General features: G+C 43.6%; 2 protein-coding genes and 1 long non-coding RNA gene across 6 annotated transcripts; all 3 read right to left on the reverse strand.

Moving 5' to 3' along the window:
* Positions 1-9,787: 9,787 nt before the first annotated feature.
* Positions 9,788-13,500, reverse strand: LOC115128952 (uncharacterized). Its single transcript, XR_003863571.2, has 3 exons — positions 13,419-13,500; positions 13,212-13,299; positions 9,788-11,713 (listed from the first exon to the last, which is right to left on the reverse strand). It is a non-coding gene; the product is annotated as an uncharacterized LOC115128952 (long non-coding RNA).
* A 10,049-nt stretch (positions 13,501-23,549) lies between these two features.
* Positions 23,550-62,711, reverse strand: LOC115128752 (soluble lamin-associated protein of 75 kDa-like). Of its 3 annotated transcripts, none has more exons than XM_065017612.1 (13): positions 62,392-62,711; positions 43,945-44,081; positions 43,721-43,820; positions 43,307-43,392; positions 35,883-36,054; positions 34,563-34,742; positions 26,749-26,871; positions 26,303-26,400; positions 25,993-26,035; positions 25,734-25,845; positions 25,271-25,430; positions 24,369-24,578; positions 23,550-24,271 (listed from the first exon to the last, which is right to left on the reverse strand). In XM_065017612.1, the coding sequence occupies exons 2-13, from the start codon at positions 44,077-44,079 to the stop codon at positions 23,561-23,563; spliced, it is 2,130 nt and encodes a 709-aa protein (XP_064873684.1). In that variant the 5' UTR covers positions 44,080-44,081; positions 62,392-62,711; the 3' UTR covers positions 23,550-23,560. The 3 variants fall into 3 exon arrangements, with proteins under 3 accessions (XP_064873684.1, XP_064873685.1, XP_064873686.1); XM_065017613.1 differs by having other exon boundaries at positions 24,384-24,578; positions 62,392-62,710; XM_065017614.1 differs by lacking the exon at positions 26,749-26,871.
* Positions 62,712-97,883: 35,172 nt separating this feature from the next.
* Positions 97,884-104,642, reverse strand: LOC115128953 (beta-1,3-galactosyl-O-glycosyl-glycoprotein beta-1,6-N-acetylglucosaminyltransferase 4-like). Of its 2 annotated transcripts, none has more exons than XM_029659092.2 (3): positions 104,367-104,642; positions 101,793-101,859; positions 97,884-101,591 (listed from the first exon to the last, which is right to left on the reverse strand). In XM_029659092.2, the coding sequence occupies exon 3, from the start codon at positions 101,588-101,590 to the stop codon at positions 100,238-100,240; it is 1,353 nt and encodes a 450-aa protein (XP_029514952.1). In that variant the 5' UTR covers position 101,591; positions 101,793-101,859; positions 104,367-104,642; the 3' UTR covers positions 97,884-100,237. The 2 variants fall into 2 exon arrangements, with proteins under 2 accessions (XP_029514952.1, XP_029514951.1); XM_029659091.2 differs by having other exon boundaries at positions 104,334-104,642.
* Between the last annotated feature and the right edge of the window lie 39,537 nt (positions 104,643-144,179).

Genomic DNA, 144,179 nt, shown 5'->3' on the forward strand with positions numbered 1-144,179 from the left:
TGAAAGCCCTAGCTCTTTGCCCGTCGACAAGGTTGGAGATACTTTAACACACATGCCTGACACACATGATTACATTGTGCACGTTCACTTACACACTAATTGTTATTCAACAGTCCTCACCTGAGATTTGAACTCACAACCTCTTGGTTCACTGTATATTCTGCCCTTGAGTTGCGTTCCCATGCAAAACTAGACAGATAGTGAAAAAACATCATCACAGCGGGCTCAAGCACGAGAATAACTGCACACGGTGGTTATGTTTCTACGTTCATCAGCCAACAAAGCCTCTTATCCTAGGGAAGACCAGCCGTCTACGATGCAACAACCAGAGCCAGGTGTTCAACAGAGAGAGATGGAAGAGCCTCTTCAGCACATTGGGACCAAGTCTCAATCTACAAGATCAAGGTCATCAAAACAGTCAAGCAGATCCTCAACGGCGAGTTCTGCAGCCGTCAAAGCACGCGCCCGAGGCACAATTCCCCTATGCTGAGAAGGAAGCTTCTGTGACGAAGCAAAAAGCTGACCTCGAGGCAACTTTATATGTTCTCCAAGTTGAGAGAGCAGCTGCTGCTGCGTTGGCTGAAGCTGCAGCCTTTGAAGAAGCTGTAGGATCAGAACGCAGAGAGCTTCGCAAAGAACTAGACACAGGGACACAGCCATTTAAGTCCAGTCCACCTTACATGTGAGTATGTGCAACAACATGCTAGGCCCTACTTTGCTGAACTTCCATTTGAAGTGGAGAAACAAGAGGTTAGTGTTGACCCAGCTACATGCCATAATCAAGAAAGTAGCAAACAACAGAGACTCTCCGTTGAAAATAAATGAACAGCAGCATGGTGGAAATGGAAAGCAAGCCCACTTCCAGTCACACACACAAAACTTCCATGAGTCACAAGTGGCACCAGACCTCATCAAGTACCTCCTACGACGTGAGATGGTGAGTTCCGGACTCCTGAAGTTTGATGATCGCCCTGAAAATGATTGGGCATGGAAAGCATCCTTTCTCAATGCGACTTGAATTTATCAGCCAGGGAAGAGTTAGATCTGATTACCAAGTGGCTAGGGGCAGAGTCGTCTGAGCAAGCAAACAGAATTAGATCTGTCCATATTTTCAACGCAACAGCAGGGCTTATCATGGTCTGGCAACGACTAGAAGAGTGCTATGGTACACACGAAGTGATCGAGAATGCACTGTTGAAGAAAATGGATGATTTTCCAAAACTGGCTAACAAAGACAATCACAAACTAAGAGAACTAGGTGACATTCTTCTCGAACTGGAGTGTGCTAAAGTAGAAGGGTACCTTCCAGGCCTCGCGTATCTGGACACATCTCGGGGGGTAAACCCTATTGTAGAGAAACTTCCATTCAGTTTACAAGGAAAATGGATTAGCACAGGGATCCAAATATAAGGAGGACTATCGGGTAGCATTCCCACCATTCTCGTTCTTCTCGAGATTCATCAGGAACCAGGCGAAAATTAGAAATGACCCCAGCTTCACCCTCTACACCTCAACTAACCAGGTGTCCATGAAAAGTGAGAAACCTGACAGGTACAGCAGCAAGACACCTGTGACTGTATACAAGACAGATGCGTCATCTGAAGCCTCAGACCACCAAACCAATCCCAGTAAGAAAGGTTGAAAACCCTGACCATCACTGCCCAATACATAACAAGCCTCATCCTCTTCAAAAGTGTTGTGGGTTTAGATACAAAACTCTAGATGAGCGCAAATCATATCTTAAAGACAATGGCATTTGTTTCCGATGTTGTGGGTCAACTCAGCACAGAGCTAAAGACTAAGGTTTCAATCAAGTGCTCTGAGTGCAACAGCGACAGGCATCTTTCTGCTCTGCATCCAGGCCCAGCCCCTTCAAATACAGACACCGCTACAGCAGAGAAAGAGCATGGCGGGGAGCAAGGTGACAATGCTCTTCTATCTGTCACCTCAAAGTGTACGGAGATCTGTGGTGAGGCAGTCAATCCAAGATCATGTTCAAAAATATGCCTAGTCAAAGCTTATCCGGCTGGGAAAAGAGAGAAAGCTGTCAAAATGTATGTAGTGCTTGATGAACAGAGTAACAAATCTCTGGCCAAGACAGAGTTTTTCAGTCTCTTCAACATCAATGACAACTCTGCTCCATACACCATGAAGACGTGTTCTGGGGTAACAGAGACTTCAGGCAGGAAGAGCCGTCAACTTCATGGTGGAGTCTATAGATGGACCCATGCAGCTCACTCTCCCTACTCTGATAGAGTGTGATATGATGCCAGACGATAGGATGGAGATTCCCTCCCCCGACATTGCGTATCATCATCCCCATCTGCAACCAGTTATGGACAGAATTCCAGCTGTGGACCCAGACGCTCCCATCCTCCTGCTCTTAGGACGAGACATCTTAAGGGTACGAGAGCAAATCAATGGGCCCCACGACACTCCTTATGCACAGCGACTCGACGTCGGGTGGGTCATCGTGGGTGAGGTCTGTCTGGGAACGGCTCACCGACCAGCCAATGTTAACGTGTTCAGGACAAACATACTTCAAAATGGTCGCACATCCTATCTGAGCCCTTGCCCTGACATCATCCAGGTAAAAGAGAACTACAGCAGCGTAGCTCAGAAACACATCTCTCCCTCTACAGTGCACTCGAGAGATCCAATCACAACTGTGAACACAGACAGCCTGGGATGTTCCGTGTTCGACAAAACACAAGACGATGATAAACCAGCACCATCAGTGGAGGACAAAGCCTTCTTGGACATTATGGACAAACAGGTTTTCCAGGATGATGGAAACAACTGGGTGGCTCCACTACCCTTTCGCCCCACTAGACGTCGCCTTCCTAATAACAGAGCAGGCCATGAACCGACTCACATCACTTCGCAGGACTTTAGACAAAAAGCCTGACATGAAGCGTCATTTTATTGACTTCATGCAAAAGATGCTGGATAACGACCAAGCCGAACCTTCACAGCCACTAGAGGAAGACAAAGAACGTTGGTATCTGCCCATATTTGGTGTTTACCATCCACAAAAGCCTGAACAAATACGAGTAGTATTTGACTCCAGTGCTAAGTGTCAAGGCGTGTCACTTAACGATGTTCTGCTCAGTGGTCCAGACTTAAACAACACACTCTTGGGTGTCCTAATGCGTTTCCGCAAGGATTGCATTGCACTAACAGCAGATGTGCAACAAACGTTTTACTGTTTTGGTGTACGTGAGGATCACAGAGATTACTTAAGGTTTCTCTGGTATGAAGACAACAACCCAGATAGAAACATAACTGAGTACAGGATGAAAGTATTTGGGAACAGCCCTTCACCAGCCGTAGCCATCTACTGCATGAGACGAGCAGCGCTACAGGGTGAGAAGGAACACGGGTCAGAACCCAAGCACTATGTAGTGAGGAACTTCTACGTCGATGATGGTCTGACATCAGTAGCTACTACAGAAGAAGCGATCGACATTCTAAGAAAAACACAAGCAATGTTGGTGGAGTCCAACATGAAACTACACAAGATTGCATCCAATAGCAAAACAGTTATGGAAGCCTTCCCTATGGAGGACCGTGCGAAAGACTTCAAAGATCTAGACCTAGGAGTGGATCCTCTCCCCTTTCAACGGAGTCTGGGACTTTCCTGGAACCTGGAAACAGACAGCTTCTCATTCCAGGTGTCCCACAATGAGAAGCCTTTTACGCGGAGAGGCATCCTGTCCACAGTGAATAGTCTTTATGACCCCCTTGGGTTCGTGGCTCCAATAACAATGCAAGGTAAAGCCTTAAATCAGAGAACTGTCTTGTGATCAGAGTGAGTGGGATGCCCCTCTTCCCACAGAAAAATAAGAGAAATGGAAAAAGTGGAAGCAAGTTCAGTGTCTCGCTGACACCTTTTGGAAAAGGTGGAGACAGGAGTACCTGACAACGCTGCAGAGACCCAGAAAATGGACAGCAGAAAAGCAAAATGTAAAAGTGGGAGATGTTGTCTTATTGAAAGACAGTCAGGCACACAGAAATGACTGGCCAGTCGGGCTTGTGGTAAAAACCTGTCCCAGTACTGACAAAAAGGTTAGGAAAGTAGAACTAAAAATTGTCAAGCAAGGAGCTGCTAAGGTGTTTCTGAGACCAATCTCAGAGATTGTTGTTCTTCTTTCTGAAGCATCCTAGAGACATTATTTGTTTCTCGATATGTTTTATTTCATAGTGGCACAATTTCATTATACCAGGCGGGGAGTGTGCTGCCATCCTGTTAGAAGGTAACATATTATTTTATTACAATGGTTAAATTGGATTTTCATTGTGTTCAATGGTGTTATTTGCCCCCTAGTGGCGCTTTCTGGTACTTAGAAAGACTACGCAAACAGGAAGTAGAGAATTTGTTCTGCACGCATAGAAGCAGCTACAAACAACGCTACGGTGCAGGTCTTTCAATGTAGTTATTTCTTGTCACGCTTCAGCCTTGGAAAATATTTGTTTGTAAATTCGATTCAAGCATTTAGCTAATGATGATAATCTTGTTTATTGATAGAGTTGCTTACATATCAATGTTGGTTGCATTTACTCACAAATTGCAATGCCTTTAATGTATGTCGTTAGCTGTATTACTTTGCTCGTGCGTCTTGCAAACTAAATGTAAAATAATACAATATTGTAGTTTTGTTACTGTTTCTAGTGTAATATGCTTTGTTATTCTACATAGATGGTTGTACATTAGAGTAATGAAAGGAGCCAATTACCATATGAGTAACAATTAGCTATATGGTTTGGCATCATGCCAGATGCATGGTACCTTAGTGCGTGCTTTGCATTTATGCAACTTCAAATGTTTAATGTACAGCTACAGTATGTCGGTGTGAATTGAACACTAAAGTATATTATTTTCTGTATTTTGCAGTTTCACAACAAACGTTTTCAATATATTAATTCAAGAAAAGTCACACCTTGGGAGTTTTATTGAAGACTTAGTTGTTAGCTATCTGTCTAGTTTTGCATGGGAACGCAACTCAAGGGCAGAATACTGTACATTCATCTTCCCGCTACACCACCAAGTTGACGCCACATGTACTGGTTCATCTGACTATTGTCATCATTGATTTGATCGACTTATTTCAGCAATTTAAGGGCTTTCGGTCTGTTGTTGAGGCATGTTAAACCTGTTTTAATGATACTCCTGAATCACTAATCCATTTTCTTTCTTGAATGTACTTTTAGAGCTGAGATTGACTTCAAAGTGCATTCAACCTATTGCTTACAGCCTTCCACCTATCCAATTGTGTCAGATTTACACTCGTGCCTAAGGAGGAGGGTTTCCTCTGGACAGGACAGGGCCTTACTATACTGACCCAATAAGCATGTCTAAATGATGGCCCTTATTGGGACAGTGGCTAGGGGGTTTGTCATTGGTGCTAGTGGCCTGGGTTCAAGACCTGCTAGAGGGAATCACAAACGCCCTAACCACTGTCTAGAGGGAATCACAAACACCCCAACCACTGTCTAGAGGGAATCACAAACACCCCAACCACTGTCTAGAGGGAATCACAAACACCCCAACCACTGTCTAGAGGGAATCACAAACACCCCAACCACTGTCTAGAGGGAATCACAAACACCTCAACCACTGTCTAGAGGGAATCACAAACACCCCAACCACTGTCTAGAGGGAATCGCAAACACCCCAACCACTGTCTAGAGGGAATCGCAAACACCCCAACCACTGTCTAGAGGGAATCGCAAACACCCCAACCACTGTCTAGAGGGAATCACAAACACCCTAACCACTGTCTAGAGGGAATCACAAACACCCTAACCACTGTCTAGAGGGAATCACAAACACCCTAACCACTGTCTAGAGGGAATCACAAACACCCTAACCACTGTCTAGAGGGAATCACAAACACCCTAACCACTGTCTAGAGGGAATCACAAACACCCCAACCACTGTCTAGAGGGAATCACAAACACCCCAACCACTGTCTAGAGGGAATCACAAACACCCTAACCACTGTCTAGAGGAATCACAAACACCCCAACCACTGTCTAGAGGGAATCACAAACACCCTAACCACTGTCTAGAGGGAATCACAAACACCCTAACCACTGTCTAGAGGGAATCACAAACACCCTAACCACTGTCTAGAGGGAATCACAAACACCCTAACCCACTGTCTAGAGGGAATCACAAACACCCTAACCACTGTCTAGAGGGAATCACAAACACCCTAACCACTGTCTAGAGGGAATCACAAACACCCTAACCACTGTCTAGAGGGAATCACAAACACCCCAACCACTGTCTAGAGGGAATCACAAACACCCTAACCACTGTCTAGAGGGAATCACAAACACCCTAACCACTGTCTAGAGGGAATCACAAACACCCTAACCACTGTCTAGAGGGAATCACAAACACCCCAACCACTGTCTAGAGGGAATCACAAACACCCCAACCACTGTCTAGAGGGAATCACAAACACCCTAACCACTGTCTAGAGGGAATCACAAACACCCTAACCACTGTCTAGAGGGAATCACAAACACCCTAACCACTGTCTAGAGGGAATCACAAACACCCCAACCACTGTCTAGAGGGAATCACAAACACCCCAACCACTGTCTAGAGGGAATCACAAACACCCTAACCACTGTCTAGAGGGAATCACAAACACCCTAACCACTGTCTAGAGGGAATCACAAACACCCCAACCACTGTCTAGAGGGAATCACAAACACCCTAACCACTGTCTAGAGGGAATCACTAACACCCCAACCACTGTCTAGAGGGAATCACAAACACCCTAACCACTGTCTAGAGGGAATCACTAACACCCCAACCACTGTCTAGAGGGAATCACAAACACCCTAACCACTGTCCCAATAATGGATACCTCTGTGGCATGTGCTTATTGGGTCAGCATAGTTAGGCCTGGTCCAGAATAAACCCGAACCCCTCCTCCCTTGGCATGAGTGTAGATGTGAAACAACTTGGTAGGTGGAAGGCTGTAAGAAATAGGGTGAATGCACTTTGAAGTAAATCCCAGCTCTGTTAAAAGTACTCATGAAAATTCAGGAGTGTCATTTTAAACACATTAACGTGATCCACCAACAGACAACGGTACAGAAATATCTTAAATTGCTGAAATAAGTCAATCAAGTCAATGATAAGAGTCAGATTAACTGGTACCTGACATGGTGGTGTAGCAGGAAGAGCAGAGTACTGTGAACCACGAGGCTGTGAGTTCAAATCCCAAGTAAAGACATGTTTGCATATTAATGTCTGTACAAATTAACATGCACAAAGTAATCGCCTATATCAAATATGTAAGTTTAAAAGCCTTGTGTGTGAGTACCCCTTTGCAAATAAGTGAGTGACTAAGTAGAAGGGTAAAAAAACGATTTCAACATATATTTTAGAGACGTTCACAAATGTTACAACCCGGCTAGAACGTCTAGGCGTTCCAGATTGTACGTAGGCCTTCAGTGGCGGAATGCAACGCCCGCGTTTTAAAAGCAAACGCAATGAATTCGAGTTCACATGAATGTCTTATATTGTGAGAACATGGCAACTACATTCTGGGTCAATTCTAATTGACATGAAGGGTAATGGTCTCTTGGAAACATTCGGTGCACTCTTAAGGTACGAGTTGAATACGCCCTGCAGTAGAGTATGTGCTAGCCATACTTCTGAGTGTGTGTGAGGTGAGAACACACCATAGATGTTTGCCAATTAACCACAGAACAGTGGCGTGCTGGAGCTGGTTGCTTGTGATGGAACACCAGATGTGACTGCAGCCCAGCCTGTGGGAATGTGTTAGATTTACCACCTATGGAGCCGTGTTGTTGCTTTCCATATCTCAGACGTGTTTAGCATATTTTGTTAATTTCGTTATTATGTGCCCTTAAAACGAGACACTGAAATGAGCAAATAAGGGTAGTGACTAAGTAGAGAGAAAAAAATCTGATTTCAACATATATTTTAGAGACGTTCACAAATGTTACAACCCGGCTAGAACGTCTAGGCGTTCCAGATTGTACGTAGGCCTTCAGTGACGGAATGCAACGCCCACGTTTTAAAAGCAAACGCAATGAATTCGGATTCACAAGTTGGGGCTATCAGAAGCCAACCCTCCTTCATATAACAATAATATTAATAATAATAATAAGTGGTAATTATGTAGCGCTTTTCAAGGGCCCGAAAAGCCCAGCCCTGAACCTCCCCTCTCCCCCACCCCAACCCCCGGTGGACTGGCTGGAAGGTGAATATTTGAAGGAGGGAAAGCCCATAAATATGAGCAAAGGGACATTTAATTAAATAAGCACTTCTTAAGAGTCCTCCTGGGCCCAATGCTTTTGTTTAAACATGATTGATTGACTGCTATCTCTCCTGACCAGAACCATTAGTTTCGCCACTCCCCCCCCCTCCTCCCCTCTTCTCTCTCCATCCCTCTGCAGTCCCCTCCCCTCTTTTTCTCTCTACATCCATTATTTTGTTACCTCTCCTCATGCTCTGTTTTTCCCTGTCTCCCTGTACCTCTCCCTCAGTCTCCCTGTACCTGAGCCTCTCTCCCTCTTTACTCTCCCACTCTCTATCTCACCCTCTCCCTGGGGACTAATATTTATCCTAACTGCTGACATGATAATGAGCCCATAGTAAGTCCAGCCATGCCCTGGGGCTAGCAAAGGGCTGAGGGGCAGGGTACTCCTTTCTTCTGTGTGTGTGTGTATATAAAAAGGTGCTGCTGTGACATATGTCACCCACTCTCAACTAACCGTAATCATGGTGTGCTGTCATTGATCACTGAAAAGCCTGCTTTAACAGGCAATATGTTCACAATCGTACCTTGGGCCAAAGCTCTAGTCTGTCATGCTCTGTTCTCTCCTTCCCAACCCCTCTCTCCCACCCATGTATTTTTTAGTTTATTTCTCCCTTCCACCCTCCTATTTTTATTTCTTTATTTCTCCCTCCCCCCGTCATGGTCTGCTCTGCTGAGTTCTAGCTGTGAGATGTTGAGCTGCAGGGGAGTCTGCCTGGGGGCAGCTGAGCCGTGGAGTCTGCACACAGACAGACAGATTAAGAGTAAGGAGAGAGAGAGTAAACATTTGAGGGGTTTGTGGCGTTACCGTTTCCCTCTGATCATGTTCAGTTCCTACAGTACGTGTGCAGCCTGTCCCATCCTAGTCGTCCATCCTCCCTCCACTGGGAGCTCTGGACACACAGTACAGCATGGGGTTCACAAGGGCAGCACATCGGCATGGACCATGTGTGAGTCTGCGTCTGTGTGTGTGCGCGTGGATGCGTGCTGGGGGAGCCAGGCAGGCTGGCAGACCCATTATAAATGCAGCGCTGGGGAGCAGGCCAGGGATTCACAGTAATTAGATGACAAAACGGTGTCGGCTGGAGATGAGAGAGAGGGGGTCATACACACACACACACACAGAGCTTCCACCGCAGGGCAATCTGTAAGTGTCAATCACCAGACTACCGCGGGAAAAGAGAGGGAGGGGAAGAGGGAGCCAGAGAAAGAGAACGCGAGTGGGACAGAAAGGGGAGAGAAAGTGAGGGGGAGGGAAGAGAGCAGGGGTGAAAGAGAGGCAAAGACGGGGAAGGCGTGGGGTAGTAGGGAGTAAAAAAAAGGAGTGAGAGAGGAGAGATGGAGAGAGAAAGAGGGGCATGGATGTAGAGTAAAGTTTAAGGCAGAGAGACAAAACGAGAAGACAGAACATAGATATGTGGTGAAATCATAAGGAAACAGAGCTGAAGACTGTACTAGTCAAGAATCAGGCCTTGTAATGTTTTCTGCTTGTTTACTGTAGGATCACAATACAACACATAAAGCCATGCAGCATTACATCGTAATAATCATCATTGTCGTAATCACCATTGTTCCAAAGTTAGAATTCGCTTTCAAGATACCCAGGGACACCCAAAATATAAGAAAATAACAATTATAAAAACATGACATCACTACAGCAAGTTCAAAAAGTAAATTACACAAGGAAAAATGATCACGCATACAGCCGGACAAAGAAATGCTACTACTACTACCACCACCACCACCACTACATACAGCTACGACAACATGGAACTCTTTTCCACATGAAGTAACTGATGCAAGCAGTAAAATCTGATTGAAAAAAAAAACATAAATACACACCACACCTATTGCTACTACAAGTATCTACTTTATAGGTCTAAATACATGTGGATAGCGTTATGGTCACGTATGTGTTGGTGATGATGAAAGGTGAAGTGTGCTCCATTCCATCAGGTGATGGGAGAGGATCCTCAATGTCTGCATCTTCAAAGTCTACCCACACACACACACCCACACACACAGTGAGGATATAATAATAAAATGAAGGATATATTTAAGTGATAATGCCCTCGAAACCAGTGTTTGGCGGATATATTAGCATGGGTGTCGTTAGGCCTGAGATGAAGTCGTGGGGCGGCAAACCGTGCCAATATATCCTTCAAACACTGGCTTCGAGGGCATTATCACTTTTATACAACGGGTTACCAACCTATTCAAATAATGATTGACATATTTTCATGAAATGTTCCATTGCCATACTGGCTGGCAACGTTCTTATCCCTTGCTTGCAAGCGACCAAACTACGGCTACCTTACAGCCACGTCAAAAAGTGCAGCAAGATTAACAGCAAAGTAGCTGCATTTGCCTTTAAGCGGTTTTCTAGTGACATACATGATACATCCATAACAATGGGATAATGAGGCGAGATTCCGCCTGGCATAGAACATGTGCTCATTCGTCAGGACACTGTAGTTCAGAGGAGCTCGCCAACAACACAGCGAACACAATTACTTCAAACTGAAGCTGGAAAGGGTGCAAACTAGCTGCACTTTGTTTCGTGGTACGTTTTTTTTTTCAATTGGCATGTGTGTGTATATATATATATTTCCATAAAAATGCTAGCTGATTCATGATTTCGATTGGCTGAGAAATGCTGCCTGTCTGTCTCTTCCCCCGATACGTTCACTACTATGGGACAGCTGGAGACAAATTTGAATATTGAAACATGTTGTAAAAGTCTGCGAGACAGACCGTAAGGTTTATACAAATCTCCGCTGTTGAAAACTAAATGTTAGTCTAAAAGAAATGTGAGATAATGTCTAGATGCTTTTTATAGTGGAGATCAGGTTTATAAATTACCTGGCTGGGCTGATGACACTGGATTGCGCAGTCAGATGGAACAGAGTAAATAGGCATTTTAACGTCATAGATTTAGCCGGTGGTAACTTGTGGAAGACACACCAATCAGCATTAGACCCACCCGGTGTATAAATTAAGGACATATTTCAGCCCATGTTTAGATTGTTGCTCGTTTTGTGAGACTCATTCTTCTTTTTCCTTTCCCCCAATTGTTTTCTCATTATCTGGGTTTATTGTTGGCCTTGTATATTTATGTTTTTACATTGTTGGCCTTGTAAATGTATTAGTCCATGATTGTTTTGTACACACCACGCAAGCACTCATGCACAGCTCAAACCAGAAGTAAAACAGGGACTTGCAATAGCTCCTCCCTTATGATAAGACACCTTCCTTTACATGATGCGCTTTCATTTCACAATAGCAATGGCCGTTTCTTGTTACTTTTCGATAATGAGGCAAACAACTCCAGCCACAAAACATTCTATACATCATTTGAAGAGGCTGGTCCTTGGTCCTCTCTTCAGCCTCCTGTTGTTTAGCATCTGGCAACACATATAAAGAGATATATTTAACAGACAGATGCAGTGCATTCGGAAATTATTCAGACCCCTTCACTTTTTCCACATTTAGTTTACGTTACAGCCTCGTTTTTATCCTTATCAATCTACACACAATACAAATGACAAAGAATGAAGAGTAATACCTTATTTACATAAGTATTCAGATCCTTTGCTTTGAGACTCGAAATTGAGCTCAAGTGCATCCTGTTTCCATTGATCATCCTTAAGATGTTTCTACAACTTCAATAGAGTCCACCGGTGGTTAATTCAATTGATTGGACATGATTTGGAAAGGCACACCTGTCTATATATGGTCCCACAGTTGACAGTGCATGTCAGAGCAAAAACCAAGCCATGAGGTCAGAATTGTCCATAGAGCTCCCAGACAGGATTGTGTCTAGGCACAGATCTGGGAGTAAGGGTACCAAAAAATGTGTGCAGCATTGAAAGTCCCCAAGAACACAGTTTGGAACCAAAAGTTTGGAACCACCAAGACTCTTCCTAGAGCTGGCCGTCAGACCAAACTGAGTAATCGGGGGAGAAGGGCTTTGGTGAGGGAGGTGACCAAAAACCTATTGGTCACTCTGACAGAGCTCCAGAGTTCCCAGGTGGCGCAGCGGTCTAAGGAACTGCATCTCAGTGCTAGAGGCGTCACTACAGACCCTTGCTCAATTCCAGGCTGTATCACAACCGGCTATAATTGGGAAGGTCGTCTGGTTTAGGGTTTGGCCGGGGTAGGCTGTCATTGTAAATAATAATCTGTTCTTAACTGACTTGCCTAGTAAAACAAAGGTTTAAAAAAAACATTTTTAAATAATGGGAGAACCTTCCAGAATCTTTGGCCTGAATGCTAAGTGTCACGTCTGGATCAAACCTGGCATCATCCCAATGGTGACGCATGGTGATGGCAGTATCATGCTGTGAGGATGTTTTTCAGCGGCAGGAACTGGGAGACTAGTGAGGATCGAGGGAAAGACGAACGGAGCAAAGTACGGATGATCTTTGATGAAAGTGCTCTGGAACAGGTTTAGGACGTCAGACTGGGGTGAAAGTTCACCTAACAGGACAACAACCCTAAGCACACAGCCAAGACAACGCAGGAATGGCTTCGGGACAAATCTCTGATTGTCCTCAAGTGGCCCAGCCAGAGCCCGGACCTGAAACCGATCGAACATCTCAGGAGAGACCTGAAAATAGCTATGCAGCGACGCTCCCCATCCAACCTGACAGAGCTTGAGAGGATCTGCAGAGAACGGGAGAAACTCCCCAAATACAGGTGTGCCAACTTGTAGCTTCAAACCCAAGAAGACTTGAGGCTGAAAGATTTGAGGAGATGAGGGAAAACAACTATTTAATCAATTTTAGAATAAGGCTGTCATGTACCAAAATGTGGAAAATGACAAAGGGTCTGAATACATTCCGAAAGCACTGTAGATAGATCGATAGATAGAAGTAGCAGAAACACACACACTAGACGTACTTTGCTGCAGGCGGTCAATGAACGGACTTGCTAACAGGACACCCAGCAGGGCGAACAGCAGTAACACACTCAAGGTCGTCATTCTTTACTACAGCACATAGAAAACACAATTTTCATTCATTATCAATAAGACAGTGAATATTCAGATTTCAGATTCATATCAGGTGGAGTAGAGTAGACTACCGTTCAATTAAAAGGCAAACTTACCTCAAGAGTTTGAGGATGGAGGTTTCGGTTGATAGCTGACTAGGATGGAGTTTCTGAACCTTTCCGGAGACCAAGTTGGATGTCTTCTACTTTATATAGTGGGGTTTCATCCTCCCTATCTGCAGCCAACTGCCACACCCCTTACACACACACACACACACACACACACACACGCTGTGTGTACTTACCTATACAAATATGTACTCAGGCTCATCATGTTGCATGCATCTTGTTATTTTTATTACAGTTGAAGGGAAAAACAGAACACTACCATATATTTATCACGTCTCCCATTGACATTTATGAATGATTAACATGAAAGTCAAGAGTTGTGCACGCTAATGTCAACTCTGAACCGGCCCTTTAGGACCACATATGACCCAAACTAAATAACATGACTTGTTATTCTTGCCATAAAGGCCCAGTGCCATCCAAAATATGATTTGCCCGTGTTTTATATATTTCCATACTATGAGGTTAGAATAAGACTGAAATTGTGAAAATTATGATAATGACATTTTAATGTACGAGCTGTTTGAAAAGACCGCCTGAAATTTCAGCGGGATGGAGTTTTGGCCTGCCCGGTGACATCCCCAGTTAGTTAATAGTTCCAAAACATCTCTGCCAATAACAGCTAGTCTTCGGTTTTCCCCTCCCGGACCACCCCCAGACAGTCCTAGCAAATTTCTTTTTTGAGAAATTGCTCTTTTCTAATAAGATATGTTTATTATTGACAATTTTAATTGAAATCAAATCACAGTAAGGTACTTAATTGTTAACCAGAAATAATTTGATATTGAGATAAAAACAGCTGCATTGGACCTTTCTCTAACATGAACCCTAAATGAAACCATATGACAACCAAAGATTGACAGTCATGTCAATTATAATGTTATGACATTTTTTCAAATGTAGGCCAAAATATCTTATGAAAAGAGCAAAATGTCAATAATGTGAAAGAAATCACAAGATCAGGTTTTGGTTCAACTTGCTCAACCAGTGGAGACTGCTCAGACGAAGGGGAGGACCATCCTCAGAGAATTTCATAAAAATATTGCGAAACATTAAAAACAAACAGCACTCTGTAGGGTAGCACCATGTTGTAGCCAGAGGACAGCTAACTTCCGTCCTCCTCTTGGTACATTGACTTCAATACAAAACCTAGGAGGCTCATGGTTATCACCCCTTAGAATTACTGTGTAAGTCTAACAACTTCCGGAGGACCAGTCTCTATAATGCTCTTGCATTATAAACTGACATGTTGACCACCCATTCAAAGTAAATACATTTGGTACTGAAAGCATAAGCTACAGTTAGCTAGCACTGCAGTACATAAAAATGTGGTGAGTAGACTCAAAGATAGACAATAGTTGAACAGTTTAAGAAATTAAGGAGAAGCGAGAGAGAAAGATCTAACTTTCACTTAGCTAATGAATGAAGCTAGCTAGTTTAGCCTACTCAAACACCCGGCTCAAACACAGGGATGCCATGTTAGCTAGCTGCCTATGGCTATCCAGCACTGGAACTTTTCTAAGTCAAGGTAAGCTTTGGTTTTATTCATTTATTGCCATCAGGGCCCGCCGGTGTAACTGCTAAACTGCTTGCTGTACACTGTATGATTGTAGAGGGTTTAGTAACACATTAGTTCTAGTAGCTATGTTAACCATGACATCAGCTAATATGGTGACAACGATGTAGGCTGTGTGTAGCGGTTAGGGGTTATGATACGAAGGTTTGGCTTGGAAAGGTTCTCGCCTGGTCAGACAGCTGATGTGTTGTGCACTGAAGTCCACAAGCGAAAGGAAATGGGGAGAGGAGAGCGCATAGATGCTAGAAGGAATTAATGAGCAAAGTGATCACAATGCTTATATGTGGCTGCTATGAAAGTGAACTGTGTTTGCGTGTGATCATGGGTGTGTTCATTCTGGCGATTCTGTTGAAAAACGTGTCATAAAAGGAGGCAAACGCGGAACAGTGAAAAACATACCGGAGTTTGTCCTATAGAAACTTTTGTTTGCAATTGTTGGACTAATGATTACAGCCTAGATCAGCTAGTTGCCTTGTGCACCTACGTTGTAAACGTCCATTCATAGGCTAGGTTGTAGCGACGTTATGATGGGTAGAGGGAAAATGTTAGTATCATGTAGTAGCCTAAACCTATCGATGTTACATTGAGCTGGATGAACAGAATATGAATGACAGCCATCTAATATGCCGTAATAGAAATAAGGCCAATGACCACAACAAAAAACAATCGTCCTCCCTCATCTTCAAACGGCACTGTGCTCAACATTTCTAAACACAAGAAAAGATTTAGAGATAAAACAGTCGATCAGGTGAGTCTTCTCCTCTAACACAGGAGAAAATAAACAGAAACAGTTGCTGGTAGAGCCCATCCCGTCAGGCTGTTTACCTATCAACCTCCTCCCAGATCCCCCTTGGCATGGAATAAGCCTACCAAATGGAAACGCGGATAGAGTAATGGGTCCACAGTTTTCGATAACAATTAGATGTGACAATAAGTCAGTCAGCAGGAATGTGCAGTATTTTAGTCTGTTGGCTGTTCAGTATCCACACAGAGTGTAGAACCTGTATCAGATGCTTGAGGCCTGGGACTGAATCTGAAATGGCACCCCTGCAGTATATAGTACACTACCTTTGTCCAGAACCCCATAGGATCTGATCCAAAGTAGTGCACTATACTCCCTATGCATTGTATATGGACAGGGAAACATTTGTTAATTTGGCTCTATACTCCAGCATTTTGGATTTAAGATTTAAAAAAATTCATGAGGCAACAGTACAGAATGACACTTTATTTACAGATATTTTGTTATACCCATCTGTTTTACTGCTTAGAAACAAAAGCACTTTATGTATCATGACATACGTAGGAAGACGTGTGCTGAAAGATTGGGGGGAAAAACAGGATACAAAATGTGAATTTTATTCCAAACCCCAATTTACAGCACTTCTGTAGAATGGCCCAGAATAGGGAATAGTGTGTCATTTCAGACGCAGACGTAGGTATTCAAATACTACAGTACCACCTATTGATAAATGCATGACTAAGCGAAACTGGAAGTTAGGATTTTGCCCCAGAGTGATGTACCATGGGAGGAGGCCTGATACTGTAGGGGGCCCCGAGGGTTGGACCTCTACCCGGATCTCTACCAGGATCTCTACCAGTTGATTTTTCTTTGTTTGTGAGGAAACCTGATCTACTGTTTGTCTTCAAGTATTTAATTGTTAGGTGAAAAGCTAAAAACACTGTCTTGTTCTTTTACCCACAGTGTCTTCAAGAAGTAAATCGCCCACCTTGATCTTTCCCACATTCTGTGTTACAAAGTGAGATTCAAATTGTAGTATTCAATCCCCTGAGTCAACACATGTTAGAACCACTTTTGGCAGCAATTACAGCTGTGAGTATTTCAGAACTTTGCAAACCTGGATTGTACAATATTTGCCCATTATTTTTGAAATTCTTCAAGCTCTGTCAAGTTGGTTGTTGACCATTGCTAGAAAGCCATTTTCTAGTATTTCCATATATTTTCAAACTGATTCAAGTCAAAACAGTAACTAGGCCACTTAGGAACATACATGTCATCTTGGTAAGTAACTCCAGTGTATATTTGGCCTTGTGTTTTAGGTTATTGTCCTGCTAAAAAGGTGGATTTGTCTCCCAGTGTTTGGAAACCAGACTGAAACAGGGTTTCCTCTGGGAAACCTTGCTGATGACAAGCATACCCATATTGCAGCCACCACCAAACTTGAACATTTTATTAAGAGTGGTACTCAGTGATGTTGTGTTAGGTTTTCCTCAAACACAAAGTTTTGTATTCAGGACAGAGTTCATTTCTTTGCCACATTTTTTGCAGTATTACTTTAGTGCCTTATTGCAAACAGGAGGCATGTTCTGGAATATTTGCATTCTGTACAGGCTTCCTTCATTTAGGTTAGTATCGTGGAGTAACTTACAATGTTGTTGATCTATCCTCAGCTTTCTTTCACAGCCATTTAACTCTAACTGGTTTAAAATCACTATTGGCCTCATGGTGAAATCTCTGAGCAGTTTCCTTCCTCTCCGGCAACTGAGTTACGAAGGACGCCTATATCTTTCTGAATACTTTCCAAAAGCCCTGTACCTTTTATAAAATAATCAAATGACCCATGTACTGTATATTGATTTCCAAAGCAGCGATTCTAACTAGTGGGTTTCTGCATGCATCTCTCTGGTAGATCAGCGTGGTTAGACCGTCAGGTAGGCAGGCCTGTGTGTGTCTCTTCTATTGAGTGGGCACAATGTGGAGCTCTGTTGGCATATCTCCAGCAAGCAGTGTGTGTGTGTGTGTGTGTGTGGGGACATGAGTCCAGACAATGGGTGAGCAGAGCTTCCCCGTGTTTGTGCACAGAGCCAACACACATTGAGCATGCTGACAAAACATAACCCTCTGTATGTACTGTAACACACAGACACAGGAGCTTAGGACAGGGACATACACTGCATTTCTCAAGAGGATACGATCCTGACAGACCGCTGTCTTGCGTCATCTACGCACACACAGCATTCGTATCTAAATAGTACACGTTGTCTTTAAAAATCAGTATTTTCCTTTAGTGCTGGTTCATTTGTTCGCCATAAAGAAGTGGATTATTGAAATGAACTATGAAACAAAGGGATTTAAAGGCTTCACAAGCTCATAAGTTTACCCTCTACTGCACCACAACTGAAAGTTGGTTACACACACAATGTAATTAAATCCCACAAAAAGGTGAATTGATCAAATATCACTCAGGCGATTGAACATGCACACTCGTATGCACTCACACCCTTTGAAAAGTATTTGAATTGGAAAGTCAAATTCTACTCGCTATCCTACCTTCCACAAACAGTAATCCACGGAAAACAGTATATAAGGTGGATAAAGTCAGACGGGGACAAACACCTTCTTTACGTGACATTCAAGCAAATTCTAAATCCAAAACGAGGCACAGGCAGCTAGGTGCCACATTAATGGAAAAACACATGCTTGTGTGTATGTGTGCAACCTGACAGCCCGCCACACGGCAGGGGTCTCAGTGAGTGTGAACTCTGTGTACACCACAGCTGCAGACAGCAGACGGAACCAACAGCTTCCTGCTAATAAAGAGAATAAATAAATACTGCTTAAAACGGCGTGTTTTTACCCCGTCAGTCCACGTTTATCGATGCTCCCCGATCGAAAGCTGCAAATGAGCTCCAATGTCACTGACGAGGAGACAGAGTTTGAGTATGGGTAGAGGTGTGTAACCCCAAAACCACACAAGGGTCATTCGAGACTCAAGAGTACCGTAGCCCACTGAACTGATTCCCAGGCATTAGCTCTGGTAGTGCTAACACAAATCTAAGGTGAAGTTACTCAACACCAAAACATTGTTCACCCTCTTGCTTATACATTGGCTATACTGGTCACTCCCTAGCAGTGATCAGAACACATTAGCAACAAGATTGTCAGATTAGCATTTGTTTATTCTTCCCTATCATATTAACCATATTGCTGTGAGTGAAGTCGAAAATCAATCACTGATAGTTATCAATAAGTCTAAATATCTAAGAGTTTCTCTACAGAGCATTATTTCAAGATAATGTATGCCTCATGGTTTAGATAAAACAAGACATTCTAGAGAGAGAAACAACTGTGGCAATAACAGTGTGTGTGTGTGTGTTAGTCTCGAGCAGGTTCCAAAGGTCGAGACAAACGACAGAGAGAGGAGGATGAGGGATGGGTGGTGGGTTTGGATGAGAGTGGGGCCAGAGAGGGGAGGAGAGAGAGAGAGAGCGAAAGAGAGCGAAAAAGAGAGTGAAAATGAAGATAGAGGGGGAGGAGGAGAGGGAGGAGGGGGTAAAGAGATGGAGAGAGACTGCCTGCACACACTGTCAAGACAGTTAATATAAGGTTTGGAGATAAGGTCCTGCAGACAAACATTGACCAAATCAGCCATTTCAGTGTGCGAGCCTGAACTGCCAGTCACAATGACAGACAACGCAACAATCAGCACTCACTCTCCGATAAGAGCTCCACTGGGCGCGTGCAGCAAACAGCCAATCTACTGCGTGCCTGGCAAGGAGGGCGATAGAGAGAGGGAGGAGGGAGGGAGAGCAGACAGCAAGAGAGAGAGATGGGCAATAAATCTACAGAGAAGATGTGGACAAAGAATGAACAGCACAGTGAAGGAGGGAAAAATAGCAGAGAAAGAGAGAGAATGAAAAGGCAAAGAAAATCTTTCCAACAACCCCCCCCCCCCCCCCCCTCCCCCACACACAGAGAGAGAGGGAAAATAAAATAGGTGATAGGTAAAACAGGAACGGTGTGAGATCGGATCTTAAAATAGGGCCTCTCCCTGGTCTCTTGTCACCTGGGCACAGCAGACATTTATGATCATATAGTTGACTTGTTCATTCTTTAATAATCAAGTCTGCTTTGCCTTACACAATAGCGTCATTTTATTGCCTCAACTGATTAATGGTGCGTGCACGTATGTGTGTGTATGTGTGCGCGTGCGGAAGGGTGGGATAACACTTCCTATCTATTGATAGTCTCATACAGTATGCCAGAGAAATCCACACATAAAATAAACACATATTGAATGCCAGGGTGGATGCCTGAGGGAAGCCAAGCTAACTACCCACTGGGTTGTGTTGTGTTCTGGGACCTTGGAACCACACTGGCCCCTTCTGGTTGGAGCAGGAACTACAGCTGAGACACCCACAGAGGGTTGGGAAACATACCTCCGTCAGACACACTTAGACTCAGTCGAGCAAAACAGTGGACAATAGCTACTGCTGCCTGGAAGAACTATCGGTGTTCCCTTCGAGTCAGAGAGAGCGAGCGAGAGGGGCCTCGGTGTCTCAATCACACACACCTAATATGCTATTTTTCTGTCTACTGATAACAGTATAAGAAAACAACATATTGATGTTACTACGTGAGAGAAAGACAAAAAATAAAGGAGAATGAAAGAAGAGTGTGAATTTGTATACTGCATGTGTGTGTGTGTGTAGAGTGGTAGGTTAAAGGGGTAAGTCCTGTCCCAGGCTGCATGCAGCTTTCCCTTGCTGTGTCAAGCCCCATTAAACCAGCTACACCACAGCAATATGGTGCTATCAATTACACACACCAGACCAGCAATGAAGAGAGAGAGGCTGGGAGAGGGGGAAGAGGAGTCGGTGAGAGAGGCAGGAACACATAAACAGGAGAAAACAGCCACATAGAAGACCTGCAGCTTGGCTCGCACACATCCCGTACACACCAGTGGAGGCTGCTGAGGGGAGGATGGGCTCATAATGTCTGGAACGAAGCGAATGGCATCAAAAACACACGTGTTTGATACCATTCCACCTATTCCGCTCCAGCCAGTACCAATGAGCCAGTCCTCCCCAATTAAGGTGCCACCAACCTCCTGTGGTACACACGGACATCCTTCTCGCTGCTGCACTCTAGACAGCTGACGATAAGGCTCTGCTGGGCTTATCTGATGGCAAACACACACAGGGCTGTGCTCCAGTGGGGAATGGGACAGGCTGCGGGGAGAGGAAGCAGAGTTGAGATCACTCAGAGAGATGTGGGTCCAACACTACAGGGACAAGGCAGATCTGGAGCCATCACTCTGGTACAGACATTTTTTTTTTAACACAGGCCACTCTACAAGGTTTACTTGATATACAGATACAATCAAATGATGCATGCATACGATAAAAAAACTAAAAAAGGGGGAAAAGGTCAGTGTTTGCCAGTCTGAGATTTCACAGTCAAGCCACTCTGGCTACTAGATACACACCGAACAAATCCAAAGTGTAATTTCAGAAAAACTTTTTTTTATTAAGAAGAAGGAAATCATAAATTGAAATATGTTCTGCAAGATATAAGATAAAGAGTAGCCTGTGATAATACAGCTGAGAAACCAACAGGATTGGTCCAGTAACATCACAAGAGGCAGATTATGTGGAAGTGACAAGATGCAGGAATGAGTTGTAATCTATTACAACTCAGTGAATTCAGGTGATTTGAAATCATACTTATTAGTTTAAAAAATATCACATGCAAAACTCATTGGGGTGGGGGGGATGTCCCTTACACAGGCAGGGACCAATCAAAAAAAGGCACACATTTCTCTCTTTTGAAATAGACATCTTTCCAATTCATTTAAATGTGGATTCATCTCCTGAATTGAGACCCTGATAGTACCTGTGACTAAACATAGGTGTCAGCGGTGAAATCTCTCCAAACACAAACCGTACACGTTACAGTGCAAACTAAAATCAACAGAACACTACCCTAAAGGGCCCTCTGTACTCCTTTTGATCAGTGCCAATAGGGCTTTGGTCAAAAGCGTGCACTATATAGGGCATCATTTACCATTCAGGACAGTCTAAAGTCTATTGGTTGTGAATGAGGCCAATAAGGATGCCTGATTTAGAGTAGTACAAGGTACATTCAGGAAGGTGCAATGTTCTGAACGTTGCAAATAAAGAGCGTCTTGTACCCGGCTAACAAACCACTCCTGACATTGCACCCTACTGAACACGACCCCTGGGGCAAGCCAGCCTTCATTCTTGGAGAGCACCAGCACAAACCCAGTCAGACATATCTACGAAGCATGCATGTATAAAACCACCAGACACCGAGGGAACCACAGCAGCTGAATGTGGCAGAATGTGAGTGCCACCAAGTGGTGGACTTCCATTTTCAACCCAAATCTGAAAACGCCACAACAGGGTCAAGACAGGCTATACACTATACTCGACGCTGCAGCTCAACGGCACCTACTCTGGCTCCCTCTGCTGTTGCAGCATATCCAGAATACATTCCAACAGAAAACGAACAGAACTAACATGGCTGTGTAATATTCTGTACATCAGCTTCATGGCGTCACAATAAGCATTTAAAACACTTGGGGGGGAACCAGAATAAAGTAGCAACAAGACCTAATGGAACCCATCCACAAGTATAGCAGTGGTTGAAAGAAAGGGTATTTCAGCAACAAGCACATGGTGAGCATCTCAAGAGTACAGAGTGGCATCCTCTCCTCGCCTCCTTTCCTTCCCCTGCACTGATCTGGAAGTGGAGAGGTGAAAGCAAAATCCCCTGGTAGGTTTCTGCCACATTGCCTTCACTTCCCCCTAGTTCTCAGACCAGTGCAGATTAGGGAGAGGAAGCCGCTCCATCAGGTATGTGACATATCCTGGACACAGCGAACACACATCAGTCATACAAAAATGGATATATTTCTGCCTTTTACAATAGATGTTATGAAGGCAATTAGATTAACAATAGAGGCAGGTGTTGGTGATTTTTTTTGTTGTTGTAGTAGGGAGAAACCAAAAACTCATGTCGCCCAAAACACCACCTGTGAAAGACTGACATCAAGGTTTACATTATAGAAACATAATTACTAGAATGGGGAGACCCGATTTCAAGTCAATGACTAATTATATACACGTCTACGGTTTACATCAAACAGAAGGCATTCTTTCAAAGTTTCCTTCCTTAAGAGTTCCATATAGTCATAAAAAAATAAGGTTTATTAGCAAAACTGGTCTTCGGAAGCTAATGGGGTCTGCTGGCTTTCATTGGAACAGAACTTTAATGACTTTTTTTTAGAAAATTACTCTTGCAAGAACTAAACTAAAGAGGTGCCTTTCGACCGAAACTATTTAAATATTGTAACGACTATAAATATAACAGTGGCACCTCAAGACGAGTATGGGACCAGGCTATAGGAGAACATGGAACTGGGTTTGATAGTGAAAGTCTTTGAGTGACAATCACATTCAAACCACAACAGACCTGTTAAACTCAATATCAGTCAGTTCCTATAGAACAAGGCAGTAAAAACAAGATCACAATGACATACGAACAACATTAAAAGACTTCACATTGACGAATTACAACAGCGAGTGCTGCGTTTTCCTGTACAAACACTTTTTGGGTCGTTTTCTGTAAAGATAAATGAACTACCTAAAGTAAATGCATCTAAACATCATACTGAGATAATACAAGTCAACTTTAGACCGCTTACAAACCCTAAAACCAGACAGAAAACATCACTGTGTGTGTGTGTGTGTGTGTGTGTGTGTGTGTGTGTGTGTATGCCTGGTGTGTTTAGATCTTGCCATGTCGTTTCCCTCTGGCTTTATTTGGAGTCTGGACCGGTCGGCTCTTCCTTCTCAATGCCCTCTGGTCAATCACTTGTGGCTGCTCCTCTTCCTCCACCTCTTCCTCAGCCCAACTCTTCTCTACAGCCTCTTCTTCCTCCTCCTCCTCTGTAGTTGTAGCTTTCTCCTCCTCTTCCACTGTGACCTCTGGCTGCTCCCTGTCCTGCTCGATGACCACTCTGTTCAGTCTCTTAGATTTACGTTCAGGCGCCGCCGGGCCACTGCCTCCAACTCTCCTCCAAAGGGCCTGACCCTTGCCTCCCTCGTCGGAGCTCTCACTTCCCTCCTCGAACTCTTCTGTAGTCGTAGCATTCTCCATCTCCTCTACCCCTTTATTTTCCTCATTCACGACCAGGACCTCTTCCTTCGCCTCCTCCTCTCCTTCCTCCAGAGGCTGGTAGGACAGGTCTCCTCCCAGCACCTGGACCACCGTTTCCTGGCTACTGCTGTCCACCGCAATGACCTCCACCAATTTCTTCTTCGCCTCTGGTTCCTCCATTGCGCTCTCCTCCACCTCTTCTCTCTTTACCTCCTCTCCTTCCATGGGCGAGGGGGCCTCCTCTGGAGCGGAGGCCGGCTCTTTTACTAACGGGAGAGGAGCCTCCTCCTCCACCACAGCCAACCCCTCTGACGCCACAGGAGTTGCTACTACAGTGTCCTGCGCCGTAGAGGACAAAAAGAGAACAATTTGCATTTGTTAAAAACGTATTCCCAAATTCCCTTTGTACACAGTACAAATCCACTGCTTTCCCCACCTTTCCTCCCTCTACCTCATCTCCTTCTTCCATGGGTGTAGCCTCCTCACGCACATCCCCAGAGAGTAAGGCCTCTGCTGGGGATGGTTTTGCAGGCGAGGGGGCCTCCTCTGAAACAGACGCTGGACCGTCTACTAACGGGAGAGGATCCTGCTCCTCCACAGCTTCAGCCAACCCCTCTGGCGTCACAGGAGCTGCTTCTAAGATGTCCTGCAGGGGACAGAAAAAGACAGAAAAAAAGGTGCATTTGTTAAAAACTACCCAATTCCCTTTCTAACACATACCATAGAAAGAAACATGTCCACGGTGCAAAAATTAAACTGTCCAACAATGAAAGGCTCCCATCGTCTCATCTGTGAACCCCTTGCTCCAATAATGGCCTCATCCCACACATTCCAACTGTCATACAAGGTTAATCCTCCTGAGGAATTGAACCACATACTTCGGCCTCGATGGACTCTTCCTCCTTTGCTGCCGCCTCCTCCACATCTTCCTCTGTCGTTCTATTCTCCAGTACAGCCTCTCCCTCCACCTCCACTCCATCCTTTACCTCCTCCCTCTGGCCATCAGTCAGTTCTCCGTTCATCTTGACTATCTGTTTTTCCCATGTCTGAATCTGTTATTCAATATGTTTTTATGGAATAATTGAATTAAAGCCAAATCAATGCGGTCTGAAATGGGACCCTATTCACTATATAGTGCCCTACTTTTGGCCAGGGGCCATAGGGAATAGGGGGTGCCATTTGACACAACAAGTGTGACAATCTATGAGTGACTGGTTATTCTCTAACAGTAACCATAGTAACACAACACAATGATGACAATCAAAACAGAACTGCCAAATTAACCTTTGTTTTCTAATGCTGTATTCATATATTGACCCCCCCCCCATATCTTCTCACCTGAACTTTGGTCGTCGCCGTCACCTCCTCCTCCTCCCCCTCCTCCTGGGCCACAGCAGCCTCTGCCTCTCCAGACTCCTCCCCCCCTCTTCCTTCCGCCTCCTCCTGTCCTCCGTCCTCTACAACCATGTTGGTGGGCTCGGACTTTGCATCCTCCATTCTAAACCCACAATAGACCAGTGGTATTATTATAATTTAGAGTCAAAAGGAAGCTATCATACTTGAAAACCATCTATAGGTTGGGTTACAACCTGAAAGAAAAGGTCACATTTCAGTGTTGAAAGTACTATGGGTATGAGTCTTGATTGACTGATTGACTGCCTGATGAGTAAAATAGTCACTGAATTTATGAGAATTAAGGAGCACTTCTGCCCTGGGAAAAAAAGACTGTATACATTGAATTCTACACATTTTATTGATACTTTAATGTAGGTTTCTATTTCACTGAGACTCCTTGTCTAACCTGTTCATCTTCAGAGGATGGCTCTCCTCCGTGGAGTCTTCAGTCTCTTCTCTGCCACGCTTTTTATATCCGCTACTCCTGCTACGCGTTGACACAGGTGAGCCATCCAGCGCTAGAGAAAGAGTAGCCATTTTCATTCCAATGTGTAGTCACACAAAAAACATTTTTTCTTCTCTGTATTCAGAAAATCTCAAATTGTTCTTATTTGTTATTTATTTCAGGACTCCATGGAGATCTTAAAGACTTCTGAGCTACTTACCTTCTATTAACTTCAGGGGAGTATTTACCACCAAAACATCCTCCTATAAAACAAGAAATAAAGACCAAAATCAACTCCTCAAATCAACTCCTCATTACTTGATTATAAAGTCCCTACACTACAGAACTGAGGTTGGAAGATATTCTTAAATTATAAACAAATACATCCAAAGAGCTGTTGGAGGAGACCTGAGACTGAGGAGGAGACCCAAAGGAGAGAAAGCATAGGAAAGGAGGAGATAAACAAAAAGAGAGAAAGGAACAAGAGACCAAGTTGGATAGATAAGAGAGAGAGAGAGCCGGAGACGTACAGTGATGTCCAGAAAGTTGTCCTCCTCCATACTGACGTCTGTGTGGTCCAGGGAGGCTGCTCGTCGGTCTCCGTTAGAAGTCACCGCGTGGAGCACCGCTTTATGGGAATCGGCACAACAATCATAAGTCAATTAGCTGCCCGTCATGTGAGTCTGACCACTGTCTGTCTGATGTCACCAAGTCCCCAGCCCACATCACAGCGGAGCTAATCTGGGTCTCCTGCCATCATTCAGTGAGGTCGCAGATAGAAATGTAGCTGGATAGAAATGTGAATGAATAGAGCTGACGTCGCGATTCACTACTCTATATGACGATCATATCGGTTCTACATTACAAATTTCTATCTGAAGGTACTGTAACTTCACATCTTCCTGAACAGGCCGTTGGTGTTAGAGCATGGTGTTGAAAGTGCATCCCTGTATAACTCCTGCCACTGTGCCAGTACCTTTCAGTGCTAGGGCTTTCATCTTGCTGGCCACATTCTCTCTCTGGTAAGGTCCTCCCACTCCCTCTACCACCCACAGCAGATCCTGGTCAGCTGGGTACCGACACAGGTACCGGCCACACACTGCAGGTCAGGGAGAGATGACACACTGATTGACCGGTTTATTTTGGGGACGGAAAGTTGTACAGCTCTAGAGTGTAGTGGAGAAATACTACCACCCTGTATACCTGTTTAGAGAGACTACTACCACCACCCTGTGTACCTGTTTAGAGAGAGAGTACTACCACCACCCTTTATACCTGTTTAGAGAGAGACTACTACCACCACCCTTTATACCTGTTTAGAGAGACTACTACCACCACCCTTTATACCTGTTTAGAGAGACTACTACCACCACCCTTTATACCTGTTTAGAGAGACTACTACCACCACCCTGTGTACCTGTTTAGAGGGGGACTACCACCACCACCCTTTATACCTGTTTAGAGAGAGACTACCACTACCCCCCTTTATACCGGTTTAGAGAGACTACTACTACCACCCCCCTTTATACCGGTTTAGAGAGAGACTACTACCACCCCCCTTTATACCTGTTTAGAGAGAGACTACTACCACCACCCTTTATACCTGTTTAGAGAGAGACTACCACTACCCCCCTTTATACCGGTTTAGAGAGAGACTACTACCACCACCCTTTATACCTGTTTAGAGGGACTACTACCACCACCCTTTATACCTGTTTAGAGAGAGACTACTACCACCACCCTTTATACCTGTTTAGAGAGAGACTACCACTACCCCCCTTTATACCGGTTTAGAGAGAGACTACTACCACCACCCTTTATACCTGTTTAGAGAGAGACTACCACTACCCCCCTTTATACCGGTTTAGAGAGGGACTACTACCACCACCCTTTATACCTGTTTAGAGAAAGACTACTCCCACCACCCTTTATACCGGTTTAGAGAGAGACTACCACCACCCCCCTTTATACCTGTTTAGAGAGAGACTACCACCACCCCCCTTTATACCTGTTTAGAGAGACTACCACCACCCCCCTTTATACCTGTTTAGAGAGACTACTACCACCATCCTGTGTACCTGTTTAGAGAGGGATTACTACCACCACCCTGTGTACCTGTTTAGAGAGAGACTACTACCATCACCCTTTATACCGGTTTAGAGAGACTACTACTACCACCCCCCTTTATACCTGTTTAGAGAGGGACTACTACCACCACCCTTTATACCTGTTTAGAGAGGGACTACTACCACCCCCCTTTATACCTGTTTAGAGAGAGACTACTACCACCACCCTTTATACCTGTTTAGAGAGACTACCACTACCCCCCTTTATACCGGTTTAGAGAGGGACTACTACCATCACCCTTTATACCTGTTTAGAGAGAGACTACCACTACCCCCCTTTATACCTGTTTAGAGAGGGACTACTACCACCCCCCTTTATACCTGTTTAGAGAGAGACTACTACCACCACCCTTTATACCTGTTTAGAGAGAGACTACCACTACCCCCTTTATACCGCTTTAGAGAGGGACTACTACCACCACCCTTTATACCTGTTTAGAGAGGGACTACTACCACCACCCTTTATACCTGTTTAGAGAGGGACTACTACCACCACCCTTTATACCTGTTTAGAGAGAGACTACCACTACCCCTTTATACCGGTTTAGAGAGAGACTACCACCACCCCCTTTATACCTGTTTAGAGAGAGACTACCACCACCCCCTTTATACCTGTTTAGAGAGACTACCACCACCCCCTTTATACCTGTTTAGAGAGACTACTACCACCATCCTGTGTACCTGTTTAGAGAGGGATTACTACCACCACCCTGTGTACCTGTTTAGAGAGAGACTACTACCATCACCCTTTATACCGGTTTAGAGACTACTACTACCACCCCCCTTTATACCTGTTTAGAGAGGGACTACTACCACCACCCTTTATACCTGTTTAGAGAGGGACTACTACCACCCCCTTTATACCTGTTTAGAGAGAGACTACTACCACCACCCTTTATACCTGTTTAGAGAGACTACCACTACCCCCCTTTATACCGGTTTAGAGAGGGACTACTACCATCACCCTTTATACCTGTTTAGAGAGAGACTACCACTACCCCCCTTTATACCTGTTTAGAGAGGGACTACTACCACCCCCCTTTATACCTGTTTAGAGAGAGACTACTACCACCACCCTTTATACCTGTTTAGAGAGAGACTACCACTACCCCCCTTTATACCGCTTTAGAGAGGGACTACTACCACCACCCTTTATACCTGTTTAGAGAGGGACTACTACCACCACCCTTTATACCTGTTTAGAGAGGGACTACTACCACCACCCTTTATACCTGTTTAGAGAGGGACTACTACCACCACCCTTTATACCTGTTTAGAGAGAGACTACTACCACCACCCTTTATACCTGTTTAGAGAGAGACTACTACCACCACCCTTTATACCTGTTTAGAGAGAGACTACTACCACCACCCTGTGAACCTGTTTAGAGAGACTACTACCACCACCCTTTATACCTGGTTAGAGAGACTACTACTACCACCAGTTATACCTGTTTAGAGAGAGACTACTACCACCACCCTGTGAACCTGTTTAGAGAGACTACTACCACCACCCTGTATACCTGTTTAGAGAGAGACTACTACTACCACCCTGTATACCTGTTTAGAGAGAGACTACTACCACCACCCTTTATACCTGTTTAGAGAGAGACTACTACCACCACCCTGTGAACCTGTTTAGTGACTACTACCACCACCCTGTGTACCTGTTTAGAGAGAGAGACTACTACCACCACCCTTTATACCTGTTTAGAGAGACTACTACCACCGCCCTTTATACCTGTTTAGAGAGAGACTACTACCACCACCCTTTATACCTGTTTAGAGAGAGACTACTACCACCACCCTTTATACCTGTTTAGAGAGAGACTAGTACATCCACCCTGTGTACCTGTTTAGAGAGACTACTACCACCACCCTGTGTACCTGTTTAGAGAGAGACGACTACCACCACCCTTTATACCTGTTTAGAGACGACTACCACCACCCTGTGAACCTGTTTAGAGAGACTACTACCACCACCCTTTATACCTGTTTAGAGAGAGACGACTACCACCACCCTGTGAACCTGTTTAGAGAGACTACTACCACCACCCTTTATACCTGTTTAGAGAGGGACTACTACCACCACCCTTTATACCTGTTTAGAGAGAGACTACCACTACCCCCCTTTATACCGGTTTAGAGAGGGACTACTACCATCACCCTTTATACCCGTTTAGAGAGAGACTACTACCACCACCCTTTATACCTGTTTAGAGAGAGACTACTACCACCACCCTTTATACCTGTTTAGAGAGAGACTACTACCACCACCCTGTGAACCTGTTTAGAGACTACTACCACCACCCTGTGTACCTGTTTAGAGAGAGACTACTACCACCACCCTTTATACCTGTTTAGAGAGAGACTACTACCACCACCCTTTATACCTGTTTAGAGAGAGACTAGTACATCCACCCTGTGTACCTGTTTAGAGAGAGACGACTACCACCACCCTTTATACCTGTTTAGAGAGAGACTACTACCACCACCCTGTGTACCTGTTTAGAGAGACTACTACCACCACCCTGTGTACCTGTTTAGAGAGAGACGACTACCACCACCCTGTGAACCTGTTTAGAGAGAGACTACTACCATCACCCTTTATACCGGTTTAGAGAGACTACTACTACCACCCCCCTTTATACCTGTTTAGAGAGGGACTACTACCACCACCCTTTATACCTGTTTAGAGAGGGACTACTACCACCCCCCTTTATACCTGTTTAGAGAGAGACTACTACCACCACCCTTTATACCTGTTTAGAGAGAGACTACCACTACCCCCCTTTATACCGGTTTAGAGAGGGACTACTACCATCACCCTTTATACCTGTTTAGAGAGAGACTACCACTACCCCCCTTTATACCGGTTTAGAGAGACTACTACTACCACCACCCTTTATACCTGTTTAGAGAGAGACTACCACTACCCCCCTTTATACCGGTTTAGAGAGGGACTACTACCATCACCCTTTATACCCGTTTAGAGAGAGACTACTACCACCACCCTTTATACCTGTTTAGAGAGAGACTACTACCACCACCCTTTATACCTGTTTAGAGAGAGACTACTACCACCACCCTGTGAACCTGTTTAGAGACTACTACCACCACCCTGTGTACCTGTTTAGAGAGAGACTACTACCACCACCCTTTATACCTGTTTAGAGAGAGACTACTACCACCACCCTTTATACCTGTTTAGAGAGAGACTAGTACATCCACCCTGTGTACCTGTTTAGAGAGAGACGACTACCACCACCCTTTATACCTGTTTAGAGAGAGACTACTACCACCACCCTGTGTACCTGTTTAGAGAGACTACTACCACCACCCTGTGTACCTGTTTAGAGAGAGACTACTACCACCACCCTGTGAACCTGTTTAGAGAGAGACTACTACCATCACCCTTTATACCGGTTTAGAGAGACTACTACTACCACCCCCCTTTATACCTGTTTAGAGAGGGACTACTACCACCACCCTTTATACCTGTTTAGAGAGGGACTACTACCACCCCCCTTTATACCTGTTTAGAGAGAGACTACTACCACCACCCTTTATACCTGTTTAGAGAGAGACTACCACTACCCCCCTTTATACCGGTTTAGAGAGGGACTACTACCATCACCCTTTATACCTGTTTAGAGAGAGACTACCACTACCCCCCTTTATACCGGTTTAGAGAGACTACTACTACCACCACCCTTTATACCTGTTTAGAGAGACTCCTACCACCACCCTTTATACCTGGTTAGAGAGAGACTAATACCACCACCCTTTATACCTGGTTAGAGAGAGACTACTACCACCACCCTTTATACCTGTTTAGAGAGAGACTACTACCACCACCCTTTATACCGGTTTAGAGAGGGACTACCACTACCCCCCATTATACCTGTTTAGAGAGACTACTACCACCACCCTGTGTACCTGTTTAGAGAGACTACTACCACCACCCTTTATACCTGGTTAGAGAGAGACTACTACCACCACCCTTTATACCTGGTTAGAGAGAGACTACTACCACCACCCTTTATACCTGTTTAGAGAGAGACTACTACCACCACCCTTTATACCGGTTTAGAGAGGGACTACCACTACCCCCCATTATACCTGTTTAGAGAGAGACTACTACCACCACCCTTTATACCCGTTTAGAGAGTCTACTACCACCACCCTTTATACCCGTTTAGAGAGAGACTACTACCACCACCCTTTATACCCGTTTAGAGAGAGACTACTACCACCACCCTGTGTACCTGTTTAGAGAGAGACTACTACCACCACCCTGTGTACCTGTTTAGAGAGACTACTACCACCACCCTTTATACCTGGTTAGAGAGAGACTACTACCACCACCCTTTATACCCGTTTAGAGAGAGACTACTACCACCACCCTTTATACCTGTTTAGAGAGACTACTACCACCACCCTTTATACCTGTTTAGAGAGAGACTACTACCACCACCCTGTGAACCTGTTTAGAGAGACTACTACCACCACCCTGTGAACCTGTTTAGAGAGAGACGACTACCACCACCCTGTGAACCTGTTTAGAGAGAGACTACTACCACCACCCTGTGAACCTGTTTAGAGAGACTACTACTACCACCCTTTATACCTGTTTAGAGAGAGACTACTACCACCACCCTTTATACCGGTTTAGAGAGAGACTACTACCACCACCCTGTGAACCTGTTTAGAGAGAGACTACTACCACCACCCTGTGAACCTGTTTAGAGAGAGACTACTACCACCACCCTGTGAACCTGTTTAGAGAGGGACTACTACCACCACCCTTTATACCTGTTTAGAGAGGGACTACTACCACCACCCTGTGTACCTGTTTAGAGAGAAACTACTACCACCACCACCCTTTATACCTGTTTAGAGAGAGACTACTACCACCACCACCCTGTGTACCTGTTTAGAGAGAGACTACTACCACCACCACCCTTTAGACCTGTTTAGAGAGAGACTACTACCACCACCCTGTATACCTGTTTAGAGAGAGACTACTACCACCACCCTGTGAACCTGTTTAGAGAGAGACTACTACCACCACCCTTTATACCTGTTTAGAGACTACTACCACCACCCTGTATACCTGTTTAGAGAGAGACTACTACCACCACCATTTATACCTGTTTAGAGAGAGACGACTACCACCACCCTGTGAACCTGTTTAGAGAGAGACTACTACCACCACCCTGTATACCTGTTTAGAGAGAGACTACTACCACCACCCTGTATACCTGTTTAGAGAGACTACTACCACCACCCTGTGAACCTGTTTAGAGAGACTACTACCACCACCCTTTATACCTGTTTAGAGAGAGACTACTACCACCACCCTGTATACCTGTTTAGAGAGAGACTACTACCACCACCCTTTATACCGGTTTAGAGAGAGACTACTACTACCACCACCCTGTGAACCTGTTTAGAGAGAAACTACTACCACCACCACCCTTTATACCTGTTTAGAGAGAGACTACTACCACCACCACCCTGTGTACCTGTTTAGAGAGAGACTACTACCACCACCACCCTTTAGACCTGTTTAGAGAGAGATTACTACCACCACCCTTTAGACCTGTTTAGAGAGAGACTACTACCACCACCCTGTATACCTGTTTAGAGAGAGACTACTACCACCACCCTGTATACCTGTTTAGAGAGAGACTACTACCACCACCCTTTCTACCTGTTTAGAGAGAGACTACTACCACCACCCTTTATACCTGTTTAGAGAGAGACTACTACCACCACCCTGTGAACCTGTTTAGAGGGACTACTACCACCACCCTTTATACCTGTTTAGAGAGAGACTACTACCACCACCCTGTGAACCTGTTTAGAGAGAGACTACTACCACCACCCTGTGAACCTGTTTAGAGAGACTACTACCACCACCCTTTATACCTGGTTAGAGAGAGACTACTACCACCACCCTTTATACCTGGTTAGAGAGAGACTACCACTACCCCCCATTATACCTGTTTAGAGAGAGACTACTACCACCACCCTTTATACCGGTTTAGAGAGGGACTACCACTACCCCCCATTATACCTGTTTAGAGAGAGACTACTACCACCACCCTTTATACCGGTTTAGAGAGGGACTACCACTACCCCCCATTATACCTGTTTAGAGAGACTACTACCACCACCCTTTATACCCGTTTAGAGAGAGTCTACTACCACCACCCTTTATACCCGTTTAGAGAGAGACTACTACCACCACCCTGTGTAACTGTTTAGAGAGAGACTACTACCACCACCCTGTGTACCTGTTTAGAGAGACTACTACCACCACCCTTTATACCCGTTTAGAGAGAGACTACTACCACCACCCTTTATACCCGTTTAGAGAGAGACTACTACCACCACCCTGTGTACCTGTTTAGAGAGACTACTACCACCACCCTTTATACCCGTTTAGAGAGAGACTACTACCACCACCCTGTGTACCTGTTTAGAGAGACTACTACCACCACCCTTTATACCTGTTTAGAGAGAGACTACTACCACCACCCTTTATACCCGTTTAGAGAGAGACTACTACCACCACCCTGTGAACCTGGTTATAGAAAGAGACTACTACGACCCTTTATAGACGGTTAGAGAAAGAGAGTACTACTACTACTACCTACCTTTATACATGGTTAGAGAGAGAGGGTACTTCAGGCCAAGCTGGTTGTCTTTGAAAGAGTCCACAAAGTCCTCCAGCATCTGCAGGCCATGGCCGTTTCCACGGTGACACTTCCTGACAAATATGGTGTCCATGACAGGAAGCTGGTAGCGCTGGGTCACAAAGTTATTACACAAGCTGTCTGGAGAGTGAGAGGTAGAGCGATTTACTGTTAGTTCATGTCTGTAAGGTATGCTATAATTGATTGATACATTATTGACTGTCATAAAACACAGGATAATCAAACGAGACATTGCAAGAGATCAAAACTGAAGTCTGTACTTGCTCAAAAAGCTGGGATCTTTTAATGTTGACTAATGTACTGACACGGTTTTAGAAATGTTTTATTGAGAGTATTTTAACTTTTTGTATCGTTTGTTGGTTTGGCAATGCCACTGTCAGCCAGAGAAATATGTTGAGAAGGATTGTCACCACAGCACGCACGCAAGGTACTTGGAGTCAAACAGACAGGCCTGGATGAGATTTTTAAGGTCAGGGCCCTCCGCAAGGCTCACAAAATCATTTTAGACCCAAGCCACCACATGTACCCGAACTTTGAACTCCTCCCCTTGGCAGAAAAAAACAGAACTAAATAATTTGTGCCAGGTGTGATATACCTCCTAAATAGCTTGGGCTAAATGTTCCTATCGACCCAGGAAGGCCAGCAGGCTAGTCTCTTTTTATTGGTATGTAACTGTTATGGAAGTTGTGTTAACAAATTTGTTTTGTATTTAAAACGTGTACTGCAACAAAATGTCCCCATGGGGACAATAAAGTCAGTAAAGTGAAGTCTGGATTCTTAATACATTGCTGGAACACTTCTCCGATTAGAGAACATTAAAGTCAAACAAAAGTGGAAAAACATCTTCTGGCGATCTGCCCGTCTCAATGTGGATCTAATGAAAACGTTGGACAAATTCATTCCAGCTCATCGGTTGTACTACAATGTCCTGCTCTGCAGTGGTCCTGTGTCTTCATTGAGCAACACTAAAAACAGTTTAAAACACAGGGAACGATACTTTGTACCAATAATACTGAACATTGTGATGGGTTCTGACTTATAAAAATAAAAAAACAGAACAATGTAAACTTTGAGCAACTATATTTCTGGTATAGTATAAAGTCTATATCTTGGCCATTACAGAAATCATCTTCAGGAGGTTGAAGCTAACGCATAGCCTTGTGTAAGTTGGGGATACTGTCCAGTCTCCACTAACGTCACCGATCAAATAAGAGCGGTTTTGGTTTAAACAAAAACTTGACCGTTTGACCAGACAGAGACCTTTGGGTTTGACTGAGTAGAACCCGACAGCGTTTCCGTCCTTCCAGAGGAGCTTGGCGAAGTCGTGCTGGCCGTGGCACAGGAAGGGCACCTCAGGTTTGTCCATCTCACCCACGCGGTACACGATACGGTTCAGAATGTACAGGACGAGCCGCTCACCAAGACTCCTCACCTGGGGTGGGGACAGAGAGACAGAATGACACTTAACAAAAAAAGGTAGCACACACACACACACACACACCTCTCCCCAGGAGTTTTCAACAGCAACAATGCACAATCCTCACTACTCAATCTACATACACTGTAGTAGGACAAGATTCAGAAAGGACTTGGTTCAGTACATCGCATTTCACCTCCCACTAAAATGGTTGTGACAGCATTTACTGCTCTGTAGCTCTGCTAACCTCTTGTAAACATAGAAATAACTTAACTGTAGGGTTTAAATCATGGCCCTGAACAGTGTACTGCTCCTAGTTTCAAATGTGTGTGTCTCTCTCTCTTAGGGTTAAGACAGCATCGTCTATCGAGGATGATTGACAGGCATCGTCGACGGTGACGACATCGTGATGTGACATAGATATAGATAGGCTAGGCTATTTGAACTTGACTGGCAACTAACTAAATAGCAGAGTTGGGCAGTGCACAGCAGGGCCATGTTGAGAGGCCTATTCCTTTGCAATAGCCAGCATAACATTTAAATATATATATATAATAAACCATTTACAGAATGCACACGAACAATGTAGACAGAGATTCACCGATGCGGAGTAAAATGTCAAGTCAGGATTTTTTTTTTTTTCTCCCTTGACTAATCGGAGTTTCTGGGCCTAAAAGCCAAAGACATTATGTAATTTTTTTATAGCAGACACACACAGTCTAATTGTTATTGAAGCCTACCTTCCTCTTTTCTCTCCATTTGATAGGAGGATGACTTGACATATCAAGCTTCTTTCAGGTTATGCACCCTGGATTTCTCCAATCTATTTCCTGATTAAACAATTACGTTAATCTAACAGAATTTAAAATAGTCTAAAAGTTTGGTTGTTTTTGAATGACCTTTAACATGGTAGGCCCGAGGTAATAACGAGCAAGATAGAAGAAGAAAAAAACGAGTAGTTCGAACAAACCTTACAGTTGAGCAAAGCTTAGGCTTTTATGAGACAAGAAAATCCTCTGTGCCGTTATGACACCAAAACGGCCAAAAGCAGACTAATCCTACTGAAATATCATAAGAGACGAGATAGTTATGAGTATTTCTCATATATTACAAGAATTTGTCAAATGTTTTTAGTAAAAAAAAAAAAAAATGGTCTGGCCACATTGTCTAAGGGGCAATTTTATAAGTATAGAATCACGCTAGAACAGTTGATTTTGCCCAACCCTAGTGTGTGCGCACACACACACACACACACACACACACACACACAGTGTTTCTCCATTGTTCCATGCTAATCATAACAAGTTGCAGGGTAAAGCCAGGCAGCGAGCCATGAGTTTGTTCTGACTGGTGTCTTTGTGCTCGGTCCTCTACACAAACACACCAGAAATGCAGTGCTTGGCATTCTGTCCAAAACAACATTATTATGCATCTGATGGGGTAGATAAACATGTCAAGGGTAATGTGTGTGTGTCATCCATCATGTTGTTGTAGTATCCTGTGTAGGGCTGAACCCAAGTATAGTCGTGGCCAAAAGCTTTGAGAATGACACAAATATTAATTTTCAAAGTCTGCTGCCTCAGTTTGTATGATGGCAATTTGCATATACTCCACAAAGTCCCTCTTTGCCATTTAAATGAACTGAATCCCCCCAAAACATTTCCACTGCATTTCTGCCCTGCCACAAAAGGACCAGCTGACATGTCGTTAACACAGGTGTGAGTGTTGACGAGAACAAGGCTGGAGATCACTGTCATGCTGATTGAGTTCGAATAACGGACTGGAAGCTTCAAAAGGAGAGCGGTGCTTGGAATCATTCTAGTTCCTCTGTCAACCATGGTTACCTGCAAGGAAACATGTGCAGTCATCATAGCTTTGCAGAAAAAGGGCTTCACAGGCAAGGATATTGATGCCAGTAAGATTGCACCCAAGTCAACCATTTATCATCAAGAACTTCAAGGAGAGTGGTTCAATTCTTTGGGGGGACCACAAAAGTCCAGCAAGCGCCAGGACAGTCTCCGAAAGTTGATTCAGGATTGGGGCACCACCAGTACAGGGCTTGCTCAGGAATGGCAGCAGGCAGGTGTGAGTGCATCTGCACGCACAGTGAGTCGAAGACTTTTGGAGGATGGCCTGGTGTCAAGAAGGGCAGCAAAAAAGCCACTTCTCTCCAGGAAAAATATCAGGGACAGACTGATATTCTGCAAAAGGTACAGGGATTGGACTGCTGAGGACTGGGGAAAAGTCATTTTCTCTGATGAATCCCCTTTCCGATTGTTTGCGGCATCCGGAAAATAGCTTGTCCAGAGAAGACAAGGTGAGTGCTACCATCAGTCCTGTGTCATGCCAACAGTAAAACATCCTGAGACCATTCATGTGTGGGGTTGCTTCTCAGCCAAGGGAGTGGGCTCACTCACAATTTTGCTTAAGAACACAGCCATGAACAAAGAATTGTACCAACACATCCTCCGAGAGCAACTTCTCACAACCATCCAGGAACAGTTTGGTGACGAACAATGCCTTTTCCAGCATGATGGAGCACCTTGTCTTAAGGCAAAAGTGATAACTAAGTGGCTTGGGGAACAAAACATCAATATTTTGGGTCCATGGCTAGGAAACTCAACAGACCTTAATCTCATTGAGAACTTGGTCAATCCTCAAGAGGTGGGAGGACAAATATAAACCCACAAATTCTGACAAACTCCAAGCATTGATAATGCAAGAATGGGCTGCCATCAGTCAGGATGTGGCCCAGAAGTTAATTGACAGCATGCCAGGGCGGATTGCAGAGGTCTTGGGGGGGGAAAAAGGGTCAACACTGCAAATATTGACTCTTTGCATCAACTTCATGTAACTGTCAATAAAAGCCTTTGTCACTTATGAAATGCTTATTATAATTATACTTCAGTATTCCATAGTAACATCAGACAAAAATATCTAAAGACACCGAAGCAGCAAACTTTGTGGAAATTAATGTGTGTAATTCTCAAAACTTTTGGCCACGACTGTATTTGACTGGTCGATTGTTTGATTGATAGGCTGTAGGTCAACTGATTATTTTTGAGCAGTAGCGTATATATATGCCAGGAATTGTGAAACTTAGTTGAAATGTATTTGGCTAAGGTGTATGTAAAGTTCTGACTTCAACTGTGTGTGTATATATATATATATATATATATATATATATATATACATACATACATACAGTTGAAGTCAGAAGTTTACATACACCTTAGCCAAATACATTTCAACTAAGTTTCACAATTCCTGACATTTAATCCTAGTACAAATTCCTTGTCTTTGTTAGTTAGGATCACCACATTATTTTAAGAATGTGAAATGTCAGAATAATAGTAGAGAATGATTTCATTTCAGCTTTTATTTCTTTCATCACATTCCCAGAGGGTAATAAGTGTACATACACTCAATTAGTATTTGCTAGCATTGCCTTTAAATTGTGTCAAATGTTTCAGGTAGCCTTCCACAAGCTTCCTACAATAAGTTGGGTGAATTTTGGCCCGTTCCTACTGATTGAGCTGGTGTAATGGAGTCAGGTTTGTCAGCCTCCTTGCTCGCACAAGCCTTTTCAGTTCTGCCCACAAATGTTCTATAGGATTGAGGTCAGGGCTTGGGGTCATTGTCCATTTGGAAGACCCATTTGCGACCAAGCTTTAACTACCTGACTGATGTCTTGAGATGTTACTTCAATATATCCACACACAATTTTCCTCCCTCATAATGCCATCTATTTTGTGAAGTGCACCAGTCCCTCCTGCAGCAAAGCACCCCCACAACATGATGCTGCCACTACCGTGCTTCACAGTTGGGATGGTGTTATTCGGCTTGCAAGCCTCCCCCTTTTTCCTCCAAACATAACGATGTTCATTATGGCCAAACAGTTCTGTTTTTGTTTCATCAGACCAGAGGACATTTCTCCAAAAAGTACGATCTTTGTCCCCATGTGCAGTTGCAAACCATAGTCTGGCTTTTTTTAATGGTGGTTTTGGCGCAGTGGCTTCTTCCTTGCTGAGCGGCCTTTCAGGTTATGTCCATATAGGACTCGTTTTACTGTGGATATAGATACTTTTGTACCAGTTTCCTCCAGCATCTTCTCAAGGTCCTTTGCTGATGTTCTGGGATTGATTTTCACTTTTCGCACCGAAAAATAACGTTCATCTCTAGGAGACAGAACACGTCTCCTTCCTAAGCGGTATGATGGCTGCGTGGTCCCATGGTGTTTATACTTGCGTATTATTTTTTGTACAAATGAACGTGGTACTTTCAGGCATTTGGAAATCGCTCCCAGGGATGAATCAGACTTGTAGAGGTCTACATTTTATTTTCTGAGGTCTTGGCTGATTTCTTCAGATTTTTCCCATGATGTTAAGCAAAGTTTGAAGGTAGGCCTTGAAATACATCCACAGGTACACCTCCAATTGACTCAAATGATGTCAATTAGCCTATCACAAGCTACTAAAGCCATGACATCATTTTCTGGAATTTTCCAAGCTGTTTAAAGGCACAAGTCAACTTAGTGCATGTACACTTCTGACCTACTTGAAATGTAATAGTGAATTATTAAGTGAAATAATCTGTCTGTAAACAATTGTTGGGAAAATTACTTGTGTCATGCACAAAGTAGATGTCCTAACCGACTTGCCAAAACTATAGTTTGTTAACAAGAAATTTGTGGAGTGGTTGAAAAACGAGTTTTAATGACTCCTAGGTGTATGTAAACTTCCGACTTCAACTGTACACACACTACCAGTCAAAAGTTTGGACACCTACTCATTCAAGGGTATTTCTTTATTTTTACTATTTTCTACATTGTAGAATAATAGTGAAGACATCAAAAATATGAAATAACGCATATGGATTCACGTAGTAACCAAAAAAAGGGTTAAACAAATTAAAAATATATATTTTAGATTCTTCAAAGTAGCCAACCTTTGTCTTGACAGCTTTACACAGTATTTGCATTCTCTCAATCAGCCTCATGAGGTAGTCACCTAGAATGCATTTCAATTAAAACTGTGCCTTGTTAAAACGGTCACTGCACCTCAGATTGCTTCCCAAATAAATGCAGAGTTCAAGTAACAGACACATTTCAACAAACTGTTCAGAGGAGACGTGAATCAAGCCTTCATGGTCGAATTTCTGCAAAGAAACCTTGACTAAAAAGGAACCAATAATAAGAGACTTGCTTGAGCCAAGAAACGAGCAATGGAAATTAGACCAGTGGAAATCTGTCCTTTGGTCTGATGAGTCCAAATTGGAGATTTTTGGTTCCAACCGCTCAGACTCAAAATTGAAATCAGATGCATCTGGTTTCCATTGATCATGCTTGAGATGTTTCTTCAACTTGCTCAGAGTCCACCTGTAGTAAATTCAATTGACTGGACATGATTTGGAAAGACATCTGTCTATGTTAGGTCCTACAGTTGACAGTGCACGTCAGAGCAAAAACCAAGCCATGAGGTCAAAGGAATAGTCCGTAGAGCTCCGAGAGGAGATTGTTGAGGCATAAATCTGGATAAGGGTACAAAAACATTTCTGCAGCATTGCAGGTCCACATAAACAGTGGCCCCCATCATTCTTAAATGGAAGAATTTTGAAACCACCAAGACTCTTCTCGGAGCTGGCCGTCCGGATAAACTAAGCAATTGGGGGAGAAGGGTCTTGGTCAGGGAGGTGATCAAGACCCCGATGATCACTCTGACAGAGCTCCAGAGTTACTCTGTGGAGATGGTTGTCCTTCTGGAAGGTTCTCCCATCTGCAGCACTCCACCAATCAGGCCTTTATGGTAGAGGCCAGACAAAAGCCACTCCTCAGTAAAAAGACATGACAGCCCGCTTGGAGTTTGCCAAAAGACACCTAAAGGACTCAGACCATGAGAAACAAGATTATGTGGTCTGATGAAACCAATATTGAACTCTTTGGCCTGAATGGCCAGTTTCACATCTGGAGGAAACCAGCATCATGCTGTGGGGATGTTTTCAGCGGCAGGGACTGGGAGACTAGTCAGGATCGAGGGAAAGATGAACTGAGCAAAGTACAAAGAGATCCTTGATGAATACCTGCACCAGGGCACTCAGGACATCAGACTGGGGCAAAGGTCCACCTTCCAACAAGACAACGACCATAAGCACACAGCAAAGACAATGCAGGAGTGGCTTCGGTGCAAATCTCCAAATGTCATTGAGTGGCCCAGCCAGAGCCCGGACCTGAACCCAATCAAACCTCTCTGAAGAGACCTGAAAATAGCTGTGCAGCAACACTCCCCATCCAACCTGACAGAGCTTGAGAGGATCTGCAGAGAAGAATGTGAGAAACTCCCCAAATACAGGTGTTCCTAGCTTGTAGTGTCATACCCAAGAAGACTCAAGGCTGTAATCACTGCCAAAAGGTGCATCTACAAAATTACTGAGTAAAGGGTCTGAATACTTAATTAAATTTGATATTTTTTGGGGCAAACATTTCTAAAAACCTGTTTTTGGCTTGTCATTATGGGATATCGTGTGTACATGGATGAGGGAAAAAAACAATGTTATCCATTTTAGAATAAGACTAACGTAAGAAAATGTGGAAGAGGTCAAGGGGCCTGAATACCTTCCGAATGCACTGTACGACCTATGTCAATTTAGTCATAGTCTTTTGTTTGGAGCGCTCCTGTCAATTAATTAACGACGCGCGCATAATTATGGATAGAATTAGGCCTATAGGCTACCTGGCCTGCATATAAAATGTGCTTATTGGGGATCTGATAGTATTTTGAATTGGTTTAACGCACCACCACTAATAAGCTGTGGAGCTTCAAAGTAATGTTTTCTTCCCATCAAACAGCAAGCAAACTAAGTCTGTTTTACATCCATTGAGAATAACAATAGTTCCTCAATGCGTTTGAAAAATCTTTCCAGTTCTCCGTTTCCATAACCACCCAGCGTGAAAGGGAAAAATGTCATGCTCCGATTCAGTGGAAACATCATTAAAAAAACCTACCTGATGATTTCTTATCCCTTGCGCAAATAGCCTACAGCTGTGTCTGGCACAGGAAACAGAGTTTTGTTATTTAGACCAATTGATTGTCGGTCGACCAAGGTTTTTTTTGGGGGGGGGGGCCTAATCCTGTGTGTCCCCTCGTATTGTGTCAGATTCAGAGCTTTTCCTTTCCAGACATAACTGAGATCCTACCTCAACAGAGTGTGTTTGTGTGTTTCAATGTGCTAGCTTTACATTAATCTTGTGTTGTAGTGTGTGTGTGTGTACCTTCACCAGGCCAGTTCTGGAGGGGTCTGAGGTTCTGAGGATGTCCTCTACTGACCACCACTGTCCTGCCAGGTACAGAGCTACCGCTGGAGACATTGAGAATAGAGTTCGATGAGTATGACATATGGTTAGAATCCAAACTTACGCTGTAGGAAATATAAACCCCCAGGCCATAACCTAAACTATAGTAGATCTGAATGGATCGGCTGTGTGTATGCTGGTCGTTTCAAACAAAATAGCTTACACCTACAGTATCTATGTGGTGGAAACTATCAGCTTACACTGACTGTGTCAAAGGATAGAGACAGGGGGGCTCGGGATGGGTTTTCAGACTGTGTCAAAGGATAGAGACAGGGGGGCTCGGGATGGGTTTTCAGACTGTGCTGAGGTTGTGTGTAAAAGTGTTGTGTGTACCTGTGAGCTGATCATCTGGGGAGAACAGGGCCATAACCTTGTGCTTCAGGTCTCCTCCATAGATGGGAACAAAACCAACGTTACACAGACCGATACTGATCTGAGAGGGAGAGAGAGAGAGAGAGAGAGAGAAAGTGTGACATGGTGTTAGAGTTGACTAAACTAACAGTGTGTGTGTGTGTGTGTGTGTGTGTGTGTGTGTGTGTGTGTGTGTGTGTGTACACCTTTCTGTGGCTGGGCAGGGTAAAGCTCTCGGTCTTGTCGGGGCTGACATATCGTAGCTGGGTCATGTAGCCCTCTGCTGCCTGCTCCACCTCCTCTTGCCTCACTGAATCCAACACGTCCACAGGGAACTCCATCCCTACAGGGCAAAGGTCAGGAGTCACAGGTCAGAGGGTCACTCATGCCAAATAAAATATATGATGTCTGGTCCCGTTGATGAACACAGTGGGAACGGATTATTTTAAAACAAGCCTAACTTCACACCTGTATTCTGTCGTCCCCTAGGCCCAACGTAAAACCACCTTCTCTTCATATCCAAAATAAACCCAAATCAATGAAAATGGAGTCGCACAATGTATAAAGTGCTGAAATACTAACTCTGTGGCTCAGTCATCAGACAAGGCCTGCACAATAGAAGCCATTTTATTCTGATGTTACCAATCAACAATTGTTATTTTATTCATCACATGCATCGGAAATGGGTGTAGACTAACAGTGAAATGCTTACTTCAGTGACACACTTCCAATGCTGCCCTCCCTTGAAGGACAAAACATCCCCACCTATAAAACACCTATGTACAGAGCCCTCAACATGGACACCAAGAGAGAACAGGCTACTTCCATCTGGCCACTACACAACCAACCACATGCACACTGAAGAGGATGGGAGGAAAAACGCTGACATTTTGTCAGCAAATTAATCGTACTGTTTATAGTATTTAGAAATTACAGTCACCACGGTCTCATTGCAGAAAGGTCCCTCACATGATAATTATTAATATGAAGGAGATCAAGACTATGTTATAGATGAATAGTCAGCTATTGAATTAAGGGACAAACAAAAGAACATTCAAATAATCAGATATGGAAATTGAAAACAACAGGGTCCATTGTGCTAAATGTTATGAGGCAATACTTTCCCTTCAGGATAAGTTCGATATTACTGCACAGTATGTTTTACGAGCAAAAGAGAGAGGGTGTGTGTGTGTGCTTTCTACCGATGCTGGTTCACCGGTTTCTTATTAGACACTGGAAGGACCACGTCCCCGGAGGAGACTTTACAGTGGGACTCAGGGCCTGTTCCGTGAGCCGAAGCAGACACACACACACACACACACACACACACATCAGCACTAATGAAAACCAGGTCATGTCTTCTGTGACTCTGGCCTGTTGCCAGTTTACAGACTGACCTCTCACACACTGTCACAACTCGGACACACAAACGTGCACACACACCCCAGAGACACAGGCGCGCGCACCCCAGAGACACAGGCGCGCGCACACCAGAGACACAGGCGCGCGCACACCAGAGACACAGGCGCGCGCACACCAGAGACACAGGCGCGCGCACACCAGAGACACAGGCGCACGCACACCAGAGACACACACGTACACCAGACACACACAAATTAGTGTACAGGAAAACACTCTCGGATGCACGTACACAAGTCTACACACACACAGGTTCCGCCTGTCCCAGAGAGTTGGCAGTAGTCCCAGCCATCCTGAGATGTTCTGTGACTGTCTGTCACCCCCGATCTGCGTCAGCCTCACACCAACAGAAAAAGGACAGAAGACTGAGAACTAAAAGGAGGGGTCACAACCAACAGGCTACTATAACCCCCATTCAGACACACTTTGTTGCCTGAGTCAGGTCCCCCTCCCCACAAATTCCATTTAGTTTTTCCATGTTTTTGTTTCCCCCAGTTTTTTACTCAACAAATATCACTGCTGCCAGACACCTGATTGACCTGAGTGCTTTCAGAAAGTGTTCACATCCCTTGACTTTTTACAACTTAATAAAAAGCTAAAATATTTAGAGTCAACTATTCAACCCCTTTGTTATGTCATGCCTAAATAATTTCATGAGTAAAAAATTCTTGCTTAACAAGTCAGAAATGGCAGAGACTAACTGTGTACAATAATGGTGTTTATCATGATTTTTGAATGACTACCCCATCTCTGCATAACACAGTAATTTCCCTCAGTCGAGCAATGAATTTCAAGTACAGATTCAACAATAAAGGTAGGTTTTCCAATGCCTAGCAAAGAAGGGGACCTATTAGAAGATGGGTAGAAATGGCCTCCCGGATGGCGCAGTGGTCTAAGGTACTGCATCACAGTGCTAGCTGTGCCACCAGTTGAGCCCAGGCTCTGTCGCAGCCGGCCGCAACCGGGAGGCCCATGGGGCGGTGCACAATTGGCCCAGTATCGTCCGGGTTAGGGAGGGTTTGGCCGGCGGGGATATCCTTGTCTCATCGCGCGCTAGCGACTCCTGTGGCGGGCCGGGCGCAGTGCGCGCTGACCAGGTCGCCATGTGTACAGTGTTTCCTCCGACACATTGGTGCGGCTGGCTTCCGGGTTGGATGTGCATTGTGTGAAAAGAAGGAAGCCTGAACAGAACACAAATATTCCAGTAACTTTTTGTCATGAATACAAAACATTATGGGGCAAATCCAACATGTCACCGAAAACCACGCCCCATATTTTTAAGCATGATGGTGACTACATCATGTTATGGGTATGCTTGTCATCAGCAAGGACTAGAGTTAAAAAGAAAGTCCTAAAGGAAAACCTGGTTCAGTCTGGTTTCCAACAGACACTGGGAGACAAATTTACCTTCCAGCAGGACAATAACCTAAAACACAAGCCAAATATACACTGGCGTTACTTACCAAGACGACATTGAACGTTCCTGAGTGGTCTAGTTCGTGTTTACTTAAATCTACGGCAAGTCTTGAAAATGGTTGTCTAGGGGGATCACGTGACCCTTGAACGAGATGGCCGCGTGAACTAAGAGCTCCGCACAAGTAGTTTCCAATTCCTAATCTTACCTCCATTCCAAGTTCACACTCATTTAGCTTTAGTAAGAAAAAGTCATGGCGGCTACAAAAGGCGACACTACAGGTGACATTTTTACCCGGACTCGAGTATTAGCGACGGAAAAAGCCTCCAAGAAGAAGCTAGCTTCAGAAAAAACTAGCGCCATTAGCCAGGAGCAAGAGAACCCGCTCCCCCACGAGGCACAACGAATGCCAACCTCGCACTCTGTCGAAGACATCCTCTCTGAGTTGAGATCCCAACGTACAGAACTAAACACCAAATTAGATGCCATTAACTCTCAGCTCAGTGCGATAGGGGGCAAGGTGACAATCCTGGAAAACGATGCCATTGCCTGACATCAACAAGAAGATAACCATAAACGCTGGGCGCCTGGAAAAGGCAGAGGGGCGAATCCTATCCATGGAAAACTTATTGACAGATGCCATGGAAACAATAGCATATGCTAAAAAAGAAAATCGAGCATCTGGAAGAGAAAACAGAGGACCTGGAAAACAGGGGCGAAGGAATAATTGTGTTCTATTCAATCTGGGCGAAAAAGAAGAGGGAAACATGCCACTGATCCGCTACCTGCAAGACAAACTTCCCGAGTGGCTCCACCTGCCCACCGACAGGCGAACTCGAGAGAGCTCACCGACAGACAACCACCGCGACCCAATCACCATACGTTTCCTGAGATTCACCGACAAGGAACGAGTCCTACAGGCGGCGAAAAACAACACCATCACCCATAGAACTCGAGAGAGCTCACCCAGCACTGAGGCCCCTTCACCAGCAGCCAGACAAAAACCACCGAAGAGGCCCAATCACCATACGTTTCCCAATGAGATTCACCAATGACAAAACGAGTCCTTACAGGGAGGCGAAAAACAACACCATCACAGTGGGAAACGCCAATTTATATTTATTTTCCTTTAACCAGGACCTGTCAGCTGGCCTAAATGTTTCAGCCTAGAATTTTATTTCCCTGTTTTTTTGTGAAGAAATACTCCATTGACCCTTGAGGCATCTTCAGGGGGCTATTCAAATTATTTTTCTCCAAACTGAGCTCAGGATTCTTCACCAAGGAGCCTTGAGACACTTCAAAACTCCGAAGAGGCAAAAACTGTTCGTTTTTGAAAGACCAATAATAGATCCAACGGGATGTGTCGAGTTGTTTGGGAACTCGGCTGGGGTGTTCAGAGATTATTATTTTATGTACACCATTTATTTTCCTTTTATGTGAACGCAGCTGTAATTACTATCCACTTTTACCCAGCGATGACTTGCACTAAAGTTCGATTACTGCTCGATGACGATGACTAGTACCTTAAATCTATTGACATGGAACTGCCATGGTCTAGGGCATGCAATAAAATGGAAAAAGATACTATGTGCTCTAAAAAAGGAAAAAGCAGACATTGCGCTATTACAAGAGACACACCTCTGTGATGCTGAACATGCCAAACTCCGCAGAGCTTGGGTGGGACAGGTGTATTTCTCATCTTTCAAATCAAACAGTAGAGGCACAGCCATACTTATCCATAAAAATGTTCCATTCATAATAGACAAAAACATATCTGATCCGGAGGGGAGATTTATTTTGATAACTGGGTCACTATATGGTCAACCAATTACTATATTAAACATATACGCCCCTAACACAGATACTCCTGCCTTCATGTCAAAAATTATAACCCTGTTCAATGAGCATTGTGTCTCCTTTGGTGTGGTGGCCGGAGATTTTAATTGTACCCTTAACCCAACCCTAGACAAATCATCTCAAGTCCCCACCACAAATCCTAGATCTGCAAAGATGTTGAACTCTCTTACTAAAGAGATGGGGCTGATAGATATCTGGAGAGAGAATAATAGCTCATCTATGGACTATACATACTACTCTAATGTCCATAACACCTACTCCCGTATAGATTACATTTTTATCCCAAAGAGTTTCATAAATTCAGCCACTTGTACAATCGGACCCATAGCACTTTCAGATCACGCCTTTGTCCACCTCCGCTTTGACCTCTGCAAAAACATCCCGAGGTCAAAGAGCTGGAAATTCAACACCTCCATGCTATCAAATGACGAGTTCCATACATTAGTAACTACATGGATAGACAACTACACACAAGACAATAAAGATTCCCCTGTTTCTCCGGCCACAATGTGGGACGCTGCTAAAGCCACACTAAGAGGTAATCTAATTGCATATGCTTCCTCTAAGAAAAAAGCAATGGAAGCACACAGGCTAGATGTTGAGAGGGAGCTGGAATGCTGTGAAAAAATACATAAACAATCCCCAGACAGCACTTCCTGGAGTCATCTTAAAGCAGCCAAAGCCAAACTGAATTTGGACTACACTCGGGAGATAAAAAAGTTTTCTTTACTAAACAGAAATACCATGAGTATAGCAATAGGCCCAGTAGATTGCTTGCTTACCAATTAAAAAAGGAGCAGTCAGAGCGTACAATCATGGCTATCCGAACAGCAGAGGACGAGGTCACATATGACCCAAAAAAGATCAATTTAACTTTTCATGATTTTTACTGCAAACTATATACCTCTGAGAGAAAACACACGGAGGCAGAACTCCACTCTTTCCTAGAGGGAATCTCGCTACCTAAACTATCAGAGACCGACCAGGAAGATCTCAACTCCCCCTTCACTCCTGAGGAGATCCTGGAGGCAATTACCTCCATGCCATCTAATAAGTCCCCAGGCCCAGATGGATTCCCCAGAGAGTTCTATAAAGCTTTTTGGCCCCAGCTCAGCCCTATCTTCATGCCAATGCTGGAGGATTTTTGCAAAAACGGAGTTCTCCCAGACTCAATGCACACAGCTCGCATTACAGTGTTGCTAAAAAGGACAAGGACCCCTATCCTGCTCGTCCTTCCGGCCCATAAGCTTGTTGGATTTCGACTATAAAATAATTACCAAATTGCTCGCCATAAGACTAAACACTCTTCTTCCCAAAATAATAAAAGCGGACCAAACTGGATTTATTAGAGACAGATACTCTTCTGATAACATTCGCCGTCTTTTGATATTATTGATCAAGTAAACGCACAAAAGACCCCTGTCCTGCTGGCTTCACTGGATGCTGAGAAGGCGTTTGACAGGATGGAGTGGAGCTTTCTGTTTTCAGTCTTAGAAAAGTTCAATATGGGCCCAAATTTTATTAAATGGATCAAATCACTATACTCTCATCCAAATGCCATGGTGACTACTAATGGACTGAACTCTGACAGATTCCCTCTGGAGCGGGGCACAAGACAAGGGTGCTCGCTGTCCCCGCTGCTCTACTTGTTGGGGGCGGAGCCTCTGGCAGAGCAATCCAAGTATTATGGGTGTTTCTGCAGGTGGCCTGCAGCACAAGATTTCGCTTTACGCGGATGATGTCTTGCTCTACATATCCAACCCTGATAAATCCCTCCCTCTCATTTTAGACACAATTGCCCAGTATGGCAAGTTCTCAGGTTATAAGATCAATTTTAACAAATCCACTGTCTGCCCTCTCAATATTACACTCACCAGCTCTATGAAGACACTTTGTCCTTTCCAATGGAAAACACAGGGGTTTCAATACCTCGGGATCTTCATAACACCAGATCTGAATAGCCTTTTTAAGGAAAATTATCTTCAAACCTGGATCTCCCTCCCAATTAGCTTAGTAGGAAGAATTAATGTAATCCGTATGAACGTCCTCCCTAGACTGAACTACTTATTTCAGATGCTCCCATGCTATCTCCTAGTTTCCTTCTTCAAAACAACTAACCAAAGCATCACCAAATTTATATGGGGCAATAAAAAAACCTAGGATCAAGTTTTCCACTTTATCAAAACCCGAATCTAAAGGTGGCCTTGCCCTTCCCTCCCTTCAATTGTACTACTGGTCTGCCCAAATCCGCAACATGCTAACATGGATCACAAACAGACAAGAGTCAACGTGGATTCAGATAGAAGCCCAATCCTGTGGTTCATTGCCCTTAAGCTCAATTATATTCATTAATAACTTTAGTGAAGTGGGCAACATAGCCAAATCCTTTGTGATTTACAGCACCCTACTAGCGTGGAGGGACTGTAAGAAATACCTGGGCATTTCCTCCCAAATATGTTCTCACTCGCCTATAGTAGGCAACCCAGACTTGCCAAAAGCCCTGAGGGATGCCAACTTTAATCTTTGGCATACTCTAGGAATCAGGACCTTTTCAGACCTATTTCATCAGAAAACCACTACACTGAAATCCTTTCAAGAGCTCTGCAGTGAATTCGACGTGCCAAGATCCCATTTTTTTAAATATCTTCAAATTAGACATGTAATTTCCTCATTTACCTCCAAGAGGAGGTTTAGAACTCAGTTGAAACCCTTCTTGTCACAGCACAATCCATTAAAGGCAAAATATCTTGCATCTATAGACTCCTTTCTGAGAAAGGAAGCTCCTCCTTTACTCCTTTGAAAATAATCTGGGAAAAGGACCTAGTGATGAGTTATGGGCGGAGGTTTGCGAAAAGGTATACTGCTCCTCTACCAGTGTAAAAATGAAAGAATCTAATTACAAATTTTTGTACAAATTTTATTATACTCCTTTGAGACTCCATAGAATGAAAACAGATATGTCTCCTAACTGTAAAAGATGTACCTCTGAATGTGGAACCTATATGCATGTATTTTGGAGCTGTAGGGAGATTGCCAGATTCTGGCAATCTGTACATACCGCTGCACAGAAAATACTAGAGGTACAGTTTGATATGACCCCATGTATCTATCTTCTTAATGCCCAGCAGGACTTTGTTCTTGATCCTGACAGAGAAAATTTGCTTATGACTATTACATACTTTGCTAAGAAATGTATTCTTCTATTGTGGGCCTCTAATACCCCCCCTACATTTAAAATGTGGATTGACCAGATTGTTGACTTCCTTCCTCTTGAAAAGCTCACTTATGACCTCCACAAGAGACAGCCCAAGTTTGATAGACTCTGGTCCCCACTATTCAACTATATTTCAAACTGGACAGAGTGAACGGGGTGACTAGGGAAATGCGCAGATACATTTTGTGTAAGGTACTGTAAAACCTAAAAACGAATTATTGGCCCATCGTCTCAGCGAATGCTTGAAATAGCTGATAAGAACCTTGATAGTGCTGCTGCAAGTGTTGTTGTTTTTTTTTTGTGTGTGTGTTTTTATTTTAATTTAGTTTTTGAGTACGTATGTGTGTGTGTGTGTGTGTGTATGTATGTATATACATACAGGTACCAAGGAAAATATATAAAGAAAAATAAATGCTTTTATTTGACTTTATCATTCATTTTAATTGTATTTTAATTTTTTCAAATGCATTATTATTTTTTGACTTTTTATTTTTTTAAAGCCTGTCACATCTGTGAATGTGGAATGTGTTTTGTTGGTTGAAAAACAAGAACTTGAAAAAAACTTTTTTTTTTTTTTTTTTTTTTTAATTTAAAAAGAAAATGGTTGTCTAGCAATGATCAACAACTTGACAGAGCTTGAAGTTTGCAAAATTCTAAAAACCTCACTGCTGTAATTTCTGCCAAAAGTTGGTACTAACATGTATTGACTCAGGGGGTTGAAAACGTATCAAATAAAGTGTTAAAAAAATTTAGTCTGTTGACAAAGTGAATATTAAATCGCTTTTAATTCCACTTTGTAACAAAATGTGGAAAAAGTCAAGGGGTGTGAACACTTTCTGAAGGCCCTGTATGAGTGACTATTTACCAGTTGTGCACTCATTCTCAGAGACTTTTTGTTTGGGGGATATCTGTAGACCGGCCGCGACTCGTCAAATTTGTATTTTGTGGGTGGGGCAGCTCTAAAATGCAGGTGTTTCAGCCTGGCTCAGTGCTTTTTGTGGTGGTTTGGGCCAGCCAGCAGAAAATAGAGCGCTGCACCGTGATTGGCTCAGTGTTCTGTCACTCATGGGGACACTACGTCACTGCCAAGTCCAAGGGAAGAGCTAGAACATTCTAGCCCCTTGGGTGTTACCTTAGAGTTACATTAGAAGTGCCCATCAAAGAAAGCTCAAGGTCATTGGCCACAGAATGTGATTTGACATCATTTTATGTCTACAGTAGCTGATTGGACTGATCATGTTCAAGAGAGCACAGCAAGGTGAGCCCAAAAATGTATTATGCTGCTTTATAAATTACATAATCTCAAATCAAATTGATTTAAATAGCCCTTCGTACATCAGCTGATATCTCAAAGTGCTGTACAGAAACCCAGCCTAAAACCCCAAACAGCAAGCAATGCAGGTGCAGAAGCACAGTGGCTAGGAAAAGAAAGGCCAAAACCTAGGAAGAAACCTAGAGAGGAACCAGGCTGTGGGGTGGCCAGTCCTCTTCTGGCTGTGCCGGGTGGAGATAACAGAACATGGCCAAGATGTTCAAATGTTCATAAATGACCAGCATGGTCCAATAATATTATTATTAAGGCAGAACAGTTGAAACTGGAGCAGCAGCACGGCCAGGTGAACTGGGGACAGCAAGGAGTCATCATGTCAGGTAGTCCTGAGGCATGGTCCTAGGGCTCAGGTCCTCCGAGAGAGAGAGAATTAGAGAGAGCACACTTAAATTCACACAGGACACCGGATAGGACAGGAGAAGTACTCCAGATTTAACAAACTGACCCTAGCCACCCGACACATAAACTACTGCAGCATAAATACTGGAGGCTGAGACAGGAGGGGGTCAGGAGACACTGTGGCCCCATCCGAGGACACCCCCGGACAGAGCCAAACAGGAAGGATATAACCCCACCCACTTTGCCAAAGCACAGCCCCCACACCACTAGGGGGATATCTTCAACCACCAACTTACCATCCTGAGACAAGGCCGAGAATAGCCCACAAAGATCTCCGCCACGGCACAAACCAAGGGGGGGGGCACCAACCCAGACAGGAAGATCACATCAGTGACTCAACCCACTCAAGTGACGCACCCCTCCTAGGGACGGTATGAAAGAACCCCAATAAGCCAGTGACTCAGCCCCTGTAATAGGGTTAGAGGCAGAGAATCCCAGGGAGCTATGTATACTGAAGCTAAGAAAGTAATACTCAGTCTATGTGCCTATAACATGTAGCCTATATACCCTGTTTTAGGGAAATGTAATCCATGAGCTTTCATTGTCTGCTTATAGGCCACACTTTATTCATCCTTGGGGTACAGGGAGAACACAGTAAGAACGGCCCATGTCCTGAATTATTTTGGTGTACATTTCAAAAGGTCTAAAATAGTCACCTATGTCCATCCTAGCTCGCTCATTCATGTCTTAATCGAAATTATGGATTGCCTCTTATCCGCTTGCTGTCCCCTTATGCAATAGTTTGTACATCTCAATTGCCATTAGAAACCACATTTGTTTAAGCAAGTCATCCATATCAGCTGTTTACTATTAAAAAAAAAATTAAGGTAGTAAATGAGGCTGAATGAACTGGTTCGCTGCCAGACAAGGCTCTGCTGATAGCCAGGTGTAGCAGTGTTAATATGTTGGGACTGCTTTATGTAGGCAGTTTGTGGGCACCGCTCGTCACCGTTATAGTGCAATTAATGTATTGTTTAGTATTGTGGCTTTGCTGGCATGCATCCCACTGCTGTAGACACTGCAGGAGTAGTGGGACGGTTTTAAAATGGCCTTTTGTCTGGAATCTCGCCAACAGACTGTCAGCAGCGTCTCTAGTTGCCCAATTGAGCCATCCCAAACTGGGTTAGTTCGTTTCATGTCTCAGGCACTCGGCCTGTGCCACGAGAGAGCAGAGTTAGCTGTTTGGGAGAATGGTGAATGTGCTGCTAAGGCAAATCCGGGGGATGCAGGTGAGCAAACCCCTGTTCATGATTCTACTCATTAAGCAAAGAGGCAGACACGATTTTTTTTAAACTCAGTCCGATCAAGAATATAAGCTTTCTGAGTTTTGATCCACTCTGGATGTAATATTTTTAGATGTTGACCTGTAATTGATTGTGTGTCCACATTTATCCTTTTCTTCTCAAATTTGAAAGAAAAAAAATGACAGAGGTCCAGACCTTGGGGTCCTCATGTAATTTACAGCCCTTATGACATGTTCGTTACTTTGGGTGAGTGCGTTTCCCTACAGGCATCTCTCAACTTGAGGCAGCCCCCTACTGCCTTTCTTGCAGCTAGCACTACAACTGTGCTCTGCCTCACATGCTGACCACAACGCTCGCGTTGCAAAATACATTTACACATACATGTTATTTAATCATTGCACGGGTCAGCCAACGTCAGCGTGGACAGGCGCTAAAATAGAACTTGGTTCCATTTGTGACGCTCCACGCGCTGCAAGTCCAGCCTCTCTAATCTCCTCATTGGTTTTTAGGAGCATATACCCACGTGTGTGATTGAAAGAAACTGAGGTCCACACTCCAGTCGGTTGTGGTACCTAAAGTTGGTTGCCAACCGCCATATAAAGTCCAAAATAAGAGGCCTGAAGGACAGACGAGAGACTACTAGAAACAAATTCGGTTTACTGTTAATTGTGCATTTCCAGACCTTGTGCATTTCAGGTAAAATAACAACCCAATGTTTATATCCCAGGACAAGTGACCTAGCAACAGCAAGCTAGCTAAATAGGACAAGTGAGCTAGCAACAGCAAGCTAGCTGGCTAAAAGGCCATATATGTTTAATGCTTTTCAACCTGTCACCAAATTAATACAATTGGTTCAGAGTTTGTTTTGATACTTCAACCTGCGTGTCCTGATGTGGGTGGACAAAATCAACTTGCGTTCAGTCTGGTCAGCATGTTAGCCCTTTTCTTGACCAGAATGATTTGGTTCCAACTGGTTTCAGCCGAACATGTTGGGGTTGCGCTGACACGGGTCACTACACCTATAACCTCGGGGGCTCAGCGCCCCGCCAACATGGGGCAGCAGGTAGCCTAGTGGTTAGAGCACTGGGCCAGGAACCGAAAGTTTGCTGGATCGAATCCCCGAGCTGACAAGGTAAAAATCTGTCGTTCTGCCCCTAAACAAGCCCGTTAACCCACTGTTCCCCTGGTAGCCCATCATTGTAACTAAGAATTTGTTCTTAACCGACTTGCCTAGTTAAATAAAGGTTAAATAAAAATATGATCCAGGTTTGGGGTAGGTCTTTCGCACAGACACACACATCAACCCTCTCCCCAACATCAGAAACCCACACTCTCTGAATAGCCCCCCCACCCGCATAACTTTACCATGGCATTCCAGAGCTTTGCTGTGTGCTCCATTAGGCCAGGGTGGGGGTGTGGTGTTAAAAAAATCTGCCCTGTTCCCTGCTGACATTTTGTGCTGCTCCTGTGAACCATATATGGTTGCTCACATGTTACACACTACTGTCACACTGGGGAAATGAGAGTTAATAAGCAGGGGGATATAATATCAGTGTAAGTATAGTAAGTTATTAATTTCTGAATAGTTTGAGGAAAACCTACTGCTGTTATTGCTTGGAAATGGAGAAGTCTGTGTGTAAGTGATCTTATGTAGTGTGTCTATGTGCAGTGGAGATGTGAATTCACGTTAAACTTTCATCTCCACTAAACCTCTCTCTGCAACTGGATCCTGGACTTCCTGACGGGCCGCCCCCATGTGGTAAGGGTAGGTAATAACTGACTGAATTTTCCAGGAAATTTTCCATGGGAAGTTAAGACTGGGAATTTTGCTTAAATTCATCAAAAAAAGGTTAGCTTATAACAGTGAACCTTTTTTTGTGAGACACAAAGCAATTCTAGGTCTTGTGGGGTATTTTGGTTAAACTATCCCCAATTCACTGGATTTGCAACCCTCTGCATGCACAGTGCATTCTTTCATCACATGTACAGCTGAATCTCAAGATCTTGCACACTAATGAGATGCTATGGAGTCCACACTGTCTGAGCCAAGGATACATGCTTTCTGGTAAGTTTTGATTACAATACTGGGTGGGGTGAATATGTTTTACATGACATGATTTCTTGTTAACTAGTAAATAGTAGCCTACAGCAAAATCTGTTTAAAATAATTTCTAACAAGTTCTGCTAGTTCGTTTTTGCTACCATGTGGGTTTTTAGCTTGCTTGAGCCTGCTAACTGAGCAGTGTTAATTCACCTGTTTCCATACACGTTTCATTTAAAAACATTTCTTACAAAAGTTGTTTTATCTAACTGCTTAACTATTTCTGTACGTGGAACTGTATTTGTTTTTACTCTAATCTTTACAGGAAAATTTCACAGGCACTATCTGATGTGTGGAGACATTTAACTACAGCTAATGTAGAAGGAAAAGCTGTGTCCATTTGCAAATACTATGCCAAATCATGTGTGAAGAATGCAACAAATATACAGTATCATCTGGCCAAGTGCATAAAGTTCCCTAAGCGCTCACAAGCAACCTCTGACAAAAGTCCCTCTACTTCTATTCGAGGTGAAAATGATGAAGCAGACACCTTATCGATAGCAACAGCTCATGGTCCTCCTGGAATCATACGTTTTTTACTCAATGGAGGAACGTAGTCAGAAATACTGATGAATGTCTTGCTCGAGCTGTGAATGCAACTGGTTCACCTCTGATGCTCACAGGCAATGAGTATTGGAAAAGATTTCTGAACGTTCTTTGCCCAGCATATACCCCTTCAACCAGACATGCTTTATCTACTAATTTGCTGGATGCAGAGTTCAACAGAGTTCATGTGAAAGTCAAGCAAATCATAGAGAAAACAGACTGTATTGCAATCATCTCCGATGGGTGGTCGAATGTTCGTGGGCAAGGAATAATAACATTGCAGATGAGCTGAAGGCAGTCATCAATGACCATGGACCATATGGCTACAGTTGAAGTCGAAAGCCTACATACACCTTAGCCAAATACATTTAAACTCAGTTTCACAATTCTTGACATTTTAATCAAAGTAAAAATTCCCTGTCTTAGGTCAGGTAGGATCACCACTTTATTTTAATATGAAATGTCAGAATAATTGTAGAGAGAATGATATTTCACCTTTATTTTCTTTCATCACATTCCCAGTGGGTCAGAAGTTTACATGCACTCAATTAGTATTTGGTAGCATTGCCTTTACATTGTTTAACTTGGGTCAAACGTTTCAGGTAGCCTTCCACAAGCTTCCCACAATAAGTAGGGTGAATTTTGACCCATTCCTCTTGACAGAGCTGGTGTAACGGAGTCAGGTTTGTAGGCCTCCTTGCTCCCACACGCTTTTCCAGTTCTGCCCACAAATGTTCTATAGGCTTGAGGTCAGGGCGTTGTGATGGCGACTCCAATACCTTGACTTGGTTGTCCTTATGCCATTTTGCCACAACTTTGGAAGTATGCTTGGGGTCATTGTCCATTTGGAAGACCCATTTGCGACCAAGCTTTAACTTCCTGACTGATGTCTTGAGATGTTGCTTCAATATGTCCACATAATTTTCCTGCCTCATGTTGCCATATATTTTGTGAAGGGCACCAGTCCCTCCTGCAGGAAAGCACCCCCACAACATGATGCTGCCACCCCCTAGCTTCACGGATGGGATGGTGTTATTCGGCTTGCAAGCCTCCCCCTTTTTCCACCAAATGTAACGATGGTTATTATGGCCAAACAGTTCTATTTTTGTTTCATCAGACCAGAGGACATTTCTCCAAAAAGTACAATCATTGTCCCCATGTGCAGTTGCAAACCGTAGTCTGGCTTTTGTAATGACGGTTTTGGAGCAGTGGCTTCTTCCTTGCGGACCGGCCTTTCAGGTTATGTCCATATAGGACTCATTTTACTGTGGATATAGATACTTTTGTACCCGTTTCCTCCAGCATCTTCACAAGGTCCTTTGCTGTTGTTCTGGGATTGATTTGCACTTTTCTTACCAAAGTACGTTCATCTCTAGGAGACAAAACAAGTCTCCTTCCTGAGCAGTTTCACGGCTGCGTGGTCCGATGGTGATTATACTTGCGTACTATTGTTTGTACAGATGAACGTGGTACCTTCAGGCGTTTGGAAATTGCTCCCAAGGATGAACCAGACTTGTGGAGGGCTACATTGTTTTCCATGAGGTCTTGGCTGATTTCTTTTGATTTTCCCATGATGTCAAGCAAAGAGGCACTGAGTTTGAAGGTAGGCCTTGAAATACATCCACAGGTACACCGCCAATTGACTCAAATGATGTCAATTAGCCTATCAGAAGCTTCTAAAGCCATGACATCATTTTCTGGAATTTTCCAAGCTGTTTAAAGTCAGTCATCTTCGTGTATGTAAACTTCTGACCCACTGGAATTGTGATAGTGAATTATAAGTGAAATAATCTGTCTGTAAACAATTATTGTAAAAATTACTTGTGCTTTGCACAAAGTAGATGTCCTAATCAACTTGCCAAAACTAACAAGACATTTGTGGAGTGGTTGAAAAACTAATTTTAATGATTCCAACCTAAGTGTATGTAAACTTCCGACTTCAACTGTACATGTTGGGCCCCAAGTATGCTGGCAAAAGCATCCTGTCTGGTGCAGAGATCAACGAGGCCTATGGTGTCATCACTACCGTGTCTCGCCACGTTGGCCTGGATGAGGGCAAGGTTCTTGGCAGTCTGGTGAAGTCCACTTCCAAGCAAGGGCTTTGGGATGGAGATGCAATATGGCAGTCGTGCCAACATATCTCATCAGCCACCTGGTGGAAGGGACTTTGTGGATCTGAGGCTCTTTCCCCTGTGGCCTCAATCATCCTCCAAATCCCACCAACATCAGCCACCTCAGAGCGCAACTGATCCTTGTTTAGGAACACACACACACCAAAGCACGCAACAGGCTGACCAATACAAGGGTTGAAAAATTGCCATCCGGGCAAATTTGAGGCTTTTTGAGCCTGACAACAAGCCATCCTCAACAAGGTTGGAAAGTGACAGTAAAGATGAGGCCTCAGAGTCTGATGTTCAAGAGGTGGACATTGAGGAGGTCCAGGGAGAAGACATGGAAGCCTGAGGAAGACAACCAAAGCTTTAGTTTCTAGATTGTCATTTTACAGATGCATGTTGAAAACATTTTGGGAGATGTGACGGATCATTGGGGGATCATTCAATTTTCCCTTTTGTTGTTCAGTGAAATCATTCCATGTGAAGAGTCAACTCATTTAATTAAAGTTCAATCTGTAACTAAATAGTTTTTTTATTACTTATTTTGGAAGGATTTCATCATTTGCAATTATGTCTAATTATGATAATGTAAAAGGTTGGTTTCTGTCTCCATATGATATGGTGAATATATTCAATGCAAAAAAACATTACATTTAAATGGTGTTAATATTAATTCCCATATATTCCCACAGAAAGTTTCCACCTCTGAATATAAAAAAAGGGTAACACATCCACCATGCTGATCCTCAACACAGGTGTCCCTCAGGGGTGCGTGCGCAGTCCCTTCCTGTACTCCCTGATCACTCATGACTGCATGGCCAGGCACAACTCCAACACCATCATTAAGTTCACCGATGACAACAGTGGTAGGCCTGATCACTGAAAACAATGAGGCAGCCTATAGGGAGGAGGTCAGAGACCTGGCAGTGTGGTGCCAGGACAACAACCTCTCCCTCAATGTGAGCAAGACAAAGGAGACGATTGTGGACTACAGGAAAATGAGGACCGAGCACGCCCCCATTCTCATCGATGGGGCTGTAGTGGAGCAGGTTGAGAGCTTCAAGTTCATTGGTGTCCACATCACCAACAAACTATCATGGTCCAAGCACACCAAGAAAGTCGTGAAGAGGGCACAACAAAACCTTTTCCCCCTCAGGAGACTGAACAGATTTGGCATGGGTCCCCAGATCCTCAAAAGGTTCAACAGCTGCACCATAAAAAAAATCCTGACTGGTTGCATCACTGCCTGGTATGACAACTGCTCGACCTCCGACCGCAGAGGTTAGTGTGTACGACCCAGTACATCTATGGGGCCAAGCTTCCTGCCATCCTGGACCTCTATACCAGGTGGTGTCAGCGAAATGCCCAAAACAATTGTCCAAGACTCCAGCCACCCTAGTCAGACTGTTCTCTACTGCACGACCAACGGTACTGGAGCACCAAGTCTAGGTCTAAAAGGCAATTCTCGACAGTTTCTACCCCCAAGCCATAAGACTCCTGAACATCTAATCAAATGACTACCCAGACTATTTACATTGCCTGCCTACCCCTACCTCCCTTATGCTATTCTGTTTATTTATGCACAGTCACTTTAACTCTACCTACATGAGTATTTTACCTCGACTAACCTGTGACTCTGTACCCCCTGTATATAGCCTCGCTATTGTCATTTTACTGCTGCTATTTAATTGTTACTTTTATTTCTTATCACGTATTTGTCTTAACTGCATTATTTCATTAAGGGCTTGTAAGTAAGCATTTCACTGTAAGGTGAAACTGTAACCTATTGTATTCGGAGCATGTTACAAATACTATTTTATTTGACAAAGGCCAAAAAGGGCTCCACACTAATTGCACTAAAAACATCTAATCCAAACTGACCATCAAACAACCAAATAGAAACAAAAGCACAACCTACACCTATCCACTGCACATAAATACCTGATGTTGTCAACTCTCGACTGCACGTTTGTGTGCATGCCCTGCTGTGCACTTGTGTGTAGCATATGTTACATCACACTGGTCTATAGGGGCAGAGCAGGAAACAGACACCCAGTCGGGGCCTCAGAGCTTGCTCATAGGTACATATAGGATGTCACGCAGCAGATGTAGCCACCACAAAGTTAGTGTGTCCACTCAGACAAATACCAATGTCGAAGTGGAAGATCTTGAACAGTTTTGCTTGTTTTAACACACACACACACGTTATAGAAACATTGTTTTGCTCGTAGTAACATAATGGATTGCTTTCCTTACATACCCTCACGCATCCCCTCTCTCTGGGAGATTGATATATAAAAACACACCTCTCTGAAGTTACATAACATTCCTTAACCAGACCTTCACTCTGTGTTCACGTTTCTAAGTAGCCTAGCCCTATCTGGTGGCAATAATGTGAAACGTCAGAAGAGGGACCTATCTCCTATACTATAATTTAGCCTTGGTGAACGAGAAGAGTACAATACACACACACGCACATCAACTTTACGATCTCTCGTAGGTTATAGGAGAGGCGTGGCTGTGTTAGGGCCGATTCAGCAAAAACGAGCCACTATGTAGGCCTATCGAAGTTCATCAAACACTATGCGAAATGCAATTAGATCTAGTAACCCAGGTGAACAAACAATAACTTCGGACCTAATCTTCTGCGAATCCTGATTTCCCACAGCACGTCACCTGATACTTCAGATTCCATTTCCAAATTCCTTACATTGTTCTTGGATGCCGCCACTTGAGAAAACACCGGCCCTATCCAAACGTATCCATCCAGCACAGTCCTAAATTCAAAATCACCCCATACGTACATTTAAAATTCGAAAACGGTAGCTGTTCTCAGTGAGCCATTCTGTAATCCTGTCTAAAGTGATGCTTCCCCTCATCAGCAGGGCCGAAACAGCGGCCACACCAACCATCTCACCCCAGCGCGTTTCAGGACTCCAAACACTCCCGCAACAATCTACAAATGTCTCCAATTTAAAATACATTGTGTTGTTCGTGAAATAATCGGAAACCCACCTTTATCCTGCTGATGACACGTATGCAGTTTCTTTTACTTCTATTGCACCAACTACACGGTTTATTCCTTGAATGTTTTTTAAACCCACGAACGCCTCGGGTGCTAATAGCTTGTAGCCTGCGCCACAGTGCGTACGCTCCCCATGATGCGCGCGTTCCGTTCTTTGGCTGCTGGGACTGATGTCTCAAATATTGATTTAAAACATTATAAGAGCAAAGTGCAAGATTGTTTTTTTTATAGTGGCCTATATCCTCTAAATTCTTTCCAAGTTAGAACTTGATTTTCACTGTTTCTCTATCATAAAAGCATTTATTTGAAGTAATCCTAGACTAGGCGACATATCAATATATTCACAACATGTGTGTGTGTGATACTGGTGCTTTACAATTACACAGAGATGATGTGAAAAGATCTGATGTGATTGGTCGAAATACCAATTAGTGGAACAAAAAAGATCAGAATTGGGCTGCCTGTGTAGACGCAGCCTTTGAACAGTAGATGGAGTCAAATCATTGCATGGGCATAGTAGGCTGCATTTACACAGCCAGACAGATCACATCAGACCTTTTCACGTCAAAGCTCTTTTTCAGAGCTGATCTGATTGGTCGAAAGACCAATTAGTGACAAAATATCCGAATTGGCTGCCTGTGTAAACCAGGGGCCTCTTTTATAACCACACTAAATATCTGTGTGTGCCATTTCTGAATAAAACTGCGCAAATTCAAAAATATTGAGATTTATCTACTTGGGGCACACCACACATAAGCATGTTTTCTGTTATAAATCAGACCCATCCTGAAACTGTGCCTGAAAAATGCCCATTATTCACCCTTTATACTGAACAAAAATATAAACGCAACATTTAAAGTGTTGGTCCCATTTTTCATGAGCTGAAATAAAAGATCACAGAAATACTTTTTTTCTCTCATATTCTGTGCACAAATTGGTTTTACAACCCTGTTAGTGAGCATTTCTCCTTTCCAAGACAATCCATCCACCTGACAAGTGTGGCATATCAAGAAGCTGATTAAACAGCATTACACAGGTGCACCTTGTGCTGGTGAAAATAAAAGGACACTAATATGTGCCATTTTGTCACACAACTCAATGCCACTGATGTCTCAAGTTCTGAGGGAATGTGCAATTGGCATGCTGACAGCAGGGATGTCCAACAGAGCTGTTGCCAGAGAATCCACCCCGGTGGGTGGGCCTAGCCCTCCCAGGCCCACCCATGGCTGCGCCCCTGCCCTGTCATGTGAAATCTATAGATTAGGGCCCAATGAATTTATTTCAATTGACTGATTTCCTTCTATGAAATGTAACTCAGTACAATCTTTAAAATTGTTGCATGTTGCGTTTGCATTTTTGTTCAGCATGTTGACAATAAAGCCCCTATTTGCTGTATACTTTGGAAGTATTGAAATTAGGGCAAGACGGTTTCTAAAGGAAATAGCAATTGCGAACTTGATCAAATGTCTCTGGAGGTGTTGGCAGAATGTTTTTAACTTTTAAAGTGACATTTGCTGTAGCTCATCTGACAATTTCTGGAGAAACAAAATATTGCAAATTGTTGTAGAACTGTAAACAGATAGTTTGAATTCAATAGCGTTTTTTATTAACTTTTTCCCCGAACCTAAATATGCTGCATTGCCCACGAATTTTGAAAACGTATCTAGTATGTCTATTAAAACATTGTAAACTACAGTGGTTGCTAGCCTAAAAACTTCAAAGCAAAATATAAACTGCCTCTTCATCTGTTAAATTATACTGTATGTTATAAACCTTACTCGCTTTCTGATGCATAGAGCTAAATATTTCAAATAATAGCCATTCTAATAGGCACAATTTAATGAGAAATGGTAATTTGTTGAAGGCTAAAGATTCTTCGGGAATATGAGCCCATCATGACCAGAAAAGGTGGCAAGGAATTTATTCAGCAATGGTTATACAAATATGTATTAGGTTTATACTAAATATTGTTTACGTGCGACAATTACAATTACAGGAAGCTATTCAGGCGCATATATACACAATAGCAAAAAAAAACAACGTAAATGGATCTGACCACAGAGCAAAATACTTTAAATAGTTTATCTATTTACTATTGTAAAGTGGGTCCAATTAAATGAGAGATGGGATGTTGTAGGCCTATAGGCTACTTTGTGAGCATGAAACCATCACAGTCAGACAAGGTGAGGAATTTATTCAGAAATTATAATGGAAATGAATGAGGAAATAGCCGCCCAGCTAGCGCATAACATTCTAAGGACCATGGGTTTTGTGAGTGCATGATTGTCCCATGGTTGTTTTGCATACAACCTTCCCACAACATTCTGGGAATGGTGCAGGATAGATGCCTGGCTTTGGAACATTCTCAGCACATTTAAGGAACTTGACAAAAATATATATATATATTAGTATTAAAATATATTTAATTACTTTAGCAGAATGTTTCGTAAGAGTTCAAACATGGTTACATTTCATTTCAATTTTGGTCATTTTCTAGGAACATTCTCCAACTGATTTGACATTGGGAATGTTCTCAAATAGTTCAGAGAACGCTAAGAAACAACATTCTTATGTGGGAATTTGTCGCGACTTCTGCCGAAGTTGGTCCCTCTCTTTGTTCGGGCGGCGTTCGGCGGGCGAAGTCACCGACTTTCTAGCCATCGCTGATCCTCTTTTCGTTTTCCTTGGGTTTTGGCTCTTCTTCCATCACACCTGGTTCCAATCCCATCATTACATATTGTGTATTTAACCCTCTGTTTCCTCTCATGTCCTTGTCGGTGATTGTTTATTGTAAATGCTTGTGCACGGCTGTCCTAGTGTGCGGTGGGTTATATACCCATTTGTTTTATTATTCTGTTTTCTGGTGGGTTTTGTTAAATAAACTGCGCCGTTGGAAACACAGTTATTTCTCTCCTGCGTCTGACTTCTCTGCCGCCAGTTCGCACCCCTTACAGCGTTTCAGTACTTCAGTGTAACAGTTCTTACAGATTTCCTCATAGTTCTATTTATATTAATGTTCTCAAATGAATTCAAGAACATGGTGGCACGGTGGACTAATTCCGTGGATAGAGAACAGACGATTATAGGGTTGAATGTCACTGATGCTGTCGCAATAAATAAATCAATATGTTTGCATGATTAATGCCTAAGGAAATGCATTTCCATGTGTACTATCTGTGCTTGGAGTTTAAAAAAAAAACGCTATGGCAGAATGAGTATAATTGCAGAACATTTGTGGTAAAACTGCACCATTTTTCTCTACGCCCCAAGGCAAAATGATGCATGAAATGTGTCATGAAATGGCAAAATCCTCTCTCCGCCCCATGGCAAAATGTTAAGAATTGCAGCAAACTTACTTAAAAACTGCAACATTTTCTCTACGCCCAATGGCAAAATGTGCAGAATTGCAGGAAACTTTAAAACTTTGCTGTCACAAGGGGTGCCGCTAAAATATTTTGCTCATGAGCCACTACAGGCACCACTTGAGATTCAGTTTTTATGTTGCCCCCACCCCCATCAAAGTTGCCCATCCCTGTTCTAACTATTTCGAATGCAAAGATGCAAAACTTTTTTAACTTCACTCTTCTCACCAACAGCAAAGGTGTCACACCTTGATCTTTTCAACTGTCTTTGTGCTCGTCTCCACCCCCCTCCAGACGTCACCCATCTTCCCCATTATCCCCTGTGTATTTATACCTGTGTTCTCTGTAAGTCTGTTGACAGTTTGTTTTGTTTTGTGAAACCTACCAGTGTTTGTTCCCCTGTTCCTGTCTGTTCTTGCTCCTGTTTTCTAGTCCTTTCCGGTTTTGACCATTCTGCCTACCCTCCCTGAGCCTGCCTGCCGTTTTGGACCCTTTGCACCCTCTTTGGATTCCTGACCCATTACATTTACATTTAAGTCATTTAGCAGACGCTCTTATCCAGAGCGACTTACAAATTGGTGCGTTCACCTTATGACATCTTATGACCCTTGCCTGCCTTTGACTTGTTGTTTGTCTGCCCTTGTTTTAGAAATAAACGTTTGTTTCTTCGACACTGTCTGCATCTGGTTGATACCTGAAACCAAGTAAAATGATTATATCTGGTTATTCTATTTATGTTTAGTCTTTTTTATGAATAAGTGTGTCATCATATCCCCCATTTGCACAAACGCAATACTAGGCTACTTCCCTAATTGAAATGCAGAACTTTAACCACTCGAAACTAGAAATCACAAGGTCTAAAGTTTGTGAAAAGCTAAGCACATTCTCATGTCAAGTTCAGTTTTTATAAATACCAACTTTGGGAAAACTGGCGCACGCATGTTTTAGCAGATATTTTGTACTTACACAACGTTTATAAATGAGGCCACTGGTACATGCAACTGTAAAAGCCAAATAAAAGTGGTTCTGAAAGACACACACACACACAACCAAATACACACACCCCAACCTATACCTTCTCCCAACCACAAAATAAAGAATGAACTGCTACCCTAACCCCACACTCCACCACATCGTCACATTACCCAGCCAGCCAGACAATCAAGAGTGTTGTGTTCGGTCTTCCTTAATTACTTAAATCTCTTCCAGGAGTGAGGAGCAGCGACAGAGGCCAGGACTTAATAATAACAGCGCTAATATGATACGGAGGTGCTCACAAACACCCTAGTGTGTAGGCCAAAGACAGGACAGAGAGGTGGACTGACAGGGTTCTGTTGCAAGGTGGCTGGCATGTCTAGTGTACAATGGTATTATCGTAGTGTTTTTCGGGCTGGGGCCTCCTAACTCTCAGCCAGGGTAAATCTATCTGAATTACTCTGCAGATTCCAGAGGAGACTCTCCACCTTCACTGCATTTACTGGAAGGAATTTAATTAAGTGATAAGAGCAAGGAGAAACCTAAGGGAGTCCAATATCAACATGCACAGGGCTTTCGGGAAAGTATTCAGAACCCTTGACTTTTTCCACATTTCTTTTACGTTACAGCCTTATTCTAAAATAGATTAAATATTTTTTACTCTCATCAATCTTAACACAATAACCCATAATTACAAACCAAAAAATCTTTTTTTAATTATTTCGCAAATGTATAAAAAATTAAAAATAACAATATCACATTTACATAAGTATTCAGACCCTTTACTCAGTTGAAGCACCTTTGGCAACGATTACAGTCTAGAGTCTTCTTGGGTATGATGCTAAAAGCTTAGCACACCTGTATTTGGGGAGATTATTCCATTCTTCTCTACAGATCCTCTCAAACTCTGTCAGGTTGGATGGGGAGCATCACTGCACAGCTATTTTCAGGTCTCTCCAGAGATGTTCGATCGGGTTCAAGTCTGGGCTATGGTTGGGCCACTCAAGGACATTGTCCCAATGCCAGTCCTGCATTGTCTTGGCTGTGTGCTTATGGTCGTTGTCCTGTTGGAAGGTGAGCCTTTGCCCCAGTCTGGTGTCCTGAGCGCTCTGGAGCAGGTTTTCATCAATGATCTCTCTTCATCTTTCCCTCGATCCTGACTAGTCTCCCAGTCCCTGCAGCTGAAAAACATCCCTGCAGCAAAATGCTTCATATGCTTCACCATAGGGATGGTGGCAGGATTCCTCCAGATGTGACGCTTGGCATTCAGGCCAAAGAGTTCAATCTTGGTTTCTCATGGTCTGAGAGTCCTTTAGGTACCTTTTGGCAAACTCAGGGAGGTGACCAACACCCATTGGGTTCTTGGCACCTCCCTGACCAAGGCCCTTCTCCCCGGATTTCTCAGTTTGGCTGGGCAGCCAGCTCTAGGAAGAATGTTGGTGGTTCCAAACTTCTTCCATTTAAGAATGATGGTGGCCACTGTGTTCTTTGAGAATTAAACAATTTTGTTAACGCAATTAAGGGAATTAACTGGAATGATATCTTGTCCTATACAGACATGGAAGCTGATAGTCAGGTTTTTCTATCCACAATCCAGACTACAATAAATGGTTTCCGAAAGAAAATCAAATCCAAACCTGGCCAAAAGAGCACTCTTCCTTGGCTCTTCCTTCCTACTTTATTGACTCTGTCAGGGTACTGACACAGAACCCCTCCACTGGTTTCTTTGGCTCAGTGCTAGTGAATGACGCTCAACCTGTCTTCATCATAAGGGAGGTTTCTGAGTCAAAGGTGAACATGGTGATTAGCTCACTAAAGAACTCTAAAGCCAAAGATGTGTTTGGGCTGGACTCTACCTTTCTTAAAAACTACAAAGTCACTCATTGGCCCCATTACTAAGGTCACCAACACATCTATTGGTCTCGGGGTGTTTCCAAGGGTATGGAAGTCGGCCATAATAACGGCCATCTTTAAATCGGGCGACCCTGCTGACGTGAGTAACTACAGGCCCATTAGTATACTACCTGTGGTGTCAAAGGTTGTTGAAAGGTGTGTAGCAGAACAACTGATTGCCCACCTCAACAACAGCCCCTTCACATTACACTCCATGCATTTTGGCTTCAGAGCGAAACACTCCACAGAAACGGCCAACTGCTTTCTTCTGGAAAATGTGAAGTCCAAGATGGACAAAGGGGGCGTTGTTGGGGCTGTGTTTCTGGACCTAAAGAAGGCTTTTGATACTGATAACCATGAGATTCTCAACACAAAATTGTCCAAGTTCAACTTTTCCCCCAATGCCTTGAGATGGATGAAATCATACCTTGAAGGCAGAACTCAGTGTGTCAGAGTGAGCAATGAGCTGTCACCCACTCTTAACTATGATGTGGGCGTGCCCCAAGGGTCAATACTGGGGCCCCTCCTGTTCAGCCTGTACATTAATGATCTGCCTTCTGTCTGTACTGGGTCTGAAGTTCAAATGTATGCAGATGAAACAGTGATATATGTGCATGCAAAGAGCAAACAACAAACTGCACAAGAACTCACTACTGTAATGGTCCAGGTTACAAAGTGGCTCAGTGACACGTGTTTGCATCTCAATGTGAAAAAAACAGTTTGCATGTTCTTCACAAAGAAGGCAACAGATGCTACTGAGCCAGATGTCTATGTGTCAGGGGAGAAGCTCCAGGTGGTATCTGATTTTAAGTACCTTGGCATCATACTTGATTCCAACCTCTCTTTTAAAAAGCATGTTAAAAAGGTAATTCAGATAACCAAATTCAACCTAGCTAATTTCGAATTTATATGAAATTGTTTGACTACAGAGGTAGCAAAACTGTACTTCAAATCTATGATACTCCCCCACTTAACATACTGCTTGACTAGTTGGGCCCAAGCCCTATTCAGTCTGTCGACAAACAGGCTCTCAAAGTGCTTGATAGGAAGCCCAATAGCCATCATCACTGTTACACCCTCAGAAAGCATGAGCTCCTGAGTTGGGAAAATCTTGTGCAAAACACCAATGCATGTCTTGTATTCAAGATCCTAAATGACCTGGCTCCCCCTCCACTCAGTATTTTTGTTAAACAGAAAACCCAAACATATGGCAGCAGATCCACAAGGTCTGCCATGAGAGGTGACTGTATAGTTCCCCTAAGGAAAAGCACCTTTAGTAAATCTGCATTCTCTGTGAGAGCTTCCCATGTCTGGAATACACTGCCTTCAGACACACATAACTGCACCACCTATCACACTTTCACAGAATGTATGAATACATGGTTAAAGGTCAATCAGATGTGTGAACATGGTCCCTAGCTGTGTATTGCTGCTTTCCATGTTGTCTGTTGTCTGTAGCTTGTGAGGTGTGGAAACACTTTGTTGCTTTTATGAATTTTGTCTTGCTGCTTTTTGTTCTATGTTGCTCAGTCTGTATGCTACGTCTTGCTTGTCCTATGTTGCTCTGTCTGTATGCTATGTCTTGCTTGTCCTATGTTGCTCTGTCTGTATGCTATGTCTTGCTTGTCCTATGTTGCTCTGTCTGTATGCTATGTCTTGCTTGTCCCACGTTGCTCTGCGTGTGCTCACTGCTCAATGATTGTCTATATTGTAATTGTTTTTAATAACCTGCCCAGGGACTGTAGTTGAAAATGAGCCGGCACTTTTACAGAAATGTTGATTAATGTGCACTGTCCCTGTAAAAATCAACTCAAACTCAAACTCAAACCTTCAATGCTGTCCAATTGTTTTGGGGTTCCCGTCCTCCGATCTGTGCCTGTCTCGAAGCTCTAAGGACACTTCCTTTGACCTCATGGCTTGGTTTTTGTTCTGACATGCACTGTCAACTGTTGGACTTTATATAGACAGGCGTGTGTCTTTCCAAATCATTTCCAATCAATGGAATTTACCACAGGTGGACTCCAATCAAGTTGTAGAAACATCCCAAGAGTGATCAATGGAAACAGGATGCACCTGAGCTCAATTTCGAGTCTCATACAAAGGGTCTGAATACTTATGTAAATAAGGTTGACCTTTTTTATATACAGTACCAGTCAAAAGTTTGGACATGCCTTCAACGGTTTTTCTTTATTTTTACTATTTTTTACATTCTACATTCTACATCATAATCATTTCGCTACACCCGCAATAACATCTGCTAAGCACGTACGTGTATGTGTTCCCTGTTAATTTAATATGTGGAATTTCTTACCTTCTTAATGCGTTTGAGCCTATCCATTGTGTTTTGACAAGGTAGGGTAGTATACAGAAGTATACAGAATACAGAAGACCCTATTTGATAAAAGACCATGTCCATATTATGGCAAGAACAGCTCAAATATGCAAAGAGAAATGACAGTCCATCATTACTTTGAGACACGAAGTTCAGTCAATTCGGAATATTTCATGAACTTTCAAAGTTTCTTCAAGTGCAGTCGCAAAAACCATGATGAAACTGGCTCTCATGAGGATCGCAACAGGAAAGGAAGACCCAGAGTTACCTCTGCCGCAGAGGATAAGTTCATTAGAGTTACCAGCCTCAGAAATTGCAGCTCAAATAAATGCTTCACAGAGTTCAAGTAACAGACACATCTCAACATCAACTGTTCAGAGGAGACGGCGTGAATCAGAGGAGACGGCGTGAATCAGGCCTTCGTGGTACAATTGCTGCAAAGAGACCGTTTTCCAAAGAACACCAATAATAAAAAGAGACTTGCTTGGGCCGAGAAACACGAGCAATGGACATTAGACTGGTGGAAATCTGTCTTTTGGTCTGATGAGTCCAAATTTGAGATTTTTGTTTCCAACCGCTGTGTTTTTGTGAGACGCAGAGTAGGTGAGTAGATTATCTCTGCATTTGTGGTTCCCACCGTGAAGCATGGAGGAGGTGGTGTGATGGTGTGGGGGTGCATGGTTGGTGACACTGTCTGTGATTGATTTAGAATTCAAGGCACATTTAACCAGCATGGCTACCACAGCATTCTGCAAAAATACGCCATCCCTTCTGTTTTGTGTTTACTGGGACTTTCATTTGTTTTTAAACAGGACAATGACCCAACACACCTCCAGGCTGTGTAAGGGCTATTTGACCAAGAAGGAGAGTGATGGAGTGCTGCATCAGATGACCTGGCCTCCACAATCATCTGACCTCAACCCAATTGAGATGGTTTGGGATGAGTTGGACTGCAGAGTGAAAGAAGAGCAGCCAACAAGTGCTCAGCATATGTGGGAACTCCTTCAAGACTGTTGTAAAAGCACTTTTGATGAAGCTGGTTGAGAGAATGCCAGGAGTGTGCAAAGCTGTCAACAAGGCTAAGGGTGGCTACTTTGAAGAATCTCAAATATAAAATATATTTTGATTTGTTTAAAAAAACATATGGCTACTAGATGATTCCATATGTGTTATTTCATAGTTTTGATATCTTCACTATTATTCTATAATGTAGAAATGGTCAAAATAAAGAAAAACCCTTGAATGTGTAGGTGTGTCCAAACTTTTGACTGGTGGTGTAGGAATTACAGACTCGGTTAGGGAGAGGTTGAAAATGTCAGAGAAGACACTTGTGAATGTTAACCTGTTTATAGGTCATACTCACATGCACTTATTGATGAAGCCGGTCACTGAGGAAGTATACTCCTCAATGAATCCCGGAACATATTCCAGTCTGCGCAAGCAAAACAGTTCTGTAGCGTAGCATTCGTGTCTTCTGACCACTTCCCTACTGAGTGAGTCACTGTTATTTCCTGCTTTAGTTTTTGCTTGTAAGCAGCAATCAGGAGGATATAATTATGGTCAGATTTGCCAAATGTACAGCGAGGGAGAGCTTTGTACACATGTCTGTGTGTGGAGTGAAGGTGGTCTCTAGTTTTTTTCCTTTGGTTGCACATGTGACATGCTGGTAGAAATGAGGTTAAACAAATTTAAGTTTGCCTGCATTAAAGTCCCCGGCCACTAGGAGCATCGCTTATGGATGAGCATTTTCTTGTTTGCTTATGGCCTTATACAGCTCATTGAGTGTGGTCTTAGTGCCAGCGTCAGTTTGTGGTGGTAAATAGATGGCTACGATAAATATAGATGAAAACTCTCTTGGTAGATAGTGTGGTCTACAGCTTATCATGAGGTACTCTACCTCAGGTGAGCAATACCTCAGGACTACTTTAATAATGTTAGACCGTGCACACCAGCTGTTTTTGACAAATAGACACACACACCCACACCTCTTCTTACCGGATGTATCTGTTCTATCCTGACGATGCACAGAAAACCCAGCCAACTATATATTATCCATGTCGTCGTTCAGCCACAACTCGGTGAAACATAAGATGTTACAGTTTTTAGTGTCCCGTTGGTAGGATAGTCTTGAACGGAGCTCATCCAGTTTATTTTCCAATGATTGCACATTGGTCAATAGAACGGATTGTAGATGCGGGATTCTCACAAGGCTGACGAATTCTCACAAGGCACCCTGATCTCCGCCCACTGTATTTCCTTATTTTCATCATGCGAAAGACAGGGATTTGGGCCTTGTCTGGGAGCAACATTGTGTCTTTCGGGTCAGACTCATTAAAGAAAAAAACTTTGTCCAGTTCGAGGTGAGTAAACGCTGTTCTGATATCCAGAAGCTATTTTCGGTCATAAGAGACGGCAGCATCAACATTATGTACAAAATAAGTTTTTTTTTTACCACTTTTTCATGATATCCAATTGGTAGTTACAGTCTTGTCCCATCGCTGCAACTCCTGTGTGGACTCGGTAGAGGCGGAGAGCAGTGCGTCCTCCGAAACACAACCCCACCAAGCTACACTGCTTCTTGAAACACTGCTCATTTAACCATCCGCACCGTTGAGTCAGAGAAAACACCATACAACTGGTGACTGAAGTCAGCGTGCATGCTCCCGGCTGCCACAAGGAGTCGCTAGAGCACAATGGGACAAGGACATCCCAACCAGCCAAACCTTCCCCAAACCCGGACAACGCTGCGCCAATTTTGCGCCGTCTCATGGGTCTCCCGGTCGCGGAGGCCAAGTACAAAAGAAGTTACAAACAATATTTTTTTTAAATCACAACATAACACAATTGGTTAAGAGTTATGGCTGATTTAAGATAATCTTCAACTATGTTACTTTAATTGCCACTTAATTGCCACTTAATATATTCCTTTTTTGTCATTTAACCTCTTGAGATGAGAAAACATGTTTTTTTTTAATGGAGTTGAAAATGATGTGCCCTTTATGACAGAATGAAAATATTTTGTCAAATAAAATAAAAAACAGGCGTGGACTAACAGTGAAATGCTTGCTTACAAACCCTTCCCAACAATACAGGTAGAAAGAAAATAGATAAATAACAAAAAAGTAATAATAGATACACAAATGAGTAATGATAACTTGGCTATATACACGGGGTACCAGTACCGAGTGGATGTGCAGAGGTACAAGGTAATTGAGGTAAATATGTACATACAACTAAGAATAAAGTGACAAATAGTAAACAGTAGCAGTATATGTGATGAGTCAATAAAGTTTGTGCAAAAAGGGTCAATGCAGAAAGTCCAGGTAGCTATTTGGATAACTATTTAATAACTATTTAATAACTATTTAGCAGTCTTATGGCTTTTGGGGTAGAAGGTGTTCAGGGTCTTGTTGGTTCCAGAATTTGTGCATTGGTAATGCTTGCCATGCAGTAGCATGGAGAACAGTCTATGACTTGGGTGGATGGAGTAGTTGACCATTTTGTGGGCCTTCCTCTGACACTGTCTAGTATAGAGGTCCTGGATGGCAGGGAGCTCGGCCCCAGTGATGTCATGGGCCGTAAGCACTACCCTCCACAGCGCCTTTCGGTCAGATGACACGCAGTTGCCATACCAAGCGGTGATACTGCCAGTCAAGATGCCTTCAATGGTGCTACTATAGAACGGTTTGAGGATCTGAGGGCCTATGCCAAATCTTTTCAGCCTCCTGGCGGGGAAGAGGAATTGTCGTGCCCTCTTCACGACTGTGTTGGTGTGTTTGGAACATGATAGATCCTTAGTGATGTTGACACAGAGGAACTTGAAGCCCTCGACCTGCTCCACTACAGCCCCATCGATGTGAATGGGGCGTGTCTCGGCCCTCTGTTTCCTGTAATCTACGATCAATTCCTTTGTCTTGCTGACGTGGAGGTAGAGTGGCTGCAGATGTGAGTGCTTATGTGGCGATAGTCATTTTGACAGGTTAACTTGGTGTTCTTGGGCACAGGGACTATGGGAAGTTAGCTAAATTCTAAGTTTCTTTGAACCAAATTACACTATCCAGAAGGCACTCAATTGGTGGAATGACCCACCTGTGGTTTATAGTGTCAAATACCTCATTTGTGTATTTCAGAGTTTGTTCATTTGTTTATCTAATATGTGTCGTCCACTGTTGACAAAAATGTAAAAATCCACAAAATAGTCAAAGATGTAAAGCATCATGTTGCCTGTACCATGACCGTGAATTCCGGAGAAGATGTAAAAAGCCAAGTTAAGTAACACAGATGCAGTGTGACCCATCCTAAATACACTGGGTCAGAGGTTTGTTGTGGGTTTAGTTCTCAGTAATTACTAGTGCACAGATAACCAGTATGAGAAAGCCCTTTGTGACGTGTGGAAAAAGCATGTCCTTGCATGTTGACTTAACATGGTCATAACCATGGCATAATATGGTGATAACACTGCCATGACCCATAAATGTACACCTGTTGTGACATGTATTGCGTTATTTTATGGCTGGTTATGACACCTAAAGAGTGTCAACGTCCACATTTATTCAAATGTGTTTTTTCCTTGCCAATAAGTTCCCTTTCTTTTGAATGTTTGTTTCTTAGGTCCTTTCAAATACATTTTTATTTGTCACATTCGCCGAATACAACAGGTTGTATTGAAATGCTTGCTTACAAGCCCTTAACCAGCAATGCAGTTTTAAGAAAATAGAGTTAAGAAAATATTTACAAAAAAAAAAAAGGAAAAAAAGAAAGGAAAAAGTGACAATAAAATAACAATAATTTATAAGGGCACAAGGTGAGACCCAAACGCAGACACAGGAGTCAGATGGTTGAGCGCCGATACTTATTATAACAAAAGAGGTAGGCAAAAGGCAGGTCGGGGACAGGCGAGAGTTCATAAACTAGGTCAAACGAGTCCAAACAGTACCAGGCGATAGGCTGGCGAGAGGTCAGGATAGGCAGGGATTCAGTAATCAGGTCAGAGTCCAAACAGTACCAGGCGATAGGCTGGCGAGAGGTCAGGATAGGCAGGGATTCAGTAATCAGGTCAGAGTCCAAACAGCACAAGGGGAGAGGCAGGCTCGAGGTCAGAACAGGCAGAGTGGTCAGCCAGGCGGGTTCGGTGTCAGGACAGGCAAGAGTCAAAACCAGGAGGGCTAGGAAAAAACAGAGACTGGAAAAAGGAGCTGGGAAAAATGATGGTTGACTTGGAAAAACAAGACGAACTGGCACAGAGAGACAGGAAACACGGGGATAAATACACCGGGGATGATAAGCGACACCTGGAGGGGCGTGGAGGCAAGCACAATGTCAGATGAAACAGATACAGGCTTGACATAATTAGACTATATACAGGGGGTACTGGTACCGAGTCAATGTGCGGGTGTACAGGTTAGTTGAGGTAATTTGTTCATGTAGTTAGGGGAGAAGTGAATATGCATAGATAAACAGCAAGTGGCATCAGTGTAAAAACAAAAAGGGGGGCGGTGTCAATATACAGTGGGGCAAAAAAGTATTTAGTCAGCCACCAATTGTGCATGTTCTCCCACTTAAAAGATGAGAGAGGCCTGTAAATTTTCATCATAGGTACACTTCAACTATGACAGACATAATGAGAAAATAAAATCCAGAGAATCACATTTTTTTTAATGAATTTATTTGCAAATTATGGTGGAAAATAAGTATTTGGTCAATAACAAAAGTTTATCTCAATACTTTGTTATATACCCTTTGTTGGCAATGACAGAGGTCAAACATTTTCTGTAAATCTTCACAAGGTTTTCACACACTGTTGCTGGTATTTTGTCCCATTCCTCCATGCAGATCTCCTCTAGAGCAGTGATGTTTTGGGGCTGTTGCTGGGCAACACAGACTGGCTAGGCCACTCCAGGACCTTGAAATGCTTCTTACGAAGCCACTCATTCGTTGCCCGGGCGGTGTGTTTGGGATCATTGTCATGCTGAAAAACCCAGCCACGTTTCATCTTCAATGCCCTTGCTGATGGACGGAGGTTTTAACTCAAAATCTCACGATACATGGCCCCATTCATTCTTTCATTTACACGATCAGTCGTCCTGGTCCCTTAGCAGAAAAACAGCCGCAAAGCATGATGTTTCCACCCCCATGCTTCACAGTAGGTATGGTGTTCTTTGGATGCAACTCAGCATTCTTTGTCCTCCAAACACGACGAGTTCAGTTTTTACCAAAACGTTATATTTTGGTTTCATCTGACAATATGACATTCTCCCAATCTTCTTCTGGATCATCCAAATTCTCTCTAGCAAACTTCAAACTAGCCTGGACATGTACTGGCTTAAGCAGGGGGACACGTCTGGCACTGCAGGATTTGAGTCCCTGGCGGAGTAGTGTGTTACTGAGGGTAGGCTTTGTTACTTTGGTCCCAGCTCTCTGCAGGTCATTCACTAGGTCCCCCTGTGTGGTTCTGGGATTTTTGCTCACTGTTCTTGTGATCATTTTGACCCCACGGGGTGAGATCTTGCGTGGAGCCCCAGATCGAGGGAGATTATCAGTGGTCTTGTATGTCTTCCATTTCCTAATAATTGCTCCCACAGTTGATTTCTTCAAACCAAGCTGCTCACCTATTGCAGATTCAGTCTTCCCAGTCTGGTGCAAGTCTACAATTTTGTTTTTCTGGTGTCCTTTGACAGCTCTTTGGTCTTGGCCATAGTGGAATTTGGAGTGTGACTGTTTGAGGTTGTAGACAGGTGTCTTTTATACTGATAACAAGTTCAAACAGGTGCCATTAACACAGGTAACGAGTGGAGGACAGAGGAGCCTCTTAAAGAAGAAGTTACAGGTCTGTGAGAGCCAGAAATCTTGCTTGTTTGTAGGTGACCAAATACTTATTTTCCACCATAATTTGCAAATTAATTAATTAAAATTCCTACAATGTGATTTTCTGGATTTTTTTTATCTCATTTTGTCTGTCATAGTTGAAGTCTACCTGTGATGAAAATTGCAGGCCTCTCTCATCCTTTTAAGTGGGAGAACTTGCACAATTGATGGCTGACTAAATACTTTCTTGCCCCACTATAAATAGTCTCGTTGGCCATTTTATTAATTGTTCGGCAGTCTTATGGCTTGGGGGTAGAAACTGTTAAGGAGCCTTTTGGACCTAGACTTGGCGCTCTGGTACAGCTTGCCATGCAGTAGCAGAGAGAACAGTCTATCTGTTGACAATTTTTGGGGCCTTCCTCTGACACCGCCTAGTATATACAGTAGGTCCTGGATGTCAGGAAGCTTGCCTGCAGTGATGTACTGGGCAGTACACACTACCCTCTATAGTGCCTTATGGTCGGATACCGAGCAGTTGCCAAACCAGGGGGTGATGCAACTGGTCAAGATGCCCTCGATGGTGCAGCTGTTGAACTTTTTGAGGATCTGGAGACACATGCCAAATCTTTTCAGTTTCCTGCAGGGGAAAAGGTGTTGTCGTGCCCTCTTCACGACTGTCTTGGTGTGTTTGGACCATGATAGTTTGTTTGTGATGTGGACACCAAGGAACTTGAAATGCTCGCCCCGCTCCACTTCAGCCCTGTCGATGTGAATGGGTGCGTTTTCGGACGTCCTTGGGTCTTACAAATGAACAATGACCCTAAGCATACTACCAAAGTTGTTGCAAAATGGCTTAAGGACCACAAAGTCAAGGTATTGGAGTGGCCATCACAAAGCCCTGAAAAAGCGTGCGTGAGCAAGGAGGCCTACAAACCTGACTCAGTTACACCAGCTCTGTCAGCGGAATGGGCCAAAATTCACCCAACTTTTGTGGGAAGCTTGTGGAAGGCTACCCGAAACGTTTGACCCAAGTTAAACAATTTAAAGGCAATGCTACCAAATACTAATTGAGTGTATGTAAACTTCTGACCCACTGAGAATGTGATGAAAGAAATTAAAGCTGAAAAAATGATTCTCTCTACTATTATTCTAACATTTCACATTTTTCAAATAAAGTGGTGATCCTAACTGACCTAAGACAGGGAATTTTTACTAGGATTAAATGACAGGAATTGTGAAAAACAGAGATTAAATGTATTTGACTAAGGTGTATGTAAAACTTCCGACTTCAACTGTAGATAATACTCTCTGACAGTTAGTTACTTTCTGTCTTTTCTGATTGTAGCCTATACATGACATATTAGCAGTTTAATTCCTGAACTCTATATATATCCATTTTCAGAAATGTTGACAAATTCGTTTCCTAAAAGTTTCAACATGGTTACATTTAATTTAAATTTTGGTCTAGGAATGTTTGTCAACGGTGGGTGTAGCTGGTGCATAGAAGTCAGGCGCAGGAGAGCAGAGATGAGTGAACACGAAGCACTTTAAGGAGGCAAATTGTAAGAGCAGAACGCAACAGCGTCACAAAAACAAATGCCCAAAACAAGTAAGGTAGCACAAAGTACCACAAACAAAGTACAAAGTATCGGTTGCCACAAAACACGGGTACACATAAACCCCGGCGTGAACCAGCCGGAAGGGTGCCAACCTCAACAATAAACAATACCCCACACAGACATGGAGGAAACAGAGGGCTAAATACATATAGTAATTATGAGGAGACATAAACCAGGAAAACAAGACAAAACAAATGGAAAATTAAAGGTGGAGCGGCGATGGCTAGAAGACCGGTGACGTCGACCGAACAAGGAGAGGGACCGATTTCGGCAGAAGTCGTGACAATGTTCTGCAACTGCTTTGACATTGGGAATGTTCTCTAATAGTTCAGAGAAAGTTAAGAAACAATATTCTTCTGTGGGAATGTCAGTATTACAGCATAACATTTCCTACAGATTTCATCATGGTTCTACTTCAAGTCATGTTCTCGAATTAAGAAAACTATCCATAAAAAACATACAAAATAGAACGTTCCAAGAATGCTATTTAGAAACATATATTCTGGTCTCTATCAAGTGTGTTCATGTATGTTGGCCTACTAATTGGCCATACCTGATCTTAGTGAGTGCTTGTTTCCTAGCTGGGGTGTCTACGTGAATTCTATCTGAGAGATGCATATTATAACCACACTGACTCTCTATCTATTTATCTCTCTCTCTCTCTCTCTCTCACACACACACACACACACACACACACACACACACACACACACACACACACACACACACACACACACACACACACACATGCACACGCACACGCACACGCACACACACACACACACACACACCAGTTGATCCAACCATAGCTAGACATGCTATTTGTCATATTTTCCCTTGTGGCATGGAACTCATGTCTGTGTGTGTGTGTGTGTGTGTGTGTGTGTGTGTGTGTGTGTGTGCGTGCGTGCGTGCGTGCGTGCGTGCGTGCGTGCGTGCGTGCGTGCGTGCGTGCGTGTGTGTGAAAGAGAGCATGTGCGTATGTCTGTGCCTGCCTGCTTGCCTGCCTGTGTGTATAATTACTGTCTATGAAGATACGAATGCAACATGCGTCATAAGATAAAGGCCCAGATTGAAGTTTAATGCAGGAGAACCCTGGTCAGATAGTATCTGTTTCCCTCTGCTGGAACAGGTGTCATCTATAGCGTATCAGATGAAAATGGAACATGGACACAGGAACAAAACTATAATTTACATATTTGTCTAGCCTGCCAGACCAAATGGTACTCAAGGACCAGGTTATGGATTTACACACCTCTCTATTTACCAAAGCCATATTGGTTGAACTTGCTCTAGGTTACATATATTGAGCAATAGCATGTCTTTGTCTCTCACATTAACAGTTACGTGTCTCATATTGTTATGGTCTAGTTATATCCTGTAGACCTGTTTGTTATGGCCTAGTTATATCCTGTAGACCTGTTTGTTATGGCCTAGTTATATCCTGTAGACCTGTTTGTTATGGAATAGTTATATCCTGTAGACCTGTTTGTTATGGCCTAGTTATATCCTGTAGACCTGTTTGTTATGGCCTAGTTATATCCTGTAGACCTGTTTGTTATGGCCTAGTTATATCCTGTAGACCTGTTTGTTATGGCCTAGTTATATCCTGTGACCTGTTTGTTATGGCCTAGTTATATCCTGTAGACCTGTTTGTTATGGCCTAGTTATATCCTGTAGACCTGTTTGTTATGTCCTAGTTATATCCTGTAGACCTGTTTGTTATGTCCTAGTTATATCCTGTAGACCTGTTTGTTATGGCCTAGTTATATCCTGTGACCTGTTTGTTATGGCCTAGTTATATCCTGTAGACCTGTTTGTTATGGCCTAGTTATATCCTGTAGACCTGTTTGTTATGGCCTAGTTATATCCTGTAGACCTGTTTGTTATGGTCTAGTTATATCCTGTAGACCTGTTTGTTATGGCCTAGTTATAGTCTGTAGAACTGTTTGTTATGGCCTAGTTATATCCTGTGACCTGTTTGTTTCTACCTCAGAGTATGTACTGTAGACCTGTTTGTTTCTACCCCAGAGTATGTACTGTTGACCTGTTTGTTTCTACCCCAGAGTATGTACTGTAGACCTGTTTGTTTCTACCCTAGTTATATCCTGTGACCTGTTTGTTTCTACCTCAGAGTATGTACTGTAGACCTGTTTGTTTCTACCCCAGAGTATGTACTGTTGACCTGTTTGTTTCTACCTCAGAGTATGTACTGTAGACCTGTTTGTTTCTACCCCAGAGTATGTACTGTAGACCTGTTTGTTTCTACCCCAGAGTATGTACTGTAGACCTGTTTGTTTCTACCCCAGAGTATGTACTGTAGACCTGTTTGTTTCTACCTCAGAGTATGTACTGTTGACCTGTTTGTTTCTACCTTAGAGTATGTACTGTAGACCTGTTTGTTTCTACCTCAGAGTATGTACTGTTTACCTGTTTGTTTCTACCTCAGAGTATGTACTGTAGACCTGTTTGTTTCTGACTCAGAGTATGTACTGTAGACCTGTTTGTTTCTACCCCAGAGTATGTACTGTAGACCTGTTTGTTTCTACCCCAGAGTATGTACTGTAGACCTGTTTGTTTCTACCCCAGAGTATGTACTGTAGACCTGTTTGTTTCTGACCCCAGAGTATGTACTGTAGACCTGTTTGTTTCTACCCCAGAGTATGTACTGTAGACCTGTTTGTTTCTACCCCAGAGTATGTACTGTAGACCTGTTTGTTTCTACCTCAGAGTATGTACTGTAGACCTGTTTGTTTCTACCTCAGAGTATGTACTGTAGACCTGTTTGTTTCTACCCCAGAGTATGTACTGTAGACCTGTTTGTTTCTACCCCAGAGTATGTACTGTAGACCTGTTTGTTTCTACCTCAGAGTATGTACTGTAGACCTGTTTGTTTCTACCTCAGAGTATGTACTGTAGACCTGTTTGTTTCTACCCCAGAGTATGTACTGTAGACCTGTTTGTTTCTACCCCAGAGTATGTACTGTAGACCTGTTTGTTTCTACCCCAGAGTATGTACTGTTGACCTGTTTGTTTCTACCCCAGAGTATGTACTGTAGACCTGTTTGTTTCTACCTCAGAGTATGTACTGTAGACATGTTTGTTTCTACCCCAGAATATGTACTGTAGACATGTTTGTTTCTACCCCAGAATATGTACTGTAGCTTGTCCAGGTAAGAGTATGGAAAAGTAGGTTCATCCATGTTTCGACAGTGGATATTATAATAGTAATTTGTACTGTTTATTTGTTTGTTTCACACATATACATGTGTGTGTATGGGAATGTTTTTTTGCATATCCTGTAACTCCTCTGAGACATCCTCAGAGAGTGTACTGTCAGACCAGGGTCAGTTATCAACAGCAACCCTGGAGCCATGTTACTGGCCCAACACTGTTTGCTTACTACCCCTAATGATATAGATAATACTGTAGACATTTGCTTTTTGTATTTTCTGATTGTAGCCTATACATGACATATGAACAGTTAAACCAAAACTCTTATAGTATATCCATTTTCAGAAATGTTGGCAAATTAGCTTTTTTTGGTTTATTAAAGAACTTGTAAAAAAGATGAGTGTTTTTCCTGTTTAATGGCCATGTACTCTCCACCCGGCACAGCCAGAAGAGGACTGGTCACCCCTCAGAGCCTGTTTCCTTCCACCCCGGCACAGCCAGAAGAGGATGGTCACCCCTCAGACCTGGTTCCTTTCTACCCGGCACAGCCAGAAGAGGATGGTCACCCCTCAGAGCCTGGTTCCTTCTACCCCAGCCAGAAGAGAACTGGCCACCCCTCAGATTCTGGTTCCTCTCAGGTTTCTTCATAGGTTCCTGCCTTTGTTTTTCCTTCCACCGTGCTTCTACATCTGCCTTGCTGGCTGTTTGGGGTTTTAGGCTGGGTTTCTGTAGAACACTTTGTTTCTGATGTGAAAGGGTTTTATGAATACATTTGATTGATTGATTTGTGACCCCAAAGCATTTGAAATGATTGTTTTACCAAATATTTGTTATGGCCTCCTTCTTCCAAAGGTCCATTCTAGGATTACATTTTGTTATGAAAATCCTGTAGACCTTTTGTTAAAATCATGGTGTTTTCCTGATCAAACACTCTCTTGTTATCACAGTGTCTGTAAACAACCACCTTCTTAAAAACTGTGTTGAAGAACCTCATGTCCCAGCTGTTATGGCACATAACATTCTGAGAACCATATGTTTCTTAGAGGTTGGTGAGAGTGTGGTTGTCCTATGGTTATTTTGCATACAACCTTTCTCTGTCAACTTTCTGGGAATGGCAGGGGAGTTCATTGGCCTTGGAACATTCTCAGCACATTTACGGAACTTGACAAAAAAAAACATTATTTCATTACTTTAACAGAAGGTTTCCTAAACGTTCAAACATGGTGACATTTCATTTCAATTTTGGTAATGTTTTAGGAATGTTCTGCAATTGGACATTGGGAATGTTCTCCTAATAGTTCAGACCAACATTCTTCTGTGGGAATGTCAGTGTTACAGCATAACATTTCCTACAGATTTCACCTGGTTTGTTTCCTAGTTATATCAAGTCATGTTCTCGACCTGTTTGTTAAGGCTATTATAAAAAAACCACAAGATAGACCTGTTTTTAGAAACATATATATCTGTTCTCTATCAGACCTGTGTTCATGCATGTTGGCCTACTAATTGGCCATACCTGATCTTAGTGAGTGCTTGTTTCCTGCTGTTATGGTGTCTAGGTTTCTATCTGAGAGATGCATATTATAACCACACTGACTCTCTATCTATTTATCTCTCTTTGTTATCTCTCTCTTATATCCTGTACACCACCAGTTGATCCAACCATTGCTGGACATGCTATTTGTCATATCTTCCCTTGTGGCATGGAACTCATGTGTTGTGTGTGTGTGTGCCTGCGTGCGTGTAGACCTGTTTGTGCGTGCTACGTGCGTGCGAGTGTGTGAAAGAGAGCATGTGCGTATGTCTGTGCCTGCCTGTTGTATAATTACTGTCTATGAAGATACGAATGCAACATGTCATAAGATAAAGGCCTGTTTGTTTAATGCAGGAGAACCCTGGTCAGATAGTATCTGTTTCCCTCTGCTGGAACAGGTGTCATCTATAGCGTATCAGATGAAAATGGAACATGGACACAGGAACAAACTATAATTTGTTTGTCTAGCCTGCCAGACCAAATGGTACTCAAGGACCAGGTTATGGATTTACACCTCAGACCAAAGCCATATTGTTGAACTGCTCTAGGTTACCTGTTTGAGCAATAGCATGTCTTTGTCTCTCACATTATGTTACTGTATACCTGTATTGTTTCTGGTCTAGTTATATCCTGTAGACCTGTTTGTTTCTGGCCTAGTTATATCCTGTAGACCTGTTTGTTATGGCCTAGTTATATCCTGTAGACCTGTTTGTTATGGAATAGTTATATCCTGTAGACCTGTTTGTTATGGCCTAGTTATAGCCTGTAGACCTGTTTGTTATGGCCTAGTTATATCCTGTAGACCTGTTTGTTATGGCCTAGTTATATCCTGTAGACCTGTTTGTTATGTCCTAGTTATATCCTGTAGACCTGTTTGTTATGGCCTAGTTATATCCTGTAGACCTGTTTGTTATGGCCTAGTTATATCCTGTAGACCTGTTTGTTATGGCCTAGTTATATCCTGTAGACCTGTTTGTTATCTACCCTAGTTATATACTGTAGACCTGTTTGTTATGGCCTAGTTATATCCTGTAGACCTGTTTGTTTCTGGTCTAGTTATATCCTGTAGACCTGTTTGTTTCTGGCCTAGTTATAGTCTGTAGACTGTTTGTTACCTGGCCTGTTTGTTTCTACCCTGTACTGACCTGTTTGTTTCTACCCCAGAGTATGTACTGTAGACCTGTTTGTTTCTACCCCAGAGTATGTACTGTAGACCTGTTTGTTTCTACCCCAGAGTATGTACTGTAGACCTGTTTGTTTCTACCCCAGAGTATGTACTGTAGACCTGTTTGTTTCTACCTCAGAGTATTACTGTTTTTGTTTCTCAGAGTATGTACTGTAGACCTGTTTGTTTCTACCCCAGAGTATGTACTGTAGACCTGTTTGTTTCTACCCCAGAGTATGTACTGTAGACCTGTTTGTTTCTACCCCAGAGTATGTACTGTATACCTGTTTGTTTCTACCTTAGAGTATGTACTGTAGACCTGTTTGTTTCTACCTCAGAGTATGTACTGTTTACCTGTTTGTTTCTACCTCAGAGTATGTACTGTTGACCTGTTTGTTTCTGACCTCAGAGTATGTACTGTAGACCTGTTTGTTTCTGACTCAGAGTATGTACTGTAGACCTGTTTGTTTCTACCCCAGAGTATGTACTGTAGACCTGTTTGTTTCTACCCCAGAGTATGTACTGTAGACCTGTTTGTTTCTACCTCAGAGTATGTACTGTAGACCTGTTTGTTTCTACCTCAGAGTATGTACTGTAGACCTGTTTGTTTCTACCTCAGAGTATGTACTGTAGACCTGTTTGTTTCTACCTCAGAGTATGTACTGTAGACCTGTTTGTTTCTACCTCAGAGTATGTACTGTAGACCTGTTTGTTTCTACCCCAGAGTATGTACTGTAGACCTGTTTGTTTCTACCCCAGAGTATGTACTGTAGACCTGTTTGTTTCTACCCCAGAGTATGTACTGTAGACCTGTTTGTTTCTACCTTAGAGTATGTACTGTTGACCTCTTTGTTTCTACCTCAGAGTATGTACTGTAGACCTTTTTGTTTCTACCACAGAGTATGTACTGTAGACCTGTTTGTTTCTACCCCAGAGTATTTACTGTAGACCTGTTTGTTTCTACCTCAGAGTACGTACTGTAGACCTGTTTGTTTCTACCACAGAGTATGCACTGTAGACCTGTTTGTTTCTACCCCAGAGTATGTACTGTAGACCTGTTTGTTTCTACCACAGAGTATGTACTGTAGACATGTTTGTTTCTACCCCAGAATATGTACTGTAGCTTGTCCAGGTAAGAGTATGGAAAAGTAGGTTCATCCATGTAGAGTCGAGGCAGTGGATATTATAATAGTAATTTGGTGGGTGCTTATATTTGTACTGTTTCACACATATACACGTGTGTGTATGGGAATGTTTTTTTTTGCATATCCCAACTCCCTCTGAGACATCCTCAGAGAGTGGGGTCATGCCCAGGGTCAGACATTATCAACAGCAACCCTGGAGCCATTACCGGTTACTGGCCCAACACTCTAACTGCTAGGCTACCTACCGCCTAATGATATAGATAATACTCTCTGACAGTTGCTTTTTGTATTTTCTGATTGTAGCCTATACATGACATATGAACAGTTAAATTCCAAAACTCTATATAGTATATCCATTTTCAGAAATGTTGGCAAATTAGCTTTTTTGGTTTATTAAAGAACTTGTAAAAAAAGATGAGTGTTTTTCCCAATTTAATGGCCATGTACTCTCCACCCGGCACAGCCAGAAGAGGACTGGTCACCCCTCAGAGCCTGGTTCCTCTCCACCCGGCACAGCCAGAAGAGGACTGGTCACCCCTCAGAGCCTGGTTCCTCTCCACCCGGCACAGCCAGAAGAGGACTGGTCACCCCTCAGAGCCTGGTTCCTCTCCACCCGGCACAGCCAGAAGAGAACTGGCCACCCCTCAGATTCTGGTTCCTCTCTAGGTTTCTTCATAGGTTCCTGCCTTCCTAGGGAGTTTTTCCCATCCACCGTGCTTCTACATCTGCCTTGCTGGCTGTTTGGGGTTTTAGGCTGGGTTTCTGTACAACACTTTGTGACATCTGCTGATGTGAAAAGGGTTTTATGAATACATTTGATTGATTGATATATGTGACCGCATACAAAGCAAGGTTTGAAATGATTGTTTTAGTCAAATATTATATACAGTGTATGTCGACAATCCTTCTTCAAAAGGTCCATTCTATGGTTTACATTTTGTGAAAATCCCCCAAAATCATGGTGTTTTTCTGATCAAACACTCTCTTGCTGAACCATCACAGTGTCTGTAAACAACCACCTTCTTAAAAACTGTGTTGAAGAACCTCATGTCCCAGCTACAGTAGCACATAACATTCTGAGAACCATATGTTTCTTAGAGGTTGGTGAGAGTGTGGTTGTCCTATGGTTATTTTGCATACAACCTTTCTCTGTCAACTTTCTGGGAATGGTGCAGGGGAGTTCATTGGCTTTGGAACATTCTCAGCACATTTACGGAACTTGACAAAAAAAAACATTATTTCATTACTTTAACAGAAGGTTTCCTAAACGTTCAAACATGGTGACATTTCATTTCAATTTTGGTAATGTTTTAGGAATGTTCTGCAATTGCTTTGACATTGGGAATGTTCTCTAATAGTTCAGAGAAAGTTAAGAAACAACATTCTTCTGTGGGAATGTCAGTGTTACAGCATAACATTTCCTACAGATTTCAGCATGGTTCTACTTCAAGTCATGTTCTCGAATTGTTCCGAGAACATTAAGAAAACTATCCATAAAAAACACACAAGATAGAACGTTCCAAAAATGTTATTTAGAAACATATATTCTGTTCTCTATCAAGTGTGTTCATGCATGTTGGCCTACTAATTGGCCATACCTGATCTTAGTGAGTGCTTGTTTCCTAGCTGTGGTGTCTACGTGGGTTTCTATCTGAGAGATGCATATTATAACCACACTGACTCTCTATCTATTTATCTCTCTCTCTCTCTCTCTCTCTCTCTCTCTCTCTCTCACACACACACACACCAGTTGATCCAACCATTGCTGGACATGCTATTTGTCATATTTTCCCTTGTGGCATGGAACTCATGTGTGTGTGTGTGTGTGTGTGTGTGTGTGTGTGTGTGTGTGTGTGTGTGTGTGTGTGTGCGTGCGTGTGTGTGAAAGAGAGCATGTGCGTATGTCTGTGCCTGCCTGCCTGCCTGCCTGTGTGTATAATTACTGACTATAAAGATACAAATGCAACATGTGTCATAACATAAAGTCCCCGGTTGAAGTTTAATGCAGGAGAACCCTGGTCAGATAGTATCTGTTTCCCTATGCTGGAACAGGTGTCATCTATAGCGTATCAGATGAAAATGGAACATGAACACAGGAACAAAACTATAATTTACATATTTGTCTAGCCTGCCAGACCAAATGGTACTCAAGGACCAGGTTATGGATTTACACACCATAACCTGGTTTGTTTCTACCTTAGAGTATGTACTGTAGACCTGTTTGTTTCTACCCCAGAGTATGTACTGTAGACCTGTTTGTTTCTACCCAAGAGTATGTACTGTAGACCTGTTTGTTTCTACCCAAGAGTATGTACTGTAGACCTGTTTGTTTCTACCCCAGAGTATGTACTGTAGACCTGTTTGTTTCTACCCAGAGTAGTATGTACCTGTTTGTTTCTACCCCAGACTGTAGACCTGTTTGTTTCTACCCCAGAGTATGTACTGTAGACCTGTTTGTTTCTACCCCAGAGTATGTACTGTAGACCTGTTTGTTTCTACCCCAGAGTATGTACTGTAGACCTGTTTGTTTCTACCCCAGAGTATGTACTGTAGACCTGTTTGTTTCTACCCCAGAGTATGTACTGTAGACCTGTTTGTTTCTACCCCAGAGTATGTACTGTAGACCTGTTTGTTTCTACCCCTGTAGACCTGTATGTATGTACTGTAGACCTGTTTGTTTCTACCCCAGAGTATGTACTGTAGACCTGTTTGTTTCTAGACCCTGTTTGTTTCTACCCCAGAGTATGTACCTGTTTGACCTGTTTGACCTTTTGTTTCTACCCCAGAGTATGTACTGTAGACCTGTTTGTTTCTACCTCAGAGTATGTACTGTAGACCTGTTTGTTTCCCCAGAGTACCCTGTTTGAGAGTATGTACTGTAGACCTGTTTGTTTCTACCCCAGAATATGTACTGTAGACCTGTTTGTTTCTACCTCAGAGTATGTACTGTAGACCTGTTTGTTTCTACCTCAGAGTATGTACTGTAGACCTACCACAGAGTATGTACTGTAGACCTGTTTGTTTCTACCTCAGAGTATGTACTGTAGACCTGTTTGTTTCTACCACAGAGTATGTACTGTAGACCTGTTTGTTTCTACCCCAGAGTATGTACTGTAGACATGTTTGTTTCTACCCCAGAGTATGTACTGTTAGTTTCTAGACATGTTTGTTTCTACCCCAGAGTATGCACTGTGTAGACCTGTTTGTTTCTACCAGACATAAATATGTACTGTAGCTTGTCCAGGTAAGAGTATGGAAAAGTAGGTTCATCCATGTAGAGTCGAGGCAGTGGATATTATTACATTTAACATTTAAGTCATTTAGTAGACGCTTTATCCAGAGCGGGTGCATTCATATTTGTATCTAAATCTTTTCAGGGGAGGGGGTGAGAGGGATTACTTTATCCTATCCTAGGTATTCCTTAAAGAGGTGGGGTTTCAGGTGTCTCCGGAAGGTGGTGATTGACTCCGCTGTCCTGGCGTGGAGGGAGTTTGTTCCACCATTGTTTTTTGACTGGGCTGAGCGGGAACTGTACTTCCTCAGTGGTAGGGAGGCGAGGCCAGAGGTGGATGAACGCAGTGCCCTTGTTTGGGTGTAGGGCCTGACAGAGCAAAGGTCAAAAACCAGGTCTTGTAGAGTCCAACTGGAAGCCAGTGGAGGGAGCGGAGGAGCGGGGTGACAGAGAACTTGGGAGGCTTGAACACCAGACGGCTGCAATGAGTTGTAGGGGTTTAATGGCACAGGCAGGGAGCAGCCAATGGCAGTAATCCAGACGCAAGGCCTGGATTAGGACCTGCGCCGCTTCCTGTAATAGTAATTTGGTGGGTGCTTATATTTGTACTGTTTCACACATATACAAGTGTGTGTATGGGTATGTTTTTTTGCATAGGGGTAGGCAAGAGAATAGTCGTGGACAGGCAAAAGGTCAAAACCAGATCAGAGTCCAGGAGGTACAGAGTGGCAGGCAGGCTCGAGGCCAAGGCAGGCAGATTGGTCAGGCAGGTGGGTACAAAGTGGCAGGCAGGCTCGAGGCCAAGGCAGGCAGAATGGTCAGGCAGGCGGGTACAGAGTGGCAGGCAGGCTCGAGGCCAAGGCAGGCAGAATGGTCAGGCAGGCGGGTACAAGAGTGGCAGGCAGGCTCGAGGCCAAGGCAGGCAGAATGGTCAGGCAGGCGGGTACAGAGTGGCAGGCAAGCTCGAGGCCAAGGCAGGCAGAATGGTCAGGCAGGCGGGTACAGAGTGGCAGGCAGGCTCAAGGCCAAGGCAGGCAGAATGGTCAGGCAGGTGGGTACAGAGTGGCAGGCAGGCTCGAGGCCAAGGCAGGCAGAATGGTCAGGCAGGTGGGTACAGAGTGGCAGGCAGGCTCGAGGCCAAGGCAGGCAGAATGGTCAGGCAGGCGGGTACAGAGTGGCAGGCAGGCTCGAGGCCAAGGCAGGCAGAATGGTCAGGCAGGTGGGTAACAGAGTCCCAAAAACAGGCAAGGGTCAAAACCGGGAGGACTAGAAAAAGAGAGAATAGCAGGAGCACGGGGAAAACACGCTGGTTGACTTGGAAACAGACCAGACGAACTGGCACAGAGAGACAGAAAGCACAGGGATAAATACACTGGGGAAAACAAGCAACACCTGGAGGGGGTGAAGACAATCACAAGGACAGGTGAAACAGATCAGGGCGTGACAAGTGGACTTCACATCTAAAAGGTTTTTAATACCTGGGGTTGTTCAATGACAGATATATATTTGTTTGAAATCTATCACTAGATGGTTTCATTTCAGAGAGATAAACAATCGTATTGTGTTGCCATTCGCTATACATCCGCCTCGCTCTCCATTTTTTTATAAAGAAATATGCAAATGAATCATTTGAATCACATCAACATACACATACACACACAATGGATCGATGCAGGGTGGAGAGGACATGTGTTTTTACTACCAGCCTGCCTTTCTGCCTCCCCTGGACCAGCTCAAACATCCATGGAGTGTATGACAAGCATCTGTCTCTCTCCTTCCTTGCTCCATCTCTCTACCTCTCTTCCTCCTCTAAGCTACTCTCGGCTTGTGTTTGTCCCCTGAATCTTTTTTTATATGTAATGATCTATTTTCACCTAATTTTTCTTACACTGAAGATGAAGGCAGTTTAGGCTGAAAATGTTCTTCAATAGAAAACTACCGTCGTAGCTTCGTCATGATCCGCACATGCTTTATCTGACCAGGAGAACCACGTGACCCGACATGGAAAAGAGTCCCCCAGCTGACAGGATAAAGATGTCTGGGTCCTGAATGGAGGACGAGACAGGAGTCTTGTTTTCCTGCGGGTTAGGGTTTGTCCACATGTGTGTTGTAACCGTGTTTTGTTTACTATACCACAACTTCAATGGCTGGAAGCAAAGCCCTCTGTTCGGTCAGGTTCGTCTAGCTGTGCTTGAACCTGACCGAGCTCAACAAACTATCTCTGTTAACTGGGTCAATATCACAAAACAGTACCATTTGGACCATGCAACATTTAAAATGTTATTCCTTTTATGTTTTACTATAAAAAGGAAATACTTGACTTGGAGAAAAAAATGTTGGCCGAGCTCCAGCACTTAAGAGTTAGATCCTTATAAACATATTTTCAGTGAATCAGTCATATGACATGTTCACCATGTTACGGACATCCACTTAACTGTCTTTTAATTACTACTACTTTAATAAGATTTACATTTTCATGAAGATATTGTGTCCCCTTGTCAACCCTGTCCATTTGTTCTGGTCAAATTATAAAGCAATAACAGGTTGTATACAATGTGTGGGTTTATACAGAACTTCATCTCATTTGCACCTTATCTCTCTAAATTGAGACGGGTATTAATTATATTTTATATAATTGTGTGGTGTTGGCCATGTCTCACTCTTCAAAATACATGACACAAATTCTTCATATTTGACCATGTAACTGAATTCATATCAGTATCGCACTAGCCTTGACCCTGGCTCTGCGTATCCTTTTTAGAATCTCTCCATTTCTTCCTTTCTGCGCTCCGTCACTGAGTTCAGCTATTGCCTTCTTCTTCCCTGTCTCTTTATCTTTCCTCCCTCTCTTTCTCTAGATACTCTCTCCTTCTCTCTGGGTCAGCATTACGTCGTTCTCTGTATTTCCGCTGTCTTTCAGCTTCACTAAGAGGAGGTGCCATTCCTCCAGAAAGACTTGATTCGATTGATATTTATTTTGTCTTAAAATACTATGCATGCTGTAATTACGTAATACAATTAATGAACAAAAACATATATTTTGCAACACATTACAGCAAGATATCCATTTTCCGACCCTGTTTAGTGCATGTCCATGTCTACGTGTTCATGGATAACAGTTGTTTTCCCGCCAAGGAAGTTTTAATACAATGTTGAATGACTTATCTTGAGGTAAAAAAATAGCACTTTTAGTGATATTGACCCAATGTCACGCCCTGACCTTAGAGAGCCTTTTATTCTCTAATTTGGTTAGGTCGGGGTGTGACTAGGGTGAGTATTCTAGTTTTCTATTTCTATGTTGACCTGGTATGGTTCCCAATCAGATTCAGCTGTCTATCGTTGTCTCTGTTTGGGGATAATATTTAGGCAGCCTTGTCCCACTGGGTTTTTGAGGGATCTTGTTTTTGTGTTGATGCCTGTGAGCTCTACAGAACGTCACGTTTCGTTGCTCTATATTGTTTTTGTGTGTTTCATTTAATAAATATGTGGAACTCTACATACGCTGCGCCTTGGTCCGTTAATTCATTAGACGATCGTCACACCCAACTGTTCATCTTTGTACATTATGTGCTACTGTGTGCTATGTACACAAGTTTGTTTAAGGTAAGGTAAATATTTACCTTCGTTTTGCCTGTAAGCTACAACAAATACTTATGCAAACTGTATGCCATCAATTTGCCTGGCTACACATAAACTTCACTCCAGCCAAATGCTGTGCCCACTAATGTTTATTTTCCATGATGAGTCTGGATTTGCTTTCCTTCCATACTCTTTTAGAATACAAACACATTCTGACCATTCGGAATGGTCCCAGAAACCGATGCCATTTTGACTTCAGCACAAACAACTTCTAGGATGGCAGGTTCAGACTGATGTATGGACCGATCGAGAGAGTGCGGGAATTCAATTCAGGGTGAGACGTCAGGCAATGCCAACATAGCATAGGTCATGTACCTCTCACCCAAAAGTCAAACAATGTGGGGCACATCCTGATACTGTAAATAATTAGCATTGTATGGAAATGCTAAATTGGCAAAGGGTTAAGAATGCAGAACTCACTCCCTAACAATGAAAAGCAACACACACACACACAAACACAGGCATACATTGGAAGAACTTTTTCATGTTGTTGGAAGGCCCAGGCTCACCCTGATCTTTAACAGCCCCTGATAAACTCACCCTGATCTTTAAAGTCTTTACAGTAACAGAAACGGCTATATCAGGGGCTGTTCCCAAGTTCCCATGCCTCCCAGAGGACTATAGGGTATCCTATGAGAATAGCGGGAACCAGGTTACCAAGATTTACTGAGATTTCCCGCCCAAACCCTCTCCCATTTCCCGGGATAAATACAGGTAACTGTGAGGCGACTGTAAGGTGACCAGGAATATGAATGAGAACAAACAGACCAGCTACAACCTCTAAGTCAATCAAAGAGGCAAAAATACATTACAGGGACAAAAAAGGAGTGGCAAGTCAATGGCTCAGATACGAGACACGTGGCAGGGACTTCAAAAAATCACGGATTATAAAGGAAAAACCAACCACGTTGTGGACACCCAAAGCCTAACTCTCAGACAAACTTAACACATTCTTCTCCTGCTTTGAGGAAAACAACACAGAGCCGCCGTCAGAGCCCCGCTGCTCATGAGGACGGCAGGCTCCCGATCTCTGTAGCCGACATGAGTAGGGTTTTCAAGTGTGTTAACCAAGATGCGTCCTCAGTGCATGCGCAGACCAGCTGGCTGGGGTGTTTACGGATATATTCAACCTCTCCCCATTCCAGTCTGTTGTCCCCACTTGCTTCAAGTGGGGACACTTGGTAACTGAACTAAATGCTAAGGTAACTGAACTAAATGACTATCGCCCCATTGCCCTCACCTCTGTCATGATGAAGTGCTTTGAAAGGCTAGTCAAAGACTATAACCTCCACCTTGCCTGACAACTTAGACCCACTACAATTTGCATACCGCCCCAACAGATCCACGGACGACGCAATCGCTGTTGCACGGCAACACTACCCTAACACACCTGGACAAGAGGAACGTCCACGTGAGATTGCTGTTCAATGACTACAGCTCACCATAGTGCCCTCTAAACTTATCACTAAGCTTGGGGGCACTGGGTCTGAAGCACTCCCTGTGCTACTGGGTCTTGACTTTCTTATACTTATAGCTATTCATCAGCCTACAAATAATTATATGTATTGGATAACAGCACAACCATATGGGCCTTTTTTTATAGCTTTGGCTCCTAAAATCTATTTAAATTGAATGGCTCATCAGACTCAGGTAGCATCGGGCTTGAATGTCCATGCTGATTAAAGCTCAAACGCTTTAGAATGACAATACCAAATTAAAAAAAGTGATTTCTTCTAGGGATGAAACATTGGTAAAATACCGGGAAAATATGAAACTGTGATGACAACACTATACTGTACTGTATATTGTATATTGTATACTATAACTGGTAGGAAACAAAAACCAACAGTCTCATTTTGACCTACAGGTTTTTTGAACGACCAGTTAAAATCAGACTTCGATTCAAAGACGAGTGAAATAAAACTAAGGAGCCAAAATGTCTGCTACCTTCACTGTCACACTCTGACCATTATTTGCGTTGTTTGTTTCTATGTTTTGTTTGGTCAGGGTGTGATATGAGTGGGCATTCTATGTTGCATGTCTAGTTAGTCTGTTTCTATGTGTTTTGGCCTGATATGGTTCTCAATCAGTGGCAAGTGTTTGTCGTTGTCTCTGATTGGGAACCATATTTAGGTAGCCTGTTTTGTATTGTAGTTCGTGGGTTATTGTCTATGTGATGTTGCATGTTAGCACTCAGTTTCTATAGCGGTCACGTTCGTCTGGTTAGTTTGTTTTGTTTGTTTAGTGTACTTTGTGTTTTTTCGTCTATAATTAAAAGTATGTATTCACACCGCGCTGCGCTTTGGTCTCCTCAATACGACGATCGTGACAGAATAACCCACCAACAATGGACCAAGCAGCGTGGTAACGAACCCTGGGCACAGCCAGGGGAATATCGCCGCCCCAAAGCAGAGCTGGAGGCAGCGAAAGCAGAGAGGCGCCAGTATGAGGAGGCAGCACGTCGTATCGGCCGGGCTAGAGTGGGCATCGAGCCAGGTGCCATGAAGCCAGCTCTACGCATCTGGTCTCCAGTGCGTCTCCTCAGGCCGGCATACATGGCACCAGCCTTACGCATGGTGTCCCCGGTTTGCCAGCACAGCCCAGTGTGGGCTATTCCACCTCGCCGCACTAGCCTGGCTACGGGGAGCATTCAACCAGGTAAGGTTGGGCAGGCTCTGTGCTCAAGATCTCCAGTGCGCCTTCACGGTCCGGTCTATCCGGTACCACCTCCACGCACCAGCCCTCCGGTGGCAGCCCCCCGCACCAGGCTGTCTCTCCGTCTCATCCCTACAGGTGCTCCCGCCTGCCCAGCGCAGCCAGAGCCTTCCTCCTGCCTAGCGCTGCCAGAGTCTCCCGTCTGTCCTGAGCCGCCAGAGTCTCCCGTCTGTCCTGAGCCGCCAGAGTGTCCCGTCTGTCCTGAGCCGCCAGAGTGTCCCGTCTGTCCTGAGCCGCCAGAGTCTCCCGTCTGTCCTGAGCCGCCAGAGTCTCCCGTCTGTCCTGAGCCGCCAGCCAGTCTTGACCCGCCAGAGCCGCCAGCCAGCCAGGACCCGCCAGAGCCGCCAGCCAGCCAGGACCCGCCAGAGCCGTCAGCCAGTCCGGAGCTGCCCCTCAGTCCGGAGCTGCCCCTCAGTCCAGAGGCACTCCTCAGTCCAGTGGAGCCTTTAATTAGGGTCTTAGACCCAAGGTCGGAGGCGAGGGTCGCCACTCTAAAGAGGCCTTGGAAGAGGGAATTGACTATGGTGGAGTGGGGTCCACGTCCCGCGCCAGAGCCGCCACCGAGGCCAGAAGCCCATCCATACCCTCCCCTATAGGTTTAGGTTTTGCGGCCGGAGTCCGCACCTTAGGGGCGGGTACTGTCACACTCTGACCATTGTTTGCGTATGGAAGGCCTGCTCCTCCTCAGACACTTGGACATCCCCATAGCCCCGGGAGTTTGTGGGTTATTGTCTATGTGATGTTGCATGTTAGCACTCAGTTTCTATAGCGGTCACGTTCGTCTGGTTAGTTTGTTTTGTTTGTTTAGTGTACTTCCTGTTTTTTTCGTCTATAATTAAAAGTATGTATTCACACCACGCTGCGCTTTGGTCTCCTCAATACGACGATCGTGACATTCACTGGTCATTAGATGCTTCATATAATAATTTCGCCATGTGTGAGTTAATTGATTGTTTCTAATCATTTCTGAAACTCTGCTGCCATGGACAGAGATTGGAAAACCTAGTAAAAGAGGTTGTTTTACTACTAATAGGAGGTGATCATGTGTGATCGTTAGTGTCTTTACTATGTTTGTCAAGGCAACTTTAGCCAGCTGGTAAGGGGGTTGAAACTATTGTTCCAGAGATTACATTTCCCCTGTTTACATTCTAATTCACCATTAAATACACACTCATTTTACTCCCTTGTGGGCCCTTACTTGTATTAATGCAATCAATAGGCAACTGATAAGTGAGGGGTTCACTTATTTAGGTCCAGATTTTATTTATTTAAGTACGCAAGTCAGTTAAGGACAATTTCTTATTTACATTGACTACCTGGACGGCGCTGGGCCGATTGTGCGGCGTCCTATGGGACTCCCAATCACGGCCGGTTGTGATACAGCCTGGAATCAGGGTCTGTCGTGTTGCCTCTAGCATTAGATCGAATGCGCCACTCGGGAGAACCGTCTTGACAGTTTGAACATGTGAGAGAGGAAATTAAGATCAAGAACAACGCTTATATTAAACACTTAGGATGCTTAATAAGTGACCACAAACAAATTGCTAAAGATAACTTATTTTCCCCATTACTCAACATGAAAGCAGATCTAATTAAATGGAATAATCTTTGGTTAAATATTACAGGTAGAATAAAAACTTATTAGAATGGCATGGTTTTATTACCCCGCAAAATACATCCTTTAAACCTTCCAGATCTGGAAACATATTGCACTAAAGAGGAACGATAACTACATATTGAAGATGGCATGCTCATCCCCAGAAACCTTATATGTGTCTATGTTCAATATCTCTCCCTAAGGACACAACCTTATGGAACAATCCTTGGAGAGCTATTCAGAATTCACTGATAAATTGTGGAACACGTGGAACACTAAAACATAGAAATCGTCAATGACTTGGTAACAGGAAATATGTTTATTTCCATGACAGAATTACAAAGTCATTTTGGAATACATGCATATTTTGGAGATCAGAGCAACCTTAAGGGAATCTTATTTGAGTCAGAAAATGATGTTCACATACAAAACACTGCAGAGAGCATATCCAATTGAGAACTCTCTCAGAAAATTGTTTTTACTATTGGAACCAAGACTTAAAAAGAACTGATGTTGGCACAAGATGGAGGGAAAGTTGTAGCATAGCTAACAAAATGACAGTTAACGAAACTATATGCTTAATCCAGTATAAACTAACGTATACAATCATTTTACAAGTTTCAAAATTCACAAATTCTACAGCACAACGGCAGAATCATGTCATAAGTGTAAAATAAATAATGCCTCAATAATGCATGCTTTCTGGGAATGCCATAAAGTCTGAAAGCCCTTCATGTCTGGACTAATGAACTGATTCATACAACTCTCACTTTCTCATTTAAAAACTGAAATGTCTTAAATGAGTGTTCAACTCCTTTGTTATGTCAAGCTTACATAGGTTCAGGAGTAAAAATGTGCTTAACAAGTCACATAATAAGTTGAATGGACCCACTCTGTGTGCAATAATAGTGTTTCCCATGATTTATGAATGACTACCTCATCTCTGTACCCCACAAATACAATTATCTGTAACATCCCTCAGTCGAGCAGTGAATTTCAAACACAGATTCAGCCACAAAGACCAGCAAGGTTTTCCAATACCTCGCAAAGAAGGGTACCTATTGGTGGAGGGTCAAAATAAAAAAGGTCTGACATTGAATATTCATTTGAGTATGGTGAAGTTATTAATTACACTTTGGATGGTGTATCAGTACACCCAGTCAGTAAAAAGATGCAAGCGTCCTTACTAATTCAGTTGCCGGAGACGAAGGAAACTGCTCAGGGATTTCACCATGAGGTAAATGGTGACTTTAAAACAGTTACAGAGTTGAATAGCTTTGATAAGAGAAAACTGAGGCTGGATCAACAACATTGTAGCTACTCCACACCACTTACCTAATTGACAGAGTGAAATGAAGGAAGCCTGTACAGAATAAACCTATTCCAAGACATGCATCCTGTTTGCAACAAGGCACTAAAGTAATACTGAAAACATGTGGCAAAGTAATTCACTTTTTGTCCTTAATAAAAAAGTGTTATGTTTGGCGCAAAACACATAACTGAGTACGACTCTCCATATTTTCAAGCGTTAAGGACTGGGGACTTTTTCAGGATAAAAAAGAAACAGAATGGCATAATCCTACAGGAAAAACTTTCTCAGTCTGCTTTCCACCAGACACTGGGAGATGAAATCACCTTTCAGCAGGACAATAACCCAAAACAAAAGGCCAAATCTACACTGGAGTTGCTTACCAAGAAGATAGTGAATGTTCCTGAGTGGCCGATTTACAGTTTTGACTTATAAATCTACTTGAAAGTCTATGGCAAGACTTGAAAATGGTTGTCTATCAATGATCAAACAATTTGACAGAGCTTGAAGAATTTTGATTTTTTTTTTTTACAAATAGTATACAATCAAGGTGTGCAAAGCTCTTAGATACTTACCTAGAAAGAGTAACGGCTATAATTGCCGTCAAAGGTGATCCTTACATGTATGACTCAGGGGTGTGAATACTTATGTAAATTAATATTTATAAAAACATTCATTGATATTATGGGGTATTGTGTATAGGCCAGTGACACAAAATCTCAATGCAATCTATTTTAAATTCAGGATGTAACACAACAAATTCTGGAAAATGTCAAGGGATGTGAATATTTTCTGAAGTCAGAATACATACTGTAGTCATCATACGCTGGTTTTCACATGCTTTCACCTGGGGAGCCAAGGCCCTGGTTAACCTAATCCATATTACATAAAGGTCAGACTATCACAAACATTCCCCACTTCAAGTCTCAAGTTGCAAAACGAGAGAATAACCCTAACATAGATAGCCAAGTCTATCTCATCCAGCATTCTACTATCTCATCCAGCATTCCACTATCTCATCCAGCATTCCACTATCATAAATACCATAAAGCACTGTCACATCATTTGAGTTTCGGACATGATCAACTCAGACAAAAGTCTTTAATAATACCAAAATGGTGCTGTCAAAAACAGCATTACAAAGGTTCCATATTCCCACATGAATTAACCCATTAATAATCAATCATCCATTTATTTAACCTTTTCCAGGTATAAGAATATTTTGAAAATAAATACACAGCGCAGAGGATGAGAGGACGAGAGCATCCCAGCATAACATCTATGATTTGTCTTTCTCAAATAAATAACATTTTCTCCCCCTGATTTGCTTTGGAGTTTGTATTATTGAAGAATAAAATCAACTGCTAACACAGAGGAGGGAATCTTTTGTTGTGACTTCATAGCCTTGACCAAGAGTCTCTGTTTCTCCTGTAATTTATCCTCAAGACATTGGATAAGGACCGGGTCAACTTTGGCGTCCACCTTATTAGCGAACCAGCTGCCGTAGTTCAGTAGCCAGCGCAGCTCCCCCGCCCCATAGATACACACACTGCGGACGTGTTTCCCTGTGCATGATGGGTAAAGCGGTCCCTCCAGGTAGTTCCACTTCACCAGCCTGGTCTTGCTCATCAGGTCTGTGATGTCGGCCTGGGCCCGTGGCACCTCACCTGGCACGCCCGGCACTCGTGTCAGCGTGGCCCAGAAGTGTTCGTCTGGGGAGTAGGTGTCATTTGACCACATCAGGAAGTCCCTGGCCAGTGCAGACTTGTTCATATAAGTGACGAACTCCAGCGAGAGCACGAAGTACGCGCTGCCGATGAACATCTGTATGCCGTGCGGCGGAGGCCCCTTGGCCTTGTTGGTTTTCACCGGCAGCCGGTGGTACTCGAATGACGCGTTCTGCAGCTCGTGGTGGAAGGAGAAGCGCTGCTTTTTGTATTCGCTGGGGCGACTTGTCTCCATCATGTTACCCCCCCGGAGCTTCTTCAGGTCAGCCACCAGCTCTATGTTGGAGCGCAGGGGAAAGTCCTGACCGCACAGGTTGATGACATACTTCCACTTGACCTTTGATCCTATAAGGTCAGACAGGCAGTTGAGGTCAGCATTGAGGCGGCTGATGCTGGCGTACGTCACTGCCTCCAGCTTAGAGGCGATGAAGACGTTGGGTAGACAGCGTGCCAGACCCTCCATGGACTCTCTGAACAGTTCTGATGACTTCAGGTCGTAGTGGATACAGTAGATGTTGTTAGGGGTGTAGACAGCCCTGAGGATCTTCTCCACCATGGAGGCAGACTTGTGGACCACCAGTGAGTAGGCCAGGGGGAAGGCCTGCTCCTCCTCAGACACTTGGACATCCCCATAGCCCCGGGAGCGGAGGTATCGCGGGCAATTGGAGATCAGGTTGACCAAGCTCTTGTCCTGCTCTTCCACCACCACCTGTTTTCTGATGACCAGCGACTTCCCCAACTCGGCCGGCTCCATTTCATAGATGGCATTGCAGTCAATGTTGTAGCGATGGAGCAGCTCAACGTCATTGTAGCCTGCGGTAGACCCATAGGTTTCAATGGTAATGCTGTATTTAACAGTGAACTTTAGGAAGAGCAGCAAGAAGGCACAGATCACCAGCAGCAATGATAAAGAAGAAATGAAATTCTTCTTCCGCAGTCTGCTTGGAAAGGCAAATCTTATTTTCATTCTGTGGGACACAAAAGAACAATAATCAGAAAAAAACAAACAAGTCTGTTCACGCATGCAATCATGCAAAACAATCGTAAGGATTTAACTGAATCCATTTTTTACAATATGTTTGATAACTGTGCTCAGCTGGTTATTTGCGCTATTGCTTAGACGACTTAAATGTTGGGCTAAAGATATAATCCTGTAAAAAAAAAATCACCTCTCTCAGGAAATGGTGTGGAGGTCTCGTAACGCCCAGAAAAGATGACTTGCTCTAAAACCCGAGCCTGAAGAGTTCAAATGTACAGTAAGGTCAGAAATGATTGGCACATTGATAGAGATGAGAAATAAAGACTGTATAAACTGTATCAATAATACAAATACGGAGCCATATTGTATGCAAACAAATTGATTTTGTTAACAAGTCGTACCCAAAAAAATCTCAGAGATGTAACGATTATTGGCATCCCTGTTTTCAATACTCCAGCACCCTCCTCTCTAAAGGGTAACAAGACTGAGACTTTTTCTGAAACGTTTTATGAGATTGGATGGCACATTGAAAGGGATCTTCCCAGCAAACAGGGAAATCCTAAGGACAATGTTCCCATTAGGTCCCTTTAAGGGTTTCGGCAAGACATTATCCCATTGGCATTCTCAGAACATTCTAGGAACAATAAAACATGACGATAACTCGGGACCATAAGAGGAAGTTTAGTACAGGTCCTGGTTTGGTCGCAGTATAACGTTATAATAAGATATTTGATGTGCTTTAGGGAACGTTCAGAAAATATTCCTATTATTTGATTCTGAAAGGAAGTTATCCATGGGACATTCAATGAGAGGTACCTCATACCTACTGAAAATCATTGATTTAATTGACTTATTTCAGCTATTTGAGTTTGGGTTTTCAGAATAGTTGCCTAATGTTGGTGGGGCATATTATTCTGATGTAATATTACTCCTGAATCACTACAATACACCATATATACAAAAGTATGTGGACCACCCTTCAAATTAGTGGATTTGGCTATTTCAGCCACACCCATTGCCTACAGGTGTATACAATGGATCACACAGCCATGCAATCTTCATAGACAAACATTGGCAGAAGAATGGCCTTACTGAAGAGCTTAGTGACTTTCAACGTGGCACCATCATAGGATGCCACCTTTCCAACAAGTCAGTTCATAAAATTTCTGCCCTGCTGACCCAGTCTACTGTAAGTGCTGTTATTGTGAAGCGGAAACGTAGCGCCTAACAATAGTCTGTCCTCGGTTGCAACACTCACTAACAAGTTCCAAATTGCCTCTGGAAGCAACTTCCGCACAATAACTGTGTGTTGGGAGTTTCATGAAATGGGTTTCCATGGCTGATCAGCCGCACACAAGCCCGAAATCACCATGTGCAATGCCAAGAGTCGGCTGGAGTGGTGTAAAGCTGGCCACCATTGGATTCTGGAGCAGTGGAAACACGTTCTCTGGAATGAGGAAACTGTAAAGTTTGGTGAGGGAGGGAGGAATAATGGTCTGGGGCTGTTTTTCATGGTTCGGGCTAGGCCCCTTAGTTCCAGTGAAGGGAACGCTACAGCATACAATGATATTCTAGACATTCTGTGCTTCCAACTTTGCGGCAACAGTTTGGGAAGGCTGTTTCCTGTTTCAACATGACAATGCCTCAGTGCACAAAGCAAGGTCCATACAGAAATGGTTTGTCGAGATCGGTGTGGAAGAACTTGACTGGCCGGCACAGAGACCTGACCTCAACCCCACCGAACCCCTTTGGGATGAATTGGAACACTAACTGAGCCAGGCCTAATCGCCCAATATCAGTGCCCGACCTCACCAATCCTCTTGTGGATGAATGGATGCAAGTCCCCGCAGCAATGTTCCAACATCTAGTGGAAAACCTACCCTGATGAGTGGCAGCAAAGGGGGGGGGACCAACTCCACATTCAGTGGTGTAAATTACTTAAGTAAAAATACTTTATTAAAGTACTTCAGTAGGTTTTGGGGGTTTCTGTACTTTACTATTTATATTTTTTTACTACTTTTACTTCACTATATTCCTAAAGAAAGTCATTACATTTTTACTCCATACATTTTCCCTGACACCCAAAAGTACTCGTTACATTTTGAAGGCTTAGCAGGACAGGAAAAGGGTCAATGGATGTGGCAGACTCACTAAACACACATGCTTCGTTAGTAAATTATGTCTGAGTGTTGGTGTGCCCCTTGCTTTCCGTAAATAAAAATATATCTTTAACAAATGGCGCCATCTTGTTTGATTAACATGCGGAATTTCAAATGATTTGTACTTTCACTTTTAATACTTAAGTATATTTGAGCAATTCCATTTTACTGTTGATTTTTCAGTATATTTCAAAACAAGTATTTTAGAATTTTTCGTAGGTTACTTTCACTTTGACTTTAGTCATTTTCTATTAATAAGGTATCTTTACGCAAGTATGGCGATTGGGTACTTTTTCCATCACTGTCCATATTAACGCCCATTCCTTGATGATAAATACAGTTTATTGAATTGAGTTTAATTGAGAACTAACATGTGAAGACAACGGTGTTCAGTTGACTGTGACTTCCTAGCAATGACTCGAATTTTCAGAAATAAAATATTTCTCGTGTTGAATGTTCTGTTCTGAAGAAGAATGATCACCCAATGTGCTCTACATTTCAAGCTCTGATTTTTAAAAAAACTATAAAGTCATATCATTGTGAATTACAAGATTCCAAGTTTTTCTTCTTACTTTTCTCTTTGCATACCGGTATAATTGACATACTTTAGCATGTTGCTTCTACAATCTCATTCAGATTTGTAAACTTTTCGTCAATCTCTCGAAAGTGTTATTCCACAAACAGATTGTTGTTCGCTGCATGGTAAACTCCTTTGATATCCCACCAGCGTGTTGTTAATTGCAGAGCTCCGTATGTTTTCGGTTAAATCCCATCATGTTAAAATGATCCGCTATCGTTATGCTTGGACTCTGACAGCGCGCACGGAGTGACTTTTCCAATTCACTGCAGCAATGAAGAGAGAGAGAGGTGTTGAAGTACCAAACGAGTTGAGACCCAGTGAGATAGCGTCCCCTTTTGAGGAAGACTAAATATTTTATTAATCAAATGTTTGTTTTGTGTGTGTTAAATTCAATTTAATTTTTAAAAAATTGTCATGTTTAAATACCTATCACATCACACATTTAGTAATGCCATTTATTGGAAACTCCATGCACAGTAAAACCTGCATAACAGAAAGATCAACTTCCCCTTAGAACCAACTTCTATGGTTTTAAATGGCCCGTGGCATCGATATGAGTCAGAAACATGAATTATAGTGTCAAAATGTACTACAAAGTGGATATATGATCATTTTTGTCATGAAGTCAGTCTTGTCCAAAACAGAATTTTGTAAGTGAGTACATCACAATTTACCGGAGGATTGGGCATGGGGTTAACAATATGCAGACTTTTGCCAATGATGCACAATTTCCCAGAAACAACACTTTGTGGTCCGCCGCCAACTGCTATGTGGACAATGTTGTCAAGTCTGCATATGGGTGCAATGCACACACATTTGGCACAGCAAATAGGAGTGAAAATGGGCTTCCATAAAGTTGGTGTTAACTTCCAATGCATTTCAACAATATTGATAGATGGCCACGAATGTATTACATCCGATGCGTTTACTTCTGTGAGTGCGTTAGCTAATTAGATAGCTGGTACTAGCTAGCTAGTAACTACTTTTGGTTATAGATTTTTATTTTGAGCATGCTAGTGAGCCAGGCTAGCAATGAAATCACAGATGAAAGTGGAATGATACTGTAGCTAGCTAAATACATCAAGCTAACACGTAATGTGATGTAGCATGTCAGATGAAGATGTGCGGGCCTTCCCGAGTGGCGCAGCGGTCTAAGACACTGCGGCTTGAGGTGTCACTACAGACCTGTGTCACAGCCGGCCGTGCCTGGGAGACCCATGAAGAGGCATACAATTGGCCTAGGAGAGGGTTTGGCCGGCCGTGATTTCCTTGTCTCATCGCCTTCGAGCGACTCCTTGTGGCGGGCCGGCACTTGCAAGCTGACTTCGATCGCCACCTGGACGGTGTTTCCTCCGACACATTGGTGCAGCTGGCTTCCGGGTTAAGCGAGGAGTGAATCAAAAAGCTGTGCGGCTTAGTAGGGTTGTGTTTCGGAGGACGCATGGCTCAACCTTCGTCTCTCCCAAGTTCATAGTTGCAGCGATGGGATAAGACTGTATCTACAAATTGGGGAGAAAAGGGGTTAAAAGTACAAAGAAAATAAAAAGATGAAGATGCACATATCTCACGTTGTCTAGCTACCTTGCTAACTGTAGCCTATTTGCATTTAGGGTCAATACAGGGCAGGCATTGGATACCAGCTTGCCAACTAATCATAGGATGTAGCCAGCTTCCTTTCAACAATGTTTCAACTCGAATTGGCTAGATAGCCAACTAATTTAAACTCGGACAAAGATATGGATAGCTAACACGGATTTGCAAGTTAGGTGGCTGACTACCCACTGGGCACAGACATCCACTCAACATCTATTCCATGTTTGTTCATGTTTGAAACAACGTTAATTCAACCAGTGTGTGCCTAGTGGGTAGCTAGCATTCGGGGCTTCGCCTGCTAACCCAAAACAACATGCCTGTTCTCATAAAAGTTTATAGCATATTTTCTAGGGCAAAAATAAATCAAGCATGGCACTTGTCTACTACAAATAGTGTCACATTCTGACCTTTATTTCCTTTGTTTTGTATTTATTTAGTATGGTCAGGGCGTGAGTTGGGTGGGCAGTCTATGTTTGTTTTTCTAGGTTTTGGGTATTTCTATGTTGCGGCCTAGTATGGTTCTCAATCAGAGGCAGGTGTCATTAGTTGTCTCTGATTGAGAATCATACTTAGGTAGCCTGGGTTTCACTGTGTGTTTGTGGGTGATTGTTCCTGTCTCTGTGTTTGCACCAGATAGTACTGTTTAGGTTTTCGTACATTTATTGTTTTGTTAGTTATTTCATGTCTAGTTCCTTTATTAAAGAACATGAATAACCACCACGCTGCATTTTGGTCCGCTTCTCCTTCACCACAGGAAAACCCTTACAAATAGCAAATAACAAAACGTGTCAGCCAGCATTCAGCAACGTACACAGCTAGGTGCATAGTAACGGTGTCAGTGTCACTGGCCTGAATCTATTCTGTAGTTACAGTCTCTCTACTAGCATATAAATTACTTCCAAATTAGAGAAAGTTATTTTTGTCACTATATGTTTATTGAGTGATATTGTATATCCAAACCTGGTGGAATTGTGGTTCAGCGCAGCGTTGTGGGAACCCCTCAACCATATCAGGAGCTGTTCCAGAAGGCTGAGGCAGTGGCCAGACACCAGTCCCACTTCGGAGTAATGGAGGACACTTGAATCGGGTTGGTAACATTTGATCTGGTCAATGGTCAAAATACTATCTGTCCTAGAATTCACCCAACTACCATTGATCATGTAATCAGTGCTGTGTGTCTTGTATGTTGTAAGTATATGCCCCTTTCCACTGTGCCAATGGGCCCCAGTCAGTGCCGTGCTGGCACATGTCCTATGTGAATTAGCAGTGAATCAGGATCTTTGATTGGCTATGTTCAACTGTGTATTTAATGTTGGCTTCCATGACTGTATGGTGACAGTATTTCTCTCTCTCCCTCCCTCTGTGATATAGAAGCTGAGTCGAATATGGGAGCCGAAGTCGGGCTCCTTCATGACCTGTATTCGTGTTGCGGGGCCTGGAGCTGACCTGCACTGCCATGCCCATCAGGCATGGGCAAATACCTCAGAAGCAGTGGTGTGAAGTACATAAAGGAAAACTACACACAAAAAGTATATTTTGGTATTTATTTCATTACCCCATTGTTGACATAGTCCCAAAATGTTTTGCTTGTCAGCAATCAAGTTTTCGAGATGTGTAACTTTCAAAATACAGACATTATCCCAGTATGACACATTTTGCATCACATTAAGCTGCAATTTGCGTCATATGATGCGATATGCATCATACGGGGATGATTTCTGTATTTCAAAAGTTAGGTGCATCCCGTTTCCTTTGGTCATCCTTGAAATGCGACCTGTGACCAATTAAACACACCTGTCTTTTTATAAGGTTCCACAGTTGACATTGCATTTCAGAGGAAGAAAGTTGTGTAATTGTTGGAAGAAGGGGAAGCGGTTGAGACTGAAAAATGGCCAGAAACTAAGACTTTCTTCTGAAATGAAGGCTGTTCCATGCGAGAAATTGCTGAGAAACTGAAGATCTCGTACAACGCTGTGTACTACTTCCGTTACAGAAGAGCTCAAACTGGCTCTAACCGGAATACAAAGAGCAGTGGGAGGCCCAGGTGCAATTCTAAGCAAGAGGACAGGTACATTAGAGTGTCTAGTTTGAGAAACAGACGCCTCACAAGTCCTCAACTGGCAGCTTCATTAAATCGTTCCCGCAAAACACCAGTCTCAATGTCAACAGTGAAGAGGTGACACCGGTATGCTGGCCCTCTAGGCAGAGTTCCTCTGTCCAGTGTCTGTGGTCTTTTTCCCCATCTTAATCTTTTCTTTTTATTGGCCAGTCTGAGATATGGCTTTTTCTTTGCAACTCTGTCTAGAATGCCAGCATCCCACAAATACTGATGCTCCAGATACTCAACTAGTCTAAATAAGGCAAGTTTTATTGCTTCTTTAATCAGAACAACAGTTTTCAGCTGTGCTAACGTAATTGCAAAAGTGTTTTCTAATGATCAATTAGCCTTTTAAAATGATAAACTTGGATTAGTTAACAACATGCCATTGGAACACAGGAGCGATGGTTGCTGATAATGGGCCTCTGTACGCCTATGTAGATATTCATTTTTTTTTTTTAAATAGCCAGTTTCCAGCTACAAAAGTAATTTACAACATTAACAATGTCTACATTGTATTTCTGATACTTTATTGGACAAAAAAAAAATGTTTTTCTTTCAAAAACAAGGACATTTAAGTGACCCCAAACTTTTGAAAGATAGTGTATAAACAGGATTCTATTCAAAACTCAGCCTTCAGAAAGTATTCATACCCCTTGACTTACTCCACATTTTGTTAGGTTATAGCCTGTATTAAAAATGGATTAAATCATTTTTTTCACCAATCTACACACAATACCCCATAATGACAAAGTTAAAACAAGTTTTTAGAAATGTTTGCAAATGTATTGAAAATGAATTACAGAAATATCTCATTTACCTAAGTATTCACACCCCTTTGCTATGACACTCCAATTTGAGCTCAGGTGCATCCAATTACCTTTGATCATCCTTGAGATGTCTCTACAACTTGGAGTCCACCTGTGACCAATTCAATTGTTTGGAGATGATTTCAAAAGAAACACACCTGTCTATATATAGATCCCACATTTGACAGTGCATTTCAGAAGAAGTAAAGGAAGAAGTTATGTGATGTTTGAGATAGCGGAAGTGTTGTGTGAAACAAAGCGTGTCAAGTACAGTTAGTGATAAAGTGGATAACAGTAAAGTCCAAGAAGGAAACAAAAAGAGCTAAAATTGTTGTGGAAAATGAGTGAAGAACCGTTGGTTGTTTGAGTATGTTTTTCGGATACGGATGCTCATTTAGGAAACCCTTTTCAAATCACAAGGAAGGTGAAGAAGGCGCTGGTTAAAGTTGATGCAGTCAAAGTAACCAGGAGTGGATTGGTGTTGATATCGTGTCTTTCTAAAAAGCATGATGTGGACTGCTTTGATTCTCAGAGCAGGGAAACCGGTTAAAGGTGTTCTCTCTGGAGTCCCATTGGACATTGATAATCAATATCTTAGGCCAAACATTCCAGGATGTAGTTCATGCACGTCGCTTGGCCTGTATCTACACATATGAACACAATATATAAAGTGTTGGTCCCATGTTTCAAGAGCTGAAATAAAAGATCCCAGAAATGTTCCATGCACACAAAAGCTTATTTCGCTCAAATTTTGTGAACAAATTTGATTACGTCTGTTAGTGAGCATTTCTCCTTTGCCAAGGTAATCCATCCACCTGGCCGTGTGACATATCAAGAAGCTGATTAAACAGCGTGATCATTACACAGGTGAACCTTGTGCTGGGACAATGAAAGACCACTCTAAAATGTGCAGTTTTGTCCCCCAACACAATGCCACATATATCTAAGTTTTGAGGGAGTGTTAAATTGGCATGCTGACTGCAGGAATGTCCACCAGAGCTGTTGCCAGATAATTTAATGTTTATTTCTCTACCATAAGCCGAGGCTTTGAGAATTTGGAGAATTTGGCAGTACGTCCAACGGGCCTCACAACCACAGACCACATGTAACCACACCAGCCCAGGACCTCCACATCCGGATTCATCACCTGCAGGGTCATCCCATACCAGCCACCCGGACAGCTGATGGAACTGTGGGTTTGCACAACTGAAGAATTTCTGCACAAACTGTCAGACACCATCTCAGGGAAACACTTGTGTGCTCTTTACGGCTGAATCCCGGTTTCAACTGTACTGGGTAGATGGCAGACAGCGTGTATGGCGTTGTGTTTGCGAGCGGGTTGCTGATGTCAACGTTGTGAACAGAGTGTCCCATGGTGGCGGTGGGGTTATGGTATGGGCAGGCATAAGCTACAGACAACGAACACAATTGCATTTTATCAATGGCAATTTGAATGCACAGAGATACCGTGACGAGATCCTGAGGCCCATTGTCGTGCCATTCATCCACCACCATCATCTCATGTTTCAGAATGATAATGCACAGCCCCATGTTGCAAGAATCTGTAGACAATTCCTGGAAGCTGAAAATGTCCCAGTTCTTTCATACTCACCAGACATGTCACCCATTGAGCACGTTTGGGATGCTCTGGATCGACGTGTACAACAGTGTGTTCCAGTTCCCGCCATTATCCAGCAACTTCACACAGCCATTGAAGAGAAGTGGGACAACATTCCACTGGCCACAATCAACAGTCTGTTCAACTCTATGTAAAGGAGATGTGTCACGCTGCATGAGGCAAATGGTTGTCACACCAGATACTGGCTGGTTTTCTGATCCACATTCCTACACTTTTGTTTAAGGCATCTTTGACCAAGAGATGCATATCTGTATTCCCAGTCATGTGAAATCCATAGGTTAGGGCCTAATGAATGTATTTCAATTGACAGATTTCCTTATATGAACTGTAACTCAGTGAAATCTTTGAAATTGTATATATTTATATTTATATTTTTGTTCAGTCTAGAATGGGAAAAAGGTGCAAAGTTGATCTATATTATTGATGTTTGATTAAGTGTAAAGCTGGGATAGTTAAATAAAGGTTCAATAGGATGAAAGAGGTTGAGGTGTCAAGGATACAGCAAATATCCTATGTGATGCATTGTTGTTAAGGTCTTATGTGGAGGCGGTGATAGTATTGAAGGGGTAAGAGGCCACAGTGCTGAAGGAGATATGGTGGGGAATACACCACAAACAGTTGCAAATGTTAGAAGTCAACCAAGTGATCTGGATACACTTACTGTGAAGGTGGATTTTGTAGACTTTATAGCCACAGTTATTAAGTTTTGGGGCATCCAAGACTTCATGGCAGGAGCACTGCAAGGACTACTGACACCAGAAAATGTTTCGCCCTCACAGGATCCTTCTGAGTCTGTGTAGGGACCTGATTAGAATGTTGTTAGAAAAGCAGGCTGATTTAGTTTATTTAAATGTTGTTATTGATAGTTTGTATGGATATACAGTACCAGTCAAAAGTTAGGTTTTTTTCTTTATTTTTACGATTTTCTACATTGTAGAATAATAGTGAAGACATCAAAACTATGAAATAACACATATGGAATCATGTAGTAACCAAAAATGTGTTGAACAAATCAAAATATATTTTCTGTTTGAGATTCTTCAAAGTAGCCACCCTTTGCCTTGACGACAACTTTGCACACTCTTGGCATTCTCTTAACCAGCTTCATGAGGTAGTCACCTGGAATGCATTTCAATTAACAGGTGTGCCTTGTTAAAAGTTCATTTGTGGAATTTCTTTCCTTCTTAATGCTTTTGAGTCAATCAGTTGTGTTGTGACAAGGTTGGGGTGGTATACAGAAGATAGCCATATTTGGTAAAAGTCCATATTATGGCAAAAAAACAGCTCAAATAAGCAAATAGAAACGAAAGTCCATCACTACTTTAAGACATGAAGGTCAGTCAATACAGAAAATGTCAAGAACTTGTCAAGAATGTCAAGTGCAGTCGCAAAAACCATCATGTGCTATGATGAAACAGGCTCTCATGAGGACCGCCACCAGAAAGGAAGACCCAGAGTTACCTCTGCTGCAGAGGATAAGTTCATTAGAGTTAACTGCACCTCAGATTGCAGCCCAAATACATGCTTCATATAGTTCAAGTACAGACACATTTCAACTGTTCAGAGGAGACTGCGTGAATCAGGCCTTCATGATCGAATTGCTACAAAGAAGGATACCAACAATAATAAGATGACTTTCTTGGACCAAGAAACACCAGCAACAGACATTAGACCGGTGGAAATCTTTTCTTTGGTCTGAGGAGTTCAAATTCGAGATTTTTGGTTCCAACCGTCATGTCTTTGTGAGATGTAGAGTAAGTGAACGGATGATCTCTGCATGTGTGGTTCTCACTGTGAAGCATGGAGGAGGAGGTGTGATTGTAGGGGCTGCATTGCTGGTGACACTGTCTGTGATTTATTTAGAATTCAAGACACTCTTAACCAGCAAGGCTGCCAATGCATTCTGTAGCGAAACGCCATGCCATCTGGTTTGCGCTTAGTTTGACTATCATTTGTTTTTCAACAGGACAATGACCCAAAACTCACCTCCAGGCTGTGTAAGGGCTATTTGACCAGGGAGGAGAGTGATGTAGTGCTGGTCTGCATCATATCACCTGACCTCAACCCAATTGAGATGGTTTGGGATGTGTTGGACCACAGAGTGAAGGAAAAGCAGCCAACAAGTGCTCAGCAAATGTGGGAACTCCTTCAAAGCATTCCAGGTGAAGCTGGTTGAGAGAATGCCAGGAGTGTGCAAAGCCGTCATCAAGGCAAAGGGTGGCCACTTTCAAGAATCAAATTATATTTTGATTTGCTTACTACATGATTCCATATGTGTTATTTCATAGTTTTGATGTCTTCACTATTATTCTACAATGTAGAAAATAGTATAGAGGGAACAATGACTGGAGCAAAATACAGGCAAATCCTTGATGAGAAACTGCTTCAGAGTGCAAACGACCTCAGACTGGGCTTAAGATTTATGTTCAAACAGGACAATGACTCCAAGCATACAGCCAAAACAACGCTGGAATGGCTTCAGAACAAGAATGTGAAGGACCTTGATTGGCTCAGCCAAAGCCCAGACTTGGATCCCCATTGAAAATCTGTGGAAAGATGAAGATTGTTGTTCACTGCTGCTCCCCATCAAGTTTACTAGAGCTGGAGGAAAATCTGCAAGGGAGAATCTGAGAAAATCCCCAAATCCAGATGTGAAATGCTGATCCAGACAAACCCAAGGCGACTCAAAGCTATAACCGCTGCTTCTACAGTGCATTGACTCAGGGGTGTGAATTGTTATGTAAATGAGTTATTTCCGTATTTCATTTTCAATAAATTAGCAAACATTTCTAAAAACATGTTTCGTCTTCGTCAGTATGGGGTATTGTGTGTAGACGGATGAGATTAGTATTTATTTATGCAGGCTGTAACAGAGTGGAATAAGTCAAGGGGTATAGATACTTTCTGAAGGCCCTGTAACTATTGCTGTACACAACTTCTGCTGTACACACATTTTCCATGTCCATACTGTCTATACACACTAGTATATACATTTTTATATATTTCTCATTCAGATATTTCTTAATTTCTTTATTTTTTTGGGGGGTGATTTGTGTGTGTATTGTTAGGTATTACTGCACTGGTTGAGCTAGAGCTAGAGCTAGATACATAAGCATTTCCCTGCACCTGCGATAGCATCTGCAAAATATGTGTACTTGACCAACAATACGATTTGATTTAGAGACGGCACTTCAACAAGCCTATTTCACACCATAGCCTGGTGATTTTCTAAAAATAACTTTCATTTCATTTTGATCTATGCACCAATTAAAAGGTGGCACTGACTCGCCCATGGCTTGATGTTTCAGCATTGTCTCAATGAAGAGTTTGGTGTTCACCTAGCTACATGCACGTGCTCTTACAAGCCTGCTAGAGTTAGCAGCAGGCGGACGAGCAATATCCACCATCGTAGTATGGAAGAAGCCTGAGCTGGAATGAGAAGCTAACTGAAGCTGACTAGTTTTCAAAAATCCCTGAGTAGATCTAGCTTTAATAGAAGTATCCCCCACAGAGCTTACCCACGATGTTCCACAACGATTTAAGTCAATAAGTCATCGTTTTAGTCAAAGTCTTGTAAATTTGGGCTTGAAGTGGGAAATCCAAAGTGGGGACTTTTTCTGTGTTTCAGTTTTATTTTGAATGTTACCACCCACCAGCATGGCTTTGTTTACTAAAACTCCCTGGAGTCTATGTCCACGCCCTGCTGAAATCAAATTAGCATAATTAAACAAGTCCACGTAAATAATCTGTCAGTTTAAACTAGTGTGCGACATTTGCGGTGAAAGGTAACAGAGTTTGTCAGACCATGAGACATCCTGAAAATCGGTCTTCTCACATAATCGTCTGTAGCGTCCGAACGATTTGGCCTACAAACGGTTTGGCCGACCACTCCAAAGATGAGAGACTCGCGAACATGATGATCTCCGTTTTACTCTACGATTTACTCTACGATCCACACAAGCATCTTGGGACTCATCTGAAGTCAGTACAACCGATCTGCCAACTTCTGTGGCATCCAAACTGTTTGGGCGACACACTAAGGTGTACACTGTGGAAAGATGAGACTCTCACAAACACTGTTCTGCTCTAGGACACCCACAGGCCTCACAAGACTTGTCTGAAGGTCCCCCTGTACCCGTTGAAAAAAATGTATGAATCGAAGTATGGTATGTTGTATGGAGAATGTTTAGTGACCAAAAAAGGGGTTGAATACATGTAAAATACTTCAAGGGGTCTTAAAATTCACAATAAAATAGCTAAATTATTAGTAGAACCAACTGGCTTAGACAGGGCGTACACACATATGGGGTTGAATACAACAACAACAACACAAAAGATCTTTCATATATCTCTCATCAACTCAGCAAAAAAGAAACGTCCTCTCACTTTCAACTGCGTTTATTTTCTACAAACTTAACATGTGTAAATATTTCTATGGACATAACATTCAACAACTGAGACATAAACTGAACAAGTTCCACAGACATGTGGCTAACAGAAATGGAATAATGTGTACCTGAGCAAAGGGGGGTTCAAAATCAAAACTAACAGTCAGTATCTGGTGTGGCCACCAGCTGCATTAAGTACTGCAGTGCATCTCCTCCTCATGGACTGCACCAGATTTGCCCGTTCTTGCTGTGAGATGTTACCCCACTCTTCCACCAAGGCACCTGCAAGTTCCCGGACATTTCAAGGGGGGGAAATGGCCTTAGCTCTCACACTCTGATCCAACAGGTCCCAGTCGTGCTCAATGGGATTGAGATCTGGGCTCTTCGCTGGCCATGGAAGAACACTGACATTCCGGTCTTGCAGAAAATCACGCACAGAATGAGCAGTATGGCTGGTGGCATTGTCATGCTGGAGGGTCATGCCAGGATGAGCCTGCAGGAAGGGTACCACATGAGGGAGGAGGATAGCTTCCCTGTAACGCACAGCGTTGCGATTGCCTGCAATGACAACAAGCTCAGTCCAATGATGCTGTGACATACCGCCACAGACCATGACAGACCCTCCACCTCCAAATTCCCGCTCCAGAGCTCATTCCTTCGACGATAAACGCAAATTCGACCATCACCACTGGTGAGACAAAACCGCGACTCGTCAGTGAAGAGCACTTTTTGCCAGTCTTGTCTCGTCCAGCGATGGTGGGTTTGTGCCCATAGGCAACGTTGTTGTCGGTGATGTCTGGTGAGGACTTGCCTTACAACAAGCCCTCAGTCCAGCCTCTCTCAGCCTATTGCGGACAGTCTGAGCACTGATGGAGGGATTGTGCGTTCCTGGTGTAACTCGGGCAGTTGTTGTTGCCAGCCTGTACCTGTCCCACAGGTGTGTTCGGATGTACCGATCCTGTTCAGGTGTTGTTACACGTGGTCTGCCACTGTGAGGACGATCAGCTGTCCATCCTGTCTTTGAAAGACAGGGTCTTGAAAAAGGGACATTTCTTTTTTTGCTGAGTTTTGTGGCAAAGAAGGGGGTCGAGTGATAAGTGGCAGATATGTGAGAGCAGAACTAATAAACGGGCTCTGCCCGATCACTAAAATTGCCACCCCTGTCAGAACTACAGATCACAAAATGGCCGACCGCCAAAACTACAAGTCCCAGAAGCAAGGGGAACCCTCAGAAGGTGGAGCCGACCAACAGATAAAGGGTCAAGAAAAACCAGGAAGAGGAAGAGAGAGGTCTGGAAGGATCTATCTACCGAGAACCTGATTCGTGTACCGAACCCTGCTATCCTTGACCTCGCCTACGGCCTGGGTGGACCAGGACGGAGAAACAAACACATAGGTACTGTCCTGTTCGAAAGAACTCTCATTCTTGGGTGATTTGGTGACAGTTTACCACTTAATTTGTGACAAACGCTCCTAACCTTGTAGAGGTTTGCCACAGTTTATATACTTCAGAACAAACTTCCTTTCGATTTTTTTTGGGGGGGGGACTATATTTTGTTCCATGTAGTGAATCTGTAATTCAATATGTTTTATATGGTCTAAGTCCAAATATTTTTGAGATACTTCAAGTGGTCAAAAGCCAATAGAAATATTATCCTTAGTATGACCTTTAAACAATTCTATATAGCCTAGTAGAACTCCCCTCCCCTGGCTTAGACGAGGCTTATGGGTTAATCAGAAACACTTGCAAAGTTCTTCCTCTTCGTGAGTCACGACTGGGCTGAATCAAACAGCTTTTTGGGGTGCAAAATTTTGCACCTCCACTTTGTTACCAGAAAATGTACATCATTTGTCAATTTTCACTTATTTTTTAGCTAGTCTGCAGTCCAAAAAATGTGATCATTTTATAAATGGTAGGCCTATATTTTCACGATATGTTACAACCTTGCTCAAGATTGTAACAAACAATGAGGAAACACACACTGAGTAAAGGAATAACAAAACAAATTTATTCCATAAGTAAAGTAAAAAATCAACTGCCAAAACCACAACAAAACAACCAAAGGTATGCATGGTGAGAGGAATCTCTTGCTGAATGGGGAAACAGGGGCTTTATGCCACAGCTGTGCTTTCACAGGTCAGCATCAGCACTGATGACCCTCCCAGCTCCGCCCACCAATCTCCTGCAGGAAGTAAGCACAGCAAAACCCAGGAGACAGAGCAGGGAGGGGGCGTCACAGATATGATTGCATTTTGCAACCCTGCTCTCCTCGTCGCCCCAATATGACAGTATTGGGGAAAAAGAGATGACAAGATGACAGTATTATCTGGGGGAAAAAAGACTGTAGTAAATACTAATGTCCCCAAAAATATGACACTTTTAAACTATAGTAAATACTACAGTATTTAATTTGCATACACCTTGCCCATTCCACTCCCCCATATCCCAATTTGTGCCACCCATAAGTGAGAAATCTAATGTACATGGCAAATATATATGATATATTGTGTTTTCTACAGGTTACAGGAAAGAGTAGAAGCTAGAACCTGTCTGTTCAGAGCCCTGTCTTATTGCACCTAACTACAGATTATAGACAATTTTAATGTTTTCTCAAGCAGAGCCTTCACTTCTATGTCAAAGATAATTAAACAAAAACACTATAGTAAATACTACAGAAATGTCTGCAAAAGCACTACAGTAAATATTACAGTAGACTGTACTACACTGCCCTACAAAGGATAAATGCAGTAACTACACTTTTGGCCAAAATTGAATTAAGATTGAAATCAGTCTTTGTAGTATCTGTTTTATCTTGTGACAAAGTGTTCAATTATGTTCCGTTTCAGAGAAAGTGGAGTGTGACAGGCGGGAGTCTCTGGCAGCGCCCGGAATCCAAGTAAAAAACCAAGGCAGTTACTGCACTATGGCTTTGTTCCACTGTGTTGTGACTGCAGTTACCTGCTCTGACCTACAAAGTCAAAGATCAGTTTTACAGTTTGCATAGTTACTGAGAAAATGGCTTCAAAGTTTATTTGCTGTCTACCTTTACAAAAAAAGATTGCAGTTTTAAAAGTGCAGTAGCTGCAGTCTACTGTGGTATTTTAGATGCGGTGATTGCAGAGTAACTGCAGTGTATTGCAATTATACTGCACTCTAACTGCATTTACACTGCAAAATTACTGCAGTTATACTGCACTCTGCCCGTAATCTTTTTTCGTAAGGGTAACTAAATATGTTTTAGGTAGATATGGTGCGTGTGTCCGACTCCAAGCCCCCACAACTGAATAGAGAAGAGCATAAATCATGAGCACACTGCTTACAAAACAGCTGAGAGCTCTCCATGCAGATTCAGCCCGTGTCACCCAACTTAATCCAGCAAAGTGGACTCTGTAATCAACACAAACTCCCACCAAAGCACACAATCATTGGAAATACTTGCTCAACAAACCACAACACAACAACAACTGAATGATCTCCGTTCGAGACTATCCTACCAATGGGACATTAAAAACTGTAATATCTTATGAACGACGACATGGTTAATATACAGTTGGCTGGGTTGGATATTATAAAATAGGGATTTGCTGGAGTCCAAGTCAAACTAAGATTCTTTATTTTGATGAGCTCAGGAGAATAGCAGAGTGTGTTGACAGTCTGAATTCCGAAGCACTCGGTGAAAAGCACATATATCTTTATAGTTTCTGTTCTTGGCCGGAATTTTATCTACACAAGGAAACAGGTGTGGCTGGTTTGCAACACAGGATGATACTCCCAAATACAGGAGATTATAATAGGACAGTCCGGCAGCACCGGACAGGCGGGACACTCTGGCAGCGCCCGGACAGGCGGGAGACTCTGGCAGCGCCCGGACAGGCGGGAGACTCTGGCAGCGCCCGGACAGGCGGGAGACTCTGGCAGCGCCGGAGTGATGGGCGGCTCTGGCAGCTCCTGACTGATGGGCGGAGACCTACAGGAGGCCTTGTGCGTGGAGGAGGCACCGGATGGCCCGGGCTGTGGGGGAGCACTGGAGCTCTGGTGTGCAGCCTTGGCACCACTCTTCCAGGCTGGATGACCACTTTAGCCCGGCCCCTCCAGAGTGCAGGCACAGGTTTAACAGGGCTGTGGGTGAGCACTGGAGATCTGGTGCATACCACTCGCACCTCTCCCGTAGGCTCCATGTCCACGTTCGCCCGGCACGGGCGGAGCACAGGCATAGGGCGCACTGCCCCCTCCCAGAGCACGCAGAGCCGGCGCAGGTTACCCTGGGCCGAAACGGCGTACCGGAGACCAAACACGCTGAGCCAGCACAATACGCCCTGGCTGGATGCCCACTCTCGCGTGGCACTTGCGGGGGCTGGCCTATAGCGCATCGGGCTATGAGCGCGGACTGGTGACACATAACACGGTGCCTGACCAGTACTGCGCTTCTTCTGGTAAACACGGGGAGTTGGCTCAGGTCTATCGCCTGACTCCGCCAATCTCCCCGTGTGCCCACCCCAAAAATTATTTGGGGGCTGCCTCTCGTGCCTGTTGCGCTGCCTTACCTCATATCGCTGCCGCTCAGCTTTCACTGCCTCCAGTTCTTCTTTGGGGCAGCGATATTCCCCAGCCTGTGCCCAGGGTCCCTTGCCGCCCAATATCTCCTCCCAAGTCCAGGCGTCCTGAACTCTCGGCTCCCTGTTACCATGCTGCTTGGTCCGTTTGTGGTGGGTAGTTCTGTAACGATTCTCGTCTTCGGATGAAGAGTATGAAAGATCGGACCAATGCGCAGCGTGGTAAGTGTTCCTGTTACTTTTATTAGAACAGAAACACTAAACAAAATAACAAAGGGAGGAAAACGAAACAGTCCTGTAAGGTGCAGCAACACAAAACCGAAAACAACTACCCACAACCCATAGTGGGAAAACAGGCTGCCTAAGTATGGTTCTCAATCAGAGACAACGATTGACAGCTGCCTCTGATTGGGAACCATACCAGGCCAAACACCTAGACATATAACACATAGAACAAAACATAGAATGCCCACCCCAACTCACGCCCTGACCAAACTAAAATATAGACATAAAAAAGGAACTAAGGTCAGAACGTGACAATTAAAATGTTCCATTACAGTACCACTGTCCATATTTTCAAGCATAGTGATGGCTGCATCATGTTATGGGTATGCTTGTAATCGTTAATTACTAGGAGTTTTCAGGATAAAAAAGAAACAAATTCATGCGAAGCACAGGCAAAATCCTAGAAAACCTGGTTCTGTCACACCTTGATCAGTTTCACCTGTCCTCATTATTGTCTCCACCCCCTCCAGGTGTCGCTTGTTTTCCTGTCTCTCTGTGCCAGTTCGTCTTGTATGTTTCCAAGTCAACCAGCGGTTTTCCGTTCTCCTGCTTTTTACATTCTACTTTTTCTAGTCCTCCCGGTTTTGACCCTTGCCTGTTTCTGGACTTTGTACCCGCTGTTGTAGTTTTTGTTACATATAGAGACAGATATGACACTATTGAGCAAAGATAGGTATACATTAGACCACAAACAGAAAGCGGACAGGAAACCAAAGATTAAACAGACATAAGTGTAATGGCCGAAGCCATACGTGCTTTACTGTGCATAAGGGCTTAGGGCAAGGAGGAGGAGGTGACCCTTAAATACATGATCTATTATGGAAGGAGCAGGACATCATTATAAACATTAGATAGAGAGGGTAAAGGCCATAAGTGCTTAGGGTAAGATAGATTTACAACAAAAATATAAACATGGAACATGCAACAATTCCAAAGATTTAAATAAATTCATTAGGCCCTAATCCACGGATTTCACATCACCGGGAATAAAGACATGCATCTGTTGGTAAGAGATATCTTCAAGAAAATAGTCCTCACAATGGGCCTCAGGAGCTCGTCATGGTATTTTGGGGCATTCAAGTAGCCATTGATAAAATGCAATTGTGTTCGTTGTCTGTAGCTTATGCCTGCCCGTGCCATAAACCCACTCTATTCACAATGTTGACATCAGCAAACCGCTCACCCACATGACGCCATACACATGGTCTGCGGTTGTGAGCATTTCACTGTAAAGCCTACACCTTTTGTATTCGGCGCACGTGACAAACTTTGATTTGATTTGAGTCTGGTTGGATGTACGTTGGAGGCGGCTTTATATAGAGAAATTAACATTAAATTCTCTGGCAACAGCTCTGGTGGACATTCCTGCAGTCCGCATGACAATTGCACGCTCCCTCAAAACTTGAGAAATCTGTGGCATTGTCTTGAGTGACAAAACAGCACATTTTTGAGTGGCCTTTTATTGTCCCCAGCACAAGGCGCACTTGTGTAATTATCATGCTGTTTAATCCGCTACTTGCTATGCCACACCTGTCAGGTGGATAGATTATCTTGGCAAAGGACAAATGCTCACTAACAGGGATGTTAACAAATTTGTGCACCAAACTTGAGAGAAAAAAGCTTTTTGTGGGGATGGAACATATCTGGGTTATTTTATTTCAGCTCGTGAAACATGGGACCAACACTTTACATGTTGCGTTTATGTTTTTGTTCAGTGTAAAATAGACTATATATACACAAATGTATAAGGACACCCCTTCAAATAACTGGATTTGGCTATTTCAGCCACACCCATTGCTGACAGGTTTATAAAATGAAGCACACAGCCATACAATCTCCATTGGCAGTAGAATGGCCCATACTGAATAGCTCAGTGACTTTCAAAGTGGCACCGTCATAGGATACCACCTTTCCAACAAGTTCGTCAAATTTCTGCCCTGCTAGAGCTGCCCCAGTCCACTGTAAGTGCTGTTATTGTGAAGTGGAAACGACTTGAAGAAGTATTCCCAGTGGCAATTTTAGCATGTAAATCTTGGTGGGGCAAACTCCCCCCCTCCCAAAAAAATTGTGGGATGCATGCCAGCAAAACCTCTACACAACACAACACTAAACAATACTGTACATTAATTGCACTATAACGGTGACAAACAGTGCCCACAAACTGGGCCTACATAAAGCTTTTCCAACTGCAGTCCCAACACCTTACCACTGCTACACCTGGCTATCAGCGGAGACTTGTCTGGCAGCGAACCAGTTCATTCAGCCTCATTTACTGCCTTTGAAAAAAAACATGCTTTAACAAATGTGGTTTCAACTGACAATTGAGATGTACAAACTACGGCATAAGGTGACGACGAGTGGATAAGAGGTAATCCGTCATTTCTATTAAGACATTAATGAGCGAGCTGGGATGGACGTAGTCAATATAACTATTTGTTTAGCACTTTTGAAATGTACAGCGACAGAATTCAGAACATGGGCCGTTCTTACAGCATTCTCCCTGTACACCAAGTCAGAACCATAGGATAAATAAAGGGGGCATATAAGCAGACAATGAAAGCTTTGACAATATTCAATGATTACATTTAGCTAAAACAGGATATGGATGATCGTTCAAAACGTATTTTCCAAGTTGGAGCTTGTTTTTTCCTGAGTTCCCAGTTACCTTAAACTCAGTGAAGTCTGAGATTTTCCAGTTCCGAGTTTCCAGTTGTTTTGAATGCGGCAAAAGTCATGCCTGCTTGACAGCATGGCCAATGTTAAATGTTCATTATTTTAAATTTGCCAGGAAAAGAGACCCTTAAACTCAGACTTGAACCACACACCCACTCCACTGAATACCAGGCTAGTGATTGCTTTGCAATGCTTAGCCACTGATTCCTTCCAAACTCATTGTTGAATTTGCAATTTCAAACTTGTTATATAATGTTTAACTCCAACGGCCGATCAGCACCGATACGTTTTATCTATAATTTCTCTTCATCATTTCTCTTCAAATGACAAGGATTGATAAGGATTTGCCAGTTGATTGTCGACTTGATTCATGACAATGACTGCTAGCTTGTTAGCTAAGATTTTGAAAGTATCAATCAAATCAAAGCTACGGTAGATATGTGATTTGACGTCATTTTATCTGTGGTCAATGACCTTGTATGGAACATTTCTGGCATCTTTTATTTTAGCTCTTGAAACATGGGACCAACACTTTACATATTCCATTTGTTTGTTTTTGGTCAGTGTAATTGGTTGTTTTGTCTTGTTTCTACCAATGTAATTCAAATGGAAACGGCCCAAGCTGCTTGCTATAGTTAGCACGCTAGTTAGTCTGTCAGGCAAGAAAATAACATTTGGGCTGCGCTCTTGTAGCGTCAACCTCAGCTGTCACTTTAACTAGCTAGCCATACAGACAACCAGCTAACTAGCCGCTGAAATGAATTGACTAATTTGTGTTTATCTGTTGGCCTTAGTTTATGGTTTGTCATGTTTGCTAGGTGCAGACATTCATAGGCTATACATTGCCTCATTTTCCTATTATTTGACAGCTTATCTGTTGTGTTAGGGTAGTGTAGATACCCTTGCAATGGAGCTCATATGATGAGTTGGATATATGTTTACATAGCCAGCTAACAAGTTGCTTGTTGTATCCTGTTTCTACAGATGCAATTCATTTGGAAACTGACCCAGCTTTGTAACTAATCAGCTAACATTGGCAAACTATGTAGTTAGTCTGTCAGGCAACAAAGCAATAGTTGATTGGAGTCGAGAGAGAGAGAAAGTGCATGTATCGAATGGGAGGCTTGTAACTATATCACACAATGAATTATGGACACCCATTCTTAGGAAAATGGTTTGTGTATGGTTGAGAAAGAGAGGAAGGAAGAGGGAGACGTGTGTGAGAGGAAATGTTCCTGACCACTATTGCATTCTATTTGTTCCCCTCCTTCGGTTACTCTTTTCCACTAGATCAGTGAAAGGGAAGGGAGTGATGTGAGCTCAGCAGCAAAAGGCAAGGAGGAAGAGTTAGAGATGATTGGAGGGATAGAGATGTGGAGCGAGGAGGGAGGAGTGGGGCAAGAGGAGAGTGGGAGGGAGAGAGGAAGAAGAGGGAGAGAGGAAGAGGAGGGAAGGAGAGGAGAGTGAAGAGGAGGGAGAGGAACATGGAGAGGAAGAGGGAGAGGAGGAGGGAAAGAAAGTAGCAGAGGGAGAGGAGGAGGAAGAGGAAGAGGGAGAGCACACCTGAGAGGGAGGAGACCTGGAGGAGACCTATTCTTTTCTCTTTGTTTGTTATTTAATAAACACCCTTGAAACTGAGCTAATACAATTCTGTCCGAGTCTGATCTGTGTAAACGTCTTTACCAAACCCCCTGGTCTGCCACAGAATTTAGAACCAAATACTTTTATTTTACTGGGTGACTTTTACTTGAGTAACTTTCTATTAAGGTATCTATACTTTAATCATGTATGACAATTGGTATCACGACTAAGGATATGACCCAGATGCAGACACAGGAGGCGATCGGAGACTATGTCGACAGGAAGTCCATGCTGCACGATGAGCTGGGCCATCTCCTTGGCTGATGTTAACTTGGGGAGGGGGATGAAATGGGTGGCTTTAGAAAACCTATCCACCACTGTAGGGATGGTGGTGTTGCCATCATAAGGAGGGAGACCAGTGCCAAAGTCCAGGGATATATGGGACCAGGGGTGATGAGGAACAGGGAATGGTTGAAGGAGGCCAGCCGGAGCTTGCCACGGAGTCTTATTCTGAGCACACACCATGCATGCTGCGACAAATGCCGAGAAGTCAGAAACTAGTGGGCCACCAAAAGCATTGTCGGAGGAAGGCCAGGGTTCGGCGGGAGCCAGGTGGCAGGTTAGCTTAGAGGAATGAGCCCACTCCAGGACCGGGGACCGAGCCCCCCCATCCCATAGTTCCTCTCAGGGGGATTGAGACAATGGGACAGGAAGACACAGGGATGCAGCTTTTGGTCCCGGGCAGACCGCTGGGACAGGACGGCCCTCACTCCAACATCAGAAGCATAGACCTCTACCACGAATAGTTGGAACAGATTCAGATGCATCAGGATGGGGGCTGTGATGAACCGATACTTCAGATATGAAGACGCCCGGTCAGCAGCTGGGGACCACGTGAACAGAACCTTGGGAGAGAGGGTGCTGTAGTCCTGAATGAAGCGGTGGTATAAATGTGCAAATCCCAGAAAACATTGGAGCTACACTCTGAAGGTGGGTTGAGGCTAATCAACCACTGCTCTTATTTGTCAAACTTGAATTTGACAACAAATAACTCCATGGAGAAGCTGGGGATAAAACCGAGGACCTCACAATTGGGTTGCACCTCATCCCCTTTCTTTGGTAGACATAATGCCATATCAGTACAGTGTGCTGTTTCATATACAACTCCAATACCATGATGTCAGTCATCTTCCATTATGGCACGGACGGGGATTGAATCCATGATTTGGTTGACAAAACTGACACCTTCCACTTGGCCACCATGCCACTATTTTCTGCTTGGAATATCGAAAGTAGTAGTTGCATAAAAATGTGAATTTGACACAAAACTCCTTGGAGAAGCGAGGACCTCATGCGCTCCACCTCTGCGCAATACCATGTACTTTTTTATATACACACACCACTCCATTGAAACTACAAGGCCATAATATCAGCAATCCTTAAAGTGGTTGTTGCACTGCCATGGCACGAGCTTCTAGAACCCACCCAGATGGATCTTGGAGCTCGTGCATGCGCAGAGAAATTTACTACCCTGTGGTGCTGGGGTAAATCAGATCACACGTCAGCATGGAAGGCCGGAGGGAGAGGGTGCCATATGTTGTCATGTTCATTCAGAGAAACACAAGTACTATTCCACCCAGATTCACTCCCAGTCAAGATTCATGTTATATTACCAAAACTATGTGTGTGTGTTGGTGAAAATGAAATAAAAACCCTGAAAAAAGAAGCATTGTTGTTACCAGACATCCTGTCATCCTGTGCAGGGTCAGGGCCCAGAGGAGCATCATCATTGTTCATATAGGACATTCTGTGGAGGGTCAGAATCCAGAGGAGCATCATCATTGTTCATATAGGACATTCTGTGGAGGGTCAGAATCCAGAGGAGCATCATCATTGTTCATATAGGACATTCTGTGGAGGGTCAGAATCCAGAGGAGCATCATCATTGTTCATATAGGACATTCTGTGGAGGGTCAGAATCCAGAGGAGCATCATCATTGTTCATATAGGACATTCTGTGGAGGGTCAGAATCCAGAGGAGCATCATTGTTCATATAGGACATTCTGTGGAGGGTCAAAACCCAGAGGAGTATCATCATTGTTCATATAGGACATTCTGTGGAGGGTCAGAACCCAAATAACAGTCAGCATAATTGCACTAGAAGGTGAGGGCATTCACAGTCGACTGCTCAGACGGGTGAGGGCATACCTGCCAATCGATTTTATTAATATACTCTATTATACTTCGTACATTTTGATTGAGTAATTTACATTTACATTTAAGTCATTTAGCAGACGCTCTTATCCAGAGCGACTTACAAATTGGTGCATTCACCTTATGACATCCAGTGGAGCAGCCACTTTACAATAGTGCATCTAAATCTTTTAAGGAGGGGGGGTGAGAAGGATTACTTTATCCTATCCTAGGTATTCCTTAAAGAGGTGGGGTTTCAGGTGTCTCCGGAAGGTGGTGATTGACTCCGCTGTCCTGGCGTCGTGAGGGAGTTTGTTCCACCATTGGGGGGCCAGAGCAGCGAACAGTTTTGACTGGGCTGAGCGGGAACTGTACTTCCTCAGTGGTAGGGAGGCGAGCAGGCCAGAGGTGGATGAACGCAGTGCCCTTGTTTGGGTGTAGGGCCTGATCAGAGCCTGGAGGTACTGAGGTGCCGTTCCCCTCACAGCTCCGTAGGCAAGCACCATGGTCTTGTAGCGGATGCGAGCTTCAACTGGAAGCCAGTGGAGAGAGCGGAGGAGCGGGGTGACGTGAGAGAACTTGGGAAGGTTGAACGCCGCAGCCCGTCTGGTGTTCTGGATGAGTTGTAGGGGTTTAATGGCACAGGCAGGGAGCCCAGCCAACAGCGAGTTGCAGTAATCCAGACGGGAGATGACAAGTGCCTGGATTAGGACCTGCGCCGCTTCCTGTGTGAGGCAGGGTCGTACTCTGTGGATGTTGTAGAGCATGAACCTACAGGAACGGGCCACCGCCTTGATGTTAGTTGAGAACGACAGGGTGTTGTCCAGGATCACGCCAAGGTTCTTAGCGCTCTGGGAGGAGGACACAATGGAGTTGTCAACCGTGATGGCGAGATCATGGAACGGGCAGTCCTTCCCCGGGAGGAAGAGCAGCTCCGTCTTGCCGAGGTTCAGCTTGAGGTGGTGATCCGTCATCCACACTGATATGTCTGCCAGACATGCAGAGATGCGATTCGCCACCTGGTCATCAGAAGGGGGAAAGAAGAAGATTAATTGTGTGTCGTCTGCATAGCAATGATAGGAGAGACCATGTGAGGTTATGACAGAGCCAAGTGACTTTGTGTATAGCGAGAATAGGAGAGGGCCTAGAACAGAGCCCTGGGGGACACCAGTGGTGAGAGCACGTGGTGAGGAGACGGATTCTCGCCACGCCACCTGGTAGGAGCGACCTGTCAGGTAGGACGCAATCCAAGCGTGGGCCGCGCCGGAGATGCCCAACTCGGAGAGGGTGGAGAGGAGGATCTGATGGTTCACAGTATCGAAGGCAGCCGATAGGTCTAGAAGGATGAGAGCAGAGGAGAGAGAGTTAGCTTTAGCAGTGCGGAGCGCCTCCGTGATACAGAGAAGAGCAGTCTCAGTTGAATGACTAGTCTTGAAACCTGACTGATTTGGATCAAGAAGGTCATTCTGAGAGAGATAGCGGGAGAGCTGGCCAAGGACGGCACGTTCAAGGGTTTTGGAGAGAAAAGAAAGAAGGGATACTGGTCTGTAGTTGTTGACATCGGAGGGATCGAGTGTAGGTTTTTTCAGAAGGGGTGCAACTCTCGCTCTCTTGAAGACGGAAGGGACGTAGCCAGCGGTCAGGGATGAGTTGGTGAGGTAAGGGAGAAGGTCTCCGGAAATGGTCTGGAGAAGAGAGGAGGGAATAGGGTCAAACGGGCAGGTTGTTGGGCGGCCGGCCGTCACAAGACGCGAGATTTCATCTGGAGAGAGAGGGGAGAAAGAGGTCAGAGCACAGGGTAGGGCAGTGTGAGCAGAACCAGCGGTGTCGTTTGACTTAGCAAACATTTACATTGCATTTACATTTAAGTCATTTAGCAGACGCTCTTATCCAGAGCGACTTACAAATTGGTGCTTTCACCTTATGACATCCAGTGGAACAGCCACTTTACAATAGTGCATCTAAATCTTTTAAGGGGGGTGAGAAGGATTACTTTATCCTATCCTAGGTATTCCTGAAAGAGGTGGGGTTTCAGGTGTCTCCGGAAGGTGGTGATTGACTCCGCTGTCCTGGCGTCGTGAGGGAGTTTGTTCCACCATTGGGGGGCCAGAGCAGCGAACAGTTTTGACTGGGCTGAGCGGGAACTGTACTTCCTCAGTGGTAGGGAGGCGAGCAGGCCAGAGGTGGATGAACGCAGTGCCCTTGTTTGGGTGTAGGGCCTGATCAGAGCCTGGAGGTACTGAGGTGCCGTTCCCCTCACAGCTCCGTAGGCAAGCACCATGGTCTTGTAGCGAGGATCGGATGTCGTCGACCTTCTTTTCAAAATGGTTGACGAAGTCATCTGCAGAGAGGGAGGATAATAATGTTGTCCATTATTTCCAGATCATGTACAGAGGTTCTGCGTTTATCCCTTACTAATCGTATAGGCTAATACTGTAGGTTACATGTCAGAAAAGCAGGACAGTTACTGTGGATTTAAACGTGTTTACTTCTCTTTCGAAGGCATTCAAGTGATGGGGTAAAAAAAAAAAGACATACAGTTGGGAGGAGATGAAGAGGCATACAGATGGGCCAGAGAAGATGTCAGCCACAGCCCTCTGCATCTACCTGCGGGTATGTGAGGACCTGGCAATGGTGTGTGCAAGTTGGCCTGTGGATCGCTCTGTGAAAACAGCAAAAGTATGCTCTTGCACAGAGCGACGATCTAGGCAGCTGGCACCCCATGGCCATGAGCTTCTCTAAGCGGGACGGAATAGAGAGGGAAGCCGTAGTTGGTGAGGCCATTTGTGGCCTCCATTAAGACCGTAACCTTACCATAGGCCATGACATTTTTCCTCATTTCTTTTGTCATCAGCACAAGGGCAAGGTTTTTGTTGTTGATATATTGTTCATGAAATAGTTTCCACTGTGATTTTTCTGAGACATGGATGGCATCATTTCTGGCCATTTGTTGTCTCTGCATCATGGTGTTCCTGATGTTTTGTATGTCCCCTGGTGTCAAAGTACTCTCCCGTGTTCCAGTCACTTCCCACGTGCCTTGGCCCAATTCTGTGCAAGTACCAGAATCATTGACGGTGTTACCCCCAATACGCAGCCAGCTCTGCAGGTAGGTACGCACGCAGCCAGCTCTCTTTCCTTCCTCAAGGTTGGGTGGATCTGGCTGCAGTGTTGGTCTTGGGGATCATGACTGTTGTGGATGTCATACAGCCTTTCTATAACAATCATGAAGTCTGTCCTGGACTGCAGAGTGAAGGAGATATAGGCGTTCCATCCCACTCTTCTGAAACCATTGCCAGTTTCAGAACGTCCTCTTGTACACTTGAAAAGGAAATAGTTACCAGCCCTGGAACGAAAGAAATGGCAGCCAATATAGTTCAATAGTACCCTTCACAGGAAACAACACAGAAAAACAACTGCCTGCTGTCAGTTATGCCTTTTATTTCAAAATGAATACATGGACATGGAGCCATGATCCTAGATCAGCACATCTACTCTGCAATGCTTTATGAATAAAGGACAAGAATATCACCTAATTGCATTTACATCATTGATACCAACGATTACAAAATCCTGCATGTCCTGTCCAATTCTTTCGGATAAACATGAAGTGACTACGGAGTAGGGGTTGTTTCTGGACTGGGATATGATGTGGACAATTACCGTTTTAGCTAGGCATATTGTGAGGAACATACAGTGGGGGAGATCAACTCAGGTCGCGCCCCTGACGTCTCGTGCTACACTCAGTAGTGTCTTAGGGTAGTCATTTGAGGGTGTACTGACATCTAAGCAGTGAGCGCTGTGCCTTGTCGGGAGGGGTGCAATAATGTATGCTGCGATAGCTCATATCTTGTCTGGGTGGCTGGGAAGTTTGTTTTATCTTGTTTACTGTGTGGTCATGTGCTCCAACTAACACCCTCCTTTCTCTTTCTGCCAGAGGGCCTGAGGCCTTAGGACCACATCTGAGAGCTGCTACTGCCTCCTTTTGGATCTGCCTTCCTCTTTCCCCGCAACCATCGGGACGCTAAACTACAACACCACCACATATGGGTGGCCCTTATTCTGTCGGCAAACCCTATTCTCACGTACCTTCCTTTCTTTACTTTATGAAAAGCCATCTGACCACATTCAGGCTCACCTTTTTGTTTATTTTGTGTGTGGCATTTTGGAAACTATCATAAAGCCATTGGTTTATGTCCTCCAGGTGTTTTTTTTTATTTTTAGGAATTGTGTGATGTTGTTTTAAAAAAAAAAAAATTATCACATGGACCTCATCCTTTGTATCCCCTTTCACTGGGGTTTCGCCCAACACCATTTGCTTGATGAATGCTGCCATACTGGTGTTAGTGTCTGCCTACAACATAACATTACAATGTGATGTTTCGCTGCAGCAACACCAGAAACCAGCTACCTGCATTTTTCCTCTGGACTGAAACTAACCCTGACAACCTGCACCTCCCTTCAAGAGGTGAGTGTGCCTTGTCTTAGAGAACAAATTGAAACAGAAAGGGGTGGAACTGGCACAGAGGGTAAATTAATGTATATTTGTCATTGGTATTAACAATCTGGGGAATACATAACCTGTTCAACAACTCATTTATCGAAATGTACCTGAACAAGTATAGACAACTGGAAAAACTTGACTTGAGCTCTAAGTTGTCATTTATGTAGATACTAACCCATATACACCTATCTTTCCATTATTTCAGAATATATTTTTGTTTTGTTTTAACAGTATAAATGGTATAAGGAGTTAAAAACTTTGACGTTAACTTACCTCATAGGAATGTTTTGTCTCGTCTTGAGGTAGATGTAGGTTTCTCTTTGGCCCCTCACCTAGGTAATCACTGAGAGGTGAAGCCGTTGTCTTCTTTACCACAGGGCCTGTGGTGAAGTAAGCAAAGGCTCCACCCGTTTCAGATCCAGTGGCATGTATTCATGGACACCAAGGGAAGACAGGCTTCCTCAAAAAATTGACCAAGGAAAAAAGAAACGAACATACAAAGTAATGTATCTTTCCTCTCTCTGTTTCATAATTTCCCTTCAATTTGCAAGAGGCTTTAATGTATCACACAGGAGAAAGCATCTGAGTGAGCGAAACAGCGGCCCTCTGTCTCTGTTAGGGCCATCTATCTGATCCAAACGAGTATGACAATATAGCCGCCTGTAGCATTGAATGCAAGGGAAGCCAGTGAGAATTTGGCCTCCCTTGATAAAGTATAAAATTATAGCCAATCAGTGTTGAGCTAAACTGAGTGAGCTCAACTGTGAATGGTCCTGACACACCAAAAAAAAAACGTGTCACGGCCAGCTTGGGTTTGGCGTCTCCCCTGTCAAATCACATTGAGACCATACATCATTGACAGAAACAACTTGAATTGTTGCATCTCGTTGTGTTGTTGTCCTCCGGTGGCTAGCTAGCTAAAATGGTTCCTTTCCTAAATTAGCCTTGCCATGGATGAAGTTAGGGATTTGGATTGTCGTTTTACTTAAATCTCCGTACTGGCGAATGATTATAGCCTAGGACAACAAAAATCAAGTGTCTACTGTATGACAGAATGATAGACCGTTTTGTCAACATGAAAGAGAGGAGGATGGCATTGGCTTTTCTCTACAAGTAGGGAGGGTCAACATGTTTTTCTACTTGCACGAACGCAGGCACACAAAGAAATCAGAACCATGGACATCATATTTAGCTTACATTGATTAGACTAAATTGTTTTTGATATCTTTTTGTTGTCACTGTATTCGACTAACCATAGGTGATTTGATGTTGAAATGTTGAAGTTGAAATGGTGCTGGAACAGTTGAGGCAGCTCCTGTTTTCTTTGCGACTTGCAGTAACTCTCCGTGGTTCTAAATTAAGTTGTTTAGTGATCCGAAAATGTTGTTAGCATGAACTTGCTTGACCATTCTGTAGGTCATGTGACAGAGGAAGGCCAGGGTTCGGAGGAAAGCCAGGGTTCGGCGGGAGCCAGGTTAGCTTAGAGGAATGAGCCCACTCTAGGACCGGTGCCCCTCCGCTGCGATGACGTATCCCAGAAAGGAGATAGTGGAACAATGGAATTCACACTTCTCAGCCTTGACATACAACTGGTTCTCCAAGAGTAGCTGTAGGACTTGTGGAGGAAATGCTCCTGAACTGAACGAGAAAAGACAAGGATGTCGTTGAGGTAAATGAACACAAATCAGTTCAACATGTCACGGAGCACATCATTGCCCAGAACCTGGAACACTGCGGGAGCATTGTTCAATCCGAATGGCATCACCAGATACTCCGTGTTTTAAAGGCTTTCACATTCATCTCCTTCACGTATCCGAACCAGATGGTAGGCATTCCGAAGGTCTAACTTCGAAAATACAGTCACCCCCTGGAGAAGCTCATACGCAGAGGAGAGGAGTGGTAGCGGTTCTTTACTGTGATGTCATTGAGGCCCCAGTAGTCGATACACGGGCGCAGGGTTTTGTACTCCTTCTCCACAAAGAAGAATCCTGCACCGTTAGGAGAGGACGAAGGATGAATGCTCCCAACAACCAGAGAGCCCTCAATGTACTCCTCAATGGCCTTTGTCACCGGACCAGACAGGGAATAAAGCTGCACATGAGGCGGCTCCACCGCAGGATAGAACCCGTAGCCCAGTCGATCAGGGAGTTGTGCCTCTGGAGCCATGACAATCCCAAAACCACAGGAGCATGAAGAGATTCAATGAGCAGGAACTGCATGGACTGTGATTCCCTGATACTCTGGTTGATAGGAATAGTGCTGCGATTGATCCTGCCAATAGAGTGCCCATTCAATGCTCTGGCGTCCATGGGATTGGAGAGAGGTTGTGTGGAGATCCCCGGCTCCGACACCAGGGCATTGTCCATAAAACTCTTGTCAGCCCGAGAGTCCAGGAGCACCCGGAAAGATTTAGAGAGGTCACCCCACAACAGGATAGCATGGAGAGGAGTATGAGTAAAGACTCATGGCCCACCAGCGTACTCCTACCTTCTGATGGGCCTGGGCTTTTTATTGGACAGGTGGATATATAAAATACCGACAGCTTTTAGAGCTTAGTCTGCGTGAACATTCCTCAGGGGATAATCTAGCCTTGCCCAGTTGCATGGATGCCGGAAAAGACAAGTCGACAGTCCTCGATGATTCCCAAGGGAACTCCGGTAACTTCAGATTCTCTTGGAAGTGTAGGCGTCTGGGACTTCTGGGATTCTTCAGAGGCGAGGGTGAAATGAATGGTCGTGAACAGACTTCCTCTCCCTCCTGTGTTCCCATAGCTGCCCAGCAATCCCTATAGTCAGGGCTATGAGGAAATTGAGGTCCATGGGTAGCTCCCAGGCTGCGAGTTCGTCTTTGACCCTCTCCGATAATCCATGAAGGAAGGTGTTGAATAGGGACTCTGGATTCCAGGCACTCTCGGCAGCCACACTACGGGACTCCTGACGCAGTTGCAGAAGCTTCTGAGTCGCCTTTCTCCCGGGCACATCGGAGAATCAAACACCTTCCTTACTTCCGCCACGAACTCCTCCAGATTATGTCACACTGCGGTTTGTTCATGCAAGGACAAAACTCCACCCCACCAAAACAAGCCGACAATTTTAGTGCAAGAACTGTCTGTCATAATTTTCACAGTATCTCATAATGTGTAAAATGTATGTTTTCAACTGCTCTGGAGCTTTAAGGAAAACAAGTGGGATCTGACATCAAAATAAAACAATTTGGGGTCCAAGGTTTTTTTGCCAAAACCCCAATATGGCTGCCATAATATTTGATGCAGGTTATATCACCTGTAAATACAACACTTAAGTACAACACTCATGCCCATAATTAATGTTTTGTTGTACATCTACTTTATTCTGAATCTCAACATGGCTAACATGATTACACTCAAACACCTTTGCCTGCTTAGATGTTGCCCTTGTTTATTTTGTATTGTGTTATTCTGTTTTTAAAAGGGCTGTTGGTAAAGCTAGTGTGGTGGAAATTCAATATTAAGTCAATATTAAATGAATCCCTTCAGTCCTCTTATTTACTGCTCTACAAAAAAAGCTACATAGGCATGGGTTCATAGGGTTGGTTCCTGTGCATGACTGGCTGTTTCCCAAGAAACTCCTATCTTAACTCCCAGAATAGATGCTGGGCCTTCTGCCAATTGGTCTGAGGAGATCACAGTCGCCTGCACAAACCAAGATCGAGTGAGAGGAGATGAATCATAAAACACGGGACGAGATGTTAAAAACTGTCCATTGTGCCAATAGATGGAATGCACTCACATGAGATTTGCCGTGATGTTGACAGAGTGGCATGGGAGGTTTATTTCTTAGACTGGGGTAAGATGTCAATTTTGGGACACATCCTCAGTAGTGTGCCTTCGAATCAGTGGGTGTTTCGGCCTTTAATCACTAAACACCCTCATCAAAGGTGGCCAGCTAAAGGGTAATCAAGCCTTAGCTTGTGTCCCATGCCCAATTAAGATGTCCCACGGGACTATGCAAGGCAGGGGCGTCCTCTTCCCTGAGCCAGCCATACAGCTGACCGCATACCTCATATGCCCTCCTCAAGTTGGAGGGATCTGAATTGGGTTCTCAGGTGGGGGTGGGGGTCATGAAGTTATAGCCCAGCAAGGGTCCTTCCGTTTGATCCAGATCCACTGGCTGCCTCTTTCAGCTGCTTGAGAAACTGCTCTGACGGTCTGCCGCAGAGCCTGTCCATGGATTCCAAGTTCTTTCAGCAACCTGATGATGGAAGAAGCCACGAATCCTCTGCATCCCACTTCAACTGGCCAGACCTTTGCATTCCAGCCACGCTGAGTTGCGTCTGCTGCCAACTCTGTGTAACGAAGTTTCTTACGCTCGTAGGCCTCTTCAACCGAGTTTTCCCACGGGACTGTGAGCTCTATGATGTACACAGCCTTTCGTGAAGGGGACCAGAGTACCATGTCTGGCCTAAGGTTGGTAGAAGCAATCTCTGGTGGAAAAATGAGTTGCTGGCCAATATCGACAAGCATCTTCCAGTCCCGGGCCATGGCTAGGTGTCCAGTTTCTGGCTTTGTAGGAGGATACTTGGGCCTTTTCTGTCCCTCCCGGATGAATGTTGTTGTTTTGACGGGATTGCTTGTTTTTGGAGGTAATGAATTGGTTGCACTCCTCTTGGTCTCAAGTGCTGCAGCCAGGCTCTTGAGGACCTGATTGTGCCTCCAGGTGTAGCGGCCTTGTGAGAGGCTGGTCTTGCAACCTGTCATTATATGCCTGAGAGTCGCTGGAGCTGGGCAGAGGGGGCAGGTCGAGTCCTCGCCATACCATTGATGTAGATTTTTGGTGATGGAAGCACATCATAAACAGCTCTTATGATGAAGCTGATGTTGCTTGCCTCCATTTGCCAAAGCTCACTCCAGTTGATCTTTCTCCTCTCCAGGCCTTCCCACCGCGTCCATTGCCCTTGTTTAGCAAGAGAGACAGCCTTTGCACTTCTTGCAGTCTCCTCCTGTCTGCGCACCTCCTCGACCACCAGCTTCCTGCGTTCAGATGTTGTTGCCTTATGGAACGTTGGTTTGCTTGCTGCCAGGCCAAAGCCTCCTCTTCCATGCTGGATATTCCCCACAATGTCTTGGTGTCTCAGGGCTGATGTTGCTTGCTGCACAGCCTTGGATGATGTCCATTTCCGTCCAGTTTGTAGGAGAGGTGCAGCCTTGCTAATGGTCTGGTCTTTGGAGTCCTTCAATGTCATCTGAAGTCTTACTTTAGAGCACTTGTACTCCTCCGTTAGACTTGTAAGAGGTAGTTCAAGGACCCCTTTGCCATACAGGCCGATGTTACTCAGGCATCGTGGGACACCCAGCCATTTCTTCACGTATGAGGTAATGGTTCGCTCCATCTTCTCCACTGTTGTTATTGGGACCTCATAGACGGTGAGTGGCCACATTACCCGGGGAGAAGTCCAAACTGTAGGCACCAAAGCTTGAGCCTCCCAGGCAGTAGGGTCTTGTTGATGTTCTCAAGACCGTCGGCGATGTCCTGCCTTACTTGCTGCACTTGATCTTTATCCCGGAGGCTTTCGTTGTACCATCTACCCAGGCTCTTGATGGGTTGCTCAGACACCGTTGGTATCGGGTCATCTCCAATGCAGAACCTCACATCTTTAAGCTGTCCCTTGACTATGGAGATGCTTCGAGATTTGCTTGGCTTGATTTTCATCCGGGCCCACTTGATGTTATCCTGCAGTTTTGCAAGTAGCCGCCTGGTGCATGCTGCAGTGGTGGTCAGTATAGTCATGTCATCCATGTATGCTCGGATAGGTGGGAGACGGAGCCCTTCCTTAGTTCTCTCACCGCCGACCACCCATCTCGATGCCCTGATGATGACTTCCATGGCCATAGTGAATGCCAGAGGAGAAATTGTACAGCCTGCCATTATGCCTACTTCCAAGCGCTGCCATGTTGTTGTGAAGTCAGGTGTTGTGAAACACAATTGCAGGTCTTGGAAATAGGCCTTTACCAGTGTAGTGATGGGTTCTGGTACGTGGAAAATGTTGAAGGATTCCCAGAGGAGTTCATGGGAACTGAGCCAAAGGCATTGGCCAGGTCGAGGAAGATGACATAGAGGTCTCTCTTGTCCTTCTTAGCGGTTTGGATCTGGTGCCAAATCATACTAGTATGTTCCAGGCAACCAGAGAAACCAGGAATGCCTGCTTTCTGTACAGATGTATCAATGTACTTGTTCCTTTCCAGATAAGTGGACAGCCTCTGTGCTATTATACTGAAAAAGATCTTCCCTTCGACGTTGAGAAGGGAGATTGGTCGGAATTGACTGATGTCTGTCGCATCCTTCTCTTTCGGGATTAGCACACCACCAGCCCTTCGCCATGCCTTTGGTATTATTTCCTTCTGCCACACTATCCTCATGAGCCTCCAAAGAAAGCGTAGGACATCCGGGGCGTTCTTGTAGAGCTTGTATGGTACTCCATTAGGACCAGGAGCAGAGGCCGCTCTTGCTCTTCGGACAACGTTCTCTACTTCCCTCCATACTGTGTACAACTCAAGGCTCTCTCTTCAGACAATTACAATTTCCCTTACACTCAGTTCTGTAATAACGAATGTTACATTTTAAGGTAATCATTATATTATAGCTTAAACTATCAACGGAGGTTCTATCAAAAATAATTATATTACAAGTAAGCAAAATCAACGCATAAAACCACAGACACTTTCAAACCCTTCATTCTGGGTTTTACAATCTGACGAGTAACTGATCCTTATTTCATAGCCTTTACACTTCTAAAACCATTGCAGTAGAGTGGTTTAACTTAAGAATTTTGCTTCATACAGTTACACACATGCTTCCTTACACGGAGGGAAAATGTTATGTTTGTGTGTATCAGATAATACACAGATCGTATGTTTAGCAAAAATGCTGCTTTTCTAATAACCAACTCTGTTGTGTTCATTCGAGTGACTGATTGATTGTACACTGATTGATTGCACATGGGATAAATCATCACTATATAAGAAATTTGGCAGTATGTCCAGAACATTACTCTGGAAACCAAAAGGAGTATCTCAGTTTCAAGGTCTCAGCTTTGAGAGAATAAGCCTTGTGAGGTATCGGTCAGTCACATGCAGGAACCAACATTAATAATGAATAATGTAGATCATGCTTAAATGACTTGTTTGTATAGCGTTATATAAGAACTGAATGGGAACGCCCTTTTCATAGTTTTCATCAAGCTTTGATTGAGTTTGTGAACCTCTCCGGCCGTGATAATAAAGATTGATTCATTTACATTGAGTTTAAGTCCATAGTGGTGAATTTCCACAACAATTTTGGCCTCACGAATACGAAGGTTTAATCTTCTCAACATGATCCATCAGTGAATGTCTGAGAGGGAACACTGATGGCGCATTCTTGGGGAGGCATTATGGGAAATTCCCATCTCACTAAAAAAGGATGAGGACACGCCCGTAACAGACTTTCACTGTGGGACGCATCTGGGAGGAACACAATATCTACAAGACCTATAAGGACAACTCAACTGATTTCAGTAAATCAATTTAAATGAATTTGCTTAAAAAAACAATAAAACTAAACATAAAAATGAGCAAAGGTACAATGTTCGTAAGAGAAGGCTATAACTAATCTCAGGAGAAGTCTAGAGTGAGGGCCGTAAAAGCCCCACTGACAATTGTCTGTAAGCATTTATGAGAAGTGTCCTCATGATCTGAGAACCACTGATAATATCACAAGGTGCTATTAAGCACAAGGTGTTATTTTATATGTGTAGGAAGTAGCAGAAAGTGAAAATAAATCATGTTCAGTTAGCACTCCAAAGGGCAGTCAGGTTTTTTTGTGGCTTTGTTTGGTTATGACAGTTTGCTCTGGGAAAATGGGTATGGAGGGAGCCATACAGGCCCTGTTACAAGTGACAGCCGCCCAACAAGAGGCAACTAGAGCTTAACAAATAGCTCATCAGGATGCAATGCGAATGTATCAGGACACGTTACAGGTCCAGCACAGCACCAACCAGCTGCTCAGAGAGGAGCTAGAGAGAAACACCCAGGAGTTAAGAAAAGGCCTAAAGGGGCTAGCGGACCAAATTGGGGCTCAGTTACCAGCTGCAAATACCCAGAGTCGGGCCAATCCTTTTCTTCAAAAAATGACACAGCAGGATGATGTGGAAGCATATCTCACCACCTTCGAAAGGACGGCAGAGAGGGAGAAGTGGCCGAAAGAAGAATGGGCAGGGCTTCTGGCACCATACCTGGCAGGGGATGCTCAAAAAGCGTATTTCGACCTGGAGTTGAAATACGAAAGAAGAAGAGCCAATGCAATGTAACCTCTGAAAAAGAAGAAGCTGATATATTGTATGCATGTCCTGTGGTAACCACTGTACTTGAAAGATCAAGAAACAAACGGTAAAGGTTGAAGGGAAAGAGGTTGAAGCCCTGCTTGATTCTGGAAGTATGCTAACCCTGGTCGTTGCAAACCTAGTGCCGACTCATAAACTGGATACAAGTCAGGATATCAGTGTTACGTGCATTCATGGGGAAAAACTGGCATTGCTTGTTGCCGTATCTGATGTTTGCCATTAGAGAGGTTCCCCAAGCCTCGCTGGTGTTTTCCCCCTTTGAGCTGGTATATGGGAGGCATCCCCGGGGAATCTTAGACATCGCCCGGGAACACCAATCCACCCCGTATACTAGTGCTATAGAGCACGTCACAGCAATGCAAGACAGGATAACCACAGTCATGCCCATCCTCAGAGAGCACATGAGACAACCCCAAGAGCACCAGCAGGCTACCCTGAGGGAATTTCAACCAGGAGATAAGGTGTTAGTGCTGGTCCCCACGATAGAGAGCAAACTACTAGCCACATGGAAAGAACCATATGAAGTACTGGAGAGAATAGAAGAAGTTAGGAGATGTAACCAAGGGTTACTGGCAAATTCCTCTGACCCCCAGAGCCAGAGAAAAGACAGCCTTTGCAACCCCTGACGGTTTGTTTCAATACACCGTCATGCCATCACGGTGAACCCTGCCAAGTGTTACGTGGGGTTAGAGGAAACAGAGTATCTGGGATACACCGTGGGATGAGGGTTAATCAAACCCCAACGTAAGATTGTGGAGGCAATTGGAGGATGGCCGAAACCAGTAAATAAGAAGCAGGTTCGAGCCTTCCTAGGGTTGACTACCGGAAGTTCATCCCAAGTTATGCCACAGTGGCCGCCCCACTCACCGACATGACTAGAGCCAGAGGGCCAAACATGGTCAAATGGGATGAAAAGGGCCACCAAAGCATTTAGAACATTACAGGAGGCTCTCTGCTATAATCCGGTGCTGGTGGTATCAGACTTTGAGCGAGAGTTCGTGGTTCAGACAGATGCCTCAGAGCTCAGAGCCATGCTATCCCAAGAGGTAGAAGGGGTGGAACACCCCATCCTGTTTTTAAGCAGGAAGCTGGAACCATGGGAGGCCAACTACTCAGTTGTTGAGAAAGAGGCGCTGGCAGTAAAGTGGGATCTAGAAAGCCTGAAATACTACCTGCTAGTGTGCCACTTCACCCTCATCAGTGACCATGCCCCACTCACTTGGATGCAGAGGGCAAAAGAGAAAAACGCTCGGGTGATGTGGTGGTTTTTGAGTCTCCAACAGTTTCACTTTGACTTGGTCGAATCTAGGGTGGGAGATGTGTGGCAAAGAAGGGGTCGAGTGATAAATGGCAGATATGTGAGAGCAGAACTAATAAACTGGCTCTGCCCTCTCACTAAAATGGCCACCCCAATCAGAACTACATATCACAAAATGGCTGACCACCAAAACTACCATTCCCAGAAGCAAGGGGAACGCTCAGAAGGTGGGGCCGACCCACAAATAAGGGGTCAAGACAAACCAGAAAGAGAGAGAGGAGGGGCTGAAAGGATCTGTAAACCATAGAGAAACAGACAATATATATCGTCTGGATTTACCGTGTATGAGCTGGACTGTTTGGACATACCTGTTGGCATTTGGACCTGGACCTACCGAGAACCCGGTTTGTGTACCGAACCCTGCTATCCTTGACCTCGCCTGAGGCCTGGGTGGACCAGGATGGAGAAACAAACACACAGGTACTATCCTGTTTGAAAGAACTCTCATTCTGGGGTGATTTTGGGGACAGTTTCCCGCTTAATTTGTGACAAACTCTCCTAATCTTGAAGAGGTTTGTCACAAGGGGTAATAGTGTAGTTACAGTTTGATATCTGAAATTTGTCTTTTAGAATCAGTAGAACACGCCTGACTCTCCTCCACCAGTCATACAAGAATAATGGTCTAATGCCTCCCATCAAAAAGAGAGCTGGCAAAAGCAAACACGGGTTTAACCTGAAGTATGAGGACTTGCAGCGAGTAGTGAACTAAGTCAACAATTACTCCGAGGATAATGTATTACCAGAACGCCACCCAGGCCACAAATACTTTGGTGGATTGCAGCTGCCATCCCAAGTGACAAAACAGCAGTGTGGTGTCTACAAGGAATCGATAACAACAATTGGTATGTAAAGCATAAACACATTTTGATTATTTAATTGACCTCCAACATGATTGGCCCTACTTGTATTGATCTCACATTATTGCTGTATTTTCCAGAAGCTGTTAAGTCAGCCAAGCTGAAGAAGCAAGAGCAGCATCTCCTGCTTGTTCAGAGTGAGCAGTCTTTCTACAAGAAGATGGTTGCTGACTGTAAGACCACCTGTCAAGACCTGCAGTTGCCTCTGGGGACCTCTACTAAACCAGCAAGCAAAGACATCAGGATGAATTACAGCTTTGATTTTGCTCAACAAGTAAGCAACATTTCATCCTTTATACTGATTAAGGACATACACGGATAGATAGAGCATACACCAAAATATATTTTTTTTATATATCTATATACATCTATATATTTATATTTTTGGCAACTTTTACTTCACTACATTCCCAAAAGAAAATAATGGACTTTTTACTCCATACATTTTCCCTGACACCCATTTTGACAGGAAAATTCTCCAATTCACACACGTATCAAGAGAACATCCCAGGTCATCCCTACTGCACTTGATCTGGCGGACTCACTAAACACATGCTTCGTTTGTAAATTATGTCTGAGTGCTGGAGTGTGCCCCTGGCTATCCGTCAATAAAAATAAAGTGGTACAATTGGGCCGTCTGGTTTAATACAAGGAATTTGAAATGATTTATACTTTTGATACTTAGGTACATTTTAGCAATTCCATTTACTGTTTACATTTAAGTATATTTAAAACCAAATACTTTAACTCAAGTAGTATTTTACTGGCCTACTTTTACTTGAGTCATTTTCTATTAAGTTACTTTTACTCTGACAATTGTAGTACTTTTTCCACCACTGGATGTGGCTGGGGGTTATAGCATTTCTTTCACATGACCCATCAATTTAGACAAGTGTGTCTGGGTAAGTGTCATCTAATATTTATAAAATATTTGTATAAATGTATTTTGTTTTCTATTTACCTGGAATTTTTCCTTATTCTAGACTACTACCACTTTTAGTCTATCTTTACTACACTACTCACTGTTAGACCTCACCTGTGAATCCTTAAAGAGATGGGTGGGGCTGGCTTAAGAGGGTGTGAAAAATGCTAAATGGGTGTAAAGGAGAGCTCTCCAGTAGGTACCAAAACATTCAAGGCCCTTTTCTCAAAAGTAAGTTTACAAGTTTATCAACTTTCAAAGCAGAATGACTTTCCCATTGTTCCTCAAAATTTAGTGTATGATATACTATTTGACTTTTTACCAATGTAAAAAAAAAAAGAAAAAGTTGCTAGACAGAATCCAGGTGGTGAGTCACATATGGAAACAATGTTCCCTTCCGACCTCATTTGCTCTATTCTCTTTCTGATATTCTGCACAGCAACAGGGACATGTGATAGACAAGCCTGACTTCTCCCCTCTCTGTGCCCCAGGTGACTGAGGCCCATATGAGGGAGGAAGTACAGCCACGAACACCAGACTCTGAAGGGAAACATAAACAGTTCAACGGATTTAGTATAGGAAAGGGAAGTAGGATGGAGGATCCGTGCTGGGAACCAAAAGGGCTGTGTAGTGAATGGTTCAGTACCCCCCTGAAGACTTCCCTGCGGATGGGACACTGAGCACAGAAAAACTGGTATCTGTAAGAGGCCAACTTGAGAGAAAGATTAAAGAAAAAGAGGAAGCCTGGCTGGCCTTTCTCTGAGGGAAACCCTTTGTATCCGCCACTGCCAAATCCTCCACCAGCAGACGGAGATGGTGGCCTTCCACCCCCTCATAACCCACTTGGGGGTGGGCCTGTGCCCGGTGGAGGAACCGTGGGATCAGGAGCTGTTGGAGGAGCTGCAGAAGGAGCTGGAGCTGAAGACAGAATGCAACCAGCCAAGACAAGAACCAGAGAAAATGAGCAAAGAGAAAAAGAGGCAGATGAAGAGGTAGAGGATGAGGGGCCCCTTCTGGAACTGACAGAGGGGGAGACTGGAGCTGCTACAACTGTGGGCAGTTAGGGCATTTCTCTAGACACTGTCCTAGAGCTGGAGAAGGCAAAGGAGAGTGGCCGTCCCCACCTGTTGGCATGCATGTGGATAACCCATTTGAAAGAGGTGGACGAAGGGACTACTAAATATAGGATGAGGCGGAAACAGAAGAAAATTAAGAACCAGGAGATACCTGTCAAACCTATTGACATTTTAGTTGGTAAACATAGAATTCCATTTTTGGTTGGCACTGGGGCCGCAGTTTCAGTGTTGAAAATATCTGCCCTGTCTGCCCCCCAAAGAAAACAATGCACACAGTATGAGCATATGGAATTCCCTGAAGGATTGTCATTGGGATCGAGAGAAAATTGAATATTTCTGTTACTATGTTTGCCACCGGAATGATCAACATGTTGAGGGAGAGCTGAGAGAGCAGTCCCTCTTCCCCGTTGCATGCTAACTGAGAAGTGTCTGAACACCTGCATTGTACTGCTGCTGTTCCCTCATGCGAAGAGGACCCAACAGAGATGGCCAAAACAAAAAGAGAAAGTTGAGATGACCATGAATGGGATATACAGAGGAGAAGACTTCGTAGCAGCTGGAGTGCTGCTGACGGAAACTAAGACGAGTCTGTTTGAAGCCCCTGGCTCTGTTCCCCATTGTAGTTTATCAAAAGCTCCTGACACACAATGGAAAGATGTGGGTGTTTGGATGAAGAAAGTAATGGAAGTAACTGACATTTACTCCTGAGGGACTGCAACATCTACAACCACTGTGATTATTATTTGATTCTGCTGGTCCTCTACGAATGTTTAAACATCTTGAAAAACAATCTGGCCTTAATTTCCATGCACTCTTATAATCTCCACCCATCACAGCCAGAAGAGAGATGGCCACCCCTCAAAGCCTGGTTCCTTTCTAGGTTTCTTCCTAGGTTCCTGCCTTTCTAGGGAGTTTTTTCTAGCCACCATGCTGTTTGGGGTTTTAGACAGGTTTCTTTATAGCACTTTGTGACATCTGCTGATGTAAAAAGGACT

Source organism: Oncorhynchus nerka, linkage group LG4, assembly GCF_034236695.1.
Source record: "Oncorhynchus nerka isolate Pitt River linkage group LG4, Oner_Uvic_2.0, whole genome shotgun sequence".
Lineage (NCBI taxonomy): Eukaryota > Metazoa > Chordata > Actinopteri > Salmoniformes > Salmonidae > Oncorhynchus > Oncorhynchus nerka.

Coding starts and splice junctions, on each gene's coding strand:
- LOC115128752 (XM_065017612.1), bottom strand. CDS start 44,079: ATGGAGTTCCCTGTGGACGTGTTGGATTCAGTGAGGCAAGAGGAGGTG. Junction 43,393..43,720: donor CCCAGATGATCAGCTCACAG/GTACACACAACA, acceptor CAATGTCTCCAG/CGGTAGCTCTGTACCTGGCA. Junction 36,055..43,306: donor CCAGAACTGGCCTGGTGAAG/GTACACACACAC, acceptor TCCCCACCCCAG/GTGAGGAGTCTTGGTGAGCG.
- LOC115128953 (XM_029659092.2), bottom strand. CDS start 101,590: ATGAAAATAAGATTTGCCTTTCCAAGCAGACTGCGGAAGAAGAATTTC.